We start from the raw sequence: 111698 nt of genomic DNA, 5'->3' as shown, positions 1-111698 counted from the left end.
AAGCAGAAAGGAACAGCCAAAGACAACAGGCTCTGGAAAGGAGGGGATGGGTGAGGACTTGATACACCAGCTTTGTTTCTGAAGAAAATGTTTATGTAACTAAACCTTGAAACACTGTGCAGCCAGTATTTTTCATGTTATTTGAATGTAGATTTCCCCCCAGGCAGTAAGCCTGAGAAACTGGAAGATAAGGAATACTAAACTGGAGTTGACTGTTACATGCATTTGCAAATACTTTAAAACAACAGTATTTCCAAATACCTCCCCTGATCTTCTGTATATACAGGTTTCAGACTGAAAAAAAACCCTTGAGTTTTCCTGTCACTTCTTCCAGCCTCCTTTGGACAAACAAACAGACTATGGTATGTGCTCTGCATTTTGATCAGCTGCATAACTTTGCTGGAATATATTCTAGCCACTGAAGAGTGTCAGATTTTTAGATTGCACAAGAGCACCTGGTTTCTGCAAAAACCAAACATTTCATAGCATGTTTATGGGAAAATGAATTTTTGTTGAAATGGAATTTCACCAGCCTTGGTATATTTGGTGTGTGGTACAGAACAGCAGATCTGATGGAATGTATTTCCTGTGGCTCCAAGTATTTTAGCAGAAGCCCAGAGCAATTAATACCAACAGAAACGAAAAGAGATCGTTTGAAGATCTGTCCAGGGTTTTCAGCAGGATAAAACCCCTAAGTTTTGTACTAAGAATGAAGTACATGCACAAAAAGAAGAGATTAGTTCAGAAAAATGAATTTGTGACGTGAAAGAAATGGTGCTGCTCTCTGATTACATGGATGATTCACTGCATTTTGGTATGAGCAGCATTTGTTGAAGGGGATGGTGTTAACTCCAAAGCATCAATCCTGGGAGATATAAAAAATCATGCAAGCTCTGGGCATGCATCCTCACTGAGAGAAGAACACTGCTTTAGATTAAGCTCTAAAAATGTGTCTCAAATGATGATAAGACAAGATGTTGCAGCAGCAGCAGCCAGTCCAGGCATTAAACTCTTGAGGTCAAAAGAAATTGTTTGTCCAAAGTGGGTATCAAGCCTGTGGTATCAAGTTTTTCTTGTGGAGCTGTCTTCTAGGTTACAGTGTCAACATGGATACCGTACGATACCGATTGAAAATAATTGCTTGGTAATTGGCACAGAGTGAATGTAGTGATCTACATCTCACCGGATAATAAATATTGTTTTAATTGCTGCCCTAATTACGATACACATTCTCACATTGTTGTGATGTTTAATTATCACTGATGTGTATATTAAAAGGATAATCAAAATAAACAGAATTGTAATAGTTTTATAATTTGCACAACAATTCTGTTGTTTAAAACATCCTCTTTGTAGTGTTTATGGTTTTATATAGAGCATATTCCTGTATGTAACAGAAACAGGAGGGCTTTCTTTGGAAGTTCAAGTATCTTTTGTGGCAAAATACACCCCACCCACCCCCCCCCCATAGTTGCTATACAAAGTCTGGCCTCAGAGAATTCTGCATTCCTGCCTTATAGGCAGGGGCACATGACGATTGACAGAAAGGAGAGTACAGTAATTGGCTAAGAGATGTTGATTTTCCTTTACAGCAGCAGTAAATATGGTCTTGTGAGCAATAACTTGTCTGACAACATGGTGTTGTAATGACCTCTGTTGTGTGCACATCAGCTGTGCTACTTGAGCTCTGATTCATTGTATAGAAGCCTAAATCTCATGCCTAAAAAATTCCAGTTGTCGTTGCTCATAAGGGCGGAAATGCTGGTTCAGAGCCATAGGAAATAGTGCCAGGAAGTGTAACAGATTGTTTAGTATTCACTTTGCATATTCCTAAAAAGTAGATGCTTGATTTAACAATAGCAGGTACAATCATGTTTATTTTTACCTGTCATTTTAACAGGAATTCTTTTTCATTTTTTACCCTTAGTCTTTCTTATTGAATATTATATTGTCTCAACATAGGAGACTGCTTGTAGCTAATGATTTGGGAAAGTCTGAAAAAATGTTTTAACTGCATTAGATTAGCACCTCTGGTTACATAATCACAAAAAATGTGAGTTTCACATTTTGAAGTGGGATCATCATTCATAGAACATTTTGTTTATCATTAATTCTGCAAAAAAATGAGATGTAGGAGGAAAGAATCTGACCCTGCAAAATGCTCAGAGCTTCATAGGATCTTAGTGCAAGAGCTAATGCTAATTTCACAGAGGTATTTGGGTGCTAAGGAACTGGCTAAGCACCCAGCTCCCACTAATATCACATCACTTGAAGTTAGCACCCAAAATTCCTGGGAGAATCTGGATCTTATATACATTTTATAATAGACTTCAAGATGCATGAACCAATGAAAACAGGGCCCAGTCTGGATGGACTGAATTCCTGTTGGGCTTTTGAATGAGTAGTCTTTGGGAATTGAGAAAGCTGAGTAGAATTTGTCTGGTAGGAGAGGCAGAACTAGTCTGACTTGCTTGTCCTAAGTGAGTACGATGTGGTGCTTTGTATGTTACTCATAATCCTACCTTTGACATTTTATCCAGCTCCAAGAAAGCAGATGGAAAAAAGGTACTAATTTAAGTAATATTATAAACTCCTTAGCAAATGCAGATTCATGCTGCTTTCCCACAGATTCATTACTTGGTGCTTCCATACTGGTAAAAGAGACAAGAAATTTTTTCACTAGCAAATGCTTCCTCAATCCTAATAGGAATGAATCTCCAAGAGAAACCAGATGGCATGGTCTGTTCTGCTGTTTTTCTCTGCTAGCACAGATTGGTTTTATCTCTGAGGGGAACAGAGAGTTGCCTGGTGTGCACAGTGTGTTGTTCAGAGCCCCTCTGAGCCCCACTCACCTCTGCCCAGTGCTGTGCTGTCAGAGCACCGCTGCCAGTCTCACAGACAGCCCTGCCTCCCTGCACAAACCCTCCTGACATTTGCTGCCACAGCTCTTCCTCCAGTGATCTGCCAGCATTGCAAGGTCCCTGCAGCTTAAAATGAATACTAGACTCCAAAAAAATTCCTCTATGAATTCCTTATGTGTTTTTAAAAACTCCTTAGTGTTATAAAAATTGCACTGCTGCAGGGTCCACAGTCACCTCTTCACTGCTGGACAGTGGGGAAAACAATCTGGATGCTGTTTAGTGCTGAAGTGCTTTCATCTGTGAACGTGTGCCTCAGTCCCAACACATCAGACCTCCCTACCTGCTCAGGTTGTGCTGCTTTTCCAGTTTGTTGTGTAACAAGGAAAGCTGAAAGGAGCCTGAAATGATTTGTAAAGTCTGAGTGCCACTTCAACAGACACCAGTGAATGAACCGGGAGGGATCCCAGGCCCATTTCCCTTGGGAATCCTATGGCTCACACTTGCTGCTAACCACACCCCTCCTGACTAATGGTGACTGTAGCCGTGCTTTGCAGGAGAACAAACACAATGGCACTTGACTGGTTGATTAAGCAGGATGGAAAGCCTAGATAGATACCCTCACTGATAACAAAATGGTGCCATTATATCACACTTTAATTGTTTAATACAGTATAATTTGCTTTCTCTCCAAGACTGCAATTAAGCAAGCCAAGGATGCTGTGACCTAGATGCACAGAATGACTTAATAGGATCTAGACACAGAAGTCCAGCTGGTCTTCTTCTCTTGGATAGTTTGGCATGGCAGTGTGCTGTTTTAAATCCCATGATTAAACACTCTCCTGTGCATTTTTAGGAGTGTAGACATCTAAGTCATGGCTGTGAAATCCTCTCCAAGAGATGAGTATCTTGAATTTTAATTTTTCAAATTCTCAAAATTTTTTTGAATCTGCTAGAAAACATAAGTCTGACTGTAGCATGTAACTTTTCTAGGACTACCAGGCATCCTTTTCTACTGGATATCAGGTTTTTTTCCATGGAAAGAAGAGTTGTGGTGGACTATGTTATATATTTTTTGGTTTGAACTTTACCAGTTTCACAGTCTGTATCTGGATGTATGTGCCAAATTTTAGAGTTTTATGGCAGTTACAAGAGAGAGTATTTACTTTTCCCTTATAAGAATGCACATATGTTCAAGAAATTCAGACTGGTGAGCCACAGTTCTGCCATGTCATACTCAGAGAAACTCCATGTCGAAAGAAATCCACATAGTTAGTGTTGTGAAGAGGGCAGCTAACAGAACACAGGGCCACAGAGACAGCCTTAAAATCCACAAAGCAGCCATCAGACACCATCTCAAGGCAGATATCCCTGTTAATGGAGTCTCTGTGCCCTGTCTGATGCTGTCCTTCACAATAATGACTAGCACCTCTTGTGAGAGGGAGAACTGATTCTGTCTCCATGCATTTGTATCTTTAGCATTTTTTCTTGGGCTCTTTTTTTTTTAATTTTTTTTTTTTAGGTTACAATAAGCACAGTACATAAACTGTGCTGTTACTGTTCTGATGGTGGCAGCTGTGGCACTTCTCTGACTTGCATTTGCTGTTTTGTCTGCCATGGCAATGGATATTGCTGCTAGGAAATCAGAGCTAATGCAGTGTGTGCAGTGCCAATTTTGATGTTGAATTGTGTAATGTTTTAGTCCTTGCACTCATAGTTGGGGCCCACATCAACATCAGGAACACAAGTGATGTTTGTAGTATATTTCTCTAAGTTTGTATTTGTAGGGGGATAGAATATAAGTAAATAAAGGTGGTATAGAAAGTAATCTTACACGCTAAAGAGTTGCAGCTGGGTTAATTATTAAGGATTAGGAGCAGGCCTGAGTTTAACAGGCCACAGCTGTAGCCAGTAAGAAGAGTGTTATAAAAGAGTGGATTGGTTGGTTGAGGGGATCTGGAGTCAGTTGGCTGCTGTGAGAAGAAGGAAGAGTCAGTGCTTAGAGGAGCTGCCTAGGAGAACCATCAAGGAAGTAGGAACCTCTAACAATATGCAACCTTTGCAATATCGTGACAATAGAACTCTTGCAATATAATAACAACATGTATTGCCTTGAACGATTTTGTTTTTCAATAGATTGCTGTCTGGCCTTTTGAGGAGGGGTTTTGGTTTGGCTTAGCTGTCTGGAACTCAGCAGGGTTGTCCATTACTTCAATAAATAAAAATAGTGTAAATGGAATGATAGAAAGCAAAAGACATGAGGAAGAATTTGCTTTCAAGCTTTAAAAACCCAGTGTTGTCCATGTATCTAGTTCTACTGAAAGCCATGGTACACTAGTTACTATGTAAGTAAAACAGTGTTGAAGCTGTTAATTTGTTGCTGAGGGTTGTCAAATAAATGAAAAATGTTATACTGCAATAACAGAGAAATCTTCTAGTCATTTAGTGTGAGGGATTGGTTGTGGGATAAAGTTCATTGCACCATCATTGCCTAAAACAAAGCCGTGTGAGTTGTAGCAAAAAATGAAATGGAAGAAGAGTACTTTGCATTATACAACTTAGAAACAAAGTTCTGACTGAGAGATCTGACAATACCATGGTTAGTGAAGTCAACAACAGGCACCCTGAAAGGAATTTTAAGCTCCTATTTCCCATTTATTGAGTACACTGAATCACAGGATCATAGAGTGGTTTGGGTTGGAAGGGCCTTTAAAGATGATTTAGTTCCAACCCACCTGTCATGGGCAGGGGGACCTTTCACTAGACCGGGTTGCTGAGAGCAGCCTCGCCTTGAACACCTCCAGAAATGGGCATCCACAACTTCTCTGGGCACTGGATTCTGATACTTTCTTTCTTTCAATACTTTTAGCAATTTATCTTCTGTTGCTAGTTCTAGAGTTTGAATTTGGGCCCATACTTTAGAGATAGACTAATTTGCTCCTTAATGCTCTTGTTTACCACTTGTAATCTCTGTTTGTGTTCATGTTTATGCATACACTTGCAAACACCGGTGGTAGGGTTTTTAAAGCTGGTGGAAACATTTTATTTCATAGTAATTTTCCTCTGGTCAGAAAAAATTCCGTGTTCATTTAGGATTACCTGTTAAAGCTCCTGTAGTCAGGCAGTTCTGGCTTTGCTTCAGGTGCAAAAAGTTTAGGATATAAAGCTTCCAGCAGTTCTGGATCATCCCTAATGGCTTCTATCCAGGGAGATTGGTAATACTTTGGCACAGCAGTAGTGTTAAACTTTTCAGGAGGAATTTCTTTCAGTGGTCCAGAATATCCTGCAATGTGGTCAAGGTAAAATGATTATAATGATTCTTTGTGTTTTCTGCTTCCTTGCCACCATCCTGTGCAAGCAGGAACTAACACAGCAGAACTTCCCAGTGAGTTAAAATGAACAGTTGGGGCAAGTCACCGGGCTAGAGCTATACAGAAAGAGAGATCTGGCAGGGTAAATTTGTAGCCTTTTAGACAGATAACTCCTCCAAAGTATTCCAACTTCTTTTGAGGCTGAGTTTATTTTGGTCTTTTTTTAAAATTTGTTCCTATTGTTTTCAAACAACCAATTTGAAACCAGAGAATCCTTAGGCTAAATTAACAGATTTTAAAAGAAATTTTAAAACAAGACTGTTGATTAAAAGTAAGATAATTCTACCTCTTTGAGTGAAATTTTCTACAAGTACATCTACATCTAGGTCTCTAAATGAATGCTGTTTCATTCTATAAGCTTAAACTTCCCTGTGGCTTAATATCTACTCTGACCAGACCTTTTTTGCCTAAAGAAAGGCTTGAAGATTTCTATCATGTCTTAGCAATGGAAATTACCTCTGTTTGCATTGTGTTTGGCCAAAGGATGCACAGAGTCTCAGCAGACACCAGCAGAGCAGGACTGACCTAGTTTACATGGACTGGAAAAGGTCTGCACAAAACATGCATTGAGTAATTCTGAACAAAGAATGAATTTGTAAAAACCGCGGTCTGCTCATGGATAATTCATAAACAGGAAGAAGGGCTATATCACTGAATAAATTAATTAAAACAAATTAGCCTTCTCTAGTCTTTAAAGAATACAAAATAAGGCCTTCTTGTAACTCACTCCTTTAAATAAAGCCAAGAGTACCCTCACAGTTAAGGATTTAAAAAAGAACAGTTTATGCAGCCAGAGGCAAATTCCTTCCAAAGTTACTCCTCTCTAAAGGGTTCCAGCAAAATTTAGTGGCTTCAGATTTACATTTATGGATAATTAAACTACAATGGATAACTTGCTGACTGCTGAGTAGGGTGTTGCATGTTGGAAACAATGGTTTGACAAAGAAAAATCAATATATAAATGTAGTTTTAAATCAAAGGATCTCTTTCTCAGTGTTTTTAAGACATGTATATATAGGAGCAGCCTCTCTTGATATTAAATTATGTTTTCAGTTTAGAGAGAAGTAGTACAAAAGGTATATCAAATCTTTTAAAAATGAACACAAGCAGCCAAGAGCATCCCTTTACATTTCTGGGAGAAGTTCTGATTAGTTACCTGACTCAAATGTGTGTATTTTAATATTAGTCCATTATCTTCTTATTGAAGATACTGCCTTACTGGTCATTTCTTTGCTGGTCAATGAGGCTGAGTGTAGTCAGTGTCTGCAGACTCCCACGTTACCTGGGGCGATGTTGTCAGGGTGTGGAGGGCTCCGGGGGTCAGGTGTATTGGGAGGTGTCATTGGGGCGTGCTGGGGGATTCCTTCCACACTGAGGCCGTCCATTCTGACACTCTGGATGGGCTCTCCACGCTGTGTTCAGACAGAAGAAAATAGCATTTCAGGCATGGCATTCTCTGGGGAGGCTGCACCAGTGCTCTGATTTACAGCCCAGGTCTGATTTCTAGCATGCACAATACTAACGCACGCTGTGCTGCTGTTTGGTAGAGTATTCCCTTCACACTTACATTGTCTAAGGAACCAAAAATGAGCTTTTTTTTGGTCGCTAGACACTAGAAGCTGTTCTGTGCCAGACAGAGCACCCATGCTACCCAAAGGGTCAAGAAATTTGGCAAGTTTGAACCCTTTGAGTTTCAAAGGATTGATTCTTCAAAGCGTCTCTTCCCATATCAGTTGAAAATTTGCTGCATTTGTTGAACTGCTTTTGTTTGGGATTGTCTTTTCCTTTATTTGTAGTAGAAGTAACAACTTCAGTGCAGGTCACTTTCTGGAGATTCATGATATGCTGTTATTTTCCACCCTCCTATTGGGATATCGGTTCTAAGGAAACATCTGAAGGCTTAATCATTGTTGCATAAATATAGAATTAGAGTCTCATAAGAAGTCAGCATCTTATTTTAGCCATGACACATAGGCTAAAAGCAATTTAAATATAGACTGGTTTAGAGTAAGAATTTCTTGAATAGGAAAACAAACAAATAATACTTGTTTAAACTTGAAGCAACAACAAAAAAAGATCAAGGCAGAATGTTTTCTAGTCATCCTGAAGTATGTTAAAAAGATTAACTTTGGCAGGCAGAACCCTAAAGATGATGCAGACACCACCAGCAGTGCTAAATAGACACTTAGGGGAGGGAACAGGAGCCAGAGGCATAGATTTTTCATGTGTTGGAATGTCATACTGACTGTACACCAAGTGTACCCTGTGGTTTTGAGGGGGAAAAGTGGACTAGAGGGAAATGGATCTGTCAGACTGTAGCAAAATCATGGAATTGCATACAGAACTCTGACAAGATTGATGGTGTGCTCAGAATTTATCTGTGTAGCTTCTAATACTCAATAGAGGGAGAAATGGGGGGACAGTATTAATAGATAGGCTTTTAAATGATAGTGTTTAATAATAGCCTTGGGTGCTCAGTGGAGTTATTCAGATTTTTTATATGGGATTTCTTTTGTGCCACTTTATTTTAAAAAGGCAGATGAATCAAAGCTCAAACTGGATCTCATTTTATCCCAGTGTAATTTAACTTCTGTTGAGCAAGTGATCAAAGACAATGGAAATATCTATACCATATGAAAATAAATGTAAATTTATTTTCTTGTCTATAGGATCTCATTTAATAAAATACAATTGGCTTATTTCTTCTTAGCTTCACTCTAGGATTTTGCTTTTATTTTTCCTGAAACCACTAGTAAATCATACAAAATGTGTATCATGAGCACCAAAGGAACCTGATGTAGAACCACCAAGAAGCCATTACAAAATACTCACATTTCTTGGCTTGTTTGCCACATAATGATAATTTTCATATGTGTATTTGTCAGATCTCCGCTGGCGGCGCTTGAAGAGCCTGGCCCCTCTGTTGCTGAGCGTCGACAGCTCCTCCACCATGATATCTCTGGGCGTGCTGACCTTTTTCCCAAGGTTCAGGGTGGGTGAGACTGCAATGCCATGGGTAAGTACAAACCTCTGTTTGTCTTAAATGTCTGATATTCCATGCTCTGCCCCTGAAATCCAGCAACTTCTTCATGCATATTTAGCTAACACATAGCACAGTGTCACATCGTGTTAGTGAAATTAAGCCTTCTTCCTGAATTTTGGAGGAGATTATTGAACACCACAAACCTGTATTCTCAAAGATGATAAGCACCTCAAGCTCCAAATTAGATCAGGTCTACAGTGTCCTACACGTTAGGACACTGGCTAATAGCAGGCTAGTAAAAACAGGCTTCTGCTAAAACTGGGAACAAAATTCCTTCTGATCCCAGGTTCCCACATCAAACCTTCAGTTAACTTTCTGTGTCCTGCATTGGATAGATAAGAGATAATCCCCTTTAAACACACCTACCGGTTTCTATTAAATGCTATTTTTAGACTGACTCTCAAAATAAAGCTCAAGGTGTGGAAAATGAGTCCTAACAAAGAATTGCAACATCCTTCTAGAAATTGATTCATTTAGGACCTTTTGGGTTTTATTCTCTTTAAGGGGAAACTGAAATACTGGATGCATATTTCTTTATTCACTACTTGGGGAAAAATTCTTCTATGTCTTTATTCACATCCTGTGGAATTTGAAAAGGAAAATGCATAAGCAAGGTAAGGGGAGATCAATAAGGATTGTAAACAGAGAATTCTGAATGTCAGAATTCCCATGGTCATGTTCTGGAAGCTGGGACGCTGGTGGTACTGCGCAAGCTATTGCTTAGTGACTGAACTCTCACTGAATGTCCTCAACCTAGAAACAAAACTTAAACTTTAGAATACAGAAACCTAAACGCTGAATAAACTGTTTTCTATTTATTAATTTTTGCTTGGAGCATTGCAGAAATTAAGAAATATAACAATAATAAGACATTCAATGTTTCACATATTCTTTTGGTCTTCAGGATTTAAAATTCTGAACTTTGACATGTATTTTAATACATTAAAATGAAATGAGGACAAATTATACATAATACGTATCCTGCTAGCAGAGTAAGCAGACAGGAGAGCCAGTTTGAAATTAACATTACAAATGAATTAGCTGCAGAAGGTGCCTAATGCCAAAGTCAATATTGCATATGAAGGGTTTTGTTTTTAGTAAATGGCATGTTCAGCCTGGCATGTGTCTCCTAGTAACTTTATGTTGGAAAAACAATGTGATGTTCTGACATTTAGGAAAACTTAATGGAGACAGTTATATTAAATATTTAGCTGAAGCTGGATGGACAAGAGTTTTCCACGTAGTAAATCAAACAAGTAGATGGGCCCTGGAGTGCACCCCTGTTGATCCATTTCTGTCCATACCAATTTCAACTGAACGCTTGCAGTGGATTTCAGTGGAACAAGAGCAAGTTAACTGGATCATAACCTGGATTGTGCACTTCTGCTTTAAAAATAGTGTGTGCAAAGAATCCTAACAACCTCCAGTTATTTAAGAGCTAGTTACAAAACAGAGCGTTCTTAACATGGGAGAAAATGACTCAGCTTGCCCAGTGTATCCCTATCAGTGGCTGATAGTGGTGGGATTTTGGCTCTGACATGGAGATAACTGTACTGGTTATTGGCCTGTGGCCTGAAATTTAGACCTCAAGTCATATTTTGATTTTATCGTTTCTCAAAATGACTGCAGCGGTAGAGACTGCTGGATGGTTTTATATCAGCACAAAGAAAGAAATTGACCCCACAATTCAGTAGCACTTTCACATAGAAGAGCTTTTGTTGTTCGTACACGGAATGGGGAGCTTGAACATCCTTCAGAGACCGGGGAGCCAAGGCAACTGCAGAGCTCTGTCCAAAGCACTTGGGGTTCTTCTGGGACACTCTGGGTGTTATCTATTTTGGGCCTTGCTGTTCCCTTACATACACACTGTTCTTGTTAATGTTAACTGAAGGCTCCAAGCTACTTTGTAACCCACAGTTGTGTACTCTTGTGTATCCAGGCAGCATCCCAAAATCATAAGTGTAAAGTTCATTTGAATTCCTTGCCAACTAAAATCTAATCATCTGTCTAGCTTTATGATGTGTCTAGGGATAGTTTCAGTGTCAGTGCAGATAAGGTGATGGAGAATGAGAGAAAGAGGACATTTAGGGGATGATAGAAAGAGAACATTAATGTCTTAGATGGACATTGAAAAATAATATTGAAAGTTTAATTCATAGTTTAATCCTAATCTTAACCTTTTAGCTTCATTTCTTTAATTTGCTCCTGCCAAGTCCTTCTTGTCCTGTGCTTAAAATCACAGCAGATTGTATTTAAATATGGTTTATACAGTCCCTCCAGCATTCACTACCTAATATTCCTTTAATCCTTCAGTTTACAATCTTCTAAATAGCTTAATCTGGACTATAAACTTTAATGACAAATATTAGAAAGTGTGTTTGCTGTAGTATCAGAAATAAGGTCTTTTCACTCTATCAGGAAAGACAGTCAATGACGTAGATACTGAAGAAAGCATTTAAGAAGTAGTATAGAACTGGATGTGGGATTTAAGTGGTGAACTCCAAGGGCTTCCTTAAACATATGTATTTATATACATCCAAGTTTATCAAGTAGTCTTAGAAATGTTCTTATTGGTCCAAGTCTGCCAGTGACAAACCCTGGGCTTGAGGAGGTCACTGTATGCACCCACTGATTTACTCATGCAGTTTCTCTTTGAGACTGTATAAGAAGGTTTACAGTTGGTGTCTATTCCTACAGCATTTTATGGTTTGTCTACTTTCTCTAAAAAATAGGACAAAGTCATGTCCCACAAGCCAACAGCAGAGGTGGACTTTCAGTCTTCACCAGTCTTGCCCAGAGATTGGTGATCTCAGACACTGGCAAAAATCTTGGCTGGTTTTGGAGTCTACCACCAACTGTTTCTGCTATGCATGTCTTTTAACAAGGAGGTGGAGAGTCACTGTTTACCTGAAAGCATTCTAATAAAAAGAGTCTGAAATAGAAGTGGAGTAGGAACACTTGCACCATTCCAAGGTGCTAGGGTTTCTGGTACAGAGCCTTCTGTTATTGTGTACCTGTGCTGGCAGTGGAGAGTTTCACAGGGCTGGGACACTGGCTGGAACTGTACATTTAGTTTTGATGTAATCACCAGTTGCAGGACTGTCATTAGGAATAGTGATTCCAAGCCCAGAGAGACAGCAGTTCACCTTCTAGATCTCAAATTAAGCTCATTGAATTAACAATTCAGAGCAAAACAAAATGTCAAAAATTAGTTAAGCTGAATCTAGTCAATTAAATGCTGTATTTCTCCTTGGTTTTCCCAAGGCTTGTTCAGATTTGGTCCCAAAAAACTGGCTTATATTTTGTGTCACCACAGCTTTGGTTATCCTTCTCTTTTCTATCTGGCTTCACTGAACTTGTACAGTTATAAATTTCAGTCTCTTATCACACCCAATTCATGGACTTTCATTTTTTGTTAACACATAAATATCTCAAGCACCCGAAGAAGAGGTTAAAATAGAATTTTACTAAGAGTTAGAATTGCCTTCAGTGGCCACATATCACAGCACATCTTGCAGGATAAGCTGCCATAACTATGAGTATGAATCTTGACAGCAAATCTGATAGTACGTAAATAATAAAAGGGAAGATTATGTGAGGCAAATGTTAAGCATCAGCACAGATTATCCAAATACGCCAATGATTTCAAGGGCTGTATGCTACATTTATTAGTATTGCTATGAATAGTAGCAACATTTACCATGTGAAATGCCTGGTTCCAAACAAACATATGAAAGACTTTTTTTTCCCTTTTGCCCTGAAGAGCTTACAGGCTATTTCAGGCACATATAGTGCTTGGGTTTACAATACCTAAAAAAAAAAAGGGGTTGTAATGAAATCTGGAAGGACAGACTGGCTTGCAGATTTGAGTGCATGTTCAGTGAAGAATTGAAAAAGGAAAGAGGTATTTGTTTAGGAATAGAAACTTCAGGAAAAAACCTCTGGAAATATCAGAAGGAGTAGGACCAGGCAAACTTGTAGCTTCTTGTTCTAAAAATTCTTAAGTCCCTCACCCTACTCTTCATGTAATCACAATGGTCATCAAGTGAGTGCAGAAACCATCCACAAGTTTTTTGAAACAAAAGCCCACTGGAAAGATTTTCAAAACTGGAATTCCATGTTTGATATTTCATCCCATGAAAGTGGTATAACTTTCATAAATTCTAAATATTAATGCAGCTCCCTGTGGTTGCAGCTAGGCTTGAGGGGTGCTTATCACTTTTAGAAAATTGATCTTTTATGTAAATGGTAAAAGAGGCTTCATGGGCAGGATTGGAAGGCTCTCCAAAAGCATCCAGCACATGCCTAATGAAAGGCAAGCAGATTTTTATTCCCACTGGAGTTAATTGCTTCTTAAGGTGTCATGCTAGAAGCATAACTTCAAGAACCTTTTTAGAAAATCAAACAACCTTCTAAAAAGTGCCTGCATTTTCATCAGTGCAACTACAGAGAAGTAAAATTTCTGTCAAATAAGGTTATTTGGTGGCTGTGCATTAGAGAGAATGCCAAATGCTAGTAAAATGTGTTAGTTACAAAAACAAGATCTGAGAGGAATGGAGATGTGAACATTTGTTTCAAATTTTTTTATCATTTATATAAAAAGCAGAGAGAAACAGAGCAAAAAAAACCTAACAAACCAAGAGGGTACAGATCATTATGTTTCTTAGATGATAGCCTTTTAATGTGGAATGAAGTCATGTTATTAACCCCAAATAATGTTCTGAAAGGCTATCCTAGCAGAATGTACATCAGCTGTTAGATTACTTCATTCCTCCACAGCAGTTGTTCATCTGAAAATAGCTTTCAAATGAAAAGAGGCAACTACAAAAGGATTAGTTACCATAGGCAGCATGATACTCCCACAAGATTATTTATGGCAAAACACCCAGAGACAAAGCTGTAAAAGAGTTAAACTCTGTGATTAAAAAAAAAATGTATTAGGGAGGGCTAGAGGACATTGCATATGCAGTAAACTGGGTTCAGTGCTATACCATTTCTGTGTATTTCATCCATAATGGCTGATGCTTGCTCTTTCCTCTCTTTGGCCAGGGCAGAATCTGATAACATTGTGATTTTCTGATACGACTTTTCCTTGCTGCAAAAAAACAACACATTTTTATATTGTTGAGCCAGCGCACACAGTTTGGCCGACTTTCATTTCCAATAGCCTGTTTAGAATGGCTGAACAGTGAAGTCAGGGGTTTCTGCCTGAGAAATACTGTACTGCAAAATGCACTGGCAGTTCTTGCTTGCAGACAGATGTTAGGACATGTTTTGATGGATAGAAGATTCAAAGGAATGGACTTTGAGTTGGTTACATAAATTCTTCAGCAAAAATCAGTGTCAGTGGTATAGGCCTTCTCACATCTACTTGCTATACCTCAAGATGTAAATTCCTAACTAGTTTTAATTTACATCTTGGTTTATGTATTCAGAAATGCTACATTTTGAAATTTCTTAATCTAATAAAGAATCTGAGGAGTGAAACTAGTTCCTCTGGCATCTTTAAAGGAGGTGCATTTCTGACTAAGTAAAAATATAAACATCTGTTAAGTTGCAGCGTCAAGAGGTTACATAAATGTCTTGTATATGACAGTTTGTAGGACAGACAATGTCAAAACATTTCAGGAAACAATACACTTACCCTACTGTTTTGTTGTGCAGATAAAAAGCGATGCCAACCCTTTAGCTGAGGCTTCAGAAGTTAGTTATGCATGGGGATGACCTGCCTGGTCCTGGATGGTTTGTACCCTTGTGCTGGGATCTGCATGGTACCTAGTACTGAGACAAACTGGGGGGCTGATCCTCTCCAAAGGGGTTGGCATCCTGCTGACATCAACCAGTTATATATAGAACCAAACACTCCAGCCACTCATATCTTCCTGGCAAAAGAAGAGAACAGAAAAGATTCAACTGCACCCACAACAAAGAGAGGTTATGTCCCTTTCAGAGCTTATTGAAAATTTGGTGGAATGCCCCCCCTGATGTACAGATCATCTCCTCATCTTCTCATCACCCCTGAGAATTATAATCTGTGTGTTATAATCAGGAAGGAGACATTTAAAAAGAAGGTGTTAAGTGTATAGATAGGCAAGACTATAGCAGATGAGAATGGCATGGGCTAATCCTTCAGTGAAAGATGAAACCCTGCTCCTGTAGGGGCTGATGGCTAAAGTCAGTGGCAGATGGCTGATATACAGAGGCTGCTCTGCAAAAGAAATGAGATTTTCTTCAGCATTATACGTGCTAGGGAGTAATTGCTCGACAAGCACGCGCCTCGCAAACTGTTACTCAAAATCCCTTCACTTTCTTTGAGCACTGGGGACAAAAAACCTTCAGCAAATTGAAGCTCACTAATATCCAGCATTCCAGGATAGTGTTGTGTCAGTTTATCAAAGAAATGTGTGATTTGTAGTGCACAGATATTTCTAGACAGCGACCAACTTTGGACAGAATAAAACAGCGGCAGAAGAGAACATTCCCCCCTTGCCCTCCTGTCTGAATGCAGATAGATGAATTTTGGGGCAGCAAAAACAAGGTGAAGTTCTTCTGTTTCTGATTTGGATTTGAGTTTGTTCTAGGAAGTTCCTTTTTATCATGGAAAATTATGATCTAATTTGGCTTGGAGGATTGATGAGAAAATTGCATGTATTCTGACTTTAAAGAGAATCTGGAGAGTAATAAAATAAACCAACACAACCTGCAGACCTTTTCCAGCAAGAAGCACTTTGAGGTAGATAATATTTATGTGCCTGATCCAATGTCCTGAAAATCTGCCTGTCCAACTGAAAAATTGCATTATTTTTCCCTCAAGCTTTCTATTCCCTTTGCTTAGCTTTGCAAAACATATTTCTGAGATCCTGGCCATCTCTGCCCAAAAGAAATGTTCATTTTAATCCTCACCATCAGAACTGACCTGCTCTTATTGCTGATTAGTGATTTTTTTTCTAGCTTTTGTGCCTGGATCAGACACTTTTAACAGTGCTAACAACCATGGTCTTGGTTGAATCTTACCTATTCAACTAGCAACTTTGAATAGTCTCAGTGCTTCATCACCAGCCTGTCAAATGGCACCGAAGGGAAGAATTTTAATGTCAAAATAGCCTGATGAATTGGGGGGGGTGAGGTGGGGGGGTAGAAATCAAATGCAATTTAGTAAAGCCATATCCAAAAGCAATTATAAAGTGGGCATTCATCTGATTGGCACTGACTTAAATGTTTAATCCAGGAGGAAATATCAACAGGCATCCCCAATGGGATAGTCTCATGTTTAGTCTATTCCAATTCCCATTAACTAATTATTTAATACAATCAAAAGTACATAAATGTTATTGTTTTGAAGCTGAGCATTAAAAAATCTTTGTAGCGTGACTATCCTAGAATTTAATTCACTACTTAGTAGTGTGTGAAGATTTAATAGAAAGTAGAAATAAGCATGTCATTGCAGCTGAAATAAAGAATGTTTATCTGTCATGACTGCAAAACTAGAACTGTTCAATGCTTCTGTCTTTTATAATGCTCAAAGAGGGTCAGGACACCATAAAATACACCAAGTTGCTGAAACATCTTTCATATATAATTGTGAATAGTAAAATGTCCATCATTATTGGTAAAGGCTAAGGAAGGTGAAAGAATTAAAGTGCCATGTGACATCATCTTAAAAATTAAACCCTGCATGTCAATGAGAGGAACTATTGTATTAGTGGCAAACTAGGATGTTTAGTCAGCCTGGTAACAGAGGCAATATTTTCCTGTCTTCTTCATTTAGGGCATTTTTATTTAACCAAGTAAGACTTGGTTAAACTGCTTTTATTTGACTAAAAGACTTTTCCTTTGAGTCTGGTCTTTTCTGACACTTTGTGGGCTCTTTCCCACCGCATGGCTTCCTCTAAATTGCATAATTGACCAGAAAGGACACCCAGGCTGGCAAGTGGAAAAAGCCTGAACTATTTCTCCCTCATTTTCTCTCCTTTTCCATCCTTTGCCTCTTCTCTCATCTCCACAGAGACAATTTAAATGCTGAATAAAGCCCCAGTTCTTAACAGGTGCTTAAATTCAACCTGAGGCTGTGACTGCCATGTCTGCCTAACTTCATGCCATGAATTTAAAGCAGTTAACTACTCAGGCTCTTAATGTATCTGTCGTGTATAATTCACAATATGAGCAATATCTGTTTGTAAAAAGGGGGCTATAATTACTAGACAACAGCAAAGTTGCTGTTCAACTCATGATGAAGCTGATGTTTTTGTATTCTGTGTCCATCTGTGCTTCAGACAGCGATTTACAGGTCTGTCTTATTGTAAAATACCTGGTTGGAGCCAGGTAGGCACAAAGTGCCAACTATTGCTTTTAAAAATTAAACCAGTCCTTTTTTTTGGAGTTAAACTGCCAACAGTTGCTTTTTTCAAATGAAACTGGCCCCCATACATCTAAGTGTACTTGTAATCTTCTTTTTACTTAAATTCTGAACCTAGGCCTCCTACATGTGTTACAAATGAGACCAAGTGCTGTTGTCATCAATTGTTTCATGAAATATATCTTGCAGTCTGACTGAGGCAGTACAGGGTTCCCTATTTCCACTTCTAAATTCAAAAATACTGGAGTGAAAAAAACACCCAGAGTTATCTGGAATATCCTTCTCTGCCTATGAAAATTGTGGGAAAAGCCTTTTTTTAAAAATAAGTCCAGTTTGATTTTTTGCTTAGGGAATTTTTTTTTCCAGATGAAAAAGGAAGTATTTTAATTTCAATTATATGCTTCATTGGTACTTTTTCTGTACCTACATTGAGCAGACTAACAAAAGATCATTGCATTTGAGGTATTGATGTATTCAATAACATATAATCAATAATTTGATAGGCTTTAAAAAATATTGTTACTGTTGTCTTTCTGTTCAGGATCCAAACAAGATAATTTTTTATCTGGAATTCATAGGAAGGCATTCTATAATTTAGTATATGATTTAGTAATTTCATTATCCTCAAGTTTTTTTAAAACAAACGGAGTGGTCTATTTTGTAGAATTTACATTTTCCACATCGGGCTCAGTAACAATTGACATAAAAGCCTGAGAAAAAAGTCCCCTTGTTTTACCTGCATTTTCTGTAATAGAAGAAGACCTAAAGGAGGATGACAGATTAATACTGCTCTTGCTCACAGGCTGTCAGGCTGGTTTAATTATCTTAGCTGTTAAATAATACTTCTCACTGAAATTCATGGTTCAATAGGTACAACTCATTGGAGACTCTGCTCTGTGTTTGACTGAAGTTAAATAATCCGTAAAAAATAGGAGAATTTCTTCAGTGGCATTTCTTCCATGCTGTGGGATCTTTCTGCATTTAGTACAGACACATGGGAAATACATTTTCTGTGCTGAGGTGGGGATGGAGCTTCATTTTTGGAGACAAAAATACTGTGCCTCTACTCTCCCTGAGAGTGGGAAACCTGCCCCAGCCCCTGGGCTGGGCTCCTGGTGTGGGTATGGCTGTAATCCAGCCTACAAGGACAGCAGATACGGGGTGACTCCTCAAGCTTTATTACTTCCAGTTGTCTGCCACTTTCATGCTTCATTCCCAGTTGAAATAGGCATTTTAAGAAAACATAAAGCCGACAGCCTGATTTAATCCCCAGGGCTAAGGCCACAAGCAGCAGCCTGTGCTGTCAAAGACTTAATCAGAGCCAGCAGCTGGCCAGGGAGCTTTATTTCAGTACGTGCATGTTCTGATGGTCACTGATGGAAAACTCCTTCATTTCTGTGGGTGGTCCACCTCACTGTGAGCCTGACGTACTCTTTGGGGTTGTTTCATTCTTCCATCAAAAGGATACAAGTCTTCTCCCTGCTTGCATCAACATTGCAGTCTGACATTGTGTCACCAGCATGGAGAGTGCTTGAGTAAGGGGCTCTTAAAGAGAAGATCCTTTCTTCTTAAATACTGCAGGGCACGCACATCTTTCTCACAGGTTCGTGTTTGTTTAGAGATAAACCCTTTTCATACTGCATTCAATTCCAAATTCTTTCTCCATACCTAAAGAATCTATTTAGATGCCTTCACCACAGGATTTGGATACCTGAGAATTTTATTTTGTTGTTTTTGATGTGGCGCTGTGATTTTAAAAGGAAACATTCCAAATGAAATAGGAGTTCAAAGAAAAGACTGACTATTCTGCCAAGTTGTTGAACTTCTGTTTGCTGGGGAGTGCCAAATGTCAAACTGGGAGAGTATCTTGGGCGGTTTTGTTTTTGAAGGTGAAGGGGGAAATTTTAGTCCAAAATACATGCCATAATGGTTAATGTATGTAGAATGTTTTTAAAGTACTTGAAGATGCAGATCCAAGGCAAACCTCGCTGTATATCTGATTTTTATGAGCTCCACTGATACTATCAGGTCAGTGGATTAGTTTCATACTTCTTTTCCTAAATTTCTATTGACAAATCCAGCCATTCAGAATGAAGAGCTATCTTCTGGACAAAGGTTTATAAAGAATGTGTGGTTTTAACTGCATTGTGGGGGAAGTACATAATAACTTTTGTCTGGCATGTCTTTCAGATATCTTTTCAATTTTCTGAAAAGAAGCTATTGGAAGGCTCAAGTTCTTATGAATGCAGGAGCTGGAAATAAACAAACAAACCAAAAAAGCCTTAAAACTTTATATTAAATTCTGACATCTTAACAGCACTGCTGTTCCTTACTCAGAAAAAAGCCAAACTTGCTGCCTTCATATGCATTGAATTATTTTCTCTCTGTTAAAACAGCTACAAGCTTGGCTTGTGATGCTGCAGTACTCATGATGCAACTATCTTGTTGATCTAACTTCTGTAAACTAGGTAGTTTGAAACTAATTCAGAGAGGACAAGTGACTTTTGTTATGAGCAGGGTGAGTTCCTTCATATGTGGCTTGTAGTTCATACATTTGTTTTTAAGTCAGGACAGTGTGAACTCTTCAAAATAAACAAAGAAGAGATCAAAATGCCACCACTTAAAATCAGCCTTAAAGTGGTAAAGACTGGTAAACAAAGCTGAGAATACTGGGAGTGAGGGAAAATCATTTTTGGTTTAAAGATAAAGAAGCTCCTGATCCTACCAGTAAACACCTTTTCAATTTTATGTGTGTTTGATCTACTGATCACTGGGGGTTACACCTCCAAAGCAAGACTGGACTAATTGAAGCATGTTCAACAGAAAAGTAATCTGAAAGAGCAAATAAAAGATTGTAGACCTAGAAACAAATTTGAACAGAAAGAAGAGTATTTGGACTATTATTTTTACATTCAAGTATGAGTACCATCAAGCCCTGTGTTTGTTAAGTATGGTTTATATAACTTTTCATGCTGAAATAATTTAAAATGAAACATAAGTCTGTCAAGCTGAGAACACCATGTGAGTGTAAAGGCACAGAGGTTGAGATGGAGTTATGGCTAAGTAGGAACACTGTTGTGCACACACAGAAACTGTGCTAGCAGGAAATAGTCAATAACATATTGCAAGAAGGAATCAGCTGGCCAAGTGTTTCCATAGGAAAAAACTGGCAGGAAAATAGCCTTATATTAAAAAAGAAGAAAACAAAAATAAGGTGGAAAAGCTTACTTTGGTGTTTCCCTTTTTTCCCACACTTGAGAAAGAGAACAGTTATTAACATTTGGTTGAAAAACATGGGTTCTGTTTGGCTGCCAGCCAAAGGTAGCCCTGCTGTGAAAACATTTCTGTGGCTGATACAATACCTTATGGTAACCACTGCCTTCAGCAAGGAGCGCCCTGCAGCAGGGTAACACAGTATCTGTTTTATTGCTGATGTGTTTCAGCTGTTGTAAACACTTTTTCCTGAAGCAGGTCTATTAAAGAAGCATTTTCCAGTACTATTTCTGTTCCTTCCTCCATTGTTTCATCCTCTGTACAGCTCATCATCTTGCCTGGGACCTCTGCATAGAACTTCAGTGGACTTCTGGTTTGACTACCAATGTCAGGCTTCCTTTAGAATCTCAGGTTTCATTTATCACTTGCTCCAATTCTTTCCCCCAACCAGTACACTTACTGAGGTGTGAATTTATTCACGTTTATTTTTTGTTCTCCAGAAAGGACAACCAGCATTCTTGTATATTAACAAACTTTATACAAAGAGTAATTGTATCTAGAGATTACCATCTTCTGAGGTAGAATTTTTTTTTTGCTTTTGGTTTATTTGTGTTCCAGGCAGATGCTGTTTTCTAAATGAAGAATACAATCTAATATAATTTCTAATTACTTATTTTGTAAGGCCCTAGACTGTATCAGCATCTATTTTATAATAACCATTAGATGACAAGCACTTTTCTGTTTTGTGTTGAGGAAAGTAGCTCCCACAGCCCCTCACTGGACTCACAGCCTGGAAGCCTCTGCCCATGCTTCCATGATAGAGAAAGGATGAAGAGACAGTTCTCCTTGAAGAGTGGCAGCCTGCAGTAGAAGGGACATGGATAATTTTGCATTCTTTTCCTAAGTCACTGTGTAGGCCATAATACAAGTTTGAAGGCTGGCCCCAGTGCCCCATAAGACCACAGGTAAAAATCCCATTTCTTCATGCAGACATGTGCACAAGTGTCTAATCCTGTTTCACAAGAAAAAAAAAAGAGAAATGATGTGATACTCCTGTGCTGCCCTGAGGAAAAATTTTGTGAACATGGCTTCTAATCCCTAGAACTGAAGTGAGTCTGTCCTGGAAACTTCAGCACGGTTCCAAGAGAAGTGTCATCCTAGGTAACAGTGGTTTCTTTCCAAGACACTTGTTCCTCTGGGTACAGTTGCTATTTGTAAGTGATTCAGACTAATGTCTCATAGTCTGCAGGAACCTTCAGTCCTGACACAGGGCAGCTGTGCTAACCTTGCTTTATCCTCGGGGCTTTGGGGCAAGGCAGCTCTGGTACTCATCGGTGTCACTGAGTTTTAGGCCTCCATGTCACAGGGATGATACTGTTCTTTTTGAGATGGGAATATGTGATGCAGTGGATATTCTGGTGTTGGGTATAGTAGCTTTTGATGGACATTTCACCATAAGTTAGAATAAATTAGGGGGAATTGGTTTGTGAGTTAAAGCCACTGAATTTTCCCTCAGTGGCGAAGCTGGTGTTCACTCCAGAGATGGCAATTCACGTCTCCTTTCAGAGACATGAAGCATATTTCAGTAAGTACACATTACATAACTTGTCCCACATTTCTTTCTCTTTTTAGTATCCCAGTTTGTTATGAAAAATTATGCTCCCATTAATCATTATAGCCACTCATATTTTTCTGTGAAAATAAATCACCATCCTCTGCCCTTCCTGCACAGGAACATGTTTCAATCAAAACAAGGATATATCCACGATTGGTTCAGGGGAGGGAGTGTCGGCTAATGTGGCTTTGCTGCTGCAGAAGGATGAAAGCAGGATTTGTCTCTGTACTCAGTGGATTGCAATGCTGTGTGGTAGTGTCACTTGCCAAATAAGATTTCCCCTTTAGCACATGCAGAGCTCGGCTGAACGTCAGTGGAAACTGCAAGCACTCGGCACAGGGGGACCTGCAGTTGGGTCCTGAGGGGAACAGTGAACCCTCCTTTGTTCTCCTGCATCTGAAAACATTTGGGCTGGCAAAGCTAGAAAGCATCTGTACTACTGGGAGAAACCAGCAGGCCTCTAAATTCCTGATTTAGGTTGTCACCAGCTTTATTGAGACTGTTTTTAGAAAGCATTTAAATCGAGGTGTCCAAAATTGCATATGCAACACCATATTCAGGCTACAGAGCAGGGGGCTGATTTTAAGACATTTAGGCATTTACTGTTTTCAGATCTCAAGGCTTCTGCAAAGTCATTTTTATTTACATGCTTTGAAATGAATTTAGGGACTTACTTTATCCAACAGTGTAAATATAGAGGCTAGGCTATTTTTAGACTTCACAATGTGATACTGGGCAAAAGGACTTTTGAAGCGGAGATTGCTGGTTACCAAACCACAAACCTGGACCAACATTTTTCAGTAACTGTCTGTTTCTCTCTATTCAGGACATGTGAAGCCTCGGACAGTAAGTTAAAGGCTGTAGATGTAGATGATTCTCAGGGAACACATTCTCTCTTGGGATGTCAGTTTTCTCCAGAGAAGAGGTCTGAGGAAAATTCACCCTTAGGACAGACTGAGTTTTCTTTTACAGTATATATAAGATGTTAATTCTGTATTAGTTGTACAAGGAAAATCAGTTCCTTATTTTGCCTCTGAAGAGAGAGAAATTTACTTTGGTCTTCTGGAAGAGCACAATGCTGTATTCTGGAAAATGAATATACAATACAAAAAAGACAGAAATTTTAGTGCAAAATGAATCAGATTCGTTCAGACAATTGACTACTTAGAAATTACACTTTTCTGTTGACTTGTTCGATTTTGGTTGAGAAATGAAGTCCTTTCATAGGACTTAGTGGCAGAAATAAAGAAGTCATCCAAATAAACTCTGGTCATTTTCAGAGCTGACAATCATGTGACCAAAGCAATGGATGTTCCCTTTGCAACCATGCAATATTTGCTGACCTTATAGGCATTGGGTGTCAGTTAACAACCAGGCTTGTGAGGCAACCTGGATGTGTTTTAGAAGCCTTCAGATATTATTTGTTTAATAAAGTCAGAGAATGATTATTTATTAGTAAGGAGATAGTCCTAAAACTCTAAGTCTGCCTCTGGCATTTGTGAAGGTTCTTCTCTGGGTGTTTTTCACAGGCAGACTCAGTATTAGCAGAGAAGATGTAGAGTGTATTGCTGTTGTGATTTTTTCCCAATAATCAGAAATGAGATGAAGACCTCGCTTTAAGATTATAGTCTGGCTGAACTTGTTTTCTGTTTGGTGCTTTCATTATCAAAGAAGGTTCAGCGTTTCTCTCTTGTCACTGTTAATTTTGCTGAGGAAAAATATGCCCACCACCAAACTAGTCTCCTTGTGGGAAAAATCCAGCTTGGAAAAAATTCAACACCATTGTCACCATTGAAACAACACAAACTATCAGTTTGATTTTGGGGAATTTTTTCCTCTGTTTCACATGTAGGGAACTAATTTCTGCATTCAGCAGTGCAAATCGTTAGCAACCATCTTTAGTGAATTTTCCCTAAATGGTAGGGATGTTGCTGTTCTGCTTTGTTGCATTTCCAGTGTTTGGTATTTTCTGGTGATCCCATTAACTTTGAAGTTAATTAGAATACTTCATGGCTGAAATGTAGAAAGCCTGTAGTTCAGCAGACGTTCGTTTTATAAGTTAGCATGAAAGTGGTGAATTAGAAGTAGTATTTCTTTGTTGCTGTGTCATTAAGACATGTCATGACCTTATCTTTCAAAGATTTGAACACTGTTTCCAAACCCATTTCAAAGGCTCTGCTAGTCAGTGAAACTGAATACAGTATCATTAACTTAGGCAAGTATAAATTTTAAAACTGTCACATGTCACAGTTGCATTTTACACCCAAATATGCCTATCAATTTGACCCTTTTAAGTGCAAAATATTGCAGTAGTTTTCGTTGTGTGGAGCACATCTACTGTACTACTCTGCACATGTGTTAGGGATAATATCTGAGTTTGTGATTAATTCTTGGCATTTTTCCCTTTTTTTTTCCCTTTAGCTGTTATTGGAGTCATGCAGAAAAGATCAGTGAGCAGGTTGCCACAGAAAGGATGTATTTTACAGGATATTTGGAATATACAATCAGTGTACAGTAGGTTGGACACTATTCTTTACCAAGTGTGAGCAATGGTGTAGGAAGTAATACTTGCTGGGTTACACCATCATCAGTCTGCCCCTTTAATTTTTTTAATAAAAAGTAATTTTCTGCCTCCAATTAATTGTGACCTCTCAAAGCTCTTAAATATGAAGAATCAAAGGCCAAGTTTTGATCCATACTTCCATCTTTGCAAGAAGAATTATTTTAAAATGGGAGAAGGAATATTTCACTCCTGAAATGTGCTGTATTTTCTCTTAATGTTGTTGCTCCCGTTTCTTTCTTCACAGATTCACTTTGTTTAGAGGCATTCCATGACTAATGGGCTTGCTAGATGATTAGCAGAAAACAAAACTCCTACCATCTCATATTTTCCACTTTACAGGAGTCCAGCCATGCCTTAGATATTTTCCATTCTTTTACTCTTGATGTTCTAAAGATGTGGAATTAAAACTCCTCGCACTGTATGGGAATGCATTGTTGAATTGTACATGTGTGTTTTACTCTCCTGAGTAATTTCTCCATTACTTGAGCTGCCCTAAATGTGGGCATTGTGCTCAGTGGAGTAACACTTGCTGTACCAACACCTTTATACTCCTTAATTCAGATAAAGCTTATCTGTCAAATCAAACAGAAGCTGCCAACATTTGCAGCTTAATTGCTTTTCCAAATTCCTCTTTCACTTAGAACAGTGAACAGAGCTAAAAGAAACAAGAAACTATTGTTGGCAAAGGTCTGGAGTTGTGTTTATAGTTCCATCCCCCTCAAAAAACACACTGCAAGAGTAAAAGTCATTGGTGAAGGAATAAAGGCTTTTTGAAGAGTAAAACTTCCAGAAATATGGACTCGGAATTGCACTAGGAATAAAAGATATGTATAATATATTATGTACACACTTAATTACCAAGGCTGAAGGTTTTTTCCTAGGGAAGGATTTATCTTTATGCTGTGACATTTGATTTAGAACAAATAGCCATGCTCTGGTGCAATAGGAAAGAAGAGACATGAATGGGTGATTAGGGATGACAGATCCAATGTTTTTGCTGTTCTCCCTGAATTGTGTTTACAGTTAGAACTTAAACTAAACAGCTATTTAGCACTGTTATGCAAGTGGATGGTAACTTGGGCCTGTGTGGCAAGGAAGCTGTAAACAAAGTGTGTGTGACTTTTGCCTGTGCACATAATGCATTTAAATTATGCCAACTTCCTTCTCTTTCCCCCAGAGACTATGCCTCAGTATCTTGCATGGAAATCACTGGTGCTGGTGGTCACGTAATCACATGAACTGACTCTACATTTGTTCATTACCTTTAGGCTGTTCCTTGCCACTGTGCATTCAAGGAAGATTCTTTAGCAGTGCTTGTGTTGCTTTCTGTTTGTGTACTTTCTGTCTCTCTTTTCCAGGAGTTAGTATTGCTAATCCATTAGCAGAGATTTTTTTTTTCTTTAAGCTTTTTGTCCATCAAAGTACTTTGCACACTGATTTTATCTAAATTTATTGTTATGCCACCTGCTAAGAAGAAGTTAATTGTTAACGCCACTTTGTTGAGAAAGAATTGGCAAGTTGGTCAAGTTCTGCTCACTCATTTTAAAATTAATCACAGTTTCTTATTTATGCAGTTTTCAAGGAGGCACTAGAAAAACTCTTGCACCATCTGTCATAATTTTTCATGTGTGTCACCTTTTCCCCAGGTTAATGGAAGTGACTCCTGACATAAACATGCCTTCATTTGGTGCCTTTGAGTATGGCTGTGCCATTCTTTTCCCTTTAGTGGCAGGGTTGATCCCCTTGGTAGCAGCTGAGTGTATGTTTTACGTTACTGTTGGGACAAATACAGAAACAATATGTGCTCCTTAGTAACAGACATCAGACTGAAGACATTGCCAGTGGTGATTTGCCAATAGCTCATGGGGAGGCTCATGATTTAACAGGAACTTAAGATTTGGTTCCTTTGGACGGGTTTTGTCAGCTTTGTTACAGACTTTAGGTGAGACTAGCATGGTGACATGGGAGAAGGCAGGGGCTTCCGTTATGGCAAAAAATGTGGACTCTCCTTTAATTCTGATATTTTAAACTAATCCTTCTACTGCCCTTTGAGGTTAATCTCTGTTCACTCAGCTGTGGTTACTATGAGTAAACAGCTCCAAAGCCTTACATTCTCTGTCATGGGATTTGGTGAATTTTGTCTGGCAGTCTGGGCCATAACTTGATCTGTCTCTTGAATTACTAGATTGTTTCTTCAAAGGACCTGGAGCTCCCTTCCTCTTCCTTTTCTGAGCTGTAAGAATGTAATTGTGCTGGTTGTGAAGTATGCATCACTGCTATAAATAACCAGTGGATTATAGGTGAAGGTAAGAGCCAGGAATGTCCTCATCCAAGTGCAGCATTGCCATTGTCCCAACAGCCTTGGGCAGTGCATGTGTTCTTTCCATTCCATGTTCTCTTCCATTGGTAAAATGAGATAATGACATCTGTCCACCCTGTGCTGCTGAGGTCAGGAGTAATTAACTACAGTCTCTGTGAGACTCATTAAGCAATGCCTCCTCTATCATCTGATTTAGCTCAAACTTTCAAGTTTTATGAAAAGCATTTGAGTTCCAGTGGACTGCTGATAATGACACTGCTTGGTGTCTGGTGTCCCCACAGATCTCTAACTGTGCCACAGCTCCTCTGTTGAAACAGAGGCTTTGTCAGGGAGAGCAAATAGTATGGATTGTATGGATTGTGTACCATTGCCCTCTGTTGGACAGCACTAGGCTTAGTCCAACCTCTTGTCTTCTTTTGGGCTTGCAAAACTTTAGAGCAATAAACCTGATAATATTGTATAAGTAAGCTTGAAGTGCTTAGTGACAAACTGACCATCCTTGTTCTAAAGATTGCACCAGTCCCTAAAATGCAGAGGAAAATACAAGTTTGAAAACCTACCATGTCCTAGAATGTCCCAGAATTTTTCTGCTTTACTGGTAAAACATGATTTTATTTTTTTCCCTCCTGCTCTCTGCCTACCTCACATCTTCTGTGGCTTGTGAGCTTTCTGTGTATATGTAGGTGAGTGTTCAATATAATGTACTTCCTGTATTTAGTTTAGCTATGGTTTTTCAGGAAGTTTCTATGCTTTGTCAAAAAGTATCATGCATTTCATACACACTGTAGTATCTGCAAGAGAGATGGTGGATAATGGCAAGAATTTAAAACAGAGAAGTAAAAATATGAAAGGTACAATCAAATTATTATTATCTGAGGGTAAAAGAAATCACAATGTTTCTTGCAAGTGCCCATAATCCTCATTGTGGTTGTGAACTTAGTCCTAACTACTTTTGTGTTCTCTGCCCTCCAGTACACAGTTTATGGCAGAGCATTCAGAGCAGTAGAAATTATTATAAAGGTCACAAGGAAAAACAAAGCTACTGTTGCTACTGTCTGAATGTTATCTGTTTGGATTGCTGCTCTCCAAACCTGTATTCATGCTGCTGTTCACTTGAGGTTACATGCAGAGCAGTCACATCTAACTCCAGTAATAAACATCCAAAACACAGTGATCTGTATCTAATTCTGCTGGGTAAACAGCAGCTTATTAAAGTGTAGGAAGAGATGAGTGCTGATCTGTTCCTTTGAGAAGCCTTCAAGTTGATTTGAAAAAGCATCTGCCTAAACTTCCATAACGTTATGGCTCCCAGAATAACACAATCATCTCTTCACTGTCCTTGGGTGGTTTTTCTGGTCTGTTGATGATCCATTCCTCAAGTACAGCATTATCCAAACAGACCTCTGCAAGCCTAGGTGAGTTTGGAGTGATGTACGGCTATGCCTGGGGTCCTGGGATCCAGTCCACCTATTTTAGGCATTTGTTTGAGGATGGAGTTAATTTCTTTTTAAGAATGCCCCTTCACACTGGTTATACAGGAGGCCAAGACAGCAACTTGAGCCTCAGCAGAGTCCCAGCTGAGATAACTCTCCATAATTCTGCACATGAGTGGGCAAGTTCCTAACAGAAGATAACATTTAAAAATCTGATTAATGCCATAGTGTTTTGTCAATCACATTTTGTAATTCTACAGGCTACAAAAATCTACAGAACTGCTGACACCACTTCAGTGCTTGTAAATTTGTTGTGTTTTGTGGTGCTGCACATTTCTGTGTGAGATGGAGTCTTTGCCCTGCTGGCATAAGTGGTAAATTAGTCAAGTTCCTGTTGATTTAGCTGGTAACAGGATTTTGCTCCATGTGTTCCAAGGAATTTTTTTGCTCTGTTTTGTTCGTGGTGTTTCTTTGAAATGTGAGTTTTCTCAGGGCATACTGATTCAGCAGGAAGATTTATTAATTTCTACACTCATCTTTTTATTTTATTGCCACATGGAAAATCTCTTGGGGTTTTAAACTGCCAAAGGAAGTAAAGAATGGGGAACTCTGCAGAAAAGAAGAGAAAATAATCTTGAACTTTCACAAAATGATGAAATTATGTGCATCTGTGGTGGGGAATTTCTTGGAAACTATAAATGTTACCAATATTGATCATCTTCAAAATATTCTGTTTTGCATACAAGTAATTCTCTAGGGAGCTTCAAGTCCTGTATTTGTATACAAAGCATTTTATAGGCCATATATTTGTATTTAAATATAAACTGTCCTGAAGAGACCTAAAAATCAGAGTAGCTGATGTGCACCTGATCAAAACTGCTGTTTATGCTCATAAGCCTTCCTGTTAGAAAAAAACCCCAAAACATTAGAAATACCAGAGTTAAGAATATGCTGACTTTATATTGATTCTTATTTTTCAAAAATTACTGACTTTTTGAGGCTAAACCCAAGCACATCCATTGATATTAGGAAGTGAGTAATTAAAACAAAAATTACTTAGGAATTTAAGAGTGGCAATTGTTTTATAGCTGCCACGGTTCTGTGAGGTTGTTCATGCTAGGAAACTCTACCAATACATCTATTATTCTGATTTAGAATTCTGCAAAGCTTCTTATTTTCCATTTTTGCCTTGGGCAAATTCTGCTTGTCTACAGCCTGGTTTAAATTATTTACAACACTCAACATTGTTTGTCCAGCAATTAGCATAGCTTTCCTTTGGTTTCCTTATTTATAGGGAAAATATTAGTCATGAACCTCTTCAGTATTTAGACAAAATTACCCCTGGGTTTTGATTTACTTTAAAGATAAAATTAGATCTGGAGGTTTATCAACACCTTCTTTTTTATACGTGTGTCAGTGCATTGTAACCTTCCAGCTGTTTGAACTGCAGTGCAGCACAGTGTGTTCTCCCAGTTCTCCATTAACATCTGCTAATTGACCATTACCTTTCTTCCTCCACAAAAACCCCCACAGCTTCATGTGCACGAACACAAACGCTCCCGAGGTCATTTTGTTTGGAGTGTGAAATACTTGAGTCCTTTTTTAGGACTGAAAATGTGTGAACAAACACCAGACATTTTCCAGCATCTTGAGTGCTGTTTCTGACTCAGCAGCAACACAAGGCTTCTTTTTAAGGTCCAATAATATATCCAGGGAACAATTTCAAAGCACAAATGTTCAGTTTGAGGAAAACCAGACGCTGGCCTGGAAATGTCTGCCTCTCTGGACTTAAAATTCCCCATTCCATCAGCCTCACATTCAGTAAGGGAGCAGTCTGCCACACTGGAGTCATTTTAAATGCTCTTAAGCGTTGATGAATGCACCAGAAAATCGAAGGCATTCCAAGAAACCCAGGGTACATTTTCTGCACAGTGAAGCATCCTACAAAACCTATGACTGTTCCCCTGGCAGGGAGATTGTTAATCTGTTGCCAATTATGGGACTCAAGGGAGTTCTGTTAAGCTGTGAGTGTGGCTTATGCTTCCTTTCTTTATGATGTATTTAAGAACTTACAAAAGAATGGAAATGTAGCTATGGAAAGGAATAGTAATGGGTCTCTTATAACCTTGTAAATCCTTTGTAGAGCAAAGCTCTTAAAATGCTATTGTGGAGCTTTTTCAGTTCCTCGAGTTTTACATGCATTAATCATTTTTCTTGTACTGGGGACAAAATCCTGCTTGCTGTACAAATGCAAAAACTGCTTTGGGATTCATTTCATGTCTATAGTGAAAATCTGATCTGACTTTCCACAGCTAGATGGTATATGCTGGCCTTTTTTCCTGAAGAGCTATTTATCCAAATAGCCTTCATAGTGTACAGACTGGGTTCACAATTTATTCACAATATTTATTTCACGTTTGAAGAGTAAGTTTCAAACAATGAGAATACAGCAATGTACAAGGAACTAAACAGAGGGTTAGGTGCAAGTAAAGTAGACAAGTACAGTAAGTACATTTTAGTTGCAGATTTTTGTGGTTGGGCTGAAAATGTTCCAACAATAAAAACTGTTCTGTTTGTATTATTTAACCTGGCTAGATTATACTTCACTGTGTTTCCTTCCTCTGCTTAGTCAGTATGGAAATGAAATTCCACTAAATTTGATAAGTTGCCTTTTGACCTGATACTGATTTAAGCTTCTAGAAGCTCATACCAGCACGAGGTCACTGACAGGCAAAGTCAGTGAGTCTAAAAATGGTGCAGAAAAAAAGAGATTAAGCTTTACTTGGGTTCAGATTATTTAAACAAACAGACAAGAATTTAGGGAAAACAAAATTGTATTTCTCATCTGATTGGTCAAATCACTTTATTATGTGATACAATTTACATCGCTGGCATGCACTGTCAAATAAGGTCTCCTTTGCAATGAGCAAAAGTCTTTAGAAGTGAAAAGTCTTCTATAAAGATAACACAGTCTCTTGCTACTAGGCAGAAATGCAGTGTAAATAGATATTTGGTTGTGTTAAAGCACGCCAAAATGAAAACAAACTATGAACAAGAGTTGTGAACATCATCATCTAACATAACTAAGGAAACTAATTTTCAGTTATATTGTGTATTCAAATGCTCTGCATGTTAACAGAGACACCTCTGAGGGTGAGCACAAAGCCAACGATTTAAAATATCAAGCGAAAATTGTCCTCACATTTACTGAGCAGATCTGTGCATTCAAAAGCAAATGCATGAAATACTTGCATTAATATATTCAGAACTCACACACAACAGTCACAACAATTTTTAGAAAGATGCTTTGCTAGTGGAGGAACCGGGTGAAGGACAGAAAGTGGAAAATGCTGTGGGGTCCATCTAAAGCTCTGATGCACTAATATTTCATTTACTGGTCTGGGCCTGCTGCTTTCTTTGAAATCACTACATGATCTCAATCTGGATTTAGGCTGATTTCCTTCCAAACAAGGCTATGTGATCTGTCTGCATGCCTGCCCTCATGTCTGCCCTCCCATTAATAACTTCAAAACTGTTTATTAGTTCCATTTCTCTGCAGCAGAGGAACAGATCTCACAGACAATCCATTGCCCACAGACTTTGTAAAAATAGACGGTGTTGGGGAGGCCGGATCCACTTACCAGTGTTGTTATTGAGGGAAATGCTGCACTGGGAAGTCATTCCATATTAGATATGGGAGAATCCACATGGGAAAGAGAGCTAGGAAATCCTCAGCAGGAGGAAAAAAAGAAATCTGGAGTAGGTCATGTTAAACACCCAAATTAATCTATGATATGATACAAAGCTACATGAAACTCAGCATCAGGGATTCTCATGCTCACAGAAGTACTCAGATTAATTCCTGCTTGTGAAGAGAATGAAATTATAGGGCTGCACATTTTTTGTTCTAGGGGAGTTGACAGAAAGTCCGTGATCCTGTCTGAAACTCTTCACTTCCATGTTTGTTGCCTATTTGGGGTGGGGAATTAGGGCTTCATCCTAGATAATGTTTTCCTGTAATGCCATGTGATCACAGCATTAAAGCCTTTCCAAGATCACTTGGTATCATAACTTCTTTTGCAATATCAACATTTAAAAACATTTTGGCAATTGTTAATTGCATGTACCTTAAAATTGAGCACACATTTGCTTCTGGTAAATGCATGACCTCAGAATTCACACCACTACATTCAATGGGAATGTAAAAGTTAGGTGTCCAATTCTTAGAATTAAAATCATGGTGTTGGGTAAAAATGTGCTTAAATGCAAACTCATTAATCTGTTTTTCTTTCTAATGATGTAAAGGAAACAGTTAAAAGCCGAAACCTGAACTTGACCTGGAAAGAGGAACTTGTTTTGCTCTGGTAATATGGACCACAGCTTGGCAAAATATGTGAGAGGCGTGCACTTTTCAGAATGTAGGCCTTCTGTCATAGGCCTTGGTATTTACTTGGTATTATATGCATAGGCATATGCATTGGTATTTACTGAATATCTAAGGCCTTGATGACCCTGAACTTCAGTAGATTTCACTGAATTTCAATTTGATTTATGATTTAACAGAATTTAGGTGAGGATTTGGCGTGTACTTCCAGAGCAGTAGGTTTAGATGTGAGGATAAGGCCTCAAGGCTAAGGGGGCTTCCACAGTCCCACTGGTGGAATATTCCCAATTGTGATAAAAGGGGACATAAAGGGACTCTGCAGAGAGACACCTATTTTTGCCTGTGTGGCAGGAAAATTTACTCTGATTATGTGCATATATAACTCTGAGGTGCAAAGCTCATTTTCAGGCATATCATGGCAGCCTTGTTCATGTAATTTTTCTAAATCACTTTTTTTTTTTGGAAATTCATATTGTGAAATTAATCTGTAAAGTGCTATAGCATATGATCCTATTCTAAAGGTTTACCACTCTCTCATCTTCATTTCCTGATTGGTCAGAAGGATCAGTTGAATTTTAGGGAGACTTCTGTTTGGCTACAGAATTTCTGCCAACTTAAACTCATTAAGGCTTTATTTTTTCCTGTAATTATTTGCTTTTAGGGGCAGTTCCACCTCAACTGAACTTGGATTTCATTTTCCTTTCTCCTTCATACCGATTGGATTTTATAATTGCAGATGGGAATATTTTGTACTATATTTTCTCTTGCTGCATATATGTTTTAGTTTTTTCTAATCAAATCCCTTCACCCACAGTGACAGCCTTACTGAAACTAGGGAGAGTTAATAGTGCTGCTGCAGTAATTTCAGCTGACTGTGCTTGACAGATCCTTCAAGATTTCCCCAGACAGCACTTCATGAAACTCGGGGTGTTCATTTAATGCTTTAACAACTTCTAAACTACCCAGGAAGCCTGGAATACATACATTTTCAGCCACATATTTCTACTGTTTAAATAAGTTGCAAATGCAAGGTATGTCTCACCAGCAAAAATTACTCAGCATCCCTTCAGGTCCATCAGCATCACTTAGGTATGACCAACCACCCAAATAATTGCTCCTAGACTCACACCCTGCACCACGTATCAGGAACCCTCTGCCACATGCCAACTTCTAGAGCAGGAACTGTCCTTGCTAAACAACTTATCTATGTCTTCCCAACTGAGGATACAACTCAAAAGCTTTCTAAACATTGAGCTACCTTAGAAACACAAACTACTGCCCAGCCAGTTGGATTACCAGGCACTGGAGCAGTAAATGCTCAGCAAATAGTGCATTTCACAGAGAAATAAAGGCTGTTCAGCCTCTGACTTGTTTGATAGTTTATTACAAAAATAACTTGCAATCCAGTTTAAATACACTCCTCATCTCTTTTGTTGTTCAAGTATCATGCTATTGGTATCTCTTAACAATGCTTCTCTTCCTGGTGTTTTCACATTAATTACAAGATGTAAAACTTCATTGGAAATGTCTTGAAATCTATCTGAAATTATTAGATGATTTCCTGTATCTACATATTGTGGTGATTCAGGTACCATTGCCATAGATGTGTTTTAACTGTTGCCATAGTAAGAATATTCATGGATTTACTTTCTTAGCTCATTATAGAAATGCGGTAAAAAACCATATGGCAAATAAGCCAGTGCTTCAAAGTCTTCCACTTCCATTAGAACTTTTGCAAATCTGACTATATTTAGTAACTTAGAACTCATGCCTAACATACTCAGAAAACCTGCAAGATCCTGTAAAATACTTCTTGGTTTTAAAATGCCCTTAATTTTACTTTTTTTTTCACATTAGCTTAACTACAAGCATTTTTGCTGTCACTTTCTACATCCTTGCTAGATTTTTGCATCGAGAACATGGATTGCCCCACTTTCATCTCCCCCCTCACCCCAAGAAATGCATATTTTTGCCTTTTGACAAACAGAACAATCTTAGGTGTAAAACTGAGTCTATTCTAGAGGCTGCTAGCGCTGCAGTCATGTGAAAACTGTGCTCCATTCAATTTTGTCTCTTCATTTTTTTACTTCAGAGATCACCAGGCTAGCAAGAAACTTTCCTTCTCCAACTCATATCTTAGGGCTTGCTGAGCTGGAGGAAGGGAAAATGCCCCAGGCCCTTCAGCTGCTCATGTTGGACGCCTCCATCCCCTTGGCTGTGGATTGTAGTTTGAATCAGCTGTTGACAAGCAATAGTCAGACCTGGAATCCATGGACATTATATCGGGATCCGTTGTGGAGCGCTGAGTGCAGTAGGGATACTGCAGCTTAGGGCCAGCCTGGGGGGCACTTGGGGCAGACAGGGAGCTTTTTTGGGGTGATAGAACCCCTGATTGCTTCCCTCCCAGTGAGGCTACGCTACCACTCGGGGCTGGGGGCTCATAAGAAACTTTAAGTTTCCATTCATCTGGTGGCTCAGGAAGCGTTTTCCTGCGAGCAGCCAACACCACGTTAGCAGCAACGGATTCCTGCATGCTTTGGGGGCCAAAAGCTTCATCCACTAGGCCAAGGGGAGATCTGGCTGCTGCTTCCCAGGGAGTCAGTCTCTTGCCAGGCTTGTCAGCTGCTGTGTCTGGCTTGCTGAAGTAGTCAGGGGCAGGCTGAAATACAAGAGGAGAAGTAGGAGACATGGCTCGAGGGATGAATGAAGAAGGTCTCCCAGGAAGCGATAGTGAGCGGCCAGTGCTCCTTCCCTAGGAAGACAAAATAGCAAATACAGTTATTAAGCAGCAAGAAAGGAAGCTCCTTCTCTTCACTTCCAAACTGGAACAAAAGACACCAAAGGCATGTGACATCCTGGCAGTCCCTTTTTATGTCTATGGGTATCTTTTAGAACTTAAATTTACTGGAAAAGCAGGAGGCAGAGAAAGAAACTGGAACAAAGACACAGCAAATTGAATTTTTGAGGAAAGCAAGCAGACCAAAGAGAGACTTTTACTGAAAAAGTACAGTGGCATTAGCAACTGTGCAGCTTTCCCACTACTTAGCTGGTGTACCTTGCTCTGCAAAGACCATTCTTAATGCAGAAGGGAGTCATGTTGTGACAGTTCTGTGTGTGTTCACAAGATTCTTTCTAACATTAGGCACAGCCTAATTTATTTGATAACAGGCTCTGTCTAGGACATATGTCCAAGAACATATCTTTGGCAATCTCCTTTTAAGAAAGGCTTTTCTTACTCAAAAATTATTAGACTGATCCCAGTTTTGTCTTTTTGGGGCACAAAAGTGAGCACAAGCAATTAAAGGCGTCAATGCAATCATTCACTTAATACCCTTACATGACGCTACTTTTGGCTTCTTTAAAAGGCAATGCCCTCAGAATTTCAGTACATTCCGACCCACTTATAGGAGCAATCCATTCATTTTTGATAAATCCTAATCTTCTTAGTAATGCAGCAGCACTTTGAAACAGAAACTGTGTTTGTGAGAAGGTTCTGCTGCAGCAGCCATTTGGCAGTGCACGAAGCAGGTACAGCCTGTCCCAAGCCAGACCTGCTCTCTGTGTCACACAAATTACCTTGTTCTTACAGTTTCTACAAATGTGGTTCTTAAACTCACTGATTCACACTCATTGATTCATGTCCTCAGGCTTAAATTACTTTAATTCTGAAATCTGCTCTGAAATTCCTGGCTCTTTTTGCCAGAGACTTTGCTAGAATTTACTCTGAACAACATTGCCCTGTGTTCCTTTTCCTAATGAGCTTCCCAAACTTAAATCACTGTAGGCATGAACTAGAGAGCAGCCAACCAGGTGTGTGATAGTTCAAGATATAGATGATCTAGCAAAGATTCACATAGAAATGTCACATTTTAAATTTTTCTGCCACAGGACTTTGCTGCACTTAAGAAACTTGAACAACCACTGCTTCAGGTTTTAAATCATGTTGTAATATCAGCCTGTTGTATGAGAGATGGAAACTGAAGAAGAGACTTCAGATTTCATAATTTTCAGTCAGTTATTTAGCCTGAATCTCTTTTAAAAAGTGTAGTGACACTCAGAGGTTATGTCATGAGAGTTTTGACAAGTTTCACAACTGATGCTTTATGACAGGACTGTCCTGTCATCTCTTAGCTATGATCAGCTATTTCCAGTTTGCATCTTCAGAGAGAAAACTCCCCAACATTATTAATCCCACCCACACACCCCCTTATGTTAGAAAGTAATCAGATAACCCAAACCACAAGAAATTAGGTGGTTATTAAGAATGTAAAGCAATCAAGAAGATAAGGTCATAGAGAGAGATGAAGTAATTGATCAAGCAGGCCCACCTCATTATTTTACTGGGTTAGCTCCTCTCAGGAGAGTTCTAGAGCACAAAAGTTCCCCTTTTTCAATGGAAATATCTGTTCAAAGCCCTGTGAGTACTTTGTAGGATTTCAGAGATGCAGAGAGAAATGATAGTGTTTAAACAAGTGTTGGATAAAATATCTGTCTTTTCAAGACCTTTAGATGAAGATACTGTTGAGTCTGTCCTGTTCAGAGAAAAACTCCAGAGTTCATTAAGGTAAGGAAGTATCTTTTTGGTGTAACCATAAGTTATAAAGCAGGAACTAATTTTCTTTGACAGAGTTTAATCAGAGAATGGTGAGTTATTAAGTGTGTTTTACTAACTTTTTTATCAAAATGAATCATTCTATTGTATTATTTATGTAGAAGTCCTGGTCTGGTCTTCCATTTCCCACTTGATATCTTGTCTTTAGAAAAAAAAGGTCTGAGGACTCTTATTTAGACTAAAGACTTTAGGCTGGGTTTTAACTTTGAAATTCCAAAATGTGAAAATGCACATCTGTTTCCTCTAGCTTTTGTAAAGTAAGGATAGTCTCTGCTTCCTTGAAGTAAGGACTGAACAGTGTGTGGGTTTAACTAATATTTATCTTCTTGGATGGTGAGAGGACAAAACCTGTGAGGGTAAACAGCATTCCAGATGTTTTACCTGGAAGAAGGCTGAAGTACATAGGAGGAACCTTGTCAATTCCATAAGGGCCTGAAGGAATTTGAGGAAGTAGATCCCAACTAACTAACTAACTAACTAACTAACTAACTAACTAACTAACTAACTAACTAACTAACTAACTAACTAACACACTACTTTGGTGTTCAGCCCCTTCAAACTAACAAATTCTGGAATTAAGGCAACTTCAAATCACTAGAATTCATCATTCATCTGCTGGACAGCAGCAGCCAGACATGCCAATACTTTCTAATATTTCCCCTTTTTATATTTAAATTCTGGAGATACATCTGTTGACAAGCATGTACTAGAAACAATGCACAAACCCCAGACACAATGGAAAACATGAAGTGTAACTAGAGAATAATTACTCTCCCTTCTTTCTCCCTTAAGCTATAAGAAAATCATAAAAAGAGGGATAGAGATTTTCCATTCTTCACCTCAGAAATCAAGGAAGGAGAGAAAAGTGAAATGCTACCAGAATTATTACTTTATCACCTTTTGTATTCCTATAATCTTGTGGTTAAACAGTTATTAGAATTATGCAGCAAGACAAACTAGAACCCTCTACACTGTTTAATTTATTCTTTTCCAGTTCCTGCATGTTTTCATAGGGAAAAACCTTTTTCTACAATAGTTATTGAAGGGAAAATGACTCCTAAATGTAAAGAAGAGCAAGGGCCATTTAGAGGTGTCCTTTGCAATCAAAGAATCCTGTCAGCTGCTGAGTGCCTTGGGTGTCTGTGCAAACAGATGAAACTGTTTAGGTTAGTTTTAGATTAACACTGATTTTGACAATGGAAACTAGTTATAAACTGCTCACTGAAGCAAACATTCATGACACTGCAAGAATCTCTGATATTTATAAGACGTGTTAATATAAATTAAAATTTATATACTATTATTTCCAAAAGTAACTATTTCCATGTATAAGCAAATGAATGTAAAAGCAGTACTTAGGTGTGTGCATGTATAGATCTGGTTAATGTAAGATGGATATGTGTGACTGTCTGCCTTTGATTTATTAATATCTTTACTTCTAGTCTGGAAAATGGGTTATTTGGAACTTACAGCTATTTCAATTTTCTTCTTAATTATGAAAAGCTGCAGGACAAAAAGAACAGTACTTAGGTTCATAAAACAGTGCAAATTTTAAAGGCAGGAGTCAGAAAGGTCTTTTTCCTTTTCCAGGCTAAATAAGAATGTGTAATACTACTTAGTGAAATGATTTCCCAGCAGCTGTTTTTGTGTCTTAGGTGGCACATCTCTGTAAGAGAAAACTCTGTGTGTGTGTGTTTACAAACCACAACTGCTTTTTTACCAGTCAAGGACACAAAAGTGGGTTGGACTCTGAATAGTCCAGTGAAACTCTCTTCACATAAACTCCTCCCTAATGAAGTCACTTGAAAAAGTTGGACCTTCGTGTCTAAGTCATTAAAGCAATTTTATTTTTGTCTTTCCATTACGGTCCTGGTCCTTAATCCCATATCAAAGCACATTAAAATCTGAGTTAACAATAGTGCCTGGATGCTGTTTACACAGAAAGGGGACAAAGGAGGAGGAAGCAGATAAAACAGTTGTTTTATCTCAAAAAGTGCCTCTGTCTTTATAAAAAGCCCAGAGTGATGCATTTCTCCTTTGGCCTTCTAAGGGCTTGCAATGGCCTCTCCAGTTAGAGACCAAACCACTGAGAAAATGCTAGGACAAAATAAATAATACTGAATTTTTATGCCTTTCAATTCTTTTCTTATGTCCATTTTTTTAACATGAAAGAAGCACTTCAGCTTTTTTAATTGAGCTAAGTATGGAAGGGAGACATATTGTTAATAATATTAAAGCTTTTTTTTTGTCCCAAATCATTTATTATTTAAACTTTATGTAATGAAAAAATAATTTCTCCCAGAAATGCTGCCAGCTCTGCAGTAAATGCTACAGCTATTTTACAATTCAACTACCAAAAGTTTTGAAATAAAATGGGAAAATATTTTTTATTTGAAACTCTCAAAATATTTTACAGTAGACTAAAATGGGAATGAAGAAATTTGGCTAATGGCTGGGGAGGGAGGGTATCTCACCTGTCTAAGAACTAAAACCTTGTCAGTGGCTGTACTGAGACCAGGAATAGATTAGAATCAGGCCTGATCCTGTCTTCCTCAAAGCTGTCTTGTCAGGGCTTGATTCTGAAAATTTATAGGGAATTTTAGGACTGGAATTTAATTTATTCTAAATTCAGATTGTTCCTAAATGTGGTGTTATTTCAGGTGAGAAGAATCTTGTTTTCATAATTTGTACACAAACTAAGGAAGCAGTTGCTGTCAGCCACCTCACATAAGTTTTGTGGCAACTCACATAAGATTTGTGACAAAATTTGTGAAAAATTTTGCCTTTGAAAATAAAGTCCTTTTTAGTTGTCAATTAATGGTAGAAGAGGAAAGTAAATTATTAGAATTAGGCCTTCACTTCTGCAAAATGCCTGTGTGCTTAAAAACCAAAAGACTGTTGCTAACTTGTCTTTTAACTTAATGAATTAGTTAGCTCATTTTGGACCTGTGCAAATGAAAGAAAACCAGCTTTTCATTATCATTTAATCTTTATCCATCTGCAGTTCTCTAAATACAGTACATTTATGCCTACAGAACGCAAATGTCTGAAACTTTTGGCCATAGGCACCTTAGATTTCCTTGGAATAAACAGTTTATTTCTTGTAATGAAGAATATTTGCTGCCACCTTCTGGATTTTACATTGCACAGCTACCAGTGCAAACTTGGCCCTATTTTCTGACCTTTCTACCTTGAGACGTGGTACCAATGCCTGCTTTAGAACTGGTTTGACACAAATCTTTGTTTCTGAAGTGCCCCATATTTCAGTGTAAATGTCCCTGTGTGTGAACATTCACGCTGAGAGCTTTATGGAGGCTCAACAGGAGCACAGCCTGTTCCAGCCCCATATCCTGTGAGGTAGGAGGGTTTTATTCACTCATTCCTACAAGTATCTGGTGGTTCAACCCCCCTGTTACAGTGTGCTCCATGATAGAATTCCAGGGTTTATTTTGGCCCTTAAAAAGTTGCCTTGAAGCAACGCTAGGGAAGTTGGAAGGTCACCTGTTCCAAAGCTCTGAAATGAAAGCACTATTGCCCAGTGCTGATGCATTTTGATTAAATTCAGGATTTCTGCCCCACCAGTGCCATTTCAGAGATTCATTTAGGAAATATTAGTGTTCTCTAACACAGGAGTATATTGCATTAAAAGGTGGTTTTGTGGGTTGGAACTCATAGCTGCTCACTGAGAGCTCCCTTTCTGGAATTCCACCTGGAGTCTGCCAGCTGTTAGCACTCACAGAGGGATGTTAAGGATCACAATGACAGAGTAACTGCTGCATGTGCTGCTGGGCTCTGGAGATGCCTTGAAGTGCCTTGAACTGGACACCCAGGGCCACAGAGAGCCCTGGTGTCAGTGCTGCTCAACCTGTGCATTATTTATTCATTTGTAGAATGCAACAGTGCAAAGATGAACCCTGGCTTCTGAATGATTTGGGTGCTAACAGCAAAAACCTATAAGAAAATAATTCAGAATGAAGGGCACCCTTTGAAGAGTGTGCATTGAGTAAGGAATGGTGCTGAGCACGGAATGATGTCAAAACAAAGCAGCAAAGAGCTGTTTGTCAGATGGGAATCCTTGCAATGATTGCAGATGTTCTGGCCACACAAACCAAGGAGATTGGATTAAGCTGACACAGGCAACAAGAATTCCGAGTGCCTCGCTTTGCAATCCAAACAGCAGTGTTTAATATTGCTTTTCTCATAATTCTATATACACAGTGTCAGGTGCTTGCATCAGTTCTACTTCAGTACTCCAGGAAGAAAACCAAGTGTACCCAGATCCCAGATATTTTGCTTTTGTTTGCAGTATAGAGCCATGTGCCAACAACAACCTGCATAGAGGGGTTGTGAGAAGTAGCATTCTCACAAATCAAAGCCAAAAATCACTAGCAGTTATTTATGGGTTTTGGGGAAAAAAGAATCCTTCTTTTAAAAACCTGAAAATATTTGTCCATAGGTTTATACTGTATGGCAACTTTTACTTATAATATAAATGTGCTGAAATCTTTGCTTCTCAATCAGTTAAAGCTCACACTGAAACTGAATGTTGTGCTCCATGTCACCCTTTGTAATCCAATGTGCTCCCGTGATTGGAAATGTATTTTACTTCTGTAACGTTCCTCCTTTTCTTCTGTTTGTTGTATGTTTCTTAAAACCATTACAATCTGCTTTTTCAGATCTAGATGGAAACATCAAGAGAAACACTCCATCTGTTCAACAGTCCAGTCTTGACACCTATTTAGAAATGACCTGGTTATTTTCATAGCATCTTATCTTTGAATTGCCTGGAGTTATGAGGGGAGCCTCTGGTTTAAGATTTCTGTCTTTAAAATGTACAAAAGAATGAGGATTCTTGTATGAAAATGCTGGTTTTACATTAATTCCCCACAAAGGAAGCCTTCATCCAGATAGTTAAGCTGTAAATTCAGGAAGTCATTTCTCTCATAGCTGAGTTTTCTCAGCCTAAGGGAGTGTGCAGTTATTATATTAACCCAGATGTTTGTGCAGGTTTCACATGCACTGCAATTAAAAAGTTTGTCAAGATCATTACAAAGATGAATAGATTTTTCCTTTAAATGCTGTACAGGATAACTGGAGACTTGATCAGCACACAAAGAAAAAGTCTTTCCCTGCCTTACTTAAGGAAGTAAATATTAAACCCATGGGATTACTGTCATATGGCTTGTCTTAGCTCATACAGGAAGAGTTCAAGTCTGCATCCGTAGAGATCATTTCAACATGGAGTTTCAGGATTTTTTCTACTTTTTAAATCATTTGATGAAAACCTGAAGGCCTTCCTTTAGTAAGCAACCAGCCTGAAAACCACTTGTCAAAAATAACTCTTGAGTGATCCCAACTTCTCCTTTATGTAATGGCATGCAAAAGTAATGTCTACTGTAAAGTAAGACCAGCTGTTGTACTGGGTACTGTGAAGTTGTGATGGGGGCACCAAGACTGCCATGAAATTACCAGGCTCACATATTTTCCCAAAAGATCTACCAGCAGTGAGTTCATTCAGAGCTTGTGAATCCACAGGGTTTTGAAGATCTTGTCAAGTTTCTTCATCATATAGTGTTTCCATTCCAAGCTGAGCAGAGCCATTATAAATACCATTATGCCAAGCTGTGTAATTAAGATTTGCACTTGCTATGCCAAACCACCAAAGCAATCAGTGCAATCCCAGGTGTTTGACTTCAGGTACAGAAAGTTGCATCATGTAAAAAGGCAAGACTGGAAGAGGGAACCTTTTTAGAACCAAAGGGTTTGGAATTTTAAAGCTAGCAAATCTGGAAAAGGATCCTGGAAAAAAGAGAGGAGAAACATTTTGCACAGTGTTAGTTGTTGTCATTTCCCTGCTGCTCCCCTGCCTCACAGTGTACAGAGCATTCCCCACTCCAGAACAGCTGGAGCAGCACACCAGGGTCAGGCTGGTCCTTTGCTGAGCTCTCCTCCTGGAAACTTGATAAGCAATGCTTCTCCCAGATCCCATCATCTGGTGTGAAGTTCTCTTTATAACTGCTTGTGATCTTTTCTCAGAATTCAACAAAAAAAAAATCAGGAAATGTCCGGAAATAGTCAGCTGTCTCTATATGCAGAACAAATGAGGCCCTCTTGCTGTTCTTTTACCTTCATTATTTCAAAATCCTCTGACAGGTACTTTATCTTGTGTAGTCACTCTTTTTTTATGGAGTTTTGTCCCCCCAGCTTGCCTCCCTCTAATCCCAGTATTATTTTCTCTCAAAATTTCTGCTCTGCCACTTAGCACTAATTTTTCTATCTGAACCACACACAAACTCCGCACTTCCTTTTTTTTTTTGGAGCCTGCTGGTACCTCAACCTCTTATTTTTGTTTCTTCCTTAGGAGAAGAAAGCAAAAGAATGAGGCTTGCTTGTAAGAGATGGTAATGTTTACTTTCTAAATGTTCCTACAGGAAAAATTCATTGAAATCTCTTTCTGGTTGCTTCATAATATATTATTTTTTCTCAAGCAGGGACATGGTAAGAGTGGTTCCTCTAAAGAAGGGAGGAGGAGTTAAGCAGTTCTTGAGAAGAAGAGTTCTTCTTTAGTTCTTTATTCTAGTCAAAGAACTAAATTTTGTCTTTCATTTTTGCAGCAGAAATTTTAACTTTTTGTCTGAAAGCCACTCATCTCCAAAACAAAACTTTCCAATTCAGGTACGTAGCAGGATGTTTATAACTTAATCATAAATTGAAGATATATTAACCCTTGATTGAGGTAGCTGTTTTTATGGAAAGGCTGTCTAGAATGTGAGTTCAAAACTGGTGTATTATAATGCGTCCAGTCTGTGTTAATTAAATGTGTTAAAATAGTCATAAAACACGTAAATTCCTCCTTTAACGTGAACATACTGGAAGTATTGTTATTGGACATGGCTTAAAATTCACTGTTAAATATGCTTCCATAGCAAAGATGACAATTGCATCTTGGCAGGCTGGCCATATTATATAAAATAATTCTAATAACTTTTTCAGAAAACCATCTACAAAAGCTCACTGCCCTTTCCAAATGAAATTTCAGATGGCTCCTCTACACAAATAATTCATTTTCTTGACATTTCAGCTACATTTGACTTTAGCTTTTCATCTTTAGCTTTTCACCATGATAATGAGCAGCTCAGCTTTCCTCTAAATATCTGCTTCACAAGAGATTATATCTTGAATAAACCTGTAGGCAGAGCAGTCTTTTAAAATAGTAATAAGAATTAAAGACTTACCTGATTAGTAAAAAGAGCCTTGAAGCCAAGCTGGATGCAAGTCCCATGTGTGTAGGATGATGTGTATATAAGAAATTGAATTCAGAGCTGGGCTTTGAATGAGATTTTCGAAAGATCCAAACTGAGTTATGAGCATTAATGTCATTGAGACTTTTGTTTTTAACTCTTACTGGTGCTTTAAAAATCCTTCTGTCATTGTTCTAGGCCATATAAAATATTTGTATTTGAATGCAAATGTGATCAAAATTCAGCTTTTCAGCATAGATGCACTTTCGAAGCTCCTGTGTCTTGGAGCCACAGGCATCAATACCAACGCTTGTGGAGGAAGGACAAAGCTGCTATAAATCTCCTCCTTAGGGAAATATTCTTTTGGTGGTGGAGTGAACAAGTATGATTATAATTTACAGATGTGCTCTACAGGAGGAGACTAAGCAAAAACATGGAAGGCAATATGAGGCTGATTGGATTTCTGTGTCTCTTCATAGCATTACTTACCTTTGCCAGTGGATCTTTATTCCACGTATATCCTGGTGTCTTAAAGTCTACCTAAAATAGTATGTGCTACTCCAGATTGATCTTGGAAAGAGGGGAAGAAAGGAAGGAGCAAAGGGAAGAGGAAAGAGGTGGGGAAGGGGAGGGAGGAGCTTTTGTATTGACAGACTAGCATAGGAAATAGACTTCCCCCAAAAATAAACTGTCAGTCTGCACATAGAAGTGAAACAAAAAAAAGCAGCCAAACCAAAGAAAAAAGCCACAAACAGGCAGAGAGGAAAGGGACAAGTTTAATGATAGAAGAAAAGTACAGGTATTGACAGTGGAAAACAGGTAGAAGGGAGATCTCCAAAGGACTAAAATATTGCTACTTTCTATTTCCAGGTAAATGCAGTATAACTATTTCTTGAGTTTTCCAATTTTTTCCCCCTCTGAATATCCTATAATTTTTCTGAATTTTAAGAGGGAGATGGGCCCCTTGGTCATTTTCTTCTAATGCAGTCATTATCCCAATCTGAAATTTAAAGAGGAGAGTAGAATTTTGGAGGTCCAAAATTCATAAAAGTGTTTTTTATTGGTTTGATTAGAGTTTGAATTCAGCCTGCTTTCTGCATGTGCAACCAAATGTATTCTTCTCGTCTTTGATTGCAGTTTGAGTTACCATCATGGGACCAAACTACAGAGATTTTGTTCATACTTAGGAATGTTTTCTTCATTGAGATAGATGGTTCTTCAAACCCTGCCATGATATACAAGGTCCATAATCTGGTCTGTAACTAGCTGAGTGATAGTTTAAACAAATATACCAACAAATTCTGCCGCCTTTATTCACAGAGTTCTGCTTTAATCTTTAGCTTCCCACCTGGGATGGATTTTGATTCCCTTAGTTGTGAGAAACAGCACCTTGTTTTAGCCCTAGCACCACTGATGATGATGAAAGCCATGCTAAACTACTCAAATATTTGCTCTAGATTTACTGCAGGATTATACAGTACATTTCAAGATCACAGGCTCTTAGAAGCTCTCCCCAGTAGCAGTATTTCAATCCTTAGTCCCCAATATGACAAGTAAAAGATAAAAGTAAAAGACCAGAGTAAAAAGATGTAAAGTGTGAAGAAGCACTGTAGAGGCCCAAGAGAAGAAAATTAAATGTGTACAAGAGGCCAGTAGGAAGACGTGGTCGTAATCCTGATTTACAGGTAATTTCTGTGGCACACAGTACTCTGGGAGCAAGAATCAGCACTCTACACTATAGGCAGCCCTCCAGTTCTCAGTCACTGTGCTTTCACAAGAAACTGGTTCATTACATTACAGCTGCAAAACCCAGCTCACCTCTCTGACTGCTCAATAATTTTGATTTACAGGCTTCTCTCCTACTTGCTGGGTTCAAGGCAAACTCTGGCTGAAAATATGCCTGCATGTGGGATGTGAAATTTCCCCAAAATGGGAAATTTTAAGCAATTTGTCCAGCTGTCTTTCCACCTCTTTTTAGTCTTCATAACACTCCAGCATCTCTTATAGCACATTCTCTGTGAAATCACAGAGGCAATTCATGATTTTGGATCACAGCTGATCCACATAGCTTACTAGCTAAGCCCCTGGCTGATCAATCAGATTCCTGTGGAAGGACCTTCGAGCCAGGACAGATTCTGAGTGAATTCCATGAGGCTCTGTGCAGGCCAAAGGTCTTTCCAGTTGTGTTCTGCTAGTGATCAGTCAGAGTCTAACACTGTATCTATTTTATGCTGTGTTAATAATACATATTACTATTAGTTAATAAGGCACTTCTTTAAAAAAAACAACACCGAAGTCCTCTAATCCCTAGATCATTAGAACACATTTGGGGAGAGGGACAGGAAGAAAGCTGTTCTCTGTTAATTTGACATACCAGGAATATTGTTCACTGTTTCTATTGTTGTAGTCCTAAAGCAAAAACCTAGTGTCCTGCTCACTTCATGCAGTGGCACCTCTCCATTTCAGGGTGTCATCTCTATAAAGCACCTGATAAAATGCAAAAATGTGATAAAAATTTTAGATCTATTTTGATTCCTTTAAAAAGTTCAAATATTTTGGACCCAGATTTGAGGTGATACATCTGACATTCTTAGGTAAGCTAAGGAAAACCACTGGCACAGTCTGTGTGCCAGGTGACCACTGCAAGCCAGTGACTGCAAGCAAAACGGACACTAAGTTTCTGCTTAGAAACCAGGTTTACTCTCGAATAACCGATGGCTTCCACACCTGTGCAGTGACACCAGCTTTCTTGGCTGAAAATTTTGGCCTCGGAGCAGTAAACAAAGAGGATGTGGTGGTTTCTGGCTTAGAAAAGACAGAGTAGCCCGTGGGTGAAAATGATTCATTCCCTGGGAGAGAGGCGTTGGACGGGAACGAAGGCTGGGACCCATAGGCTGGCACGGAGTACACCGAGGAGGGCCGGGCCCTCGTGGGAGAGCCAGCACCAGGTGGAAGGTAGCTGGGTAAAGGCAGTGTTTGCTTTGAAGGGGACAGCTTCGATGTCTGCTTCAGGGCAAGGCTTTCCTTAGGAGGCTGGAAAGTAAATAAAGATGGATCGAGTTGATAAGGTTGATGTTTCATGATATCCAAAGCATTGAGACCTTTCTTAGGTTTTCTTTTTGTGTTTTTGGCAGCAGCAGGGGCTTTAGAGGAAGGCTTGGTAGCAGCAGGAGGGTAAGATGGGCAGTGGATGGGATTATAAGCGACGGGTGGAGGTGCTCGGACGTTGGATGAGTATTTCCAAGAAGCTGGTAAAGATGGAGTTGGAGATGCTGCTCGTGCCATGTTTGCCTGCACAGTCTCTGAATCCACCACATACTTCTCCATTCGGGAATGCCTCCTGGCAAACAGCTGTGCTCCTTTCCCACTCATAGCTGGTGGCATCTCGAAGGGAGGCTTTGTTTCTCCAGAGCTTGGGGTGACTGGTGTTGCCTTGGGGGCAAGGTTTGGACTCGCCAGGCTGGCCTGAGGCCCTTTGAAAGGACCAGCAAGGTCGAGAGTGCTTGGGGGATGGATGGGAGAATGAGGATACTGTGGAGATTTGGGTGGTGCAGGATACGCTGCCTGAGGTGAGGCTGGTGCTGGGAAAGAAGGAGGCTTGTTGGAAGCCGCAGCTGAAGGTGACCAAACCGGTGAAACTGGAGAACTAGCAGAAGGAGACACCTTGAGTGAAGGCTTTGGAGCAACAGGAGGAGGGGCCTTTTGTTTAGATGCTTGAGTTTGCATGAAATTGCAAGCTTCTGCTCCCAAACTGAGGTAGTCTTCTTCGGGTCCTGACTCGAAACCAGCTCCGGTCCCTTTTTTGCCTTCTGCATTGTGTACAAGGGACAACAGGGCAGGATTAGGACTTACTTTGGGTGCGTCCTTGAAATTGAACATGGGTTTGGAAGTGCTTCTTCTCTTTGCCTCCTGCAATATCCCAGTTCTTTTGGCTGGCACGGCAATCCTTTCATCCCTGGATGCGATGTGTTCCGTGGGCTCCGTGGCTGCCCATGCGGGCGGGGCAGCCTTGCTGGCCACGGGAGCTGAGACAGGTCTGTAGAAAGCCTCAGCTGGTGGGCTGACAGAGCAGTAAGGAGGTGGTGCTGCTGCATCTGAAAGGGGACTGGTGACATTTCTTACAGGTGAAAATGGTGCAGCTGCTCGGTTTTGAACTCCAGAAGGGAAGGGTTTTGCTGTTTTATTCAAAGATGCTGCCTTTTGAGTTCCAGAGGACTGAAAAGAGAGGTTTGTGCCAGGTGCTAAGCCAAAGCCATTTTGTTGTACCACTTTGCTGTGATTCTGGCTCACGTCTGTGTAACTTTTGCTCACACAGCTCTGCTGTCTTGACATTTCCTCCTCTTTTGACTGATAGACGGAAGAGCTCACTTTCTGGAAGTTCTCTGTCACGGTGCTTTCCCTGTGCTCCTCTGTCTGCACTGTGCTTGCCTTCAGCTCCTCTTGCTCTGCCGTAATCTGATCCATCCTCTGCCGCCTCTTGGCAAACATGAGGGCCCCTTTCCCTGTGCTGTCTGCAAGTGTCTGCATCTCCTCTCCACTTTTTGTCTTCTTTTCCACCTCGAGCAGACCAGTGTCCCAGTCGAATGTCACAATCTTGCCGTCCTTGTCAATGTCAGAGAAAAAATCTTCATCTATTTCTGACTCACTCGTTGCAAGCAAACTCACCTCAAAAGTGTTTTCCTTGTCCCCCTCTTCACCTTCACCCTCTTCCTCCTCGTCCTCGTCACGTTCCAACTCCCCAGTCCCGTAGCTGACTAAAGTGTATTTCCTCGCCCTTTGGCGGCGCTTCTTGAACATCAACACCCCCTTGGAATTGGGGTTGGGAGCTGCTGTCAGCAGCAGTGCAATGCTTTTACATTTAGATTTGGCTTCTTTCACCTGCTTCTCTGACAGGCTCTCGCTTCGTCGGAGCCCTGGGGAAGGAATCAGAGTGCACAATTAATTCCTGCAGCCCACCAAACTGCAAGGAGACGAACAAGTGCATAAATTTTGCAAATTTATTAAATATGAAAACATTTATTTTGTATGGAAAGTTCATTATACTTGAGTTTTTCTCACAATATCAGCTGGGTTATGAATGCCATACTCAGCGTGCCTTGGAGACACACCCATGCAAGTTCAAAGGCTACATCACTTTCTTTAGGACTCTCTTAGCTCAACAGGAATATTACACACATTTTTTCTAACATTCTTAATTTTTATTCCCAGCACCAACAGGCAGGTGATATTTTCTCATTTATCCAGCTTCTGGTCTGGTATTTTCCAAGTATTTGACTACAAGTTCCCAGGCTTACAGCAGCCATTCCCAGCCAGGCAGGCCCATGACTGCTTAATGTCTAAGACCAAATGAAACTGAGCAGATTCTGTCTGACAGTGGCAGCAGCTTCTGCCATTTAGGTGCTTCTTTTATTCCTGTAAATTGCAAACTTGCTAAAAGTCAGTATGCTACTGTGTATTAGCTGTTTAAAAGCAAGTATACATCCAGAAGGGCATAGACAGAAAATATTAGAATTAGCTTTCAGCCCCTTGGTAGATGTGGGAGTTTGTCCATGGTCTGCAATGAAAGCAAGTTTCAGTCTTTAAACAAGCATTCTTTGCCTGAAATATAAGTTCTGTAAGATATGACATATACAGAATATTTATTTTGGACATGTGGCAAGAGTGTATACACATTTAAGAACAGAACCAAGGAGACTCAACTAACTTCTCAAGGGTATTCACTGGAGTATCAATGACAATATTTTTGAAAGCATAAACTACTGGTTTTCTTTCTTCCTGAAAGAGGAACAGATGCAGCTGCAAGGGTGATGGATGCACTGGACATCAGTGTGACTGCTTCCTTGTAATGGGACCTGGAGCATGTCCCTCATGGGGCAATGGCAGTCAGGTGGTGTCCCTGCTGCTTTCCCTCCTTCATACTCTACCACTGTACCTCATCAATTACAGCCTCAATAGCTCCTCCCTTCAAAAAACCTGGAATTTAAAGCTGTTCCTGACTAAATCTGTAGTCACAAGGAAAAAACATGCCTCTGATAAAAGTAAATTATTTAGCATCTTTTTCTGGCATAAATAAAACAAACTTTTTAAAGAAATCCATGCCCTGTGTTTTCTAGTCGTGATCCTTTTAGCCATGTCAGTAGATGGAGTCTGATACTTCTCCTATTAAAGACAATTGGAGTTTTGCCATTATGCCAGATGACTGCACAACTGGACCAATGGTCCTCACAAGAATCTATAAAAGAGAAAAGAGCATGGCACCCAAACCAACAATTTGTAATATTTTATTGTTGGAGAGCAGGATCACAAAATCCTTGGCTCAGTCCTGTGACAATCCAATTGCTTACACTAGTCACTGAAGGTATTTTCCAAAACTATGGGTTTTAGTGTTGGAGTGCTTCCTACTCAGGTAAATATAATCTGAATAATATTTGCAGAGAAAATTTCTGCTGAAGAGATCATAATAAAAGTTCTTTTCTAGTTCAGACTTAAATGCATAATAACTTCTCTTTTTGCAGAAAACATGCATAGTGCTTGCTGCACACAGAGCATTCACTAGGCTAGGCAATTTGTTTTTTCTAATGTGTAGACAGGTTAGTAGTAGTAGTAATAGTAATAATAATAATGAAAAAAATTGTAGTAAATCAGTTGTTCCTAAGCATAATGACCTGCCACTGGTTTATAAGAAACTGAGATTGTCATAGTTGACATGGAAAAAGGACAGGACTTCTTCTTGAAGAGTTTATAAGGTAACAAGTAGTTCATTCCTTGTACTTTTTCCTTTTAAGACAGGCACTGCAAGTAATTCCCTAAGAAATGCAGGCACAGTCCCACAGTTGGTTCTGACTTTGCAGCCAAAATGTGAAGCATGTGCACTTTTCTTTTATACTTCATTTAATATGCCCTAAATATGTGGGTTGCATACAGACACTTAGGCATAAGTAACTGCCTAATCCACTTGCCAATGAGACACAAATGGTTATCATGCTAAAAATATGCTTCCAGTGGAATTAGCAGTGGGTTAGCAGAGGAGTTCCAACGCTGCATATGAAATAGTTTGTTGCTACAGTATCTCACTGCACACATTCAAGCACCTTTGACATACTGCTGCTAAATCCCCAGACAGGATTCTTCACATTGCTGGGAAGGAGCAAGCAACCAATAGCAAGCTCCCAGATGAATAAAATAACAAAGAAATAAATAGATTAATTAATAAATAATACACCTCTACACCCAGTTAATCGATATTTCCTCCAGTGGCAAGTTTGCTTCCATGTAAACTTCTTGGACACATTTTGAAACTGACCTCTGGGTCTGGGAGTCAGGAGAAATAACATGTTCACTTTACAGTCTAGAGAAGGCTGACAAAACCAAAAGGATCATGTAACAGTTATACACATGCTGGTGTCTGTCAAAATCTCTTCTGCAGACAACATCGAGCTTTGCTGCTAGACTTTTTTATTAACTTTTCAAAGCAATGGCATGGCTTTGGTTTTAGATGATGCAAATGACAACGCAAAGCTTTTGCTATAAAAGGAGAAAGCCACAGGATTCACTTAGACTTGTGCAAGCAACTTGTTCTTTTTGTTAATATTTTACAGATTGCCACTGAATATGAGTTAGAAGATCAGCAGAGTTCAGCCCTTTCAGGAGATGTAAGTATTTTGACTTGGACAAAGTCATGAGTTAATTTCAAAGTGGAAGTCTACTAAGCAAAGTTATTCAGTGCAGTTAAGGCATGGGTACACTCTTGGCTCATCACCAGGAGCATTGTATTACCCTGAAAAAATACATAAAGCAAGGACAGAAACATCATTTAAAAGAAAAAAAAGAGAGGGAAAGTTAGAAAACTGCAGAAAAAAAATCTCTAAACATTTTTTTTCCTAATACATTCTAAATCCTGAGATTTTATCCAAATCTATAAAGGATGCCCCCAGGCAGTGCAAATATTAGATGGGACATACTCACTTGCGTGCCTTGCCCTGTGCTTGAGAGGTCTGTGCTCCTTTTCCGAGTGCTTGCTGTCTTCTCCCTGCACTGTGCCTTCTGCTGAGATTGCAAAGGAGAGGAGGGAAGGAGGTGCTTCTGACTGCCCTCCTTCCACTTGAGAATCAACACACCCCCTTTCAGATGGAGACCTGGGCACTTCTTTCTCCCTGTCTGAGCAGTCCAGGATCACCTCCACCCTGGGGATAGATGGAGCTGCACCTTGGATCCTCTTGACCTCCTTGCTGCTAGAAAAGTGGACTACTTTGTTTGACCACTGGATGTTGCCCTCCTTCACGGCCAGGGGAACTGCGATGAGGGGGCTGCTCCCACCCTGCTGTGCACTGGGGCCTCTGCTTGAAGGGGGGAACTTCTCTGCCCCCAGGAGAGTCACAGCAGGAGCACTGGTGGCCTTGTGGGCGTCATTTGAGAGGGACACCTGCAGCTCAACCATGGCACCTGGCCCTTCTTCTGCCACCCCTCTGACACCCACCTCATCTGTCACGATCACTTTAGGGGTGGCTATCACTTTAGGAGGAATTCTGTGGCTTTGTGTGGTCTCTTGTTTTGTTTCAGCAAAGTGTGTGTTGCTTTCTTCTGCTCCGTGGTGAGTCCCACTGTAAATCTCTGTGATGCATAAATCTCCGTGGGGTATCTCTTGCTCTGTGTTCATTTGCAGTGTGGTGTTCTCCCCATAGTCCTCAATTTTTATGCTCTCGTGCTTCCCATTTTCTCTTTCAGCATTCAAGGTTTCATTTATTCCACTGGAGGATCTGCACATACAGAAACAATTGAAGAAATTAAGCTGCTGTAAGCACAGCCATTGTAAATAGAGTTGCAAAGGCAATTTCTGCATAGTATTTTTCCACCCAAATTAATTGTGGCACCTCCTAGCATGTCCATTTAAATAGAAGAATTTTCCCAGAATGTAGACGTCTTAAATAGAAGCATCTTTGTATCTTTCAGAATTTTTCAACTTAGCAGTGCAGTAAGAGGGAAATTACATTACTCTGGTAGAGCTATGACCCCACTACTAAGCTAAAATGTGGAATTGTATCTTTCATAACATCAGTGTGCTTTCACAGACACATTTCTGTTACAGAGTTTCCAGAGAAATGCTGCTGAGGCTTTTGAGACAATACTTCTTCATATTTCACACGTCCGTGAGAAAACTGACTTTGCATGACACCACAGGAGTGGCCAATTTTTGGCTCTGTAGCCACTCCTGCAACTGTTTTAGGCACCATCCTTGCATGTGGTTCCTGTCCCAAATCATACACTCTCTAAGGAATAGAGAAGTACTGGATAAGGATCAGAGGGAGGGAAATGAATATTTGAAATACACATTCGAAGAATTCCTGAGAAGATCATCATCCTTATATATAATGGATTAATTGAAATATTCTGGGCCTATTCTGGTGATCCATGAAAAAAGGGTAGTGGACCTATACAATATTCCCTACCTATTTAAAAATAAACTATTTCCAGCTGGAAAATGTTGTTCTCACTTACAAAACCTACAATATATGTCAGTGTAGCTCCTTTTTCTGAACTATTAATTCCTCTGGCCCAGTTAAGATGATGTACTGCTCTTATGACACCTGGTGTACTCTTTAGCACCTTCTTTCAGTACTCTGGACCATACTATTAATTTGAGGAGAAATCTTCTCTGTACAGCAAGGCTGCAGCATGTTATTTAGAGTTTGTATCTGCTAGAAGATAGGAAAGCACTTTTTCAAATGAGGGAAGTGGTAGGTGTCCTCAGTAAAGTACTAGGGAGGTTTTTGAGAGCAAAAGCAGCCCTGGCTATTGTGAAACTTTGGAACCCCCTAGAAATAAAGGCTGGAAGAAGCAGCAGAAGGAATGAATCTGTCAGTGTGCTGAAGAAACTTCAATATCACTTGCTTTTCAGGCATGCAGCTCACTGCTTGTGGCAGCCTGGGTCTGCCTCAAATAGCACGAGAGGGGGGGAACATCCATTTCACCACATATGGGGCTTGGTAAAGGTCAGGCAGATTTTCATTTAGGGAGCTCCTTGTGAGTGCTGCTGGATCCCATCGGACGGTGCTGCTTGGATGATCAATTGTAGTGCTCCCGAGCACAGATAAATTACAGAAATCTGTAAACATTTCCTTCTAAGATATGGACTGGGGGCTGGGCCACCTAAATGTTAGCCTTTATTGGTAGTTGAATGATTGTGTGCGTGTGTGGGAGAGAAAGATTTCCACCTTACAAGGCCCTTGCTATGTATGGATATACTTCTACTCTATATAGACATAATTGTGCATCCTGTGTCAAAAGGCAGAATACTGGGAATGATTTCTTTTTGTAGTTTCACATTCTGTTTTGTCAAGTGATTGTTTCTTTTTCAGGCCTTTCCAGCTCACTGCAGGAACAACAGCCCTGGTGTAATTCCAGGAAGGAAGCAGAACTCCTGGAGTCAGCACGGCAGGGTTTGTCATAGGCTCATGTTTTTACTCCCTACATGGAGTATTTCATGTCGGCATGCACTGAGCACTCCCTTCTTCCCCCTAGAAATGTTCTCTCCAGACTCAGCAGTAGCCCAGGAGCCGCTAACACTGATGTGAGAAGGCCAGGCTGGTGTTTCAGTGTCTGTCCCCTCTCTCCATGTTTCCCGGATCCATCTGCTCAGCATTTGCCCAGCATTTGCCGGGAAGGTCAGAGAGAAGCTCCCCCACACGGCATCTGGGAGTGCCCGCCCTGCAGGGTGTCGCTTTCCTCTCATCCTGTAAACCCAGCATTTTCTGGGCACTGCTGCTGGTCGCTAACTCACTGTGGCTTACACGGCATTGGGAAAACTTTTGGTAGACATCAAAGGCCAAGTAGCATTTTAAAAACTATTTTAAAAGCCCAATTTTCCTCTCAGTAAGATTTGTAAGAGCAGAATTAGGTCAACAATTAATGCCTGTGAAAATCCATCCTTCATGCAAAAAATTCAGGGACTTTCCAATGGAAAATATTCTTCCCTGCTAACAAAAGATACTTAGATGTAAAGATCAGCAGTGGAATACCACTTAAATTACTCTTTCCTCATGGTTTCCAGCATTTTCTTGAGGTGGCTGCTAAGGAAAGGAAGGATTTGCTTCTCATTGCTCTCAAAGGATGCTCAGGCACTTCCTGAAAAATCCTTCTGGAGGTTGTGCTGAGAGGAATAGTACCCACAAATGAGGTGGGAGCAGAAGAGAAGTGTTTCAGTCCATTCTCTCATACCTGGGAAGATACAGACAGCAAGGACTGGGATTTGGGAGAGGTGAGCTAATGAGAAGAAGTTTAAAGATTCTCAATGAATCAATTCAAACAATGAATTTTTTTAGAACATTTGAGTCACTTTCAGAGTGTTGAGCAACTCCAATTTTCCTAAAACTTCTGACATGGTTTCAGTCCATGAAACCCTGAATTATATGGTATAAACACTCTGTTTTGGCTCTGATATTTTCTGATATTCTCATATTTTCAGGACGTGCCTTGCTGTTCAGCATGCATTCTAGCAGGGGCAATGGAGAGTCCCTTTCAGCTGCAGCATCCTGTGGCCTTCAGACAACTGAAATATCAGTTATGGAACAGCAACAGGCAGGAGTCAAAGTATGTGGAGCTATTTCTATGGCTGAAGAGAAGACAGCTGGTCAGCCACAAATATCATTCTTACAAGTGCAGCTCCAATAGCCATGTTATGAATTAAAACCAGAAGAATGCAGCTATCACATGAGGAACACTCAGCTGCTCCCCTGCTGAACCAGGAGCAGGAGCTGTGCACTCTGGGGAAGGTAAGATCTAATCCTCAGCTACCTCTGCCCCCCTGATCCTGTCACACTGATCCATTACTCAGCCCCAGACAACATGTATCAGAGGCCATGCAAAATGTCTGTGATAAATAAAATGGGCACTCCTTGAGAGCATCTCGTTTTTAAGGCAGACTGTCACTTTGAACTGCTAAGCACTTGAGGAAAGCTCCTTTGTGCAGGTTGCAGGAACCATGAGGAATTCCATATGCTGTGTAGACATCCCTGGTAACCAGAGACAAGTGCCTGTTTTCAGCCTTTCCAGGGACACTGCTCTGGTAGCTGTCATGATGAATTCTGATCCTTTCCTGGTCCTGCCTGTGAGAGGGAGCTGCAGTAGCTCTGGGGGGAGCCTTAAGCCCTTACAAGGAGTGTGGGAGTTTCAAGAATTTTCTCCCTCTTCTTACCCACACTGAAGGCAACTCAGAGTTCATCCTGTCTGAATTCACAGTCTGGGGAGAATGTGCTTTACTGTAGGTGGCTCTGAACTCAGGTTGCCTTTATTACACTGATGGCAATTACAGAACAGGCATTGGAATAGACTGATGTTCAGCGAGCAGTAATGCTGGCCTGATTGCAAGTTTGCATGAAGCATCTCTGCTCTAAGAAACTCAAAGCTTTTTCAAAAGCTAAAATTCCTTCTCACTATTTTGCAAAGGCAGAAACCGAGACCCGGAGAGCTGTGACTTCCCCCACCTCACCTAGTGAGGTGATAACAGCTACAGAAATAGAATTCATGACTTCCAGACCCTCTCCTCCTCCTGACCACTAACACATTTTGCCACCCAAGAAGACCATTTGCCATGTCATCATCAAGGCCTATCTGGGTAGCACAGTTTCTCCATCTATACAGCCTTTGTTTTATGTAAGCCTCACTTCCCTATCTGTAGGGAATAACAACACTTCACTGCTTCAAAGGGGTGCAGGGAATAACTGAACTCAAGGCTCTGCAGTATGCATATATGGTAGTAGACACCTTGCAGGTATTAATACTTACATTTGGAGACTGTACTATTAATTCTGTGCCTGACTGCTGCTGTTCAAATTATATACATTAATTCCTTCAGCTCAAATTCTCTGTCTTCCTTTTCCATCCAAGCAGAGTTACAGACATTAACAACAGGACTATCAGAACCTCTCAGTATAAGTCTGCAAAACAAAGCCAGCATTTTCCAGGTGATTCACTGAATTGCACCAAAGCATCCTGAGCATTCCTGTACCTCTTGATAAGCATCTGCAGGACGTCAGTCAGGCTTTCCATCAGAACAATGACTTCAGCATAGGTCAGGTCTCCACAAGGCTTGCCATTGATGGACACCACCTCATCCCCCTCACACAGTCCAGCCTTGGCTGCTTTGCTTTTGCTGCGAACCTACAACGAGTCAAAGAAAAATTCCAAATTGCGCAATGAGTGTTTATTTGAAAACAGCAGCAACCATGTCCTCAGCATACTTTTTGTCTGTGAAAAAGGACTGATAATAGTGATCATAAACAAATTTACAGTAACACAAATTAATAACTTGCCTCAGTTGAGGTTAATAGTATTCTGGCCAGTAATAATACAAAACCTTCTGCTTTACTGAGCTTGTGAGCTAGGTGTCAAACAGGATGGATGAATTATTTTAAAACTGGGAGACATGGAAGTTTGAGACAGACAATCAATTGATCACAGTTTAGCACAACTGCAAAAAACTGCCCCATTAGTTTGTCTGAAAGTGGAGACTACTAAGAGCTGCAATCTGCACTGAGATTGTAAAAGAAGAGTCTGTAAATTCAGGCCTCTCTGGGCAGAGTATCAATACCTACATGCTGGTCACTTTTTCCTTAGAAGCCCAACTGTAGTTTTAGTCTCCAAACTAAAGACATCTGCATCCCTGGAGATCCTAAATCCATGTTTAGTCATGTGAGTAAGTGCCCTGATTTATTAAAGCCCGCCTGTTATGGTCTAAACTTCCCTGTTAAGTTCTCATCAAGAATCCTGTGCAGCTCAGTTTTTCATTTTCACTCCTTTTTCCACTGGCACTGTGTTATAACTTATCACAGTCTTTGCATAACAAAACCCAGACAGCTCTAACACCACTCAAGGTATGCCTACAGTTGATGGCTATTTTTAAAGTACATATTTGGCAAAGAGTGTGTTATATTAACCAGGATTCTTGCACAAGTCTATTTTGGAATGACATATAGACAAAAAAAGGCTGGCCTTGAGTTCTTTGAGCTCCATTTCACCTGTTGGTGTGAGTACTTTGGCCTTATACCACATCCAGTTCATTCAGCATGTTTCCCTTGTTAATTCTTACAGTGTTTTCTTGAAATTTTTTAGAGAAGTAGCATTTCTACCACACTCCCAGTAGCAGAATCAGTTCCTACTCACTGTAGAAAAGCTACTTCTGATATACTCTGGACCTGAGAGTGGAACTGCCCTGCAGACTCATGGAATTGTCCCAGATTTTCTATTAAGCCACTGGGCTGGTACCTAAGATACATTTCAGAAGGGAAGTTCCTTGGAGTCAGGATGATGTGGGCCACAACAGTAAGACTGCACATTTTTCTGTGGCAGGGCCACCGTGTCTATCTCTGCTGTTTCAATTTACACATTCCTATATGTCACATTATGGCTCTTGCAGCAGTGAAGGAACAGAAGCCTGGTGCATACAGAAGCCAGTTTCTACCTTGCAGAGTTAACATTTACAAATATGGAGTGGTATGCTGCTCTGTTTATCTCCCCTTGGACAAGAGCATAAACATCCTTGTGCCTTGGGAAGAAATGACACTTTGGACAGTGCTTGGAAGGTTTTGTTTCATATAAGAGCTAGAATTTGGGATGAGGTCTAGTTACTGTCTTTTTTTTAAATAGGGGGGTATGCTATTAAAATTTTACAAGACATTCTTGGCCTGAATGTAAATATTTAATGTAGATGCCATGAAGAATTTTGAGTGAGCCTTTTTCAGAAAATCTATAAACACCCATTATAGAAACCTGTGAACTCCAAAACAGCATAATGTGATACCTACACTGTGAGAAGAAAACTTGTTTCTCTTTCTTTATTTAGTCTTTGAGGGACTCCTTGATAGCATTAAAAAGAAGAAACAACAGACAAGGAGATAGATTGATTTTCTTTTCAAAGTTCTTAAAAGGTTCTCTCAGTCCATTTTTTCTGCCTTGTGAATTGTTGAGAGATCACAATTCTGAGAAATATGAAACTGCATGCAAAAACACCCTCCCAAATTTGAACAATATCTGTATAAAATCATCTCGGTATTAACCTTTTTTTTTTTTTTATGCTTCTGTTGGGGTAATAAAATGGAAGGGAGAGCACCCAGAAGAAAATAGTCAAGGGCAGATTATGTGGTAAATTATAGCAGTTTGCTTTTAGGATAGAATATCCCATCATCATTCATGTTATTTCAGCCTCAGCATAACACCCACTTACCCAACAATATGTAGACTGCTTTGCCAGGCAAGCTGCAATTGTTTCTGGCTTTCTTTATTTGTTTTCACTGGAAACCCACAAAAATGAATAAAAATGTACTCATGTAAACCAACACTTTTCAGATTTCTGGGAAAAATAATATAAATAAATAAATAATAAAGAAAGAAGACCCACCCAGAACAACAACAACAAAATTCCAAGAAGATTTGTGGAAAGAAAGACTTCCCTGGTAAAATATGTGTTCAGTGGATAGTTTTCTCTCTAAGTTTTGGCAGAAAGTCTTTGAGGAGCCCACTGGGAAACAAAAGCTGCTTTTGTTAGCAGAAATGCAACTTGGTCACACAGGGAACAGTAAGAAACCTTTATCCAGTTTTTGGGGACTTAAGGCAAGGTTATTTGGATGTAAAGCAGGAGAGATTCTTATAAAACCAGTGATTGCTCTTGAGTGCAGCCCTGGCTTTCTCAGGTACTTGTTACTTCTTTGTACTTGAAGTTTTTCTGAGGAAGAAAATGTGAGTTTCCCAATAAATTTTTTTGAATGAGATCTCACCAAAAGAAAAATAAGCTTGAAAATATTTTCTTTGCTTTCCAATGTCTGCAATACCAGTATAAAACAGCAGAACTGGGCTGGTGCTGTTAGTGCTGAACCTGTCAAGATACCAGCTGCTAGTGGGCACCTTGAACAGTTCCACTCCATTTTCAGCTGGTGCTGCCTCTATTTCCTGCTCCCCCTCAGTCAGGACTCTTTATTATTCATGTACCTGAAGTGAGTAATTTCTTTTTATTCCCAGATTTCTCCTGTATCTAGAATTTCCCACTATCAGGAGTGCTCTTTGATGATTAAAATGTCAAGTGCTGAGCGATTCCTCACATCCACAGAAATATTAAACTTAGGAGAAAACTCTTCCATGCTATGCAAAGAACTTGGCCTGGGTGTTCACTGTTATCTGAGCACCCCAGGCAATCCAGGACCCCCGGCACCAGTTCAGAGGCAGCAGGGACTGGGGGCTGTCCAGAGGCTGCTCAGGAGGATCTGTGAAGACTTCAGGTGGAAAAGGTGAGTGAGCAAGGTCTGGGTGCTGTGCTGGCCTGGTGAGAGATCATCTCCCAAAGAACAGGGAGATGTTCTACACCTGGGGGAAAGTGTAGGACAGGAGCTTTGGTGGTGGCTGTGGGATGCCTCTGGGGCTGGAGTAGCCATGGATGCTCAGAGCATGGGGCAGTTCCAGTCAGTTTCTTCACCAGTAAAGAATAAATGGATGGATACACAGTGGCTGTGCTCATGGCAGTGTGGGGAAAATGCATTTTTAGAGAAAGCAAATGGGAGGGCCCAGCCCTCATCCTGGGTATACTGTAGTGCTTTTAATTTAAACTAGATCAAGTCTCCTTCTGCCAACTGGAGACTCCTTCCCACATAACTAGATCTCCTTTGATTTAATCTGAAAGCACTCCAGTTACAACCCAGAACTGTTCCATGCTATGAAACAAAGTATGGTAAATCAGGAATAACAGAGAAATTTGCTTCAAAAATGTTATCCCAATGAAGCTAAAAAGCTGGAGTAGATGCACCTGTTACTTACTGTGGCTACAAGTGGATGCACAGACAGCAACTGGGGCTCAGCTGACCAGCTGATGATTTTGGGTGCATGTTTGAGCCCTATAATAAGCAGATGAGGGTTGAGGTATGTTGAACCTGGTAACAAGGTCAGCGAGTTGGAGTTTAAAGTGAGGCAAATGGACTTGAGGGCACTCTGCAGTCCAGGTTCTCTAATGGCACAATGAGGAATTATTAGGATTTTTCATCATCTTTTCATCATCTTTATCAGTGCTTTTTGTTAAGGATGATGTGTATCTTAATCTTGTCCTGGAGTTAATTTATTCTGGAGCTAGGAGTACACACTTTTATCTGGGATGTGTCTAAGTGCTGTGCAGCAGGTATAGCCTGAGTGAGCAAGCAATCTGAGGAAATGAGCACTGCGACCATGAGCACAATCCATTTAGCCTAAAATTTTATCTAATAAAATAAGACTTATGTAGTTTTAAAGTATACATATATTTGCACTGCAAAGTTCTGAATTTAAAGCAAGCTTTCCAAAACCATGAGTTATTTTCAGAATTATTTACTCATCCTTTTTCAGTTTGCCAGCAGCTTACAAACAGCAGAACAGGAAATACTGCCACTGCCAGTGGAAATATCCTTCCCTGCATTTCAGGCACCTTGCTCATACAAACAGAGTAGTTTCTTCCATTGAGGGGTCACCTCTGGAAGAGCCTATTCAGTTGGATCTCCTGTCTGATCCTGAAGCCTCATTTGAGCTGCTGTTGCCCCTCAAGGTTTGAAGCTGGTTCCTGGAACCTTATTTACATGTGTGTCCTCAGTGGTAGGTTTGGGTCTTTGGTGGCTGGCCTTGTGCTCTGCTGTGATGAAATATGTTGCCCAAAATAGCAAGGCTTACCAGGCAAGGGTCTTCTCTAGATCAGTTGTCCATCCTCATTATTGTTTACTACTTTAGTTATGTCAACTGCAAACTTTACCAGCAGTGACCTTTTTGTTTTCTTTTAAACTGGTGATTAAACATCAATAACAAAGGACATGGCCTTTGGCTGCTGTTATACCCTTACTGAATAATGATTCCCCAGATTAATGTTACCTTCTCAGATCCAACAACTAGCCACCTTTTAAAGAAGTAATTTTTACTACAGTAGCAAACTGTGCCCTTTGATGTCTTGCAGAAATGTGTTTAATAAATTTCTATCTAAAGCCTTTTTAAAGTAATCATTAACCTAAATCTTGGGATTAGTACCCTTACTGTGTAGAACTAACTAACTAACTAACTAACTAACTAACTAACTAACTAACTAACTAACTAACTAACTAACTAACTATTAATATAGTGGCATTGTTTAAATGTGCCTTGTATTGAGGGTTTTTTCATTGTTCTGTTTTATTGCCAGAGATATGAAATGCTAAAGAAGCAGAGAAAATAGGGGTCAGTATGCAAGAAAGTGGGGCTGGAGAGACACTGCTGCTTCTTTTGATGATCATACTAATATTAAAGCAGTAAGTCTTTGAGGCACTCCTTTCACAAGTCATACTCTCTCTAAAAGAAATAACTTGCACTATAACTTGGACACCCTGAATACAGTTTGGATGTTTCTAAATCTATTTTTTTATTTACCGTCAGATACCTTAATTTTGAGAGAAAGTATAATTAAGTTAAGAATCCAAGTTAAATGGGTTTTATGTGTCAGAAATAACAATGAAGTCAACTGACTTGAATAGGCCTACTCCTGGCCATAAAAGAGGTGGTGATTCAAAGTGATTGAAAAGACAGGAGAAGTGATGAAGTGATCAAAAATCTGAGACATCAGAGAAAGTTTTATTCTGCTTGCTGACAAAGTGACAGATGTGAAAGTATCCAAAGTATAGTGGAACTCAGCTTTGCCACTTAACTAAATACAAATTAGTATTGCAACAATTAAAGGCCTGCCTGTTAATTGCTGCAATAAATTTATCTGGCTAACGTGTTTTTCTTAAATATATTTTGACGCTAGCATAAATAAAGTAATGTATTCACTATTTAGCTTAATTTTATCAGGCATTAGGTTATACTTTCCAGAAGTTATTTTTTCTGATTAATTGATTAGCTAAGTGTTAGTCATGAAGTTCAGCAATCAAAGATCAGTGTTTCCTGTAGACAGTCTATTTAAAAAATCCCAAAACCCACCAAAAAAGGCATTTCATCTCTTCTGTTAAAAATCCTACATCAAGGACAGTGGCTGGTAAATGTATTTAAAAGTATTTGAAAGTTATCTGTCACTCTAATAAAATGAACAATGCTTTGCTATGAGAAGGAAGCAAAAGCACTCGGAGTGACAAATGTTAGTCTATAAGTAGTTTGACTTGTATGAGGTTAGGGAATTAAAAATGAAGTTACAAATCAAATTAATTCAGCCACAGTTTATAAATAAGGCTCTAGGGCCTTGTTTGGCAATGGTTATGCGTGCAGGAGTTCTTTAGACAGACAAGTAGCCTTCAGTTAGTGAGCTTTTTGGGGGTTAGATATGAAGGACTGTACAGTAAGTTAAGCCTACCTCCTAATGTGCTTGGGTTTTTTAGGCATCTCCGTAGATCCTTTAAATAGCTCAGAGGCTCCAGGCTGGTAAACAGTGCTATTGCTAAATCAGAGGGGGTGATGAAGGGACAAGTTCACATCCCTTGTTTTCTCCATGGTTTCTGGAGGGGATTTCAGTCAGGTTTACAATGAGAACATCCAAATGTATTTCCACCTTAACGCTTTCTTCCCCATCCCCAAGCACTGCCATCACAAGTTATAATGTGGGCTGTATAAATAATGACTCTTAAGGGAAAAAGTGGCCATAAATGAGGAAAATTAGAAGACCTTTGTGCTCTTAAATTTCTGTTTTACCATGTATATAATGAGAAAGTAGCTGTCAGTAGAGAGACAGTGATGTGCAGACAGGAAAGAGTCATCAGATCTTCAGGGAGGGAATTGGAGCCACTTGTAGATTTCACTGAGTAATGGTAGCAGAGGAGTTCCTTGAGAGGTTTTAAAAGCCATATAATTAGGAAATATTCTTGCCTAGAACTCTTGCTTTACATCCACATAAATTCATTGGAAATACCAGGTTCTGATCTAAACTGAAGGCATTTTTGGCAGGACAGGGCTCAAGCTTATGGATTGCATTTTGAGCAAAATGGGTAAAGTGCTATAGAGGTAACAGTGTCATTGATGGAGCTGGAGTGGGATGATTTACCTGGGTGTATATATTCTGTATACAGACTCCACGATGGCTGCATGCATTTTACTCTTAGAAAGGGCCTCTTTAGAGCTGGCATACCAAATTTTAGTCTGCTTTCATTAGCCATGCCTGTACTTGAGCATGAATCTGCTGCATGATGTGGCTCAAGCTATTTCCATCTGTGCTGCCTGGAGGTGACTTTGCGTCAAGCTGATTCCAGTTCTCATCCTCTCTGGACTGAATTTCTCTACCAGATAAGCTACTTTCTTTCAGAATCAGTCAGGGAAAAAGCCACAGAGTAAAAGCTTCAGACAGGGCAAGTTCCCTGGGATTGTGAGATCCAACCGCTCCCTAGCTCCTCTGAATGTATGGGAATGCAATGAGGAGCCTTGCCCCAGAGCTACAGCTCAAGTGCTGTGACTTTAGCTACTATAAATATAGATAATATGAATAGAGACATTATGAGTATAAACTCCTTTATATTTTACCTTGAAGTCTCTGTGTCCCTTCCTTTGGGGATTGTATGCAGGATTTGCACAATAAGATTAGTGAGACAATGGAAATGCCTGTTAATTAACTGGATTAAACAAAGATGCTTCTAAGTTACCTCCCAAACAGTTTTCCTGAGAGCAAGCTTTGAATAATGAAGTATCTTTGGCTTGTAAGGTAAGCACAGAATATTTCCCCTCACCAAATTCTTCCCAGTCACAGGACAATGATATTGGGAATTAGGCAGTTCAGCTCACTCTTTTCTCCTTCCGGTCTTAAAGGAAACCTCCTAGAGACATCCACTTTCATGTCTGTCTGTAAAGGTAATTATCTTTCTAAATGGGTTATGAGACAAAATAACATTAAAGACATCAAAGCAGAAAATAGTTAATATGCCCAGACATAGTTTTATTACTAAATGTTCAAAAAGCCTTTCCAGAAGGGGAGGTAGGAAAGCACTCTTCGAATGCACAGGACTGCTGGCATTGATTATCATTAAGATCATCGCAGAAAAAAATTGAATGCTGGTATATTATTATTGTAGCTTATGGCAACACAGGAGATCTAGGATGCTAAGCCATGTAAAACAAAGGTACTTTTTAACTTTATAATCCATGGATCCCATTGGAAAGGTTCTGGTTTTACTTAGCAACTCACAGCTAAAGCAGACTTTTAATCATGGTTTGCTCATGTAGAAGTTCATTCTAAGTTCATTCTGGGACATTCTAAGTTCATTCTGGGACATTCCTGCAGAGGGGATATGGTACCATATTGTTTTACTTTTTGATTAACTCTGTCTCCAGTTCTTCTGCTGGACTGGACATGTGAAATCATACTTCTTGATTCTGGATCAGTTCAATGACTGTTGTCTCCTCCTTCCCACAGTGTCAGAATTACTTACATAAAGGTTCAGATCTTCGCACTGTCTATTTGACAAATGCAGTTTGGTAGAACTTCTTGCACATTCTCTCGTGGGAGGGTTACAGAACCTGTTTGGCCATTTATATATTGACAGAGCACTTGTGCCATTTGGACTCAGAGAGCAGACTGATCTCAGTGAGAAGAAAAGCCTGCTCAAATTCCCAAAAGCCTTGCCTAATGTACTGGTGTATCATCTTACTGGCGGTTGCCTTTTTCTGGCAGAAACCCAAAGTTAGCAGCTGAAGAAGAGATGAGATAATGACCTCTGAAATATTGATGTGGTATGCTGGCGACGCAGCAGATTTCCCAACAGTGAGCTTGGGTGTACGGCACTTAAAGTCTGCTTCATTTTGTACAGCAGATCCAGTGCATAGCCTTTCTTGGAGTGTACCATTGCATACTTGTAGCTGATGTGTCAAAACCAAAATTTTGTCATGCTGCTTTAACTTTTTACAGTGAATTTTTGCTATGGTGGAACATGTGACAAGGGGAGGAATGATGCCGTAGCTTTTCAGTTTGGTAGATGTGCATTGATTGTTCTATTTCCATTCCCCTTTCCTTCTTGCACTGCTTGAGCAGTGACTGGCTGTATGCTTCCTGCCTTATTTCTGAGTCCTAACCAACTTTGGTCTCTCCATGAACACTGTAGCTATGTTTTCATTTCTTCCTTCCCACTGCTCCCCATGCAGAGAGATAATGGCATTGTCAGTGCTTCTTTGGGATTGAGAAAATAATGCAGCTTTACTGAGTGCTTTGGTATAAAGGTAGAATCAAAAGTCTTTAACTGCAGTATACCTTATGTCCTGGAGATTAGAATTTCTACAACGATAAGGTCAAGGGAGAATAAATAGAGATCTAAAATGTCTTTATTATCTGCTACTGAACAGCTGGAGGCACCAAGTGCTACAATAGACAGTTCTTGGGATAAGTATATCCACTGCCTAACCTGGGGCTGAGCTCTTGTCACTGCTGAGTAGAGGAACTGCAATATGCTTGCAGTATTTGTACAGTTCCAAGACCATACACTGGGAGTTTCCAGTAGGAAAAGGGACACCTTTCTTATACCAAAATTGCAGTCAAAGCACCAGTAAATGAAAGGTAAAAAGCTACCTGAAAGTACTTACCTGCTGGTGCTGCTAAAAGAATGATGGTATATAATATATGCACACTGTTACAAAGAGAACATTTCTAGCCTAGATTTGGGGTTGCTGGGAGAAAATAGCAAATGTATGTGAGGTAACTGAACCCTTCAGTTTCTTAAAAAAAGAAAAATAAATTAGTCTGCTGGAGGTCTTTGTACTTTCCCCAGTTTAGTCCAAAGCATGTTTGTGTAATTTGATGCTTTGACTTGTGACTTGCCTTTCAGATTAAGCAACGTTCTGGGGGGGGACATGAGGGGCATGAGGGTTTTTTGGGGAGGTAGCAGTAGGGGGGATGACTGGCTTCTTAGTGACACACAGTCTATAAATCCATCCTGCTGGCAGGCAAATGAGCCACTCAGTTTACTGGTGTGCACTTCGTCAAATCCACTCATTCCTAGCCTCATATCCTGTATCAATTACTCTGTTCTGTGTGGCTCCCCTGTCTCATTTTCACTCCATTGGTCACCTGCCCAAATTCTCTTGATGCAGGGGGGATGGGAACAGGCAGAGAAGGAAAGACAGGATTTGAGACAACACATTTAATCCTTAAAGCAAAACTGCTCCAGTGACAGTTAAAATGTTCAGTCTCCCCAGTCTATTCCCCGAAATGGTATTGTTTATTACAATCCCTTAACATTATGTCATGAGCTTGCAAATACATGAGCATGCCATATGATCATCCTCCCAAAAGGAATAGCAAAGGCAGCAAGAAGGAACAAATGCCGTCTTACAGGTTTCTGTTTCAGCAAGGGCTGCAGCTATCACTGTCAGTGATGTCAAGGTTATCCTGAAATGTGTGCCCAGTGATGTATTTCTTGCTACTTGCCTCACTGCTGAGGCAGCAATTCAGTCAACACCATGCAGAGGTAACTGGAAGCTTTGCCTCACTCCCAGTGGAGAAAGCAGCGGCCCCGTATTTATTGTGGGAGCTTTCTGTGTATACAAAGCTCAGCACAACTGGGCCACATCTCCGATTACAGGGTAGGGGGGCTTTGGTGGCTGTATTAGCACAAATGAGAGACTTTGCTCAAAGAAACCAAATAACATGAGCATCTGGTAAAGGCAGCATCTAGATAATATACATTAAACAGTTATTGTGCTATGTACAAGCAAAGTACCCAATGCCAAATAATCTTCACAGGAAAGCACAGTCTTCCAAGTCATTTGAGAAGTATGAATCAAACAGTGGCCCAAACTCAACTGAGAGCTCCTTACAGGGGCTGTATTCCAGCTCCTAGTGCTTGTGGTCATCTTTACCTGGACTGTTTGGTTATCTTTATCTGGACTGTTCATCTAAATAAAACTTAGAATTAGCCTATAGAAAAATGGTCCTGTGTGAAAGCTGCTAGATTTATTTACCAGGGCTTCACATGGAACTCTACCATGTCATTCTCTCTTGAACTGTATCTATTCCTTCCACTTCTCAAAATAAGTCAGCTAGATTCAAGCTTCCCTACACTTCCCAGGAAAGTTCTTACTGCCAAATTTCAAAACTGCCTGTTTCACTGAATTTTCATTCTTCCTTGACGTTTCTCTAATTGCTCAGTTCTTCATATCTGAGACAGGTAGTGTACAAATTTATATTGACTAGTAGCTTTAGCCATGAGGTACAGTTTCAGACAAGTCTCCCAACACTCACAATTTAAACAAACACTCAAAGAAAGCATGCAGAATCAATTACCAATCTTTTAATTTCCTTAGCATGCCTCATGCTTAGGGTGTAATGTTTTGAAACAACGTTTTAGAACTGAGGCAGCCTCAGGCCAACCCACCTTGGTGTTTAGGAGGAAAAGCTCTGCCAAAGCTGGTGAATGTTCTGTGAGCGCCAACACGTAGGTTCATGGGAAGGCCTTCCAGTGTTGCCGGCTGCTGTCCTGGACAGCTCCTGTTTTGTGACTCATCAGGAAATTTGGATGTTCATCAGCCTCACCTCTCCCTGGTGACTCAAATAAAGCTGGCCAGAGCAATGATGGCTCTGAGAGCGGATGAACACCAAGGATATCCAAGCCTGGAAGAGGCCAGAAATCTGGGGAGGTCAGTGGTCTATTTCTCCTCCCAGAAAAGGAGACAAGGTTTCTGTGCTTGTGCTGGAAGCCCTAATGATGGGGAAAATGGAGGCTGGAGACTCCTGAGAGATGTTTTTAAAAGCTCCAGGGAATTGAGACACAAAAGTATTCCCTCTGTAGGCTTTCTCATACGCCTGGGCAACAACACTGGGCAAGATTTTTAACCTGTGCTTTTAACCAAAAAATTAAAGCCTATAATCTGTCATGAAGATTTCCTTATCTGAGTCTCAATTTTTAAAGAATATTTCCAGAATTTTCCTAGTTTTAATTTTATCCATTTTATCAAGCTCTAAAATAGCCATAGATGGATGGATGCAAACTGTCACAAGAATTCATCTTTCTTTTTCAGTGGCTTAATCTGAAGTGGCTTTAACCAAAGATAATTATACACAGGAATAAGTATTTCTACTGAAAGGATCACTCTGTCACCCCCTTAATCCTTTCTTGTGAAGACAGCTCTTGAACACATGTGACAATCATGCAGGTTTCATGAAATGGACATAGAGCATAGTATTAATGATCTCTCTTTCAGCTCCTAAATAAAATCCTGTCTAAGTCAGGTGTGGGACCAACCAGACAAAAACCAAAGTATCTTACAAGTAGAGCCTGAGACTTGTCGTGGAACTGAAGGCTGAATGAAGAATGAATCTCTCCCAGGGTAGGCTAGAATAATATCCCCATCTCCTCATTCAGATTTTAAGATCAGTACTCACATTTTATAATTTGGAAATACCAGCAATTTCAAATTCATGTTAAATATGCTTTCAGGAGAATATTACAGTGGTAGAAGGTGAACTGTTTTGGTATGGCAAATTGATAGTAGTAGTCAGAACACTGAGGAACTGCTGTTTTACTCCAACAGTAATTGTGGAAGCTGAGCCAGACTTCTGACTCCCATGTCCAACTGTGGCTGTTGTCCTTGCACATTTGTGTCTGAGGCCAGTCTAACACAGAGGTGCTGAGCTCTGTTTAATGCTCCTGGACTTAGTGCTCCCAGGAATTAGACCTCCTATTCTTACAGTCTCCAATTCCAGCATGCTGGCAGAGTTGGCTTGTTTAGTCCCTGACTTTAGTAAGAGCAAGTTGTCAACATCTTCAAAGGCTGGATGAAGAGGATTTGTGTTCCCCCTGCCCATTCCTTTCTGTGTATTCCCAAGAGGAATGTCTGCCTGAGAACTGGAAAAAACTGCTACCCCGATGTGTGAGATTTCTGTTTGTTTGTTTTTGTCCTGTTGTCCTCAGTGCAAGTGTTGGGCTTAACTCAGGCTATCGTGCCCAGTCAGGCAGTCTGGGAAAAGCTGGCAGTTGTGTCTGGAGGCAGGGCTGGGGGGGGAAAGAAAGTGTTATTTTTGCAGAGCTGTAAATCCAGCACCTTTTGCCAGTGCTGCATCTTTTTTTATTGCTTGTTTCTAAGAAGGTATTGCTGCAAGAGCACCGGCTGCAAACAAAATCTTGTTTGCTCCAAGTTCACCACAGGACAGGTCATGCATTTTGAACATTTGTGGGACACTCGTAAAGGAAATATAGAGCGCGCTTTCCAAAAGCTTCAGCTTGAAATGCAACAGTTTCCTTGCTGCCTGGAGCTTCAATGTCAAAGAGATTTCTATTTTTAGAGAGAGTTTCTACTCAAAGAACTATATAAGGCTGTGCTGGGGAGACCATTACTTTTTTATTATAATGAGAGTATTAGTTACTCAATTGGGAAGAAAAATTCTGTATAAAAGTGAAAGCCACAAAGATATTCTCATCTGGTTGTCTTTTGTGGGTGAGAAGGAACTGAGCTGAAAACTGAAGACTCAATATTTGCTTTTCAATATTCCAGGTTCTCTCAACTACTTGAAACAAGTGCTTTAGGCATTTAAAATGTCAGACAAGGCTCTTGATCTGAAGTCATGATGCAAGAGGGAAGAGATAACTCCAAGCAGAGTTTGATGCCAAAAGACAACTTGCTATGCTAACATGTGACAACACAAGGGGAAACTCCACAAATAATCAATGTTTTATTCACGGGGAAACGAAGTAAAACTTGATGTTACATATTCAGCCTTTACAGGTACATATTTATTAGTTATCCTGAGTACAAAGTGCACCTAAACTGAATGGGTGCTGCAGCAAAGCCATCAGAGACAGTGGTCAGGTGGGCTCAGAATAGTAGTCACAGCTCATAGCAGCAAAATGGGAGAGTATCTGAAGTTCTGGCTTTGCTGGGGAGCCTTCTTCTGAAGCTTGATTTTTAGTCACATAGAATCATCCAGGAAACACCTAACTCTGTTACCCTTAATCTCTGGCTTTGTATTAATAGAGGGGAAAAAGATCTGTACAGAATTGAACAAACTTGTGCTCTCAATTCATGTTCCCACTGTGATTTCTCCCACAGTTTGGAGAGGAACTGTTGGGCTTCTGGTCTGGTTGGACAGTCATGACTTACAGACTGCTGGTGTTTGTTTACAACACAATGGTGCTGCTTAATCCTATTTGTCTCCTACAGCAGCATTTCAGTAAGAAAATGTTTCTTCCTTTGTGTTAAAGAAGTGCAGCCCAGGTGACACTGGTTTTAGTAGCTGTTGCCAATGTTAGCACAGCAGCTGGAGCCAATTTGCTTTTTGCTTGAGTATGGACTCAATGAGGTAAGAGAACTAAATTAAGGACAGTGGATCCACTTCTTCTGTAGTCCAACACAGCTCCTGTGATGAATTCTGAGTTAGGGATGGGACTGAAATCATGCTGGTCTTATCTTGCCCAGGGTTTCTACTTCTGTTTTTATATTGTCTGGCTAGCTGTGACATAACCTCTTTGGCTTCAGGGGAATAAAGTGGGGAACACCTACACTGAATGAGGGGTGAAAAACAGCAGCTGGAAGTAATGTGTGCATTCCTGTAACAAAAGGAAAGACAGTGCCCGTGGGTTGTGCAGAGGGTAACACAGGGCAGACTAGGTGGTGGCAAAGCTGGAGTATAGGCAGCAATGGCTGAACAGCTTGAACGAGGGAAATTCTTTAATCCACTCAGTGCGCTGAGCCAGGAATAGCAGGAGAAATAACATCTCTACTTTGATATTTTTTATTACTTTTATTCAAAAGAAATAAAATTACGGATATTTAGAAGCACACGGCATACTGATCCTGCCTTATTATTAGCAGCATGAGAAGCAGTTCAAGCATGTGGGGGCCCAGGGGTGCCTTTGCAGAGTAATTGGTGCAATCAGCGTTGATGCCTGACACGGCTGCGGCTCGGCCCAGCTGGCCCTTGTCGAGCGGGAGTTTGGGGGCTGCGCCTGAGGGGCCGAACCGAGAGCCAGGGAGCGGGCCCCGCTTCCCGCGCTTTTCGCGGTCCCCTGCTGCTCCCTGGCGGCTGAGGGCCCGCCCGCCGTCAGGGAATTGCAGGAATTCTGAGGCGTCATTCCTGAAAAACCTGAGGAACGTGGCCCTAACTTTGCTATGCCATCCTGCTAGAGGCCTTATGCGTTCTCCAGGAGGGGCTCCACACAAAGCAGCCCCTAACCCGTACGGGAGTCGGATGTGTCTCTTCCCCCTGAAGCGCCTCTGTCCCTCCCCTGAGGAAGCCGCCCCAGAAATGTCTCCATGGCCGTCCCCTCGTCCTTCCCCGTGTGCCCGCGGTGCCGGCCAGCCCTGCCGCAAAGGCGCGTTCCTCACTCGATCCCCTTGGCAGCTGGCTCCAGGCAGGAATCCCGGGCTGTCTTTCCACAGTTCCTGGACAGTTTCCTTCTGGGATTAAACAAATCCCCACACTGTTTCCCGAACGAGTAACTGGCTGAAGGTTTGGTAATTAATTCTGACTTTTGCTTGCTGTGCATTCACGTGGCAATGAACTTTTTCCTTCTCGTTTTTAATAACACACACGGATTTTCTGATATTGACAAGCCGTTTCTTAAAATGTTGTACATCTGGTCAGTCATTTGTCTTAATGTAGTCTTAAATAATTTCTTCAGTGTGGTTTCCACTGAAATTTTCATGCTTCACTTGTAAGATACTGTTCTGCACTTGAATTTGTTTGTATTTTGTCCATAGGGAGATCAGAACTGATAGTTGCTAAATAACTAAAAGCTTCCATTTGATCAACACTACCTTATTAATAATCACACGTTTCCATTAGTAAAATGTAAGTACAAATGTCTATTCCAAGATGATAATAAAGGACTATAAGCTCCAAGGCACTTTTGGACCTGAGAAATTGAAGTATTAACTCGTTTTTGTTTGATTACAGCAAGGTATATAATCCTGCATCACCTGAGCTTTTGGCATTGGTTGGATATGTCAAAGAAAAAGCTTGGAAGTCCTGAAAACAAGGGAGACGCAGCATCACACCTGAAACTTCAATCATCATCTATTGAGCATCTGAAATGGTTAGTACAAGAATACATATTTGATAACTTAAATTAATTTATATTTATATTTCCATTGCAAACTCTTTTTAAAATATTAACTTAAAGATTTTGCTGCCAGTACAAACTCAGTCTGCAGTTTTTTCTGAAGCTTTGTTCCAATGTCTGTCTCTCATGCCCCGCTAGATAAGCACACTTGTGTTTTCTGGGCTCAGTAGTCTCCAGTCATGTAAAACAGTAACATATTCTGCACGTTATAAAGTTCCTAAATGATATATTGAGCCCAAGCACTTCTTTAGCACTAAAGAAGAAACATTTTCTTACTAAAATGCTGCTGTAGGAGACAAATGGGATTAAGCAACACCATTGTGTTGTAAACAAACACCAGTAGTCTGTAAGCCATGAGTGTACAATTATTTCCTCAGGCCTCCTCTTATTAGCTGAAGGTTGACTCAGCAGCACAAAATGCACAATGCTAAAAAAACCAGCTGCACTGTGCATGTGTTTGTACAAGCCTGAATTTAGTTAAGGATAAAGATTTATTTGAGAAGCCATCAATTTCCAAAATATTTATAAACATCTTACTACTCCTGGAGTCCTTTTGTGTAGTTGTTTTGAAACATATTTGCTGTGATACTTGCTCTGAGTATCCAAGAAAGGAGTAAACAAACTGGGTAAAAGAAATGAGATTGAGGGGAAATGCTAAATAGTTCTTTTTCTGTTGAGTACCTTTAAGTGTTGTCTGATTGTACATGACCATAAGTGTTTGTCATTAGAACTGAATATATAAACATCACACATAGAGAACACCAGGCAAATGTAGGATAGGTTTTTTGCCTTTTACCCCACTATCCTTGCTTTTTTTTTTTTTTGATACAGAAAAAAATATTATAAAAGTTTTATGGAATTATCATAAAGCATGCATATAAAAAACGTAACTGACACTATTAAAACCATACTTTGATGAATTTAACTGCTGTCTCTAGCTTTAGAAAGTTCTGGATTTTTATGAATGTTGATCACCACCAGAGGGCCCCAGTCTCTCTTAGAACAAACCAGATTATGTATTAAAATAGGGTAGTGAAATTTGGTCCGTTTTGATAATTACTGATTTTTAAATTTTTTTTATCTTGTTGCTAAGGTGCACACACATACACATGCTGTGCATTTGTACAATGCAATATAATGTAGCTTTACTTTAATGAGATAATAACAAACACCTGCACGGTAATGGAGCCTTATTTTAGTGGGAAGCTTTGCCACCGATGCAAAGTTTAATTGTGCTTGTCAGGTGAGCCTGATATTTTCTGATTAGAGGGTTCCCGAGCCAGCTGGCGTTGCAGCTGAAGTTAATCTGTTCCCTGACCGCTCTGTGCTTGTCTCAAACACCAGAGGGCAGCAAATCCCCCTGTAAAGAAAATGAAAATGTCCGCTCAGAAAAAAATTATCGTTCCCTTTCTATGCAATCCTAGTCATTCCCTATGAGAAATGGCCATTGTAGGGCATATTCAAAGTAAATTACAATAAATTAATTACATGTGTAGGTATCATGATATTTTGTTGGGTTTTTTTGGTTTGGTTTGGGTTTTATGGTTTGGGTTGTTTTTTTTTTACTTAATAGTCATAATTCAATTCAAAAACCAATTGAATAAGATGATTTTGTAAGTAAGTGTAACTTGAAGGTCAGAGTACTGTTTGCTACACTGCATATGTTGTTATCTTGATATATTGTAAAAGGGAGCAGAGAAACAAGGACAAGGGAAAAAGAAAAGGAGATAAAGTCAAAATTAAGACTCAGGAAAAGGACTACTACAGCCACAAAAAACATTAGCTGCAGCCACAGTAGTGGGTGGCTTTTTTGTAATTTTCCATGTCTGAATATTTTTTGGCAGAAGTGAAATATGAACACTAAGATCTGTTCAGATAGGCTGAGGATGATAAAAAAACCACAAACCAACAAAGCACAATCAATCAAAAAAACCCAGAAAGCTTGGGACTTTCCTTCATTAAAACTCTTTGCTCCTCAAAGCTATTGACTTTAAAACTCAGCTTTGCAAAGAGGAGTCATTTGATGTGAAATACTTCAGCAGCTCTTTATTAAGACATAATTTCTGATGGAGGTAGGCACATCCATATTGCACATTTAAAGCATTGCAAATTCTTCAGCACCATTTTCACATTTCTTAATCTCTTTTTACAGTCTCTTCAGATTAACAGTAAGAATCACAAGTTTGATCTAGCTGAGATAGGGACATTTTGTCTTTTTTTTTTTTTTATCCTTACTAAGACCATTCTGATAGAGCATTTCTTATGCTTCTCTGTCTTCTCACGTGTTCTTTGATGTGAGAACGTGAGGCTTTTCACCAAATCTCTCTGTGCAGGAAAGTATCCCCATGGGATTGAAAATTGGCTGTTATCATTAATGGCAGATCTCCTGTGAGTTTCTGTATTTCCTTACACAAAGCATACCACAATTTATTGCCAGAAGATTCTATCTTGGATTGGAAAACTACTCATGTTGTACTCTGAGACACCAGGGAAGGAATTTCCTTACAAGCCTTTGAAGGCATTTATCATTATTTTCTGAATTTGAAGTAACATTCAACATCCAAGCAGTATTGGATATACTGTTTACTGTTATATACTGGATATACTATTTACATATACTGGATATACTGTTTACATACACTTATGTAAAGAATGCCCTTTTATTACTTCTTTTCATTAATCCCTCACTGAAGCAAGAGTGTACACATATAATTGACTAATGAGAGCCCACAAGGTGTGATTGTTGGCATTGTAGAAGAGCCACATGCAAAATGATCTGGCAAGACAACAAGTGGATTTTGATAGTTTGTTAGAGTAATGCAAACTGTTTCACTTGGAAAATGGAATTTAGAAATCAAGAAGTGTCTTGTGGACACCGGTTCAGCCACAGAGGTTCTGGGGGTGCTGAGTGTGGTTCCAAACTGAATAAGGGAAGCCTGGGGCAGGAGGTAGGTGGTTGTGTTTTATGTTGTCTGTTGGGTTCTTTCCTTAGGAAAGGAGGGAAATGTGACCCTGGGCCATATTAACAGGATAGCTCAATCTGCAGAACATGGGAGGTCATTATTTATCTTGGTGCTGTGAGTACCCTGTCGAGTTCAGAAAGATGTGGGCAAATTGTAAAGGGTCCAAAGTAGATCATTACAATGCTCATAGAGTTAGATAACATGACCTATGAAGAGGCTGGGGAGGAATTTACTGTATTCAGTCTTTCTCTTTTGGGAAAAAAACCCCACAAAACCAAAAATAAGATGGGAGGGAGGATTTAACCTCTTCACAGCAGGAAACTATTATCAAGAAGGCAGGAAAATTTTTGGTTCTTGTTTGTAGGCTTAAAACAGCAATCACCTTTGCAGTGAAGAAAATGTAAGCTTATATATTCAGTATTTTTGGGGACAATGAAGGATTTTGTGAAGTTAGGAGTCCCAGAAACTCCTTCACTGAAGGATTTTAAGAGTTTAAGCAAATTTCTGTCAGCAATTGCCTATGCTGGTTTAATCCTCTGGGCTAGAAGCTGGTTTCAGTGGTTCTTGAGTGAAGTTTAGCTCTGGCCACAAGTCCTGATTTATGGTGACTGAGGTTTTGACAAAGCCCCAGTGCAAGAGGTCATCAGTGGGCTGGTAGATGTGAGGTGTTTCAGCTCCAGTCAGTGGAGTGACAGCCCCTCAGGGCTCAAGCAGCCCCACAAATCTCTGCTCAATGCTAGCAACCACCCAAACAATCTTATGGGCAAGGGGCAAACCAGCCAGGAGCCCAGTTTACAGGACCTGACTGAAGGTGTAGTTGCCACAGAACTGAGAAGGCCCACACAAACACGTCATGAATGGTGCCAAACAGCCTGGTTCGTCTCAGCCATATTTTTGAGAGAAGGAGTGCCTGCAACATGAATACTTGAAAACACAGAGCCCCTTTACCTCTGTGTCTGAAAAGAAATAGCATAAGAGAAGAAATAGTGTATTCCTTCCTGAAATAACTTAGCACAGAATTGAGACTCCATAAGGCCCAGGCTGACTTCACTCAAGAGGGCAGCAGCCACAGGAGAGAGGGTGTTATATAATCTCTGCCATTCTTCTGGGCTCAGTGCAGAAGCTACAGTCTGTGCTAGAGAGGGGTTCTGCCATCATCTTGAAAAGGTTACTCCACTTGTTGGTGACTCTAACAAGGTCTGGTTATGGAAAGTAAGACTTCTGTAACTCCCAGAGCCTTTATCAGGCATCTGGACTCATCTGGCAAAACAGATTTCAGATCACTTTTGCATTTGGGAGTGTAACTGCTCCCAAAGTATGGCTGAGATGAGTGAAGTGTCTGGATGACTCAGTGAACAAGTGCTTCATTTCTTTCCTGACCCAAGTTCATATCTAATATGGAGAGTCTGGAATGGCTTTGATGTCACCCTAATCCACTGCAGATGCTTGCTCACCTTGCAGTTGGAGAGTACTTCATTACAAGTCATCTGTATTGCAGAGGCCCTGCACACTGAGAAAGAGCAGCTCAAGACTGAAACATTGAGGAGAGAACAGGCACACACACAAAAAACTTCTGGAAGTCTCTTCTTGGTACTGTATGTATGCAGTGAGATGTAGGAAACCCAAACAATTCCTGACGTGAATAATGTAAGGAAATTTAACAGTTTGATTTAGCAGTGCTGTCTATCCTCTCAATCAATGCTGCATCTAGACTTGCTCTGAGCTCTGTGTCACAACAGCTGTGCTGGCTTCCTGTTCAGACTGTCAAGTACCAAAATGGCAGGAGTTTGATTCAAAGACTAATGCCTTGTAGAGAGTCATTGGATATGTGTAAACTGTAGCTTCAGCTCTGAGCAATAAATATGGGAATGTTGTATACCACCCCTCAAGTATGCACAGATATGTGTGGACCATGAAATGATAAAATCTTTCCCTACAGTTAATTATGACTAATGTAGAGATTTATGGTTCATCCAGATCTGTTCTCCAGGTTTTCCTTAAGGGAAAGTACCTATGTATTTAGAAGCATAGCATATGACAACAGAAGTTTGCAACATGCAAGATACATTCTTATAAGGCACCAGTCACTTGTCCTTTAATGCTTGCTTGTAGACCAGCTGGGTATTTATTATTAACATGTTTTCTCAAAATCTCTTGTAAAAAAGCAGAAATCAAGGGGTTTTTGATGATTACCTTGCTTAGAGGAAGTTGGTTTAATTATGTCAGTTGTCCTTTACAAAGACTCCAGCAGTTCTAACACGATTCATAAAAAATGAAACTTCTTATACTTGAAGATAGACCTAAACAAAAGCAGTGGAATGGAAGTTCTATTTCCTGTCCAATTCTGACAGTGGTTTAGTTTTTACTTTATTTCCTTTCTAAGCCATTTCTTCTCTGCCTCTGGGCATTATAGTGGTCTTGCATTCAGGGAGATCACCTACAGAAGACCCCTGTTTTTATCAGAGAATCCCCCTGCTTGATGGTTATCCTGAATTATTCCTTGCTTTTTGGTACATTACAAAAAGAGGGAATAGCTGGAAGCATGCTATGCTTGTATGGATTGCACAACCCTCGTATGGCTCATCTGCTCTAATTCTCATGCTGAGGAAGATGAGGAAATCATCAAGTAACCTGAACATAGGCACACACAAGGCACTGGAGCTCACTATTCCTCTTACTGTTAAGGCCCTCAGACTTCTCTTTTCTATACCCCTGCTTCTCATTTTTCTCTAACTCAACTTTTCCATTTAAAGCACTAATGATTTTCAATTATAAATTATTTGAGTAATGCCAGCAGGAAATATGAGCAGTTCAAACCAGTTTTGACTGACCTAAAGTATTGTACTTAAAAGAGCTGAGAGTACTGCAGATTGTGAAGTGAAAAATTATTCCTTTTTTTTTTTTTTTGGAACCATATTTGTTCTCTGCACTTCGTTCTTCTCTGTTTTCACACCCAAATGAAATGAACTAAGAAACCTTAAACCCAGATATTAGGAAGTTTTCTTACAATTAATCACTCTGAATAAGAAGCATCTGGTTCTGAGTGTACTAAATTTATGGGAGAAATCATAAATGAGATGACATCTTACATCAGGGCTTTATCTTAACATAAACAAATAACTCTTGTATTTCTTTTGGAACTCTGCTGTCCCCAGTCAGATATGAGAACAAACAAGACATTAGTTTTATTTCCCAGTATAAAAGTCCCTTAAAGCAATCTACTGGGAAAAGTGAGTGTGGAAACCACTGGCATTGTCTCAGCTATTTGGGTTGTAATGAATTAAAAAGGACAAAATTCTAATTTTAGTGGTGTTTTAAGTAGGCTTGTGAGAATTCAAAAGAGGATTGAGGTTGCTCATTCTTAATAAAGCAACTTTCAGCTGTGGTTTGTTTTTTTTTTTCCCTAAGAAGCAGCTCAGATGATATAAATATTGCTTAGGGCATAGGTACACATCTCCCTGCAGATAAGGTAATGATCAAAGGACATTACCTTTGTGTTACTCCTTTTTATCTCACAGTACAGCCTGAGAGAGATGAGTTGCAAGGGCACATCCAGCAGGGAGCTTGGCAACCATGATGATGGTGATGATCCTACAGTTCCCTTGCATGTTATCTCCTCCTCCACAGCAGATTGATTGCACCCAACAAGTCAGTGAGATGCCTTATTCCATTCCCTCATAAAGGATAATGTGCTGGATGTGACATGCATCTGGAAAAAGCATTGGTTCTTCAGGCTGTATGCATTGCAGGCCCAAGAAAAGGCAAGGCAAAAGCAATATCTTTGCACTCTCCCTCTGTGTGATGGCAACCGTTGTCAACCAGCTGTAGAAAAATGTCCCCTTCCTTGAATTTTGCTTGCCAGATCAGGCATTTCTCCTACTTTCCACTTAACACATCTCTAGCTGTATTCTGTTGAATCAGCAATGTTTCCTTGGTTTAAAAGAAATTTGTCTATCCCATAACAAAACATTCCTCGCTGTTTTCCTTCTTCTGTTTAGCTGAAATGTGCAGGCTTGTTCTGCAAGCACAGACTCAGGGATTTCCAAAAGCTAAAGGTCAGCCTGAAATCTCACAGCACACTTACTGTACAAAAGCCAAGCAAGGAAATGTTCAAGGAGTCTTTGGAGAGCATTATCCTAAAATATAAACTTACAGTCATGGCAATCCCATGTGCCTCGTGGTCAGTATTTTTTTTTAACAAAGGATGTTATTAATACGAATTTTCTCATATCCTGAACTCTCAAAATAAAGCAGATTTAAGAGATCATTTTTACAGTTATCCCTTTTTCCACAGAATGAGGCTGTCACATTTTATGTGACCCTGTATTGACTGTTTTAAACGGGTTAGATTGTTGTTTTTATTTAATGGCAAAGTCAGTTATTTTTTCCTCAGACCATATCTTGCCCTCAAATACCTTCTTTCATGATGTGTTCTTAAGGTAAGCAGATAGATATAAATATTGAACACATACTTTAATGTTCTATAATTACAGTGGATATCTTAGCAGTGCTGCCCATCCTATGTAATTTCCTTATCAGGGAACACACTGGGATCTCCCTGGTCTCAAATAGCTGATTTACCCTGATGACAAAGATATTTATTGACATTTTTGCCTGCTTATTGCAGCTTAAAACTATCAGGGAGAGTTCCTTTATGAAGTATAGAAAAATATAAGTGCACGGACACCCACACATTTTCAGATGACTTATGGTGTTACTGAAAGGAAAATGCATCCAACAAATCTGCTTGTAATTGGACCTCACTCAGTGCTGATTCATCCAAAGCTGGGTAGAAAAAGGTATACTAATTCCAGTCAAAATTGCTCATATTCTGCTGTGAGAGAGTGGGAATTACTGTTTACTATCCTTAGTATTCTCCACAAAAAGATGGAAGTATTGTGGAAACTGTTAAATGTGTTCTTTCAGTAAGAAAGTTGAGTACATCTCAGTAGTACGTGGGCCAGGGAAATTGAACAAGGAAAGAAGATCCTCAGGAAACTGTTGCCTAAATATGTCACCAAAAAATGGGATCCAGTTAGTTTGGAAGCCTGGTTCCTTGTGGTCTACTGAAGCTAAATAGCAGGAGAATCCATAAACTGTGTTAAAGAGTGAAGCAAGTTAGAAAACTTCCAAGTCATTTTGTCCAGAAGTCCTCATTAGCTCACTAGTGGTTTTGGGGGATTTTTTTCCTTAATCTTTTTTTCTCTCCAGACAGATCAGATGTGAATAGACATACATACAGTATGGGAGAGAGCTTGCAATGGCTGCAGCTGGAGCAGAATCCACACCTTGTACAGCAGTTTCATGTTCCATTTGGAATCTATAAACTCTTCTTTCCAAACTTTTGTTTTAGCTTCAGCCCTGAAAATTTTCTGTGCTAAACCAACTGCAGTTAGCATTACTCATTGTGTATTTTCTTCTGTAACTCTGCCCTTCTGCTGCTCAGCACTAGTGCAAGGTCCTCTGGGAAGGGTTCTCTGGATTTGTATCCTCAGCAGTGCAAGGGACAGCTGAGCTTCTGCTCAAGCCCAGCCCTTGAGTGTCCAGCATTGCTACCCTAAAAGATAAACTGATGATTGGCAACCAGAGCATGCCAGCCCAGCTCTGGGCTGTAGCACTTGTATAAATCCACAGGGAACTCGGGCTCAGCCAGACACCAGGCTGCCCGACCAGGCTTCATTCCAGCTCTCTTTGATCTAAAGGCACTGCCTGAACTGTGTAGAAAGTGATATGTGAATAAGATGAGAGCAATAATTTTTAGTGCTTTACATCTATATTACACTTCTAAAGTTTAACAAAGCTCAGGCTTTTTATCTCTTATTTTTTTTTGGCTGTGCAAGACTAAGGTTATTAACTCTTACCATTTTATCATTGTACATTTTTACCTACACACTATGGTCTCCTGCTGCTAAAAATTCCTTCACTCTGCTCTGTTCTCCTCTTTTTCAATGTTTATTTTTTTATGTGGATACATTCATTCCCGAGATATCTTGTCATCTCTTTTTGTATTCAATGTGATATCTTTTTTTAAATTATTAAACTTATGTCTCCTAGAAACAAACAAACAAACAAAAAACCAAAACAATCGTGTCTACATGTGTTATAGAAGGTGGGAGAAGATGAGTGCCAGGTTTCTGAGCACAGGGTCTCCAGGCAGTTGATTTATTCAGTTTGGACTATGTCTACACAAAAATTTTTGCTGGCATAACCATTTTTCCACATCTCCATTTCTAAACCCTATGAATGGATACCTAAACTCATGGCAGTGGAAACAACATATCTGCACCTGTTTGGCTCCAGGTTTTAGCTGCAGAAACCTAGCCTCTCCACTGTTGTTGTCACTAGGACATGTGGAGGGATGAGGGATAGAATGTAAGAGAATAGTGCAGAAGGTAGTCTCACACCTGAGCAGTTGCAGCTGTACAAATCACCAAAGATTAGGAACAGGCCTGCCCTTAACAGGCCACAGCTGTGTCCAATAAGAGGAAGAGTGCTATAAAAGGGTGGGTTAGCTGGGCGAGGGGAGAGATGGAGTTTGTTGGCTGTGCTGTGAAGAAGAAGGAGTCAGTGCTGCAAGGAGCTGCCTGTGAGAAGTCACCAAGAAGGTATGGGACTTTTGCAATAAGATGGCAACAAGGACACAGCATTTCCCCAATGGCCTGTGTGAGGCTGTTCTGTGCTTTCTATTCTGTCCCATTCCTTAGTACAGACAGAGGTTTGACACTTGAAATCACTTTAGCAGGTTAAATATAGAACTCAAGTTACAATTCTCTTGCAAAAGGAAAGAAAAAAATCCATGTGTTTTAGATGCTGAGAGGATTTTTTTTTTTTGACCAGTTTAGCAAATACCACCAGCATTAATTTGTAGAGTCTCATAAGTGCTTGTGAAAACCTGCATTTTGTGGCAACAGAATCCTTACCAAGAAATTTTTACTCCTGTTGGTTCTATTTTATGTTTCATTTCAGGATTGTAACTGTGTAACAGTTCTGAGCACTGTGGTTCAGCCAGCTGTATCAGCATTATTGTGAGCCTAAGCAGACAGCTGCTGTATAAATTAATGGTGTATATTTATACAAATGATGTGCTTGAGCACTCTGGTGGGTTATTGTAGGGGGATAGAATATAAGTAAATAAAGGTGGTATAGAAAGTCATCTTACCCCCTATAGAGTTGCAGCTGGGTTAATTATTAAAGATTAGGAGCAGGCCTGACTTTAACAGGCCACAGCTGTAGCCAATAATAAGAGTGCTATAAAAGAGTGGATGGGTTGGTTGAGGGGAGCTGGAGTCACTTGGCTGCTGTGAGAAGGAGGAAGAGTCAGTGCTTAGAGGAGCTGCCTATGAGAAACATCAAGGAGGTACCAAACTCCAGCAATATGGAACCCTTGCAATGTAATGACAGCAGGTTGTGATTGTTTTTAGTTCACATGATGAACTAATGGCTGAGAGAGTAGGTAGGAATCAATGTTTGTGAGTTATAGGTTCAGTCCCAAAAGAGCTGAAAAACACAGCTTCCAAGATGTTTTGACAAACCTTGTCCTTCATTACATTAGCACAGCATAATGCTTCATGTTGTGTTGGTTGCTTACTTATTGCTCCAGATTATAAGCACATATATTGTTGTCTGTACATTTTGGAATTGCTCTATATATAGCTTGTACAAAAATGCTTCTTCTATAAGCATTACTGACCCTAATGTTGAAGAAATCAAATGTTGTAATAAATGAGCTTTTATTTTTTACAGATGTTTAAAAGAGGGAGGTAGAGGTGACACTTGTCCTTCATTTAATTATAAACTCTGAATTATGTGGTTTTTATAGTTTCACATTTCAAAGTCACAAGCATGGTTGTGGAAACTTAAATTTTGCTTTCTCTGGGTATGTCCATGTTAGTAGCTTATATGCTTGATAATTGAATTAAAATTAACTAATACAAATCTCCTTGCAGAATTCTGTTGAAATTGCTCTGTTTCACTTAGTTCCACATGAAAACTGAAGAAACAACAAAGCAATTTCATGCTTATTTCAAACTGAACTAAGCTCCTCCAAGCTTGCTTATTTGTGAAAAGGTTTGCACTACTCTATGAAATGCAGTGCTGAAGTCTGTTATGGATATTTGGCATTTCTTCAGGTGATCCCCACAGGAACACTTGCTTCCTACAGAAAGTTAAACCACAATTTAAAAAACAGTATTCAAATACTTTTCTGGTTTTAAGGTTCTTTTTAATTTTTTAAATCTGGAATTTAATGTTTTGGTAAGATTACAAGCTCTGATGGAAGATTAGTAAGGCTGAATTATTTTCAGGGGCTCATAAATGGTTCCTGTCTCATAACTCAATGAACAGAAGTATTTTTGCAGCCAGAATTTGAACTATTGGAGGATCAACTGATTTTTCTCCAAGTATTGTAGCTGTAGTGGCTGCTTTATGCTTAGGATTTATTATATGAGGAATTTGCTTTTAGCCTTGGGGATAATTAGTATTTCACAATCTTGAGAAAACATCAACACACATATGGACAGAAGGTAAATCAGAAAGCTTCTTTTTTGATATTTTAGCAATTAAGTCTTCTGTCTGCATTTCTTTATTTAACTTTTGAGAGCAGGTGCTCAAGATAATTTCTGTGGCTGTGCTTAATATATTCAGAACACAAGATTTTGCTCTATGTGCTATAATTATTCTACACTGGTTTAGAAATGGCTTCTTATTGCAATGGATACCCTTTGAAAGTCACAAAAGCACATAACACTGTTTGGTCCTCTCAAAAAAAAACCCCAATCTACATTAGTTTGTTGACCAGAGGCCAGAAACAGCAACTAGATTTTAGAAATTAGATACTATTCTATTAGAGGATCGCTCACACAGTATTTCATGTCTTTTGTACTCACTCTGGGTTCCTCAGATGGAGTTGGGAATCTGCTGACACTTTAGGAATGCTTTGTTTGTTTATCTCTAAAAGCTAAGTGGTACCTTTTTTTTTCCCTAGGAAGAGGAAAGATGGATAAAAAGATGTTTATGTGGATAGGAACAGTAAAGCTGTCATTATTAATCAATTTCCACAAGTGTCTGATTGGATTGAGGCATCTCCAGTGCAGTTTTAAACACTTGAATTGATACAGGGCCTGTATGATCAGAGCAGCTGCTTTAGAAGGAAAGAAAAGGGTGTGGGTATTCAAATGGCAATCGCAGAACTATGATCATGAAAGATGATACCAACTTGTCCTAAACCCTCTGTGAAAGCCTGAGAGAGAAAGACCTAACCAACAAGATTTTTGACCTCTAAACAAAAAGAAAACAGCAGTACTGAAGGTAGTGATTGCTCAGAGGGAAAGAGAATTCAGAAAAGGTGGTCTTTGTTGGATTTGGGTGCCCTGTGTCACTGTGATGATGCACATGTGGCCATGGTTTGGCTTGTGTTGACAAGTCTTGTATCATATTTGTTGGTCTTGTCTTAAAATGAAACCATAGCAGTTCCTCACAGCTCCTCTTTAAGGATTTTGCAGTTACTGGTGGTGGCAGTTGTGCATTTCCTCCTTTTTTTTACCCTTTTTAAAAATTTTCAATTCCCCAAAGAGCTTTGTGGTTTTGTTCTTGCATTCCACGTTCCTTTCTTCTCCTTCTCCTCTCCACTCTGGCCAGCTACTTTTGGGAGGGACAGGAGTAGCCACTGACTTGCAGTACATGATTTCATCTTATAACCCATGGGAAGATGATAGGCAGTTTACTTCTGTAGAAGGAGAGAACAGGAAATCTTTTCTTTTAGGAAATTATGGTTTTGTTCTTGGATTTAAAATCAAAATTACTCTGCTGCTCCTTCAGGAGGAATGCTTGTGATTGTAATAATTGTTCAGAGCTCGAACTGTGAGAGACAGACAACTTTAAGAAAATGTGACCAACATAAAGATGAGTTAGGGTAGTCTTAATGCAGGCTTTTTGTGTGTTTGATGAAAGTAGAAAATCCACTAGTGCAGGGTTACAAAGATGAACTTGTTTCATGTGCTTTTAATCAAAGCTGGGATGCCTGGAATTAAGGGTCACCACCCTGCGAGGCACCTTGAGAAGAACTGCTGTTTCAAATAAGGCCATTGCTGACATGAATGTGCACTGAAAGTTATGCTTTGTTAGAAACCAGGCATAACAACCAAAGCAAACCAGAAAGAAAACCCACATATCAACAGGATATCTCAATTTGTATTTTACAGTCATTTATAGTACAGAAGAGAAGGAATATTGTTTCGTTGTCCAAGAAAATGAGAAATTTAACTTGTTCAGGCACATCTAAAGTATTACACAGTAATGATACTGAGCAGTTCTGAGGCCAAACCACACTTGAAAAATTTGGCCAGATTTGTTCTCTATTATATCCACTTCACCCTGCTCCCGCAGCTGGCTGCAGCATCCTCCTTGCCTCTGCTGGCTGCAGGCACAGCCCTGAGCTTGGGCTCATCAATCTGGTTCCACCTGAATGAACGTGTGCAATTGGCCCCTGTGCCTTCTGTGGTGCTCCCCAGTACTCCCAGATCCCAGACTGGAATACAGGGGCAGACAAACCTACCTCACACTCACCCTGACAGACTTCACATATGCCAGAGCCCTTTGCAGAGCCACAGCTCGTCAGGTACCCCACACTTCCTCTGGCAAGAGCTCATTTTGGGTGTCTCAGAGGCGATGATGCATTGCTTTCTCTGCACTCTAATAGGGAGGGGATAAAGATTCATCACAACTGCATCTTCAGCTGATGGTAAAAAAGTGAATGTGAGTTCAGTGTGCAGGATGTGGACCAGAAGTTAAAGCTACAGTTGTTTCTGTCGATGCTGAGTAGTAGCAGTATTAATTTTTTGGAAAAAAAAGATGAAGATAACATTAGAAACCCACAGCTCCATTGTTTTGGTCTAGGTTTTGCGTTTGATTTAATCTCTTGACATTAAAATAGAGTTGGACGCAGACAGCTTAATACAATGCAGTTTTACCAGGTCATGGGCACTTGTTCCCTTGTTGCCTAGCTATCCTGAGTACAAATAAACAAAGCATTCAAGGTAGGCATAGCTCTGGATGGGGAGAAGGGCTTAAATGTTGTTCTGTAAGACTTAAGTAAGCAGATGAAAATAGGTTCTGACACAGTTATCCTGGGCTTTTCTGGCACAGAAGTAACCTTGTTTTTTGGCCAAAAATTGTGCCAAATTCATGTTAGGATTAAAAAAATGAACTCATCTGAAGAGAAAAAGCTCAAAGATAAGACTGCAGTAACATATGACAGCACTCAGTGTGATCCTGCACCAGTGGCTGCTTGTCCAGTTTCTTAGCAAAGAGGATTGCTGGATGTCTCCATGGGGACTGGAGCCATCTCCCCCACAGTGGCCACAGGAGATCTAACAGCACAGCTTCCAGTAGGGATTCATAAAGAAATTCCAATGTGCTTTACCCCTTGCATCCTTCAGAAACTCAAAAGCAAGTTTGAACAGAGCACTGGAAGCCTGGAATTTCCAGTTATCTCTCTTGACACAAAAGATTTAATGATGAAGGACTATCATAAAAGGAGGAGGCCAGGCAATTGTCCAGATGGGGCCAAAAGGTAGTTGCACATTTAAGGTTATTTGAATCTCTAGCGATCTTAAATTGAAAATTTAGGTTTAGGCAATGCAGGGGACAGAGAAAACAGAAGGAAAATACCAAACACCTTTCCAGTATTTCCACTTATTAGGCAAGGGAGCTCCAATGCCCACTGTTGAGGAATGGGATACTGTGGGCCTGACTTGCACTGAGTAGCATTATGTTCTTAAAGAAGCCCACAAACCACTGCAGAGCACACCTGGGATCACTTGTTTTCCAAATTTAGCTGTGCAAGAGGAATTGCTACTTTTTTTTCACCCAAGCTTTGAATACAATCCAGTCTTGCCAAGCTTCATCCTTAGAACATTTATGTTGTGTGAGAATTTGATCTTGAGATTTACATACCCTGCTATTTTGTGTGCAAATGTAGCAAATCAGCAATACTAGCAAATTCTGTCTGATAGGTGCTAGCAACAGACTTCTTCCTTTAGGAGCCTGACAGATCCTTTGTAATGCTCCTTATGGACAAGCAGTGAAGCAGCATTTGTGCCTGTGTTCTCCTACTGCACTTGGAATGAAGCTTATTGTCATTTTGGATCAGCTTGCAGTTACATTATCGAACCCAGACAAAGAAACCTAGACAGAAAAATTTCCTAAATAGGACAAGATGGTTGCATGGCCAATGCTCTAAAATTCAGCATGCAGTAGATTGCCAGAACGTGAGTATATTTTTGTTTTTCCTTCTGCCTGCCAAGCCTAGTTAAATACTGAAGCATAATAGTAATAGCATCCAGTAACAGGATGTTGCTATTTGCAAGCATCTCTAGGTGATTTTTGCTGGGAACTGGCAACTTCTGTATTTCATATCAACACTTCTAAAGACATGCATGGCTCATGGTTGTTTGAATGTATAACATATAAATTACTCAATATATCATTTGTATACTGTTCTGTTTTGGGACACCCTGTCTATAGGGCTGTAAAAGTTCTTTTATGACTGTCCCTGATGCTGTTTTCATTTGGGGTTTAATTTTGTAGTAAGGAGTAGAAATAATACTAGGTTTTTTCTAAAAAAGCTTTAACCTTATTGAAAGACAAAACCCCCCAAATAAATTGGCATGCCTTCAAAGCTTTCAGCTGTGCAGATGCCTTGTTGTTCTATAGTCCAAACAGTTTTCTTAGACCCACCCCCCACCTGCTGGCTGAAGTAAATTTGCTCAGCTGCATAAATGAGAAAGAATTTCATACTGAGTATGTTTGAAGGCAAGTGTAATCTACTGTCATCATCATTTACATCTTCTTGTGCACACAGTGTTTGTAGTGGAGCAGTTAATACATTTTAGTTACTGTTCTTCCCTGTTTGATAACCCTCACAATCCCAGACTGAACTTTTGTGTTCATCATGCATCAGGGCTTCTCAGTACCTTTACCTGGAATGGTTTCTTTCAAACCTGCTAGTTGAATTCCCTTCCTTAAAACACCTGACAGATGAAGGAATGGGATGTGTCAGGAAAGACATGTATATGCCATTAAATAGGGGGAAGCATAGTGGAGCTGTTTCCCCTGGTAGAAATGACCAAAAAGACAACTCTAACAGCCCAGCTGATGTCAGAATTGATGTAGTTGATGTATGTGGAAGGATTTAGAAGAAAAGGACCAGAAAACCAAGGAGAGAGGAGAAGAAAATAGGGCCCAGGTTAGGAGTTAGGTTAGACTAAGCAATATGAGGTGTTTGAAGACAGCTTTTTAGACCAAGGTAATTATCCAATTACCCTTGGATAATTCAAGGGTGGAAGTTGTGTGCTCATGTGTCTGTGCAGAAGGAAATCAGGGGAGCACACGCTGGGGGTCAGAGCCTACAGAGGGATGAGGGACAGTGAGACACTAGATGAGGTTCTGACTGCAGGATGTGTTCAGACCTGATCCACTTAACAACTCAGATGTGATAAAGGCAGGTTTGCAGGTAAGAGCAGTAGTTGGAAACCCAACCCCTAACTATTTCCAGAAAAACTGTATCTGACTCATAAGTTTAGGCCCTGGGCTGTAGTGTGAGACTGTTCTGTGTGGATTCCTAACTCATCCCTGCCCCTCAGCAGCTCTTTGTAACTGCTGCAATAATTACTGGAACCAGCTCTTCCAATGGAGCCCTTCAGCACGTTGCATTGCCATTAATTAGTTCTGCTGACCACATCAATATGAAAACTAAACTTGGTGTTTCTAAAGTGAGTTGGCTGGAGCAGTCTTGGGCTCAAGGTAACAATTAGGTCCTGGCATCCAAATGCTTCAAAATATATAAGCACAAAATATTACAGACCTCTCACCCATATTGCAGGAGTTTAAAATGTGTCAAACTAGGAAATTTGAATAATATTTCTGACTTTATGGTTTCTACTCCATCTTTAGTTCCATTAGATACACTTTGATAAATAGAACCTGTTGTCACCCTTGTTCTGTGCACAGGCTATTTTCTTTCAGAAGTAATTTTTTATTGCTATTACGCAACAAGGTTTGAAACTGGCTGTGCTTTCTCTTGCAGTTTTGATTTTAGCTATTCTAAGGAGCATGCTAAAAATGTTGTTTTACAGCTGTGGCCGTACCTTGCATGTGTACTGTCAAAAATGGACTAGATTGACATTTAGTAGTTTAGCTCCTGGCAAGAGTTGGATACTTGTCAGCACCACTGGTCCATAACCAAAAAAGGTATTACTTGGAGAAAAAAAAATCTTTCAAACAATTTAGGTTTCTGCTCCTGAGTGGAAAAAAAAGCAGGCAAAAGATATTTTATATTTTGAGCATGGAGATTTTCCTCCAGCAAAAGTATCTGATAAGTTTTCTTCCATAAGGGTTGGTTTGAATTTAGGCTTTCAAAATAGACCAAGTTGGAATTCTGGTGGTGCTGTGTGTAAATTTGTGTTGCTACAAGCTGAGGCTGCCAACTAATGCATAGGAGAACTCAGAAACCAAGAGAGTGGAACACTAAGGGGAGGCAGCAACGGGAAAGGGACTTGGGGAAAGGACTTAACTTTCGAGTTGTGTGCTTGACCTCTGTCACTCATTTGCTCTGCAGTAGGGAAAATATAAACTAAACCATTGGCCTTTGCAGCTTTGAGGAGGCTGCTTTACAGGAACTTGGCATTTTCAAGCTTTGAAGGAAATGGGAACTCAACTGCAAATTCCACAGCAGTTTGAGGTAACGCTTTTATGGACTATCCCTACACTTTCTTTGAAGTCTTTTTTTGTATGCAAAAATGTATGATGCTTCCTGCCCTATCATTTTTGATAAGATTGTTTCCTTTATTTCTTGTCTTTGCCTTGTCTTTATCTTCATTATCCTTTTCTTCTTTTAGGCAGGAAATCATAATTTGAGAATACCACCTAAAAGCCAAGGTACTTCTAAGTATTTCTGTTGTCTTTGCTGGACATGGTATTATTGCCCTGAAAATATGACCTAGCAATCTCTTGCAGTATGTGCTCTTCTCATAGCTATTACTGTGTATTACTAGTTTTTTTCACTTTGATTTTTCACTTAGACATAAGTATCTGCAAAAGCTGCCATCAAGGAAGTCTAAGCAGTAGGGAAATGCACTCTGTATTGCTCAAAGAACCCACTTGTCTCAACTGCAAGCAGCACTTTCTCACACCCAGATTGTCCCTAAATCTCTGTCTTTAGCATGCAGTGCAATGGCTGTTATAAATAAATACTAGGTGTTTGCTGGCTGATGAATACCAATACCAAACAGATTAAATCTACAGTCCAGGAAATGCTCAGAATGCTTCCTTTTAAATCAAGAAAATTGCTCTCATTAAATCAATTAGGTAGTGCTTAGAGGAAAATTGATCCAGGATATGCGAAGGCATTAGTAAAGTGTTGGGTTGTTTCTCCTCCATTAGGGTTATATCCTGGCCAGTGGTTTGATCAGGATATTTGGGAAATCTGGAGCCATTCCACCAGAGGAACCCTTGCCCTCTCTGCAGGTGTTCAGCAGGAGTCCTCAGCAGAAGGGGGAAGGAAGGGTTTGTTCACAGTCCTGTTCTCTCCTGCTGGTACTGCTGGTTCCCTTTGATCACAAACCAAGGCAGCAGCTCCTCAGTCTGTGGGCAAAGCAGTGCCTTGCTGCATCTTTGATTCTGAAAAATGGCCAAGGTGGGTCCCTGCCATGTGTGCCAGCCTAAACAAAATCACATCCTCGGCACATTTGCAACTGTGCAATGCAGTGGCTTGTGTTAGAAAGCATGAATAGCTCAATATGGTCTAAAGAAATCTGTAAAGGCTCCAATTTCTGTGGTCATAACCCTTTCTGATTTAGGGCAACTGTTTATTTTAATAGTTCACTTGGTTCTGCTGATGCACTCTAATTGAATTCAGCTGCATTATTTCCCTCTCTGCTGCCAGCCTTGGCCCTCCTGCAGCTCCCTGGCAACCAGGTCCAGGGTAGGCCTTTACAAGAGGCACTGCAAACTCTCTTCTGCAGCCTGTTGAAATATCACTCCCCTCATTATCAGACAGAGCACTATCCAGACTATTGTCAAGAATGAGCCTCCTGTTCCCAGCAGCAGGACCCTTCCCAAATAGCAACCTCCTAGGTCCCCACAATGAACAGCACTTTGGGACAGCAGCAGCAACAACAGTTTCACCCACATATTTTTAAAATGTGACATCTATAAAATATATATATGTATATTTTGGTTTTTTAAATCTATTAAAATAGCCAAATTCTATCATTTGTCTATCCACAATTTACTGCAGTGGTAAATTATGGCTTTGCCTGGAGATCTCCCACCATCAAAGGTACCTCATAAAGCATCAGCAGTGTATGTCTAAGCTCTACTGTAAAATCTGGGCTGGACTGTAAAGCACAGAGTCATTATTTCTGGGTTTGCAGAAAGAACTGAATGCTTGTGACACATCCATGGACCTTGTTTGGCCAGGACATTCCCAAATGGTCCAACATGAGCAAGCTGGAATTGGGGTGAAGAGGGTATTGAAGCTTTTTTTTTTAACTTAACTTGAAACCTACAGCACATTCTAGATATGTTCAGAAGATTCAAATGCAGTCAGCCTCATGGCAGTTTGAAATGCTCATCATTTTCCTGTAAAATTCCTGGGAATGGGAGTCCACATACAGGAATAGTCTTGCCAAATTAGAGTTGTGATTTTGCTTTCCAAATGTGAAACTCCCTTTGAAATCACTTGGTCACTTTCTATAAACTTCATCCTCAATTGAACTAAACTTAGGAGAAACACTCAGGGAAAAGTTTCATAGTGCTTCAAGCATGAGAGAATGATAAAAAAAAATTCTACTAGCATTTTGGGCAACTTTTATATAATGGACAACATTGGAAATGAACTTTCAGACAAAAACCACCTGATAGTCCAAAATTGAAGGGAATGTGGCCTGACTACACAGGACAAATTCCTTTATATTGTATGTACACAAGGAGAAAGAAAATAAAAAAATTATAAAATTCTCTTGCTAGATTAGCAATTTGCAAATAACTAGTGCTGAACTGGGAAAAAAAATGGCATTTTTCCATGTTTTGCATGGAGCACCTGCTAAACAGCCAGCATCTCTCACCCAGCTATTGCATGAGCAAGCCTGCACTTTTTCAATGCATGTTCCTAAGGTGATAAGAGGGTTAACAAACCCTGTTAAAACTTTGCTTTATGAGACATAACCCCAGGTTCTCCCCCTGAAAGGCAGGATACTCAAGTGCTGCAGCACTGAGAGAAGCAGAACTGTAAGTGGCATGTTGAAGACATGATTTCATTTATAAAACTGTAAAAAACTAAGATGAGGGCGGGCTGTAAGGAAAGGATGCTGAACCATAAACATTAACAGAAGTTTTTCTGTCCTAACTTTACTATTGTATCCTTTGTGGCATTGCAGGGAAGGCAGTGCAGCAAATAATAGAATAATATTTCCATGTGGCATTTGCAGTCTCTACTGTGCACAGCATCAATGTTGTTTTATTGGAATAATGTTACAATTTTTAACAGTTTAACTGAAAGTGTTGGTGTTTGGGGGAATTCCCAAGCACCTGAAGTACTTGGACTGCAGCAGGAAAGTCCCACTAGTGCCCATAGCTGAGTAGGAGATGGTTCCCCAGCTCCATGTCTGGTTTTGGCAGCCACTGATTTGCTGGGTGCATGCAGGAGAGCTCACTGCCAGACTAGACCAGACCAGAATAAAGTAAATTAAAATTTCCTTAAGAAAGGGGATTTCTGTCTTATCTATAGAACTGAAACTAGGGCATAATGTTTTAGTCTTTCCCAACCTTTTCCACCTTCCCTTCAAAACACTACAGTATTAGGTTGACTTACAGCATTCTGAAAATCTTCATCTTTTGCTCTTTCAAACTATTCTTATCGTGCCCAAAAGAGAAGATAATTTGGTTTGGTTTTATTAAAATCCTTTCTGAACTTTTTACACTGTAGCTATTCTTCCCAAATGAGTCATACAATAACCATTCCCAGTTTGTAGTCAGTTCTCCAAAGAAGCAGAAAAAAGAAACAACTTCCTTTTAAGGGAATGAGACCTGTTTATAAAGATAAACCTCTTTCTGTTTCTATTTGAAGACATTCTCCATAACCCAAGAATTGATAGTTATAAAAACACTACCTACTTTATTTGGACTACAAAAACAGTGCTAGCTATAGGACATTGTGTAACGTTAGCCTAAAGCATCTGTATATACACTCACACATAAGGGCATTGTTGAAACGACACATGCAACATGTCAAATGAGCAGCAAGTTCACCAGAAATCTGTAAGAAACAGCTTGACATTTCTTTGATTTCCTTTCATAGAATATTTTAAAATCGATTAGTTTAAACAAAGGAGTATTTAATATTTATGTGAAATGAAAACAGTTCAAGAGTATGTAATTGTATAAGTAAGCTAACAGCAATTTCTTTTAAAGTGCTGTACGGTTCCCAAAAGGAATCATGCTGCTTGAATGCTAGAAAATACATATGCTCTTAGGATTTGGGAAAATATCTGCATGCCATAATTTGCTGTGACAATCTATGAACCTCTGAAAGCCACTGTTATTTTAATAGCAGCTTTGTTGTGCTACTCCATTTCTGTCCTGAGAAACTGTAACAGGTATTTAAGTGTCCTCACTGGGCATTTTGTTCTCAGACCATGGGCTTGCCAGGCTTATTCCATTAGCCCTGCAACCAGCAAATGCCAGTTTCTTTAGTACCACATGAAAAAAGAATAAAACATTAAAAATTTGGGATTACTTGGGTTTTTTCTCCCTTGAGAGTGGGATTACATTGCAATCCAAGACATCCTGAAATTTATTCTAATTTTATTGGAAGCTGGAACTTGGGTAAGAACCAGATTCCAGTAGCTGGTACTGTAAGGAAAGGTGCATTTGTCAGGAGAACCACAGTAAGTTTTAATAAGTTGGGCTATGGGGATTTTTTTTAGATATCTGACTTTTTTTCAAGATACTAATTTTTCAAGTATAAAATGTGTGATTGCATACAAATTAAGCTATTTCAATGGATCTGTTACTTCTATAGGAAGGTAAGAATAGAGTTACACATTAGTCAAAGGTAGAAGGGGACAGAAACCTGATATTAATTCAGACACATAAGCAGAGATGAATTGTTCAAGTTGTATTGCCATCCATTTAGCTCTGAACCCCTGACACTATAGTTTATTAGAGAGGTGGAGACAACAGAATCCTTTGTAAAAGGGATTTATGTTACCAGAGGAGTTACAGCAGACTTTTTCTGTGTTGTTAAAGTAAATTAATCAAAACCAGCAGGGGAGCGTCCCTGAATTACAATGGTTGCATTATTCAGAAACTGTAGATTGAATTTTTAAGGAAATCCAAAAGGCATGGAGCTTGGGAAGGAGCCAGTTGGGGTTGTTTTTAATGCTGCCATTTTTGACAATTCTTAATATAAGAAGCTGGAGTATTGTTTCAAGCAGACTTTTGGCATACATATTTATGATTTTCTTTCATTTTCTTCCTCTGAATTATTATTTTTATATATTAACCCAAACATAATATGGCATCTCTCATCCCAGATAGATCCTGAAATACTTTCATGGTCTTTGTCTAAGATCTGTGCCAGCTTTAAGACATTTGCTAAGTCAAGGCTGCAGTTCCACAGACAGAAGATGAAAAGCATCGATCCTATAGCAAGCCCAGCCAGATGTGCTCCTTCTGGGAGCTGTAGGAATGTTTTCCTAACAAACCTTTCACAGAGCAAGGGGATGCAGGGTAACTGATGCCGTTAGATCATGGGCATGAGTTGGAAGCTTAGTTTAAAGTATTTTTTAGAAGTGAGATTCCTGCAGAGGGTCAGAACCTGCAGGTGCACGTTTCTTGCCAGGATCACTGAGGGATGGACTCAGCAGGGAACGGCCTCGTGCTGAACACACAGTGCTGACTTTCTGCAACACTGCTTCTGTCAAGGAGGAAGGGCCTTGAAAAACATCACCAACTGAAGTGCTATTATTCATGTTGAGGCACAGCTCTTACTTTGAGCATGGATGTAATTTTTATAAAACCATACTGCTAAACGTGACAGGTAAATATTACTGATGTTGCTGAATCCCTCAAATGAGTGAAACCTAGGACAAAATTCCTACTTGCTTCATTAAATTAAATCCTGGTCTCTTCCAAAACTTTGAATAATAGAAATAAGGATTAAGAAGCATAACAGGAAAATGCTATGAGACTAAAATAAAAAATATTTTCAAATCTTACTCAGATGTAAGAATAATAATAATTTTAAAGAATTTTCTAAAAATAACAACAAAAGAAATAAGCACATGCAAATGCAGAGGATAATCTTGACTGTATCATACATCTGGAAAATATAAGTGCACATGAAAGAGCTGCTTATTTTGAGGATTTAATTTAATAACTCATCCTGCCCAAGAAGATTAACACGTGGCCATAAAAAAACTGCTTGCTGTCAGATTTCACCCCAACATGGTCATAGAAATATTCCAGATAGCCCTAGTTGTGTTACTCTAGCATAGCAGCATCCCTTCTCATTTTGTGTGGCTACTGTTGCTCCAACTTTGCTCCAAGATCTCTTGCATATTTTTCAACTATTAAATTATGCATCTGACTCGGCTGCATTGTTGTGGAACCTCCAAGTAACTTTACTATGTTTAAATCCTAAACAGTACCACATCCTCAGGACTTGATTTTTAGGCTGAAAACTGCATAGGAAAGCAACAAATAACTGCATCTTGTACCAATTAAGAGGCACCTTTCGTAAGTGCTTCTGAAATTAAGGCTATGGCAGCTACAAATCCAAAATCCTCCGTGTGACCTTTCCCTATGGAAAGTGTGTCAAATCCCAGCAAGGGTCAAATAGTAACTTTAAAACAGGATCCAAAAGCAGAAGAGGAAATGGACATCACTGCCTTCCCCCCTCAAATGCACTGTGCTGCTTTCAGAGCTTATTTCTGGGAGAAAAAGCAGTCTGAAGGAACATCTGGCAATATGATGTTCCTTCAGCAATACAGCATAGGGTGAATTTTCCAAAGAGTGTAAGGAAGCCCCTGGTAATGACCAAGTCAGCCCTGATCTGCAGCATTTTCCCAAATGCCAAGCACCAAACACAAGGAGTAGAGGTCAGGAGGAATGTGTGAAGGCACAGGTATTAACTGAAAAGACATTTATATGTGAATGGGTTCCATAATTTTGTATTTGTTTCCTGAGCAAGTGCTTCCCAACAATTCAAATTACTACGTACATTGAAAATTGATAGGTTGTATAACTCCTTATCTTATGGCACTGATTTTAGCTTTTTGAGAAACTCTTATAGCCACAGTTTTCAGCATGCTGGTGATGTAAGGAATAATTTAAAAACTGACTGAAGATCAGGAGTGACCTTTTAAACAACTGAATAGGAATGTGAACATGTGCAGTGCTCTTTTTCACCTAAAAGGTGATAAACTGACTCAGATTGCTTCAGAAGACTTTGCTGGCACCTCTTACTAATAAAATTTTGAGAGAAAGTTCCTATTATATGAACTGCTAGTATCTCCTCAAGTTTCTCTGGGAAGCACACTTTTAAAGGATTGTTAGTCTTTAAAAAGATGTCAGGGGCCAGCACCTCCATAAATTAAATTCACTGTTAGAATCAGTGTCCAGTTTCCTTTTCTCATTATTATTTTGCCCCGAAACTTACCTTTTTCTTATTAACTTATGCAATTAATTGCAAAAGCATTTTAATGTCACTGTGATGGAAAGGATTGTACATTCTTTTAGCATGGAAGAAACTAGTCAAAACCAGCCAAGTGCAGTTGTGTCAGGATCTGTATTTGAGATACTGCTTTAGGGTGGGACGAAATGTGTTCAAATAATGGAGAAACTAGAGGTACAAAAGGCCTCTGTGAGCCAAGTTTAATGTCCAAAAGGAAACCCAAGCACATGAAAATATCTGGCCTGAGAGCATCTTGCAAATATAAAACTGAAGAAATCCACAGAAGTTCATGAAAACTTTTAAACTAAGCTAAACAGTGCAATTTTTGCTTTAAGGGACATACAGGTCTAACATGAAATTACGTGAATCCCCATGGGTGGGCACTGCTTTCTGTAGTACTACAGACCTCAAAAAGCAGAGAGGATTTCATAACATACCTTTCTTCTCATAATGATCTGATGGACAGCTATTGGAAGAAGCTTTTTAGGTGTTTATCAGACAGGAGAGGCGCTGCATAGGGCTGAGGCAATAGCTAACTCCTACAGCTGTCCATCACTGGGTCTGCATCTGGCACATTTGATCCAGTCACTGAAATAAATCACATTCCTTCCTCTTGATGGACCATACCTGCCCACAAACATGGAACAATGAGGATTTTACAGCCTTTAAAAAAGTGTTTGGGTCTAGAGCAGTAAAATATTTTGGGGAAAGATTTGGTTTGGCTCTCATTTTAGGTGAGCTCCATTGCCATGCTGTTGCCTACAGCAACACCCAAGACACCCAAAAAGAAAGCATTTCCTACAAGAGGAAGGGCTCCTTCCCACCCTCTGCAGTTTCAGCTGATTATGCTAAAACATGATCCCATTTCTGCCTGTCTATTTTTATCCCAGGGCCCAGCAGCTCATGAACCATGCCGGGGTTGAATTCTTCAGCACTGGATGATGCAGGAATCCAGAAGCCTGAATAAAAGTCTGATTTGAACAGGTCAGTGCATCTTTAGTTTTTGCCTGAGTCAATTAGCACCCCATATCAACTTGTGCTAATTCCCAGCCTCTGCAACTTTTCCAGGCCTCTTATGCAAATCAGGCCTGGAAGCAAACAAGCAGTGAGTGACCCAGGAGGCTGGTACAGGGCTGGGTACTATTGTTGTCAGGCCGTGCATTTCAGTGCTCTGTTTGTTCAGAGTGTAACTCTAAAAAAATGACAGGCCACAACCCTCACTGCCTCCTCAGGCTTAATTATTGTAGCCTTTGTGCTGTTCTTGCCAGTGCAGAAAAAGAAGCATTAATGGGTCTTGTACTACATTAAGATTCATTGGATTGTTTCTCAATGTTCCTGTAAATATAGAGGAAGAAAACTGAAACAGAATGACAAGAGGTTTTAAAGTCAAACCCCTTCTGTAGTCACAAATTGTGTCATGAAATCAGAAATGCTTAGGTAACGTTATCCTAGGGATGTGGAAACTGACTTTAAAATGTAGCACATTTAGGAGCTGCATCGGGGCCCTTGAAAGGAAGATTCAACCATGAAAAATTTAGTCCCATCACACCTGTACTACTGATCTGTTAATTTTAAACTATTTGAGTAAAAATGGGCTTAGGCTACAAAACTCAGGTAGATTTCCAATACTGGTCAATGAGGCAAGTCTTGGATTTGGTGTACTTCATGTTAGTCTATTGTAAATCAAATTAGTAAAATGAAGAGCTAGTGTTACAGACTGAAGTCATGACTAAAAGTGAGGGCAGAGAAAGGATAATGAGGAATTTATTAAAAACACCATTTTAATATAGCTCAAAATTTGTTTTAAATTGGATGCAAGACCTGGGAGAGTTCTTACACCTCCAGGGCTCCCAGCCCTGTCTGCTCAGGCTGTCATCATATTGGGCTGCAAGGAACTGAGGTTTGAGATAATGTTTTTCATACTCTTTTTAATTGTTATTTCACTGCATGTAATCAATAGTTGTGTGTAATATTACTATTTAATGTTTATAATGTGGTGTCAGGTGCAGAAACACTTTTGTTTTCTCTTTAAAGGATTACAGCTGCTTCCTTCTTCTGCAATACGACTGAAATAATTTCTGTCAGGTTTGTTTTGTAAGATCAAATTTTGTCCTAACTGTAGTGTTATGAAACCACAAGTCAAAGCCTGATACAAACTTATGGAGCCCCCCCTTAAGGGGATTACATTTTATTTGTGTGCAGGGACTAATAAGTAGAAGTGAAAGGAAGATTTGGAATTACTAATTTGACCTTAAGATTTTGATTAATTTGATATTCTGTGATTCTTGACTTGGTTTATATACAAATTTTCCTGAGGGCATTAATTCTGCCATGTGGTCTGAGGGGAGCTGAGCCAAACAATACTTTCAGCATGAAAACTTCTCCAAGGTAGAACTGTCTTTACATTCACTTACCTATGATTTTGGGGATTGTGAAGAGCACCATCTAGTGATAATCAATAGTGTCAATATCATGAAAAGGTGATTATTTAAAGTGGACTTAAAGGCACACTTCAAATTCATTTACCAAAGAGACTGGGGGGCTCCAAAGGAAACAGTGTCCTTGTTGTGATTTTCAAATGTCAGGTACTTTCCCTCAGATACCCCCAAAAATGCACAATGCATCTCAAGACTGACTTTGACTAATAGTATGAATACCATGAGATAAACTTTTAAAACTAAAGTTTTGTTTAAAAGCCAATTATGTAATCTTATTATGCATGCTATAATGAAACTCTCCACTTCTGTGAATGGCTTATTTTATATTGATCAGCATATATTATATTATATTACTTATATATATATAAAGTATGTATATAATATACTTATTCCACTGACTGACAATTTAGGTGAAACACTTCTAATTTCCTAGATATCGGTTTGTTTTTTTTTTTTTTGGGAAGCCAACAATTCTGAAACTTTGGTTTCTTTTTCTATGAATGATGTCTAACAGCTGCTCCTCCTTCATGAGGATCTTAGGCATTAAATGGTATCACATGTTGGAATTTGCTTATAACATTCATGCTTAATGATAGTTTTTCCTAATTTGAAGGATTTTGCCAGTGAGTCTTAGACTATCCATCCTGCAAGTATTATTTCAGCATGCAGAAAGGTCATTATGAATATATGATAATAAAGAAAGCTATTTATCCCTTTCAGATGACTTCCATATGCATCCCCTGTAATTAAATCAGTGCCTTATAGCAGCTGGCCTTTGAAGTGATCTCTGTAGAATAGGAAAATGTAATTTGTGGAACAAAATGCTGATCACTCTATTCCAGCCACATCTGTTAAGCTCTAGTAGTTCAGAGATTTCTGTGCTGAGAGAGCTCATGAAAGTAGAAAGTTTTCTGTGTTTCTTTCAGTCCAAAGGAAAATCAGTGGAAGTGATGGGAACTATTCTAACCAAATAACAAGGTTTGAAGTCAGTGGCATTTTTTCCCACCATTTGCAGTGAATTCACTGAAACTCGTGTTTAAGTAAGTAGCTGTACTTTTCTATTTAAATAGAAGTACTACAGAGAGAATGATAAGAGAAAGCAGAACAAGAATTCCTGGCAGAGAAGATGAGAATTTAGAGGTAAGTAGAGAGATGACTGTTTCAGTGGTGGTGGATGAATAAAGATGTCAGAACTCATTATGTGATTCCCCTTGATAGCTGTAGGGGGATAGAATATAAGTAAATAAAGGTAGTGTAGAGAGTAATCTTACCCCCTAAAGAGCTGCAGCTGGGTTAATTATTGAAGATCAGGAGCAGGGCTGACTTTAACAGGCCACAGCTGTAGCCAATAAGGAGAGTGTTATAAAAGAGTGGATTGGTTGGTTGAGGGGAACTGGAGTCACTTGGCTGCTGTGAGAAGAAGGAAGAGTCAGTGCTTGGAGGAGCTGCCTACAAGAAACATCAAGGAGGTACCAAACTCTAGCAATATGGAATCTTTGCAATGTGATGACAATAGAATTGTTGCAATATAATGACAACAGATGGCAGCACATCTTGGGAACGCCTCCTACTACACAGGCACAGACAACAGTTGCAGTTACTGTTGCACAATTCTCCACGGAGGTGCTTTTCTTACAGATGACAAGCAGGACCTTAGAGCCTTTCCAAAGGGATGCCACTTAAACTGTTGGAGAATCTACAAGGTGAGTGTGTCAGGGAGTTACAGATTTGTCCAGCCACACCTGTGCCTGCTGGAAAACGTCACCCCTCAGGCTGCCTGGCACTTCTCTCCCTTTCCTCCTGCCTTTCCTCACCTGGGGGTTTCTGCACCTCAAACCTGACAGATAAACTGCTCCAGTGCTGCCTGAGCTGTCAGGCAAAATGAGGTGAGTTAGCAAAGCCCTGATATCTAAATTGTTTAGGGAATACCATTCATCCAACCCAGGTCAGTCTGTTGGCAGAGCTAAAGCAAGTGAGAGGGCAGTTACAAGGAGTGCCTTCAACCAGTAAACATTTGCAACTGAGGCCCACTGCCTAAAGTTTTTCCTTAGCTTACACTGATACGTTATCAGTCCTTTAATTTATGGCTTCTAGTTTCCAGTGATGCCAGTCTACTCTGTACTATTAGCAATCATTTCTTTCTCTTAGAAATAAGCAGATTGAAATGCTTTCAGCTCAAGTAAGTATCCTTGTCCTCATACAGACTTCCAAAACAGATGGGAAAAGAAATATATCAAATAATTACCAAATAACTTGAATAAAAATTGCATAATATAATCGTGTTATCACAATGCCCCAAAGTCTAAGGTGATTTTTTGTTCCTTAGAAGGAAATTACTTCTGCTAGACACAGAAATCTGTACTAAATAGGTCCATAACAAAATCTCCTACACTTTTCCCAATGAGGATTTTTATTCATGATATCTGCTTCCAATTAAATAACTGCACTATATTATACATACTAAGGTCCAATCCTTTGCCCTTTGAAGTCAATGACAAAGCTCCCAATGAGTTCATGGGTTAAAAAGCAATTCCTCTGCTGAGGCTTCCTTTAGTGAAATTTCAACTGTTAGGTTTTTAAAAGAGGGCTTCAGCTTTGCCATCTTTTTGCCATCAGACAACAAACAGCTCCTGATATTCCTGTATTAGGCAGAGAGTGCTAGGAAAGGCAAATTTAGTCTTAGTGAATTATGCTCCCCTGTCATTCTGTTTGCTTTTCTTTCTGTTGCTGTCAAGAGCCACAATGGACAGATGGTGTCTACATTATTTTTATTTCAGAAACTTACTAGAAATTCAATATTGCAGCAATTTATGCCATACGTGGCATGTTTATGCTATGGAGAAAGGCATCAAATGAAATCAGAAGTATAGAACACCACAGTTTATCTACTTTCTTCATAGTTTTGACCCATCACCAGTTCCTCTGCTAATGAGTTGTAATATAAAACATGCTTCAAAACCCAAAGCATCCAGTTTCCTAAATAGGACCATATTTCTAAAATATACTTGCAAAAAGGCAAGTTCATAAAATAATGATTCCTCAGCTACTCAGTCCAGGATGACATAATTCTTTTGAAGCAAAAGGTTACCCATGCATTCAGTGCCCAGTCCCAGATGTAGGAAAGAGATGTAAAACAAAGAAAGATCCTTAAAAGATTCAAAGTCAATTTCTGTAAAGTAGAACGACAACTTGCAGACAGTTTCCCTGCTAAATAATAGAGGGATCGTTTATGCTGTGCCCAGGACTGCAGAACATTGTAGAGAGCTCGGGGTCTATGCCTGTTGTCTCTGGCAAGCTTAGAGTCAGGTTTTTATTAGAATTTACCTTCCACATAAGCCACAAATAAGACAGCCACTTTTCACTGTTCTTAGCCCTCCGCTGAGAGCAAGGTCCTGAGGTGTTTCGAAGATTTTTGGCCTTGATGCTCAATACCAGGTTGTATTGGCAAGTAACCAAAACACAGCACTTTGATTTTGGTGCATACTGAAATGTTCCAGTCTAAATGTGTGTTAGTCTGATCCTAAAATTCCTACTGACTATGGCCTACAGATTCTAATGAAATGGTGCAGATGGGATAAATTACTGAAAAGGGAAAAAAAATCCACTGTGTAACTTGTGTACATTAGGTTTGAAATTTAAAACCTTCAAGCTGATATCCAGGAGTTTTCTTACTGCCAGTTTTGTTCCAGCCAGTGCTCATGAGTACTGGTTGCAGTCTAAATGTTATCATTTCTGTCCATAGCTAATTCCATGCACAGAATTGTTCCTCTTAAAGCTGAAGCTATCTCTGCTAATCCTTCTCTCTTTATAGAGTGCTAAGCATTTAACTTAGGAAATATGGTCCCTTAAAGTAATTTCTGCTCTAAATATTTCTGCTGCAAATAGGAAGAACATTGAGTTCTGCATTTGAAAGAAAAGCCTTCCATGATATGCATAAATTGTTAGCTGTGTCCTCTTAAACAATCAGACACAATCCTAGAGGACTCTGTAAATAATATTTCCTGTTGTGATATTTTAATGTGAACTTGGCCAGAAGTCTTACTATTACATTCACATTCACAATAAGAATGCCATGGCAGAAAATACAGAACAATGACAAGTAATAATGTCTTGCAGGGTATTTTAAATGTTTCCAGCAAAGAAAGTACAAAATTATGCAAAGCTCTATACAAAGCAGCTAATCTAATTTAGTAGGAATACACTGTTTGGTTCTTTGAGTTTGTTTAGTTTAAATCAGTGTGAATTATGGTGATCGTTCTATTCCATTGAAAACTCGCCTAGCGTGAGAGCTGGAAAAGCATCAGTTGGAAATAAGCACAAATGAATAATACCATGTATCCAAAACATGCTTGTATTTGGCTAAATACTGTGGGAAGCATGCCAAGAGCAGCTTGGTATGTAGTCCTGTATATCCAAAATGGGCTATACACTCATGTGCTAGTTCAGCCTGCAGCTTTTAAACAACTAGATGGGACTCCAGTGCTAAACATTTCCACTGGCACAATGACTGGAATGCAAAAGCTTGAAAGTAGGGAACACAGAGCCCTAACCTTTAGAAGAACATGTAAACCTTTGTTGGTTAAGGTGAATGGATTTTTTTCTTCATTATCTTTCCAACTGGCACTAGCAGATTTTTCAGAAAAAAGTTATTTAACAGTGGTCTATTTTAGCTAGATTTGAGGAACCTCACTTTGTTCCTCTGTTTTGCAAAATAAATTAACTTAAGCTCCAGAAAGCCCAGCTTCTTCCCTTCTGTCAATGGAAGTTTGATAATCTACTTAAATACAAGCTGAACTATGTCATCTAAACACGTGCAAAAATGTATTGGTTATTAAATTGGGTCAAGGCTTTGTAACACAGTCAAAATCCTCTCCAGAAAAGATAGATAAACCCACAATCTTCCACATAACTGCTTGTGTGAAAGAATATGTAAATATGCCTTACAGGGTTTTCTGAATATCAGCAAATACCAGCTGTGTCAGATGGTCAGAAGGGTGAATTTGAGAATAAGAGTCTGTCCAGGCTGCAAAAACAAACTATGTTTGGAAATGTATTAGCCAGCAAATTTAAACAAACAGTTTTAAATACAGGCCAAGTAAGGCAAGTTGTGTTTAAAATCATGTAGGTTGACTCTAAACTCCCCTCCTTTGCTGCCAAAGTTCAAACAGCACGTTTTGAATATGACTTGTTCTGCTGATTGCTGTTGCATAAAGTTGTGCTCAAATCCTGCTTAAGACATCAAGTGATACAAACTCAGTGGGATCAGCAGGGTGGTATTAGCTCAGTGCTGAGCCTTCCCCCAGCTTGCTGAGAAATGCAGTTGCAAGCAGTGGTGGAGAGGAAGATCCTGCTTTCACCAACCTCCTTTACCTGCCTGCAAGTGGGAGCAGGCAGGGTGACAATTTAGGAGTATGACAACTTAAAAAAGGTTTCCTTCAACCCAGCAGCTGTGATGTCTTTTGTGGGCAGACCAAGTGTTTGCTAATATATACATTCCACATGTGTATGTGACAGCGGCGTGTTTTGCCTTACCTCAGGATCCAAAGCATAACTGTGCTAACATCTCTCACTCCTTATTTTTTTTCCACTAGACAAAGTGTAGAGGTCAACTTGATGAAAAGCTCTTGTTGTTGCTCTGTATGTGTCAAGTATTTTGGATAAATGCAGAGAAAAATCGAAACTACCATGACATAGTCCACCTCTGTTTACATCCAGTGTTCAATAATCATATTCAGATATTACTTTTCACGCTGTTGGTTCAGGTTATTCCCAAGTCTTTGAGTTTCACTTTCTGTTTCAGGTTGCAATGAATCCAAAATGATGAAACTGAGGCTTGAAATCTGAGCATGTTGATGGACAAGGGCACAAGTCTAAAATGACCAGGCAGCCAGTTGTCACATGCCATTACTGAGCCAAAGGTAAAGCTACAATTTGGGAAGCAGTAGCAGAAGCCTCCTTGTAAGCAACCATTCATTTTTACTTTTAGGACACTGGTCTAGATTTCCCTTGAAGTGCTTATAGGTCAGAGTCATGCAACTTGCCTCCCTTAAATATTAGAACTATTTGGTTAAGTTCCCAAACGTGAATTACCAAGACTTTGACAGATAAAACCAGCGAGTCCATTAAATTACTGTTTGGTGCAGGTAACAAATATGCTCAGAATAATCTACCTCTCTTGCAAAGATGATTTAATAGAGTCACATTGTAGATGAATATAAATCTAAATCATCTATGGGACAACTCTGTTAAATTACCTGTTACAAAATAAATGCTTCTTTAAGGATATAACTTTACTGTTAACTTTTGTTAAGTATTCATAGGAAAAGTCACAGGACTTTCTTTCAAATACTAGTTCAGAAAATCAGCCATTATTTTCTATATATTTTAAATTAAAAACCTCAAAGAAATTTTCAAGAAAAACCACAATAATACTCATTTCAAAAATATTCTTTCATATATCTCATGGTAAAAGGACATCATGCATTGCTTAGCTTTTATGTACCTTGAATACTTATCCTTCTAGGGTCACTGCTACACTGAGATTTCCCATCTCCTGCTTTGGGAAAGCCATCCTACAGGACAGCACTGACATGCTTTAGTTAAGGGATACATACAACCACTGTTTTCCTTATCTTTGGAGTCATGATTAAACTTTTTTTTAAAAAAAAATCCATTTATTAGATAACTTTCTTTGGACATAGCATTTTATTTTATATTGCAACAGTATATAGAATATGCAAATTCTTTTTAACCGAAAATAAGTTTTCATTAATTATTTGCAACATTATTGGACTTCACAAAGTAAGTTGGTGTACAGAGACAGGGTTTAGAGGAGGAGAATTGTTAAATATAAATAAATATAAATTCTTATACATCTACAGAAAGTGAGTCAAATTTATGTATTGAATAAAGGTTTGAAATAGACAAGCAGAATGATACTTTCTCATACTTCAGAAAAATCCATTTGTTGCAATCTCACACTTAAAAATTACTGAAAGGTCTTGAATCTAATTTAGTGGTTGTAAAATTATTTGCTGATGAAAATTGCCTGTTTTATCTGCAAAAGTACTTGTGAAAAAGTACCGAGATATTTTTTGGTAAAAAGTTTGTCTTTATCTCTCCATTAATATTTTGCATGGTAATGGAAGACAATAATTTATACTGCAGGCAAAACTCATGGATTTTAGTGGGAATGCTACTTGAACTTATGCTTTAGGAGCTAGGCAGAGGGGGGTGGTTTACATATTCTTTATACATGTAATAAAACTATTTTAAAATGCATTAAAAAAATGGTAAAAGCTGCTCCTGGCGGTGAGTGGCAGTGACTTATCCCATCAGCTTTAAAAGCAATATGTTTCCTTTATCAAATAGTAGGTAGGGTGAATTTGGGAATTTTGTGTTCTGACATATTTTAATGGATTATCTCATTTCTCTTTATTTCACATCCCTCTCCACTTCAGATCTCTATCACAATCACTTCTCCACTCAAGACCAGTACCTGAGTGCCCTTTCCTCTGCTCTAACAAAGGTAAGCAACCCCTCTGGAGCTTTCCCTTTCATTTACAGGAAAACAAACTTGTACCTGTGAGTTTTTTCCTAAAAATGCATATTATTATTTTCTAAATGTGAGCATATTTTCCTGGGGATTTTCCCATTAGAAAATGCTATGTATTACTGAAAATGCATTCAAGTAAGGTACAGCTATCTCGAGTCCCAGCCTTTAGTACCCAGGCTTAAATGGCCCAGTCTAGGATGTGAACATGAGGGAAAAAAAAAACCACGACCCACCCTTGAATCGACCATTTTTATCAGGAAAACTGAAGTTTAGTCAGAATCTTGTGGGTTTTACTTTTGATTTTATGTAATCAAGGCCCCTTGCCTTTTACTGTTGCTCTCCATTTTTAAGTTCTAGCTACAAGTTTTCACTAGATGGCAGGAGTCCACTGCCATCTGTTCTCAGAGGCTTTACTTGCACAGCAACAGTTGCCCATTGGTAGGAAAATAGTGAAAAATTTTCAAGTTTTGTAACACATAGAAAAACAAACAAAAAACTTAACAGAAATGAGAAAAATTATTCAGACCCTCAATAAATCACAGTTCTGTTACTGGATATGATTAATAGGATAGGCTGGAAATAAGTGAAAAGAATAGTGAAAGATGTTCTTTTCTTGACAGAGAAGCTAAAAAGTACCTTCTCCCATAAAATGAGGTCGATTTATTGTTTCTGCTGTTTGTGAAAAAGTTGACTGATGCAGTAATTAAAGTTAACTAATAACCAAGTGTATTGACAGCCTGAGAAAGGTACAGCTAAAATAGTAAACTACTGATGGAAAACACCATACCCAAGTCAAACACACTTAGTGTAGTGCATTACCCAGATCCTGGAAGGAGATAAGGCACATTTTAAACTCTCTTCCTGGGTTTAACTAGGCAGAGCTCATGGGATGATGATCAGTCCCTGTACTGTTTCAGCCAGTGGTATTTTGCTGAGCTCAGAGCTCTGGACAAAATTTGTCCCTCTTGTCTAAGGGAACAGAATGCAGCTCCATACAGTTACATAAGCCTTAATAACCATGACAAATCTTCATTGTTGCACTGGAGTGAGCGCTGATTTTTAACAAAACTACCTTTGAAAAATTATTTCTGCAAGTTGGGACTACCAGTTCCTATTTTTAATTTATTGTCAACTTATACTGTCTGTCTTGCCCTCTTTCTATACGTGCAGATAATTTATAAAGTGTCCAGTAATTTTCAGCGTTGCTCATGAAATATAAGAGGGGATGTTTGGCATCTATTAAAGCTGCTTCTGAGACTGGATAACTTTCCAAAACCAGAGATAAGTCAGTGTAATGCTTTCCAGGATTCCCAAAATAGTAAGAACGTTTTCTCATGATAAAACTGTATTTATTCTATGACCAGAGTAGAAAAACTATCATAAATAGATGACTGAAGCAGCATTTCCTAATATGAGATTGAGTTTTGCGATGTGCTGAGTGCACTCAGAGCCAGAGAGAGAGGCAAACAGGAGCTGAAAGGCACACATCGTGTCACAAGTGAAACATTCAGCATCTAACAAAATTTGCAAGCTACCCAAAAGTAATAATCCTTTTTTATTGAAACTGACAGAATCAGCACCTGTAGAATCTCTGCAAAACCCGTTAGCAAATTCAAACAAGCATCACAACAAGATCCACACCATTTCCCTGGAAGCAGGATGGATTTAAACCAAGTGCTCCTGTCATCCGTGCCCACAAAACTCCAACAACATCTTTCTGTCATGCTCCTACCTTGGCGATTTGCAAAGGCTGCTTCTGCTCCTTGCCCCCTTGCAGCCTGAAGCCCCACGGCGCCCCTCCGCTCATAGCAATGCAGAGATAATCCCCTGTGCCCATTTTCCCGGCGCAGTTGGGCAGCATTCACAGGCGGGAGAACATGAAAAACTTGGCTTGCAGATGTTCAGCGAGCTGCAGATCCGTCTGCCGGGCAGAGCTGGAGACCCAGAGCACCACACTGTTGCTGCTGCTGTGTACTGCACGAGCAAATGCAGTCATTGAGGGGAAGGGAAGAGCTCCCTCGCCCCGAGGGCACAGCCCACTCTGTCGTCAGATTCCGATGCTCAGCCCACCTTCAAAGTAAAGTAAGTGAACTTGGAGCTGAAGGGAATGCAGGCAGAGACTCTGCCGTGAGGCAGAGAAGGCTGGCTTTGAACATGATTATCCTGCCAGCTAAATCAAAACAACAGCAAAAAGTGTGCATTTCCCTGTGACAATTTACTTTAGTAAATGGTGCCAGATGTTTTAAACTCTAATTTACCAATTTCTTGCATTTTTACTCCAAGCAGAATCTCAAGTGAAACATCATGTACATCCTCTGAATAACTGATTCACTTAGAGTGAACTGGCTTTAGGATTTTCATCTCTACTCTGCATGTACTTTCTGCAGCACTGCAGGAGAAAAGCTTTGTAATTTCCCTGTCATAGACTTGCTTCTTTTTCTAGCTCTCTCTGGCCTCAGTATAGTTTAACATGTACTGCAATTTAGCAATGACCTGAATTACTATTGGACCCTAATAATACCTGTTCTTATGCAGCCTGCTGCCTTTCCTACCAGAGAGGGGAAGGGGGTTAGTAAAATGAAGTATCAGATCCCTCTACAGATGCTAACAATGGATGGTTTGCATTATGTTGTTCAAGGGGGACCTTACTATAAGCACCAAAAAAAAAAAAAGGAATTCAGTGGGATGGTTTAAGAGGTGACTGTTCTTCAGCACTGGATGAATATTCCTCTAGCTGGGTGTTAAAAACTGACAGCATTATCTCCTATCACCTCAGCCCAAATTCAGGTAGCCTGGTTTAAATCACAAAATTGCATTTTGAACTATGCTGGTTCTAAAGGAGAGTTCAGCAGGTGAGCAGTCTTTATGTCTGGACAAGTTTCTGAAAGAAACACCTTTTGCTTTGAACCCAGGGTACTGGGACACAGATTCTCAGAGTATACATTCACTCAGGTCCCTCTCTGAAGTGCTTCCATTTGGTTGGTTCTAAGCTGTCAGAGATGTTGGGGCTAC

The 111698-nt window shown here is 39.6% G+C and overlaps 2 protein-coding genes across 4 annotated transcripts in view; both read right to left on the bottom strand.

The window, feature by feature from the left end:
• Nucleotides 1-14339, bottom strand: part of MYOZ2 (myozenin 2) — a 15195-nt gene extending 856 nt beyond the window's left edge. The window contains exons 1-4 of the mRNA XM_066549064.1: nucleotides 14264-14339; nucleotides 9062-9231; nucleotides 7512-7641; nucleotides 5958-6141 (exon numbers count right to left, since the gene is read on the bottom strand). Of these exons, the coding sequence (XP_066405161.1) occupies nucleotides 5958-6141; nucleotides 7512-7641; nucleotides 9062-9231; nucleotides 14264-14339 (560 nt within the window). The remainder of the gene's footprint in view (nucleotides 1-5957; nucleotides 6142-7511; nucleotides 7642-9061; nucleotides 9232-14263) is intronic.
• A 20765-nt stretch (nucleotides 14340-35104) lies between these two features.
• On the bottom strand, nucleotides 35105-110523 carry SYNPO2 (synaptopodin 2). 3 transcript variants are annotated; one of them, XM_066548917.1, is made up of 5 exons: nucleotides 110419-110523; nucleotides 58013-58164; nucleotides 52975-53765; nucleotides 47735-49922; nucleotides 35105-35900 (listed from the first exon to the last, which is right to left on the bottom strand). In XM_066548917.1, the coding sequence occupies exons 1-5, from the start codon at nucleotides 110521-110523 to the stop codon at nucleotides 35345-35347; spliced, it is 3792 nt and encodes a 1263-aa protein (XP_066405014.1). In that variant the 3' UTR covers nucleotides 35105-35344. The 3 variants fall into 3 exon arrangements, with proteins under 3 accessions (XP_066405014.1, XP_066405016.1, XP_066405015.1); XM_066548919.1 differs by lacking the exon at nucleotides 35105-35900 and adding an exon at nucleotides 43399-43414; XM_066548918.1 differs by lacking the exon at nucleotides 35105-35900 and having other exon boundaries at nucleotides 47577-49922.
• Nucleotides 110524-111698: the final 1175 nt, after the last annotated feature.

This window comes from Molothrus aeneus, chromosome 4, assembly GCF_037042795.1.
Source record: "Molothrus aeneus isolate 106 chromosome 4, BPBGC_Maene_1.0, whole genome shotgun sequence".
Classification (NCBI taxonomy): Eukaryota; Metazoa; Chordata; class Aves; order Passeriformes; family Icteridae; genus Molothrus; species Molothrus aeneus.
The sequence above is the reverse complement of the archived record's forward strand: the minus strand, read 5'-3'. Positions and strand labels throughout refer to the sequence as shown.

Excerpts from the sequence above, each read along its gene's own strand:
- SYNPO2 (XM_066548917.1), bottom strand. The coding sequence starts at position 110,523 with ATGGGCACAGGGGATTATCTCTGCATTGCTATGAGCGGAGGGGCGCCG. Across the intron at positions 53,766-58,012 it reads CTGCAGATGCTTATCAAGAG|ATCCTCCAGTGGAATAAATG; the intron begins GTACAGGAATGC and ends CTGTATGTGCAG. Across the intron at positions 49,923-52,974 it reads GCACAGGGCAAGGCACGCAA|GGCTCCGACGAAGCGAGAGC; the intron begins GTGAGTATGTCC and ends TTCCTTCCCCAG.